The 144,179-nt window shown below is 37.4% G+C and overlaps 5 protein-coding genes across 10 annotated transcripts in view; 3 read left to right on the top strand and 2 right to left on the bottom strand.

The window, feature by feature from the left end:
- The window catches only part of LOC121299302 (electron transfer flavoprotein subunit alpha, mitochondrial-like), a 16,168-nt gene extending 11,067 nt beyond the window's left edge, over window positions 1–5,101 (bottom strand). The window contains exons 1-6 of the mRNA XM_041226981.1: window positions 4,987–5,101; window positions 3,185–3,334; window positions 2,626–2,707; window positions 2,163–2,245; window positions 1,103–1,202; window positions 1–11 (exon numbers count right to left, since the gene is read on the bottom strand). The exon at window positions 1–11 is cut by the window's left edge and continues 100 nt beyond it. Of these exons, the coding sequence (XP_041082915.1) occupies window positions 1–11; window positions 1,103–1,202; window positions 2,163–2,245; window positions 2,626–2,707; window positions 3,185–3,334; window positions 4,987–5,025 (465 nt within the window). The 5' untranslated portion in view covers window positions 5,026–5,101. The remainder of the gene's footprint in view (window positions 12–1,102; window positions 1,203–2,162; window positions 2,246–2,625; window positions 2,708–3,184; window positions 3,335–4,986) is intronic.
- A 3,372-nt stretch (window positions 5,102–8,473) lies between these two features.
- LOC121299256 (insulin gene enhancer protein ISL-3-like) lies at window positions 8,474–17,229 on the top strand. 3 transcript variants are annotated; one of them, XM_041226923.1, is made up of 6 exons: window positions 8,474–8,582; window positions 9,218–9,407; window positions 10,349–10,611; window positions 13,721–14,004; window positions 15,027–15,194; window positions 16,501–17,229. In XM_041226923.1, the coding sequence occupies exons 1-6, from the start codon at window positions 8,525–8,527 to the stop codon at window positions 16,615–16,617; spliced, it is 1,080 nt and encodes a 359-aa protein (XP_041082857.1). In that variant the 5' UTR covers window positions 8,474–8,524; the 3' UTR covers window positions 16,618–17,229. The 3 variants fall into 3 exon arrangements, with proteins under 3 accessions (XP_041082857.1, XP_041082858.1, XP_041082856.1); XM_041226924.1 differs by having other exon boundaries at window positions 13,718–14,004; window positions 16,570–17,229; XM_041226922.1 differs by having other exon boundaries at window positions 13,718–14,004.
- A 6,303-nt stretch (window positions 17,230–23,532) lies between these two features.
- On the bottom strand, window positions 23,533–116,886 carry LOC121298955 (S phase cyclin A-associated protein in the endoplasmic reticulum-like). Of its 2 annotated transcripts, XM_041226332.1 has the most exons (31): window positions 116,563–116,886; window positions 109,665–109,782; window positions 107,664–107,740; window positions 103,904–104,098; window positions 98,551–98,651; window positions 96,158–96,274; window positions 94,527–94,699; window positions 93,686–93,936; window positions 92,844–93,065; window positions 90,168–90,362; window positions 89,767–89,842; window positions 89,465–89,582; window positions 88,518–88,629; window positions 88,113–88,253; window positions 86,888–87,043; window positions 85,625–85,767; window positions 84,980–85,061; window positions 84,259–84,411; window positions 81,004–81,111; window positions 74,687–74,823; window positions 67,809–67,874; window positions 67,008–67,134; window positions 55,448–55,563; window positions 48,521–48,644; window positions 44,793–45,025; window positions 41,199–41,354; window positions 35,892–36,129; window positions 33,528–33,677; window positions 26,931–27,122; window positions 24,526–24,577; window positions 23,533–24,371 (listed from the first exon to the last, which is right to left on the bottom strand). In XM_041226332.1, exons 1-31 carry the CDS (start codon window positions 116,752–116,754, stop codon window positions 24,268–24,270), a joined length of 4,425 nt encoding a protein of 1,474 aa, XP_041082266.1. In that variant the 5' UTR covers window positions 116,755–116,886; the 3' UTR covers window positions 23,533–24,267. The 2 variants fall into 2 exon arrangements, with proteins under 2 accessions (XP_041082266.1, XP_041082267.1); XM_041226333.1 differs by lacking the exon at window positions 92,844–93,065.
- A 505-nt stretch (window positions 116,887–117,391) lies between these two features.
- Window positions 117,392–121,813, top strand: LOC121298956 (reticulocalbin-2-like). Of its 3 annotated transcripts, none has more exons than XM_041226337.1 (8): window positions 117,392–117,453; window positions 118,471–118,623; window positions 118,760–118,865; window positions 119,336–119,532; window positions 119,717–119,830; window positions 120,394–120,490; window positions 120,766–120,908; window positions 121,226–121,813. In XM_041226337.1, the coding sequence occupies exons 2-8, from the start codon at window positions 118,474–118,476 to the stop codon at window positions 121,376–121,378; spliced, it is 960 nt and encodes a 319-aa protein (XP_041082271.1). In that variant the 5' UTR covers window positions 117,392–117,453; window positions 118,471–118,473; the 3' UTR covers window positions 121,379–121,813. The 3 variants fall into 3 exon arrangements, with proteins under 3 accessions (XP_041082271.1, XP_041082268.1, XP_041082269.1); XM_041226334.1 differs by having other exon boundaries at window positions 117,409–117,453; window positions 118,442–118,623; XM_041226335.1 differs by having other exon boundaries at window positions 117,428–117,453; window positions 118,427–118,623.
- Window positions 121,814–123,007: 1,194 nt separating this feature from the next.
- LOC121298846 (proline-serine-threonine phosphatase-interacting protein 1-like) lies at window positions 123,008–143,252 on the top strand. Its single transcript, XM_041226093.1, has 15 exons — window positions 123,008–123,223; window positions 128,558–128,658; window positions 130,163–130,237; window positions 133,293–133,327; window positions 133,842–133,948; window positions 134,313–134,375; window positions 137,530–137,634; window positions 137,858–137,903; window positions 138,677–138,756; window positions 139,164–139,262; window positions 139,704–139,800; window positions 140,309–140,399; window positions 140,967–141,049; window positions 141,700–141,809; window positions 142,166–143,252. Exons 1-15 carry the CDS (start codon window positions 123,191–123,193, stop codon window positions 142,313–142,315), a joined length of 1,275 nt encoding a protein of 424 aa, XP_041082027.1. The 5' UTR covers window positions 123,008–123,190; the 3' UTR covers window positions 142,316–143,252.
- The last annotated feature ends 927 nt before the right edge of the window (window positions 143,253–144,179 follow it).

Genomic DNA, 144,179 nt, shown 5'->3' with positions numbered 1-144,179 from the left:
GAGAGCATTCCCTACAACAAACCAAACCAAGGCAGATTACAAATTAAACAGCACATCATTCCCTAGCAACTGTGTGACTGAATCCCCCAAAACAAGCATCACAGCGCAGAAGGATCTTGTAGCTGAAATTGCTATTATAGTATCAGTGCTTGAAAATAAATAAAATGAAAACAAGTTTGATTCATTCAGCTGCTCTCTCTGTGGTTCAAGGGGCACTGAAATGCTTGTGGATCTTCTATTCTTAAAGGGCAATTCTCGCAATCAAGAGGTGTGTTTGTGCAATTGAAACCATGTTCACTGATCCTCCTTATTGTGCGGGTAACATGTTAACTCATTGTCTTCACTCTGGAGGTTAAGAGCTACTCCTTGCTTTTTCAGCAGGAGTGAAAGACTTTGCAAGCTCAAAGTCCACATAACACACCAGCACGACCTTGTTTTACACAGACTATCGAACACATGAGGAAACACAGTTAAATGTTTCCTTTGTAAGGGAGCCGCTGCCTATTACAGAGATCTTACAGCACCAGAGGTTCCACATCTCATAACTAAACTAATTTAGAAGATTATTCATTGCAGCGAAAAGTAATTTGGAGTGCCAGAATGAGGAACGTGGAGGTTTCCAGCTTGACCCGTATATCTGAGGCTTGCTGCCAATGTTCAGACCTTGCCAAGGATTAAGTGTCCAATGCCATTCAATGTTATTTATATTTTGCCCGCAATATAAAAAAGTCTCGAAAAACATCAAGATTTTTTAAGTAACCCAATAACCACTGGGAGAGACACTAAGTGGAGTGCCAGCTGGGATCCTGACAGACTCGGGTTCTTTCTCTTTTTAACATTCTTTAAGCGAGATAGCTCATTCTATGACATTTGCTGGTTTAAAAAAAACCTAGAGAAAAGCTAGCGATGCCCTGTCGGACTAGCTTCACACACTTGTTTCGGAAATAGAAACGCAGTGGATATCTTGAAGCTGGTTCAGCAAGAGGACAATTATAAAAGAAAACTATTTTCATGATTAACAAACTTGGTTTGTTACCAATTAGTCTACCAACTCAAGAAAACATACAAACAAACCAAAAAAACACACAGCAATCAGACTCACCAGCATAGATGGTCCTAACAAAGGTGTCGGGGGACTTGATCGCAATAATGTCAGAAATAGGGGCAACATCAAGCTTGGCAGCTACTCTAGGCAGAAGACTCTAAAATAATTAGATGCAAAATAGGTAAGGGGTGGTATTAAATTAAACAGAAAACATCATTAACAGAAAAATTCTGTTTTAAACCTCTGTCACAATCCCCTGTACGGTTTTAAAACAGCAATGCACAATAACATGTTCTTATGTAGAACACTCAGTATGTGCACTTGAACATTTAGCAGAAACTGCATTGGCATGTCTCTGGTATTGCCAACACACATTGAAATAAAGCACCCTTGTGCTGCTTAAATATGAACAGTTAAAAGTTAAACAAACTGTTTCACGTTTCAGCCTAAGGGTAACGCTAAGACTTTTAGTGTAAACAACCCATGAGTTTCAGCTTTGAAAATGAGGATATAATAATTAAAAGTGCTATCTGATAAATGATAACCCAAGCGTTTTATTAATAAAATGAAATACTATCCACCAGAAGATGATGCATCATATATCCTGATTAGGTCAATAAGAGGAAGAATATGATATACAATATTGTTTAATGTACTGTAATTTGATTGAAATACCATTATATCAGAGAGCTGACAGATCTTTTTCTGAAAGATGGATTACACAGAACTCATAATAGAGAAAGATGCTGCTATGTTGTGTGAAAGGTTTTCTTTATGGAAATAAAACTTAACTAATACAGATCTTCAAAACTGTGTGTGCAGAACAGTGACCAGTCTTCATTCACCTCGACCCGAGAACTACAATGGGTCACTTCACTCCTTATCTCATTGTTATTTTAAGCAATACGTTACGTCTGGAAAGTAATTCAGGCTGTGGGAAGTCATTCCAGACTTGTAGAAACTGCGAATTGTACAATGCTCCCAAGTTAATTGGATAATACACCACATCATTGTAGACCTCAATTTGCTAACTACAAGTGCAAGGTTTAAAAACATATGTTTGTAAAAACGTTTAAATGGGAGAGGCTGAAACACCAACATTAAAGTCTCCTCTTACCTTTCCAAAGGCAGAGGCTCCTGCACAGATATGAGTGAAGCTGAACTGCTGCTGGGTGGCCAATATCAATGGTGCCAATTCCTCTGTGGGGGGATAAAACAAATGCATACATTTTTACAGTATTTTTTTTACTACTTTACATTTCATGTTATCATGCTATCATATAGGGGGGTTACATGGTGGTGACGATTAATTGCATCCAACTTTTTTTTCCCCAGCAAAGAGCCTTATTTGACAAACAGAACACTGCATGAGAGCAGGAGACCGTCAAATCAGCAATAATCATATATACACTGTCTTTCACTGTCATCTCTCTGTTAGCAAAGTTATAGTTTTTGGCAGTCCAGACTGTTTTCTATAGAATTTTAAATAATGCCCATTTTTAAAACACTTAAATTGTTAGAAGTTACACAAACAATAACAACATCAAAGGGTGTGGGGAAAAAAACCTACTGCAGATTACCTGGCAGGGAACCTTTGTATGCAGCATGTTCGGCCACCAGAACTTTTTTAACACCCTGCACTTTACTTAATTCATCTGCAACCTAAAGGCAAAAGATGCATGCTGGGTTAAAAAGATACCACACGCAATTGTTATTTCAAATTCGGACTGTGCTTTCACTGCTATAATGATGTACAGGACAGTTAAAAGAGCTTGTATAATTTAACCAATTGCAATATAATAAACATGTGTGTATGTGTATGGTGTGCAAACAGGGCTGATGGACACAATCCCATAATTACTCATGTTCCTGCTCACAACAGTAGTACAGTTGTATTTTCTACTGTATGCTGATCCTAAGTGTTTCAAACTTTGACTTTTGTTCAACTTCCTAAAAACCAGTAATTTATACTTTTTGGCACTGAATGAAACCTGGACCTTGAGAGAAAAGAAAGGGACGACGTCTAAATATCAGGAATTTGAGGCTGACCCACCTAACTTCCTGCTGCATTCCACCTGGCTCTCAATTACATTACACAGTTGAGCTAATTGTTAGTGGAAATGAACACAAATGACTTACCTTAGCGCAGTCTGTGCCAGCGACCAAACAAGACACCTCTCCCCCCAGCTTACTGGCAGCAGTGATGGCATTGAGAGTGATAGGGGTTAGCTTCTCATTGGTGTGTTCTGCAATTACCAACGTACTCTGAGACCTGTGCATAAGACTGCCCTGAAAGAGACAAGGAAACAAACACACATATATATATATATATATATATATATATATATATATATATATATATATATATATATATATATATATATATATATATATATATATACACTGTTTAAAATCATTTTTGGAGCTCTTGAAGTCAGTGTGTTAGTGGTTATCTTTTCACACTAATTTCTTTGTAAAGAGAAGCTTCTTTAATTTAGCATGCATAAAGTGACAGAGTGTTTTACCCTTGCAAAGACATGAGATGTTTCAGCTCACCTCAAGGGGAGTTAAAATAGATAAGTTACAACTCCAAGCAAATTATATTTTATTGGGTAAGGGGTCTATGTTAATTAAAATCACCAGCTTCTCATTAAACAACTATATCTGATTTACTAAACTAAAAAAAAAAATGTCAGCTTAACTTAGGTTCTAGAAACCTGCAGGCTCAATTTATAACGTGGCATAATGAAGTCTTTGGCTAAAAATTGCAATGGGCTGAGTAAACATGTCTGCTCGCCTACTGGGAGCACAGAGATGCCCTTCAAGCCAAATGATAAACACAGTAAAATGCCTTGTCCCATTATCAACAGAGAAGTACTTGCTTAAAAACCATTAAGAGGGATCACTGTCCAAAATAGTCAAACTCTTAATTAAGTAAAAAAAAAAAAAAAAAAAAAAAATGACATAAGGCTTGTGCAATACTTTGTGGTTTTAATGTCAGGAAGGTGCAGAATAAATAGCCATGGTAAGATATGCACGTAACTAGAACTCTTACACTTCACTGACACTGTAGCAGCCCTATGACAATCTATGTTTTGTTGTGCAACTTAATTTAATGTTGTAGGAGAGCTGTTTTCATCCCAGAATGACACGCATGCGCTGGTAGAGCTACAGACAGGATTACAAAAAAAAGTCTTAACTATGGTACACTGATTAGTAACATCCCATGATTAATCGCAGTGACTAATAGTAAAGTAATCTGTACCCCTCTTCCTGTGTATAAAGCCCCGCACGGCAAGGGGGCTACAATGTTACTTGCAGAAGCTTGGCTTTTTTCAGCCAAATTGGGCAATAGCTCGGTTAGTGTTTTCTGTGCTCGGTCACTGCTGGCGAATGCGACTTTATACACAAACAGCAACATTTAGCCTTGATCCATTGCAATTGTTAAACAAACGCTCTAGAATGTGTTTACGCGAACCTGTGTGCTCTACCCTATAGTATATGCAGTACTGCAATCCACTAGTCGTGGTCATTCAGCGAATTTCAACAGCGTGCGTGTTTCCTCTCCGACAATATAAACGTGTACAGATATACAAAGAATGCACAGCTTTATAAGAGAGGTCATTGCAGCAATTTCAGAACTGATGAATCAGAAGTAAACGAGGTTCGGGTGCGTCAATAATGAACACAGTGCATCAACATATTTGTTAACGTGCAAGTTTTATTAAACAGCACAGAAACAAACAGGACCACAAAGACGAGTTAAATGCAAAAACAATAACACAGTTATGGTTTTAAATAGCACATGTGTCACACATTAACCTGACCTATGCTGTGTCATTAACACTGGGGATATAAAACCGTTTCTCATGTACATCTCTTGTTTAACCGTACGTATTTAATTAATCAGCATTTTTCCGATGCCTGGTGGTTGTACTTACCACCTGTCTGAGGGTCTGTTTGTTTATTATTTTAAACATGTTTCCCAAAAATCACTCAATACTGCTCTGCAGTCAACCTCTGTCCCCAGCTAAGGGTAACACACACACTACCGTGAACCAGATATCGCGAGAGGAAGCAGACGTCAACTCGTTTTCTGATTGGTCCTCATACTTAACTCCTGTCAATAAAACTTTATTGGAACTAAACTCGCGGTGAAGTTACAAAGTCATTGCAGCAGAGTTTAAAACAGCGGAGACTCTCAATCGTTTCTAGCCTTTGTACGGCAATATTTTAACGACAGGAAGTCTGATTGCGTGGCAGCAGCTTATTTATGTTTTTTGTTTTTTTTGTTTGTTTGTTTGTTTTTTGCTAACTGAAGAAAAAATAATGTTACTGTAAAAACCCTAACATATTCTTGAATACATATGTGTTTGTTTAACATGTTCCTTTATAGTTCGTCCTTGTTAATAGCACGGATAATGTAGACCTTCCCAGACCTTGTTACACGGTTTTCCTCAAAGACAGACACTGTACCTCCTCGCGGTCCTCTATCAGATTTAATAGCCAGGGCCATTCTTTTTTTTATCAATATTTATTCACGTATGCTGTTCTATTTGATTATGAATCTGTTCTTTATTGCGGATACACACAAGCAATCACAGAGTTCCCCTTGCATTATGCTTTGCCGTATTGCATGGATATTTGTGAGGATTCCATTGTGTTCTTGCTTTATCTCAACATGTATTATGATGGAAAGAAACGCGTTGTAACTCAATCAGCTTTAAGTATTTGTCAGTTTTGCCTGCGGGCTGCATGGTGGCCGAGATCCTGAAAACCTGCAAACAGCATGTATTACACATTCCTTCATCTGTGCCGCCCCTGCTCGTTTCATTTACTTGATGTACCTGAAATAGCCAATAACCAATCCTAAAAAAAAACGACATCCCCACTAATTCGAATGGTAACTTTAAATTATGTGTGTCTAGGGTTAAGGTCAATGTCAGAGGTGAGATTCGAGGCAGGGTAAAGATTTGTGCTGAGTCCGAGTTTGAATAAAAAGTCATTTTAAGGTTACCAACATAGTGACAGAAACAAAGCAACAAGGTCGCAAACTTGGATTTAAGAGGCGCGTCCTTTTTTTTTTTTAAACACATCCACATGCTGCGTTTCAAACTACAGCTTCTGCAACTCAGCGTTACAGATAAAGTGTCGAATGCCTAACTTATTGGACATTATTTTACTGACGTAAACAGTGGCGGATCTTAATATCGCCAACCAAAGTTTGTCTTGTGTGTGTGTGTGTGTGTGTGTGTGTGTGTGTGTGTGTGTGTGTGTGTGTGTGTGTGTGTGTCAGTTAACTTAAAAATATCTAACTGATCTTGTCCAAATATCAAAAGATGTAATTTCCTCCACCTGGAGGCGGTATGTCTGCCTTTGTCATACAAGATAATTAGATTCTACAATTTGTTGGTAGAGACTGTAACTACTTAATCTTTTAAAAACTTTTCGATAATCGAAGGTTTAAAGTTTTTTTGTTTCTTCTTCTTCTGATATACATGTTTAAATACAGGTACGTTCGTATTTGCCACTTAATATACTCGGTTTATTTATAAACATAATTTAAATTACTATCACGTACGTAGGTCTATATTACCTGTATTTTATATAAAATACCAGTCAGGCTTTGATGAAGAGTTTAACATGATGTCCATTTCCTCCTTTTGATACAAAGTAACATTCCTAGTATAAAATGTACCGTATATGCAATGTATTATCTGTGTTACTAAACCTTATAGTCACGATTGTGATGCAAAGTTACAGTGTTTTTGTTTTGTTTCACAAAGCAGCGCAGCGGCTATTGTATCCTGGCGTTATTCTACTTTTGTATAGCCTATAGCCATACCATCTTACCGGTATGATGTTCAGAGTTATGTGTAAACCACAAATCACTTATCGCAAATAAACCTATCGCACAGGACGCAAAGTAATCAAATCAAATCACATGAATATGTCGGTTTCGGGGGCATGACATAGAAAACGTCACTTTTTCCTAACAGGTAGCATTGGCAGCAGATTAGTATTTAAAAAATCCGCAATCCGATCACATCGTTCAGAGATTCGTGTATTTCTAAAACAGGTGATGCTGTCGGCTAGTGGTGATTAAAAATACAATTGTGCAATTGTGAATTTGTCCAGTAGAGGTCACTCTTTTCGAGTAGAACTCCAGATTCTGCACAAAAAATTTAAACCAAAACCACATTAATTTTTTTGGTAGTTTCAATCATTGATTCATAACAGCGTGTAAACGAATTCAACAAAACATCACCAACGTTGCGAACAAGAGCCTTTACAAAAATGTCTCCCACTGAAATTGTGAAAATATAATTTATTCCAGCACAATCCACATACATTAATGTAAATAATGAATTCGTCATCAATGCATAAACTATTCCTTCAACATAAAGCCTACTGTAGCCTATTCGTTTAAAGTCACTGCACCAGCATTTACAGGCTTGTAGCATTCAAAGCAAATAGACGTCGGCAAGTTACGTATTCGACACAACTTCAGTATTATCCCGATAATTACTAGAGAACTGGGAAATCAATTTTTGCACCTATTTTCACCCTGTTTTTATTTTTTCAACCCCGAAATATATTCATATATAATGAATTCTAATTATTATTTTTTAACTGATTTTTAGACTTATAGGTTCGGTTTTAAATAAATACCTGAATAAACTGAAAAAAAAAAATACAATAAAGGTTCTAAAATATATAGGCTATATATTTTTAAATATAGCAATGTAAGGAAAACTCTTTTTGTCATATTAGCATCATTGGGTCGGACTGGATAGTCATTTTATTTTCCTCATGCTGAGTAAAACTGAACTTGACCTAGTTCGATTTTTGGCGCACCGCGTGTCTGGTGTTTTTCTCTCTGTATTTTGTCATGTTCAGAAAAAAAAAATAATAATCGTAATTTAGATTTTCCATTATTGTTAGCATTGTTGAAAATATAATCAATTATTGTAGACCGTTCATTGTTTGTTTAATTCACATGTTATCAAATTAAAATTCTGTATTTATTTGGCAGACGCCTTTATCCAAGGCAAAACAAATTGACAAAAAGCGCCATATAATACAGGAATATGTCTTCATCGACTGGAATAAAATACCTCTTTCTTCGGCAGTGATTACACGTTTTGGATATTGTGTGTGTATCTAGTTGTAATACGTTTCTTCTTCCTATATGTATTATATATTCCTATAGGATGGCTGCTCTTTTGAAAAGTAGGATTTGTTGAACTGAGTGTATTCGATCCATTGTCCTCCCTTCACCAATAACTTCACAGGTCTTCTTTTTGCTCCCTGGTGACGTGCCCGGGTCCCAGCTTGCGTGTGACGTCATGCTGCGTGTGGGACCTTGCAGACTCCCACTCACTCTAGTCTTGGGATAGAAGTCCTCAGTTAGCAAGGGACTGGGCAGCCAGCTTTCTACTTGTTTTTACACATTACACACTCCTTCACCCGTCCTGTATGGTGGATATCATTTTCAACTCTTCTTTCTTGGGTGATATGGGGGATCATTCCAAAAGTAAGTACACCTTTGCATTTCTCAAAATGATGATCTGTTTGCAATGTGTGTTATTATTTTATTTGCACGCTTTAGAATATGATTTCTGGTAAACTGCTACCTGCTACAATACAAAGCGCTGTGTGTCCACTTACCCAAACGCACGCACCAAGCGCAGTTTTAGTTAGAAAACGAACAGTGTTTAATCTATTTTATTTAAGCATTATTTATATTCTGAAGAGTAAGATGTACACCAGTGTACTTTTTTTATTTGCCAAACTGCAATGTAAAAACATTTTCCATATATAAATGTATTACAAAAATATATTTTTTCTCAATGACAACGTTGCAGATGCCTTCATAAATAAATATAGATATACCGGTACTGTGTGCTCTAGAGTGGAGAGGTTGGATTCATAGCATTGTGAAGATGGAATATTGCACACACCGTTTTACATGATTTTGTATGTCAGCAGTAATGTTTCCTATAAACACATATAAATGCGTAGAACAAAAAAAAACTGACTATATACAACATTTTCAAATTTATTATCAAACTATTTTGACCTTTATACGCACTATTACAGTATGCAAAAAAGAAGCGGGCACATACAAATGCTTTCAAAATATAATGACATTTAACCTGCTCTTGTTAGAGAAGTCTGGAATTGCCATGTGTGTGGGCTGTGGAAGTCAGATCCGTGACCAGTACATCTTGAGGGTCTCCCCGGACTTGGAGTGGCATGCTGCCTGTTTAAAGTGCTCAGAGTGCAGCCAGTACCTGGACGAGTCGTGCACTTGCTTCGTCAGGGACGGCAAAACATACTGCAAGAGAGATTATGTCAGGTGAGAATTTTAACAACAAACACCAGCTTGTGAGAACGCTCATGGCAAATAGAGTGGATCAGTCCCAGGCCTAATAAAACAAGCAGAATAAGTATAAGACCGCGTATATCAGCGTCCCATATTGCGGACACTTTTTATGGAGAAAAATGTTATAAATTATGTTTGTAAATCATGTTACTGTCTGAAAAAAATTACTGTAAAGCATATTGATATATTGACATGTTCATTTATATATACACTATACAACACTATTCCTTAAAATACATATTTGTGTTTAAAATGTGATGTTAGGATAAACCGCATCTATAATTTTTTTTTTTTTTTTTATAGAATGTTGAATTAAACTTATCAAAAACATAATTAGTTGTCTAAACTTCACAAAATTAATGGCATTTAAAAAATTGCATTATCGATAAATATGATATGCTGTCATTCAGTATATGGATTGTATATTTGTAATGCATAAAAAAGAAACACAAATGGTTCAGACCAAACACAAGCACAAAAGGTTCGGTAGTTTTTACAAAAGGTTTATTTTTTATTATTTTTTTTTTAGTATAAATGTCAGGAACATCTTACAATATACATATATTTCGCATTTCACACTTAATTTGTATTTAATATATATATATATATATAGATATATATATATATATTATATATATATATATATAATATGGGATATATATACCCTCTGGGAGACTATAGGCCAATAATGGTGATGGCTACAATATTAAGGGAAATTGTTATTCCCTATATTCACTGCTCCTTGAAGCTGTTTCGAAAAACAAAAACTATTTATACAATAAGCAAAGCTGTTCACGTGCGTATACACAGTTATTTTGCTTTTTTTGCAAGCAGTTTTTAAATATTGCAATAGTGTCTTAAAGTTGTGCAATTAACCACGGTTTTTTTTTTTTTTTTTTTTTTTTTTTTTTCAGGTTGTTTGGTATAAAATGCGCAAAATGCAACGCTGGTTTCAGCAGCAGTGACCTGGTGATGCGAGCTCGAGACAACGTGTATCACATCGAATGCTTCAGGTGCTCGGTTTGCAGCAGACAGCTCCTGCCCGGGGACGAGTTCTCCCTGCGGGAAGAGGAACTTCTGTGCCGTGCTGATCACAGTCTGCTCCTGGACAGAAGCTCGGCAGGAAGCCCTCTCAGCCCGGGACACATGCACTCCAACAGATCTCTTCATATGACAGGTAAACACTGTTTCTGGAATGTTAGGAGTAAGGGTAATGTTACAACCCGCTTTAATTGGCCTGATGTAAGAAAATGCGTGTTTGTAGATTTATACACGTTCTGCTAAATGAGCCTCAATCTGCTCACGCTAAAATAAAATACAAAAAAAAAAAAAAAAAAAAAAAAAAAAAAAAAAACATTGCGGTGCAAATATGTTATATAGACAATGCATACACAGTTATCACTAATATTACTATACTTTTAACGAACTTAGACATTTTTAATTATATATATATATATATATATATATATATATATATATATATATATATATATATATATATATATATACTTAATATATAAAGTTGAAGCAGCAAGACATGTAGCCTATTGTTGATTTTGTTTAATTATTTTAAAATCAATAATCTTCAAGGTCTGAATTGGTACTCAGACGTGTTTTTAACGTCAGCACAAGTATTATTATTATTAAAATATCCATTTGCATAAACATCCGTTGTTTAAAAACAAAACCAAAAAAAATCTTATGTGCTGACGAGCCATTTTGATGACAGCAGTTGTGTTATTTCTAACTTTCTCTGCGTCAACAGGCTAAGAAAATAATTGTTTATAACTTTAGCTTAAAATACTCCTGCGAAAGAAGTCCAAGTTCCCCTTTTTATTTAGAATTAAACTGTTGTAAAATGTTCTGGGATATAGAATGTTAAAACTCGAGGAGAATGTATCTCTTTAAAAAGCTGGTGTCAATAATTCATTGTGTTATTTTTGCATGCAATAAATAATGCATCATTCGTGTAAAACGCTTCCTATTATAGACCTGTATGGGTGCTATTTATTTTAATAATGTAATTTAGTACAGTATCAGTACGTTCAGCGTGTCTCGTTTAAATGCAGGCATGTCGGCTGTAGGTACCTACAGTTACAGTAAATACTTCGTTTGTTCGATTAAGGAAAACACATGTATTTGTTAAATCTCTGATTAAGATTAACACAGCTTGTATAGCATTTAACACAAATCGTGTGTTTTTAAAACAACCGCCGCTGCCCTTAATCGAACAATAGTAACCCTTACAAATCCGGTTAGTTTTGCATGCAGTGGACCTCTATGACAGTTCCTCAAGATCTTGGACAAGAACAGCCGACACCGGTTACGATAACAATGATTTCAGTTGACTGATGATCTTTACGCATTGTTGTCGCTTATATATCTCAATTATAAAATAACCAAACATATAAATTGTATCCACCCCATCTCCCCCAATTTTTTCATAATATCACAAAGTTATCCTAATCCATGCATGGTCTGATACTCTGTCTGCTGTTGTAATCTCTTACAATCACAGTTTTAGAAGCGCTGTTATTTTAACCGTTAACACCAGCTCGATTTCAACGATGTTGTCGGCAAAAACAAAACAAAAAAAAGGGGTTCTGGTCGCAGGGTACATTTGGTCGTTTAATCGCGTAGGTTATACAGACGCCTGCTGGCATGTGCAGTGATTTGAGTTTGCTAGTCTAACTGAATGCTTTTTGGCTTTAAGTCATAAATGGCTCTATATATCACAAGAAAAGAAACTCCGGGCATTCTTGTTTAAACAATGGAGAGAGTTGCTCTTTAAAAAATATTATTATTATTATTATTATTATTATTATTATTATTATTATTATTATTATTATTATTATTAGTGTTTATTAGTTTTTAAACGTTTACTTTTTTTACAGGCTAGCAGTGTAACACAAACAGATTTTTTTTTTTTTTTTTTTTTTTTTACTGGTTATTGTATTTACATTTGCTAACTTGCAATATTTTAATATTATTTTACAGACAAAAAGGTTACAGTGTTTTTTTTCTGTATTTTTTTGCAGATCAAAACAATTCTGTGTATAATATTTGTCTATGTTGTGTTATGTGCCTGCTTTGATTGGTTTACTAATCTGCTCACTGCATTCTTTGTTAGCAGAAGATTGCTTAAGTTTGTATCCTTCTTTATAACAAAGTATTATCTCTTCATATTCACTGCTATTGTTTTTGTTATAGAATTCAGGGGCTGGGAATTATAATTATATAAATAATGTATTATATCCCATTGTTATTGCATGTTGTGCAAACATTGTGGATGCATTTTTATGATTTCTGTCTGGCTGTAAAATGTGCATTTGATGAATATTGGAAATACTGTTTTAATATTGGGGCCATAGGCTATTAACAAACAGTAGGTGAGTACTGCTATAAATAGAAACCAGTTTGGACTATAAGCCAGTTAATATCTTCCATGGAGGATTTTTTTTGAAAAAAAAGCATTGGCTCCAAATGTTTCGTAATGCATACCATACATTAACAGTTAATATGGAAAGTGGATATGCAGGGTCTGTGTGACCAGCCAGACAAAACAATAGCATAGGCCAGGCCTGCAACCCTCTCCCCCCCCTCCACCTCCACACACACACACAGCCCAAACCCCACACACACACACACACACACACACACACACACACACACACACACACACACACCCCAAACCCCAACCACAAACACACACACCCCTCCCCCAAACCCCAACCACACATACACACAAATCCCTCTCCCCAAACCCCAACCACACACACACACTCCCCCAAACCCCAACCACACACACACACACACACACACACACATCCCTCTCCCCAAACCCCAACCACATACACACACATCCCCCAAACCCCAACCACACACACACACACACACACCCCTCTCCCCAAACCCCAACCACATACACACACATCCGCCAAACCCCAACCACACACACACACACACACACACACACACACACACACACACACACACACACACACACACACACACACACACACACACATCCCTCTCCCCAAACCCCAACCACACACACACATATCCCCCAAACTCCAACCACACATTTTACTATCATAAAAAAGGTTTATATTTTTCAATGGCGTGCAGGACCCAATTTTCTCTATTTAATGCATTGTTTGTAAAGGTGTGCTGAAGATATTTGTTGAAATGTAACCTATATGCCAGGATTCTTATATATTAGGCTATACAAATGTCAGTGAACAACCCAAATGGCAATTTTGTAACTGAAGAATTCTCTTTAGCAGACCCGGTGTCAGCCCGACAGCCCTCACTCAGATCACACGTCCATAAACAGACAGAGAAAACCACTCGTGTGCGGACTGTTCTCAACGAGAAGCAGCTTCACACCTTACGGACCTGCTACAATGCCAACCCGAGGCCCGACGCCCTTATGAAGGAACAGCTGGTTGAAATGACTGGCCTGAGTCCGAGAGTCATCAGAGTGTGGTTTCAGAACAAACGATGCAAAGACAAGAAGAGGTCCATCTTCATGAAGCAACTCCAGCAGCAACAGCAGAACGACAAAACTGTAAGCATTGTGAAATTTAAACCGTGACATTATACTCAAGGTGTGTGTGCAGCCTACATGGCAAATTATGCATATAAATTTGTTGGCCACACGTCATTTACCTTTTATTTAAAGGATAGGACTATATAATAATAATAATAATAATAATAATAATAATAATAATAATAATAATAATAATAATAATAATTTCCTACACAAGTTCCCCGTTTTGGCTGAATAGATCCTAATGCTATTATCACTCAGTAACTTTCTGCGCAATTTCAGGAAAATAAATAATATGCCTATAGTATAGTCCTACATTTAATTTTCCCTATCCATCTGGAAAGAAGAAACGACCTGCTGGTTTAAAAACAGCTCTAAAGGTTATAGCTTAAAGTTTGTGAAACTTAACGACTTTACAGGGATTGTTAAAAAGGTTTTATTTAAAAAGGAAAATTGTTAAGATATGTCAAGTAGGCCTAACTAATCTATGACCTCAGATGACATGAAAAGGCTCCAGTCCTTTCTAGCGAGTCCGGATTGCCTCATTATGTTTATGTTTCTCAATCAGTTAAATTTTGCTTTGAAATTATATCTTGCTGGATGATAACCTATTCAAAACCTTCATGTTGAATGTAGGCCTACAGTATCTTCATTTGCAGATAATGAAAATTCTATCGGCAGTGCGACATTAGAATTCAGCTCAGTGCATAATGGTAACTTTGCAGTCCAAAAGTCATTGCACACACAGGTACCACAAAACAAACTGCATGAAGGGAAGGCTACACCTGCACTGTAAACAAGTAAGGCCTACAGTGTGTGTTCTATCTCAATAGATAGACCATAGCAAGTAGGCCTAAAGTTAAATTTGAAACCATTCTAATTCGTCTCTAACACCTTCTTTGAATGTTTTAATGAACAGTGAAGGGTAGGCAGGGATGCCCAGACCTATGTGTGATTCAGACTCTATCACAATTGGTGTGTTTATAGTTGAGGTGTTTAATTTTGTCATGATTTTTTTTCTGTTGGTGTGCTTCCCTTAGAGCCTGCAGGGACTAACTGGGACTCCGCTGGTAGCTGGCAGTCCAATCCGTCATGACAATGCTGTTGAAGGGAACACGGTGGAGGTCCAGACCTACCAACCACCATGGAAAGCCCTGAGTGAATTTGCCTTGCAGAGTGACCTGGACCAACCTGCCTTTCAACAGCTGGTAAGTCAAACAGAGAGTGAGCCGAGCCAGTTGTGTCATATTGTTATAATAGGTAAAACTTTTTTTTTTTTTTTTTTTTTTAAGTTCTAAATATGAACCTAAAAAGTTCTATATAAATGAGGGTTGTCTTAATAAAATGTTGCTCCGAAGCTGTGTACATAGATTCTCTCAATCAGCTTCTTGGGAAATCAGATCTTCTGAAATGGGCTGTGGCTGTAGTGCAAGTATAATTTACTAGTGATCAAGTACAGTGCGCTTAGCATTTTAGCAAAGTCTATTAGTAATACACATCCTACCTATTTGCACAGATAAGTTATGCGCTGTGTAAGAGAAGTGTGTATTTCATACCGTTTACATGGACAAAGCCCTACAGGTTAAATGCATCTCATTAACATAATAATAATAATAATAATAATAATAATAATAAATAATAATAATAATAATAATAATAATAATAATAATAATAATAAAACGCAATGGAGACGTTTTCTAAATAAATAACGTAGTGTTAAAAGTATAACACATTCGGTATTCGGGTAATTCTGTAACATTACCAGTTTGTTTTTTCTTGCACTGGTAAACACTCCGTGAATATACTTGCCCTTTATATTATCTGAAATCTGATTTATTTATTTATTTATTTATTTTTTGCTTTGGCAACTCTTGCACGGATGTAGCTGCTCTAACGTAATGAGGTGCAGAATGAAAACCCTGAACGCTTTCCGGGTGATAATACTTCATACGGGTCAATGTATTTCCTCAATAAGTGATTACAGAAGGAAAAAAGGAGCAAAGGTGAAGTACCCGTAGAGTAGTCAGTTGTACAGTGGCATGTATTTTGACAGTGTTAAACAGTCTGCCCGCGTATCCATTTATTACAAGGCGTGTGGCTCTAGTGCATGAAGTAAAGCTATTAGGGACAATAAGTTTAGTATTTACATTCATTTCGTGAACAAATTAAAGGATGTTGTATTCTTAACACAAAGTTGTAAATCCCTGGTCATTAATATTCGTTTGTATTCTCTGATTATGCGAGTCCAGCAATTTATTTATTTATTTATTTTAAATAACATCCATTAGACCGGTAGAAATTCCTTCTTTATATATATTATAATATAAATATATATATATATATATATATATATATATATATATATAGAGAGAGAGAGAGAGAGAGAGAGAGAGAGAGAGAGAGAGAGAGAGAGAGAGAGAGAGAGAGAGAGAAATTATTTCGAGATGGGAATTGTAAAATAGTTAGTGGACAGACTAGTTCTAATTTTAATTAAATGTGTGTCTTTCATCCCAGGTGTCTTTTTCCGAGTCCGGTTCCTTGGGTAATTCTTCTGGCAGTGATGTGACTTCTTTGTCATCCCAGTTACCAGACACTCCGAACAGCATGGTACCGAGCCCCGTGGAGACGTGAGACCGAGCGAGGAGCAACAGGTTCCGGACCCAGCATGTTCCCACTGCCCCGCATGAGAACAGACCAGTCTTAGCTCATCGCAACATCAAAATCGTTTTTATTTTTCATTTGAAAACAAAGAAGATGTGACTTGAAAGCTACCGCAACATTGAACATTGTCCTGGAAACTTGAGACACAGCCCTGCATTGTTGGGATGCCCTTGTCTGTCTAGAACTTGGTTTAATTCCATTGGACTCCAAGGTACAGGAACAATCCAACTCTTCCGAAGGATGTATAAACCGGCCTTCCTGAAATGGGCAGGGAGCCAGTCACTCATCTCGACTGAAACTGGTCATTCGGACCATTATGTCTTGTTGCTTCAACACGTGACACTTTGTTCTGTTCCTCCCGTGCTCGTTCCTGACTTCAGAAACCCTTCCCCGTGTTTGTCTTAATTCGCATGATTGCCGGAGATGATGTAAAACAGACTATTGTTGTAAAATATTGTATCTTATGGATGGAGGACAGATTGTTTGAGCCTCTAAAGAACACAAGTAAGTTATTGTTATTTATTGTCAGAACAGCAGTTTCGAACAACAGGGATTGATATTTGATCTTTAATAAAACGTTGTAAATGCTGCTTGTCGAAAAACTTGATTTCACACACACTGGGCTGTCGGTTGCTTTGTGCACTGTCAATTCTAACTGAGCACTGAAAAGCACTCTTAAACGGATTAGCAATGGACGAATGGGCTTGGGTTGAATTCTATAGGGCGCACCATTGAAAGATGGAAGTCAGACTCCCCAACACTTAATTAAGCTGTTGATATCCCGCCCACCTCGTTCAATTGAGATACAATTTAAAATAATTACATGCTTTTCTTCCCTGCTCCATTGTAGGCCAAATTCACAACGCATTTACCTCCAGCTATATTTGCACGTTTTTATTATTTTTTTTACATTATTATTATTTTTTTTAACAGACTGATGTTACTGAACTAACAAGAAACAGCAAGGTACACGCACACCCTCTAAAATAACTCCCTCAGTTATTTATTTAAAACGTTTTAACGGCAAAGTTTTATTTTCTTTTTAGATTAAAATACATGTTAAGGTAGCATGGTGGTAAATTATTTCTGAATACAGCCCTGGATTGCACTGCCACGTATTTAGATAATGACAATTTTAAAAACAAGCAAACAATGCTGGTGTAATATTTGCGTTAATGTTGCATATAGGTCATCATAAAATCAATCACGACATGTTTGATTTGTCCCAGACCGTCACGATTATGGTCAGGGCACTGGGAAATGAATGAAGATACTGCATAATTAATCTATAAAATACGCTTTACCCAAAGACGTGTAGACAGCTGCATGTTATACCGTTAAAATGATTGTACTCCTCTGCGTTACCGTGTTCATTTGACACAGTTTCTCCACAGAACTGTAAATGGTCAAGCTTATTTTTATATTTTATGGAAGTATTAACATACACTTTCATTTGTTAACGACTGCACTGTCTATAAGTCATGAACCGCAGGCTACAAGAAGCTGGAACCTGTACCACTGAATTATGCTTGAATGGAAATAAATTAACAAGGTAACGTAATAACTTTAAGCAAGGATACTCGATTACAAATGCAGTGTAGAGAAATAAAAAAAAAGGATTACAGTACATGCTTTTTAGTAATACTTGTGTGGATATTTAGTACCGCATTAAAATACGATTATTCCTTTTCCTGTCAGTGATAATATTTTCGAAGCTGTTTTGCATCATGCTAACCCCCCTGCATTGAAATATCACTGCTTGTGGTCGTAGGTGTATCTGGATTCTCTGTGTGGTCGAAGGGTTAAACAGACATTTAAAAGGAGGATGGAAGTGGCTGTAAGACCTCATCTATTGTTACAACATACATTTTTTTAACAATGCCATATATGGTTCACATTGTTGACTTTTCAAAACTATTTGACTTATAATTGAGTAACATATATTCTGTGTTGCTTGAAGGTTCAGTTTGATTTGGCATGTGGCATAGGAAATAAACAAAGATAAATGTCTGTATAGAAAGAGAGAGAACAAAAAGAAACATTTGAACTTATAAATAAAACTCAGCTAAAATAAGACCCACCCAAACTAATAACACATGGTCAATTTAGAAACGTACTGGCCACAACACACAAGACTGGGATAACCATAAGTGCACGTCCAAGCCTTTCATTTGTAAATCTGTTTTAAGCATGGCTAACCCTTTAAATGCTGGTGCAAACAAAAATACCAGCGGCGATGAATTCGGTGGTAAACTGGTCCTCAGGCAGCCTCTGCAGATTTTGATGGGATCAACCCAGTTTCACTTGTTACGTCACAAGTCTAGACAGCGGACAAGGATCGGCGGCTTCTTATCTGCGCTTGGCATCACCTGCAAACGATACACTGAATGAAGCCACAACAAACCCACTTGTTTCTTTGACAGGAGGTTGTATTGAAGGGAAGTCCATCTCCCAGACCCATTCTGGCGTGTCTGGGTTTATTTTCATTCGATCGCAGGGTCCGGGCTGGGAATCGCCGCTGGCCACAGAATGCCCAGGTCAACCCGGATTGACATTTCAGACCTCAACAATTTGTTTCTGAGGATCGGCTTTGTGATCGCAGGAAATAACAGTTACTTGAAATCTCCAGGAGACTTCGGGGCATAGATGGAAATTTAAGACTGGTGTTTTCATTCAACGAATTATTTAACCCGTTCGCTTCCAACAACAGGCCCATAAACAAACTATCTATATATATACAAACAGGGAGGGGTGCTACATTTCTGATAAATCACGCTGAAACATACAACAACATGTTTACTTTCCTATACCAAGAAGTATTCAAACATTTGTTTCCATCACAAATAAGCATTAATCATTCTCAATTTATCGTGACTCACATCAGTTGATATGGGTTTAACGGAACCTCGTTTAACACTTCCACGAAATCATGCATGCGTGGTTATTTATTTAACAAAATAATCTGATTTTCAAACATGGTCATTTTTTTTCTCTCTCTCCCTCACCCAAATCTCACAAGCGGGGGGGTGGGGGTGGGGGGGGGGGGGGGTTAAAATACTACACATTGACCCCTCCCCCTCTCCACCCACCTCCGCAGATCTCAACCATGTAAGGAGTTTAAAGTAAAGATTAAAACAAGATGTTTGTATACACCTGGGAATCAAAGGCTCCCACACTGCGGAATGCAAAACATAAATGCGAAGTGGTAGGTCATTCTTATCTACAACATTATGTATAGCACACAAGTTTAAGATCGTGCTTGACATTAAGGGCAAAATAGGAAAAAGCCTGGAGGCTGTTGCAAATGGTTTATGAAAAGAGAGATTGGCTAGAATGGGCGAATTTAAATTGGGTTCCTTGGGACGTTCTGAACCTTTCTAAAATACTCGTCGTGATTTAGTAACTGAATTTAACTTCTGAAACGTGTAAACAGAGCTTTAATAGATAATAATAATAATAATATAATAATATTATAATAATATTATAATTATATCATCATCATCATCATCATCAGTACATTAGTCAAATATTATACTAAAATGAGGTTATATATATATATATATATATATATATATATATATATATATATATATAATATAATATATATATATATATATATATTTTTAAGGGTTCTGACTTTCAGCGTTTTAGGCCGGCAGGTTTAAAAACTATATTTATTTATTTACTTTTATGATACAGTGTATAATGAGAGATGCATTTAAATATATTGTGCTATTTTGGGGGTTTTTTGTTTTTGTTTTTGTTTTTTAAATTATGTTGCGCACTTATGGTGTAGAAGCGTGGTCCAAAAATAACCTTACGTCTTTATTCAAGAAGCAACGGTTATTACAGTGTTAATGAAATATACGTGAATAATTGCATTATATATAGGAATTGTCCTATTAAGTTGAATTATGGATGTTTTCAAAATAAAAATATATATAAATATATATATATATATATATATATATATATATATACACACACACACACACACACACACACACACACACACACACACATCTTAATTAATACATCTATGAAACTAACAGCTTATCACAACTTTGCTTCCTTCAACAACACGATTTAGCTGAGCAACTCAGAGCTTGAAAATTAAATTGACACGCCAAAGCAGATTCATATTTTAGAAATAATTACAATTGAGTACATTCGCCGAGGTATGGTTATGATCGAAGACTGTTTACTGTACCAGACTGTTCTGCCTGCAATTACCGTCAATCAATCTGAATATCGTGCTCTCGAAGTCTCTCTCAAAGATTTGCTATTCAGTAGTACATTAAAAACAGGCCACTGCAGATCATATTAATTGAAATGACAGATTATATGAACGTTCCGCTGCATTATTGCTTGATCTAAGAAAACAGCTGTTATTCTTACTGTGGTCGATGACATTTAGTTTTGAACCTGAATATAAAATAGACCCCGGTAAAGCCACAGGTCCAATTCCCCATTGCTTCTACCATAACCTAGAAGGGAACATCTTATTTTTGCAAACACATATGTATTCCGGCAAAGCTATTTTACACTATGTGTACTTAACTCTTATTAGGGTTATTGCTCTGCTATTATAAATCCATACACCTGTACACCGCAGCCAAAGGGTCTTGAGGTCATAGGCATCGAAACGAAATTTTAAGCGCTGAGCTTTTGTTGCCAAAACAAACATATTGCCAGTATATTTGAAAAGAGTTACTGTGATTTACTGTGCCTATATAGACTATAATACAAAGTAATCCAGACTATAACTAACTGCGACAATATTTACAAAGCATTTACCCCTGTGCTAAATTTGCCTCAAGGACAATACAAATGTATGTTTTATTTTAATATCAAGGATTATTTGAAGACCACACCAACGTTTGTTAATGTTTAAGAAAAAAACAACAACAACCATTCAGCAATAGGGATTTTTTTTTCTTTAAATATCGTTCTATATAGCGCAGTGTTGAATCGCGACTCAGGTTGTCAAATTCTATTTGTATTGCTGTTTATTCTCTTTTCTGAAACGGATAAAAGTCATTTTTACAGTTTTTTTTTTTAAATCGGTGTGGTTCCTTTTATATCTTCAACATTAACAGCTTTTAGTACGTCAATCTTTACATTTAAATTGCCGTTCAAGTTTTAATCATGAATTGTAATTCCTTGTTCCACGTTTCCTTAACTGAAATACACGGGGTTGGGTAATACAGACTCATTATACTTCAGTTTAACACCAGTCCCAGGCAACTCTGAAGCTAATTCCCCAATAAGCTACCTCTGTATTAAGTTTACTTTATAGCTCTACGTCGAACGGCATATCTCTGCCTGTCATAACGTATATTCAAAAGCTTAGTTTTATTAACAGTAATTTATAAAAACATTATTGAATGAGTGTGAAATAAACAGATCATAGACGTCACTTATTTCTGAAGAGCCCTAAAAAGTGAAGCAGACAGCATCTACAGTACGGCTCAGGATATTGTGTGTATAGTGCAAGGCAGGCATTTGGGTGCTTGTATGTGAAATACATCAATGCCATGGCTGATAACACAGTGGAACAATTTTTTTTTTTTTTTTTTTTTTTTTTGTTCCTGGGTAGTCAGTGTTATTTCCTAATTGCTTATGCCTCAAAAGTATAGAAAATGGCTATTATTCCCCACAAACTTTGCTTTTGTGACCAGGGCAGTGATATTTCGAAATATCACTATTTCGAATACAGTATAATCGTAAATCTCGAAAAACTACTCACTTCTAAATCTTTTGTAGTCATTTTTGTATTACTTTAGTATAAATACATGTTAATTTGGATTCATATGTTGTTTTTTTCTGACTTTATGTGAACGAAAAGACACACATTTGCCCATTTTCCCATTGGAAATAGCGATATTTTGAAATATCACTGTCCTGGTCACAAAAGCAAAGTTTGTGGGGAATAATAGCCATTTTCTATACTTTTGAGGCATGAGCAATTAGGAAATAACACTTACTACCCAGGAACAAAAATTTTGTTACATAGTGTAATGGACGTGTACAGGAATCCAAAGTACCCTCATCACTACTACTTTAAATATCCAAATACTTCCAAAGATGTTCATTGTATTAAAATAAAATGTAAATTCTGCCACTGAGAGGAGCCCTTTATTCTAGAAACATTTATGTGTTATAAAAAGGTATCTTAATAATTTGAGGAAAGTGAAAAAGTAATAATTAAACCTGTTATAACAAACTGGAAAAAATCCATATAAATAAGTATCTCATTAAAATTGTTTAAATGATAATCAATGACCATTGGATTTTGTAGCAAGGTAATACAAATACGCTATTGAAAGTGAAACTTACAGAGTAAACCAAAGTATTAAATCAATAATGCTGAAAAGGTAACAAATACAAATACATAGTTTATCATTAAATATCATTGCAAATTCACCCAGATTATTATTTTTAGTACAATCAGATCCGACGGGTTGCTCAATGTCAGCATCTTCTTATCAGCATTTTGAATATGTTTTTCTAGGCTGGTCATAAGCAGAAGAAAAAAACAAACAGTGCAGTATACTTCTCCCAGGAGCCTGATAACAACCAGCGCCCAAAGCTGCAGAATGGATATAGATGGTGTAATCCCTAACAGAAAGGCCCTTCAGTTCTGCGCTATTGCAGTGATAATTAGTCAGTCCAACGGGATTGCATTTCCTGTCTCATTAACCTCATACAAGTATCTGATGACAGAAGTTTCATTTATAAAATAGACTATATGAACTAAACATACCCCATGGGTCCGACAGATTTATAGAACATGCAACTGTAACAAAGCTACAGTAATATGTCTGAAAGCAATTTAAAACTATTCAAACTTGTTAAAAACCAAAAAGAATATTAACGGCACAATTTGAAGAGCAACACATTATTTTATTACTGGCGCATTAACTTCTAAATAAATATTAACGTTGTACAGTTTCACACAGGGTTGGTAAACAGCAGGTAGGAAAACAAACACAATATAGGAAAAAACACAACCGTTCATAAATAAAAAGGGAGAATGTTATGTACAATAAATACATGGATTGTGCAAATTACAGAAATTAACAAAAAAATAAAAATAAAAGGTCATACAAAACATCTTTTTTTAACAACAGCAAAATGTGCCCAGGCTGATTTTGGTGACACTTTATATTAAATAAAGTGATCATTCCCAGTAATTCAGAATTTAGTGGGAATGATGACAGAATTTAGTGGGAATGATGACAGTCCCCAGCTTTACAAAGCAGCTCTGGTTTGTGACATTCTTGTTTTTATTCATTTGATTTTATAATTCCTACTGCAGCATTTTACTATAAGCAGGGACAGGGATGATACATTAAAATAGTCCAATGCATCAGCTTTATTCACAATTTGCTGCTGTGCAAAGTCTGTTCTATGCCAATGTTACAAAACGTTTTTGCTCTTTTACAAAAACTGGTGTAAACGCTGTACTGTTAATGAATCCATCCCACACCACTCAGAGCTGCAGTGCACTTCAATAATATATTTAGATTTCACTGTAGTGTAAAGATTGGATAGTAAGAGAACAGTCACCCCACTTATTCAGTTAATAAAATAATATTTACACTCCATTTAACAAAATCAATTGTCTTGCTTTTCTAGAAAAAACTGCAGGGCTGCATCCCATTGTTCTCTGGGGAAACGATTTGACAGCTCGAGGTAGTCCAGAGACTGGGAGACCTTTTCTGAAAAAAAGAAAATAATAAACTAGAAGACACATTTACACACATCTAAAGGGCACAGCTATGTGAATTCTGTGACATGTCAAAATTCATACCTGTATTATCAGTGAAAAAAGTACGACTTGACCATTAACAAAGAGTAACAGTGAAACGCTACCTGCTTGCTGAGACGTTCCGTTTTCAGGCTTGCTTGAACTCGGTGCAAAGTCCTAAGAAAGAAGGCACTGTTATTAGCTTTTTTAAAAACAAAAACAAAAACCACCCTTCTATGCATGTACATGAGGAGGTGAATATGCAGTCAGAATGTCAATGTATCCAATACGGACAGAGAGACATTCTATCTCTGTATTAACAGGCTATTCCAAAACTTATTCACCCGCATGCCAGCCAAGCTTTGGACGTTCCCCTAAAGTAATCACTGATCCATTAATGACAACCACTCTGCAGTCTGTTTCACTGGAGTTCTCATTGGCAGGCACTGTCCCAGGGCAAGCTCTCCGTTAGAACAGCACTGCACTCTCCGCTAGAGAGACTGCGTGGAGGGTGGTGAGGATCTTCTAATAACACAGCACAGAATACCCTTAACACATTGGGCTGGACTATTTACAGTATCAATTCTAGTGGTACACATGCTGGTATTGTTTTAAACTGTTATGGAAAGCAAGGGCTATTTCCAATCCAGTTTGCACTATAATAAAGTCATTACATTACAGTCTTCAATCCAAGGATGCTTTTATTTGAACTCTTCTGAATACACCCAATGATTCTAGTCTGAACTAGGTTTCCAAAGTACATATGCACAAACATACAACTTAACAATGTAAAAATGCAATAGTTTCTACATTTAAATATAAAAAAAAGAATTGCAGGCAGTTTTAATAAATAATCCAATTGAATTTACTTTTTGCTGAGTGGTCATCTCAAACAATATGGAAAAGGCATTAGCGATGAAGTACACAAAAAGTAAAGATGAATAGCTTACCATGGTAGAATACAAATTATGCCTCTTAATCACATGGAGACGTAAACACGTTTAATTTACACATTCCGTTTATAAAAAGTGATTAAATGATGCTTACTGAATCTAGTATATGGAAAACATCTCCTGTGCATACAAGCAAAACTGTATTTTTACAAAATACATCAGTATCTATTCAGTGTTTGGCTTTTTTATTATTAAATCTACATAACAGTTTAGAATTTAATTACAAATGATTGACTTGATATTCATATTTAATAACTTCTGTAAAACACTTATTTTACAACTGCTATCTTCTAATTTTCTTACCTTTTTTTCATCTGTCAGGTAAAAATGAAGCAAATAATTACATTTAAATTGTTCCAGTCTAGGCTGGAGTTAACTTGCAGAGACAACAACTGTTATACGTGAAAGCTTAGGTTACAGGAAAAAAAAGGAGCGTGCCAAGATTTCTCACTTCGAATATTACGAGAATATGACAAGTGATGTTTTTTTATAAATTGCGACAGACAGGCTTATGAGAACCTTTTACCAAAGTTAAGAAAATGGTGTGAAAGAAAAGGGCTAAGTGATGTACTAGCAGCCCACAATACTTTAAATTTAAACATAGACTCTTTGTTAACCAGCTGGCAATCCATACAAGTTAAAAACAGAAATATACCAGCCCCTGCATATATCTTTTCATTGTTTGAGTAATGTGACATTTTTTCTCTAAAAATAAAAAACGAATCTTAAAATAAATAATCTAGGTAGCAGGGCAACGAGAGGCTCGAGCGGCAAGGAGAGATCTTGTGTTCTGGAGGGCTTACCAGTGGCAGGTAAATCCGGCATAAATGACCAGCAAGACATTTGTTTGCTAAAAGCATCAGTAGCTGTATTGAAAAAATGATGTGAAGGAATGTGTTCATTCTTTTCCCAGCTGTGCCAAAAAGGATTTTTCAGGTTACAAATACAGTTGGAAAACTGCAAAGATATATGAGGAGCGATCTTTAGTGGCTTCAGTTATGTGAATTATGTGCTGAATCCTTCAGGATGTAAACAAAATCAAGTATGCATCAAGAATGGAAAAAGCTAAGAATGTCCAAACAAGTACGCAGAGAGCTCTTCTCTCCATATACTCCTCCTGTTGACCTAAGAAACTCCAACGGTACCAGAATAAAGATCTCCTTCACTTTCACCACATTGGTCAAACCAACCGCAAAGGACCAAATCTCTGCTTTTCAAGAAACTAGCCTGTGCCATTTGAACCTCTCTGAGATGAGTACTAAAGTTAGTGGAAAACCAAAAAAACCAAAAAACCAAGGATGTGGGTTATCAAATTCAAACACCGATTGAGAGCAAAGTTTCTTTTGATTAGCAGATTAGTGCCAAACTGTTGAAAAATATCATGCTTTGGTGGCATTCTTCACTACTGGACAATGCTGATCAACCTATATTTAAGATTTTAAAGCTCAGTTTGCTTTTATAGACCTGTAACATCCATCGTGCTACACGCAGAGGGTGTGAATTTGCTCTTCATCGAGCTGGCTGTCACAGAATTTGCATTTGGCAGACAATGCTGTATACAAATAGCATATGAGTACCTGTATGAAAGTAGCCAGTAATATACAGCTCATTTCTTGCTCCAGGATGACCTTGTTCTGGCTGTTGTTGTAGCAAGCTGAGATGAGCGTCGGGAAGAGCACTTTGATCAGCCGCGGGTCGCTGAAATATTGGAAAGGCAGCTGACACAGTTTCTGCAGCACACTGGGCTGGCGGCCAGACTGCACGATTACCTGGAACACACAGAACAAAAAACACATTCATGTCATCGTGTTAATAAATACGCAATTGTACAGTTCCATTCAAATAGAAAAACAGTTGAAAAAAGATAAAACACACATCTATAAATGGAAACGATATCAAACAAAAGGGAAAAGTAATAATGTATGACAAATCAATGTGTGTTTTGCGGCAATCTTTACAATCTGTAGGCCAATTACATATCTGCAGTAAAAAGGGATAAAAACATTGCTTCTATGGGCAAACCATTGGTTGTATGCTGCCCAGTTTTGGCACATTTTGGAAAATGCCTGGGTAACTCTAATACCTATTAGTTTTTATCTACTCCTGAGTGAGACAGATAACCAGCTCCCAGATATTAACTTCTGAATTATGTTTGTAAAAACACAATCCAAAGACCGATACCATAACCTCTCACTCCAAAAACCACAATATAAATCTACGGTGTTCCATATACAAAAACATTTGCAGCACTTTCACACCTCCACAATCCACAACTGTTCAAATTGTACAACACCATACCATCACATTTAAGACAACCACAGAGGAGGAAATTGTGTTCTAAAAGCAGATCCCCCCCCAATCTGTGCTGCTTTATCAGTGAGCTCGATCAATGTAGCGGGCCCCAGACAAGGGCTGTTTGGATAAATGAGGCTCTCGTCATAAAGCTGGCCTCGGTTACGGAGTGTCATCAGCACATTAAGAAATGAAGCAATACCATTAATGTAATCCTCGCTGGGCTCACATCCTGCTAGCTTCCCTAAACCCTTTCAATCAAGGCATTAAACCCAGCTCACCAATATTAAAATCAAATCACTCCCAGACTAGTTTGATTACAAAGGAACAAAACAAAAGAATAGTTTGACCTGCCATTGGTTCTTCATAGAGCCTGGGAGGCAGGCTGAGGCAGGGTTAGCAACATTGTAAAACTGCAGGGCACAATTGTAAATTGTAGCTGGAAAATCACAGCTTTACAGGTGTACACACCCCGACAGAGTGGAGCTCAAATTGAAACCAGAAGGGCAGGGTGAAGCTCCTCAACCACAATGACATAAATTACAGGGATTTACAAGATTTTTAAAGCACTTTTAACAATACTCTTAGAATACACTCACTGTTTAATAATGCACTTTAGGAGTTTAAGAGCATGACAAACAAACTAATAATTCACCTTTTTATCATTTCAAGGTGAAGTACTTCTGGACTATGTTCCACACCAATGCTCAAAGGAAATAAAATGGACATTTTCAAGTGGCTTTTGCTCCCACAACAAAGATTCTTGTAACGGACAAAGGAGCACAACATGGGTTTCACTTTTGGCACCATGTGAATCAAGCTATTACCCCTGATTGCTGTACAAAGAAGCTGAAAAGGCTGATTTCCAGTGGCTGTCCTAAAACAAACGTCTCATATATATATATATATATATATATATATATATATATATATATACTAGATATATATAGATATATATATCCCCAGGAGGGTCCTGTTTCCTGTTTGTGTTGCCTTTAAGGAGGTAAGGGTTAAGTTGGGACTCATAAAAATAATGACATCCATTTAAAAGTATTTGATGCTTCACCAAATATAAATCTCTCCACTGAATAAAAACCAACCAGCAAGAAACACATTCAATACATTTTAAAATGGTTTACTGAGAAAATGCACCTTTCAACAGGGCATCAAACATTATAATCCATACCAAATAAAGAATAACTCTTTCCCCCTGCGAACATCAGTGCTAGGCCTCATAAATGTAAGCATTCAGAAGTAGCAGGACTTAACACAACTGGTGTCTGCTGGAGGAAGAAAAAAAAAGTTCACTGAACACTATTCCACAAATCACTGAGCAATCTCATAATCTTACAAGATTCAGTGCAGGATCTTCAAGAATCTAAACAAATTGTCTGCTCTGAAGTGAGCACTGGAGAGGAGACAAAAACTAAGCCTGTCTGGAAGGAAGAAAAGCAGAGAATTCCTTTAACCATCTGTGTGCCGATTTTAAACCATATATAAACCTCCCATGTGTTCAAACAAACCATACTAAATATAATTTGGATATAATATATATATATATATATATATATATATATATATATAATATATATATATATATATATAGAGAGAGAGAGAGAGAGAGAGAGAGAGAGAGAGAGAGACTTCACAGTTTTATCAATTCCACTGAGTGTTTTCAATTTCCAATTGGCTTTAATGCGCTCCTCACAGGCTGTGGAAACAAGCTCTTTACAGCATCACACCTTCAATACACTCCTCTGGGTTTAAAAATCCTCTTATGCATGTAATGCAGCTTCTGCAAAACATTTCCCAATAAACGTTGGTGCCACTATTAAGGAAGCACAGTCAAGTTACTGATAAGAAAAAAGCAAACATGAAAGGAAGTCACTGCTTGAAGTACTTATCTAAACGCAGCATCAGGGCAGCCATCAATGGGTTTATTACCCAACACAGTCCTGTTGAAATGTGTGCTCTATACTTAAAATGCTCTGATTCAAGCAGCCTCTGTTGAAGGCAATTAAAGATTACACTTCTTGTTTTTTATTGAAACCTGCATACCTATGTTCCTTTAGAAAATACATTTGTTTTACAGCACTAATTAGATCACAACAAAAATGAGGCTTCAAGGGTTGTGTCTGAGCCCCTAAACTCTCACTTGTAGCTACCTGATAGCACCCAAGAAACATACAGCAGCTGCCAATAAGCCTGCAGTCAGAACTGCTTTCGATTATATCCACACTGTGTCAATTTTTGAAGTGTTTTGAGCACAACTTTTCAGTAAAATATAATAATCTATTGGCTCTCTGGTCTGCACAAGTGATATTTAGCTCCCGGATGAAGAACATTTGGAGGCCTCTGTACTAAACGATTAGTAAAATATGTGTATTATAATTAATGAGGATCTATAATACCATCCAGGCTATCGATCATAGTCAAGAAGCTCCTCAAACTAATCTGAAGTAAAAAAAAAAAAAAAAAAAAAATGAGAATGGGGAGGACAGGATTTGTCAGCTATATCTGGTTTTGTACCTTGATGTCACTTGACTGGAATTTGCAATTCTTCATTCTTTTCTTGCAACAGCTGCCCTCTGGCAATATGTGGGGTTCTCTCACGCTGAAATGTCTTACAGTGCTATCTGGCAGTGAATGCTGCTTAGTACCAAGGGTATCTAATAATCATTATCATGAAAGGGGACACTTTGCTTGAATTTCCTTAGTGTTTTTTCAGTTTTGTTTGGCATTTCACACAACCAAAATCAAGATCACAAAAGTCACAGATAAAAGAACCATGCAAAGAACTTAGTGCCATAATATCAAACCAGAAAAGAGGTATGTTTAATCCAGTCGCACACAATGATTTGACATATTATGGTATCAATATCTCCCAGGTTTCTGTATAAGTGGATTTGTGTTTCAAATTCACAACGTCAGTTATGCCTCTTTTCTGGAAATAATCAAGAGACTATAAAAACTGCAGGAATATGCTATATAAACGGAAACATGCCTTTGTTATTGTTTAAATTAGGGTGTAAATAGATTGTGAATTCAGCGTATTATTTATATCCTCAGAGAAGGGGTAGTTTTCATTGTGGATAGTAGTCTCTCTCAAGTTTTTTATGATCTGCATTATTTCTTGTGCACATACATAAACAAACCTCAAGCTGCCAGCACTGAATCAGCAGACTATGTCATCACTTGGGCCCTCAGGTCAATGCTGCTTTCTTGTGCCGCCAGTGCTTATATTAAGTATGTGAAAGGCTAAAGCTGTTCTAAATATTCCTTTTAAACATTTATCCTTCTTAAACCCCCCCCCCCTCGACAGCAGCATTCCAGGAACAAAAACACTATCCAGGATCATCTTTCGTACCATTACAAAATATAATTCATAAAGAAATCTTCTATTTTTTTTTATTTTATTTTTTACGCTGTCCGTACTCCCGTTTTGTAAAAGGATTCATGACTTTGTCAGCTTTCAATCAATCTTGTTAACTTAAAGCAGCTTATAAACTTAACACATGAAGGCTGATTAAGGGGTAAATATAGATGGTGATGTTAACTGCCAATCAAACATATTTAAAAAATAATAATAATAAAATTTCAATACTACTACTAATAATAATAATACTGTACATTCTGCTGGTGTTCAATGAAAATTAGAAATTATAAGAACTGCATTTGGAATCTAAGAATGAATCATTTTTAACCTCATTCATATTAGGTCGTGTTTACACTTGTCTCTTCCATTGTCAGGAGCAGTCGTCTGGGCTCACTGTGGCTGCTGTTCAGGCTGCAAGGTTTCTGTTTCTCTAACAGTCGGAAGCGTACTGTAGTGACAAGCCTGTAATTGGTGGGGTTAATCATGCTAACAGAACTAGTTTTGAAAGCTGTCACATCAAATCATGTAGGGTGACGCCAACAACTTAAAAAAATGTTTTGTTTGTTTGTTTCAAATAAACCAAAGCTACTGTGTAACGTGTGGAAATTGGTAGTTTTCTTTAAAAAAAAAAAAAAAAAAAGTAGACAGCCAACTCTATCAGTGGGTTAATTTGGGGGCAAGCAAAAGTCATTAATTACTCAGGCTACCTACCTGTTAATTTCAGAAGTCATCAAAAAAAATGAGACAGGGTTTAATTTTGACAGACAAGAGTTCTCTGCTTTTTTTGATTTGTGTGGACATCAGGAGGCCCTCCATAAGCCTTGCATTAAATAACGCTCGAATTATACACAGGCCCCACATTGATAGGCTGTGTTTACATTACAGAAATCTCTCTAAAATGGCTGGCTTTGTAGACTTTCCACCCATCTTGCTTTTTTGAATGTGTTGTAAATTGGCAAGAGCAAGCATTTTGACAAATACACCCTACTGTGAATGTTGAAATGACTGGTAAAGTCTCAACTGAGATGCAGCAGGCAAACAAACAAGTGATTCAGGCAATTTTGAAAATATTTATTTTACTAAAAATAAGAATGTGTTCTTATTATGATTTTTTTTCCAACAAATACATCTGCCCAAAAAACAATTTAAAAAAAAAGCATTTCTGCCGTGTCAGTGCTAAGCAAATTGATCACACAAGTGTTATACTTTGTTTAATCTTGGTATTGCATACTGCAAAGTAAGAGGAGACAAGAGACATATATACAGACCTATATTCTCTATCATCAATGTATACTATATTAACGATCAGGAGATAAATCCCAGTCTTGTTTTAGAACTTCAATTAGAAATATTAACACATATATAAAAAAGTAAAATAAATTTGATTTAAAGAACTACAGCTGCGCTTCCTTGAAAGTATTTTATTCCTCCTGTCATTCTGTTCACTTGTGTTGATGGCATTTTTAATAATATCAGCTGAAAAGGGGCCAAGAATGAAGTAACACAGCAGCTTGTGTCCTACAGCTAAGACCAGAAGTTTAAAGACTACTGCAGCAGATTTTTATAAATTAACAAAATGCTTTCGGATTAAATGAATATGCAAAAGCAGCTATTCCCAACATGGTCATTCAGCTAACTTTTCTGTGTATGAACAAAGCTGAATCATCTGTCATCCCCACTAATTTAATCATCAGCTCTCATTCAATTATCCAATATAATATGCAAATGAAATGAACAATTGCCAGCACATGCTAATTATGTACATCAGAATAATTAAATTGGATAGGAGTGGTGGAAGGGAACTGAACTGTCATAAAATCCAAGCAGATTCTTTAATTAAGACTACCAAAAATTTAATTAGAATCTGTAATCTGCCCGTAAATTGTTGAATGGCTTTAGTATGTATGAGGACATTATTCTTATTACAAAGTTTTCCCTAAAGGGTCCACCCTTGGCATCATGGGACATGCTTCACTTAACTAAAGAACGACCAACTGTGGCAGATCATGAACCAATGCCAACTATATGGACCATGCATACAAGCCAGTTAAGACCCAGTGCCCAACAGAGTAATCCTCCTTGGCTACATGCACTGAGGCTCTGCCGCCTCAGAACAAACACAACACAGGCTGCCTGTTCAACTGAAACAATAGATCACTTTGAGATGCCAAGCAGAGAGCACACTGTTGGACTGGACTGTTGGTGCCAAGGCATTTAAAAAATTTAAGAGGCACCTTTTGTTGCTTTTGTGTTTCCTTACACAAAACCTTGCAATGCTGTTCCCTTTAATTAGTGCATCTTCACAGGCTACCGAGAGTACACACGTACTAAAGATGCCGCCAAAAAGCTCTCTACTGAACAAACACAGACAATTAAAAAAAAGTAGAAAAACACTAAGCCTGTTATTTTTGCAACACAATAAATTAACATAAATTCAAAATAGCTTCTCCAGCAAAAGCATAACTGCCCAGTTTTAAGGAACTCCATTCTGCTTGTAATGAGTTACCTGGTTGTCTTGGTGGTTGACTGTGAAGTATCCAATACAAATGATGACCTCATGAAGCAGGTGCTCGCAGGTGTGATGGGAGCAATACCACAGCAGGGAGCTGATAATGTGTCGGAAAGCCAGAGAGAGGCCCTCAGCGCCTAACACAGACTGACAAGGAGAAAGAATAACCATTTATACACCATTTAATAAAATAACACACTATATATTCTGGGGCAGAATTATCTAAAACAGAGGCACATTTAAATTCTACCTCCTTTTTGACTACTGTTGCTACTTTTCCCCAGTGATAACTTATTTAAGCTTTTTATTATTATTATTATTATTATTATTATTATTATTATTATTATTATTATTACAAAATAAATACTATGAAAACGAGTTTGTGGATATTTAGATACTGTTTAGATCGTTGACCACATGGAGGTATTGGAATTGGCAGAAATACTACAACCTCAAAGCTGCTGTCGGTATTCCACAGAACTGTGCTGACCTTAAGGTGTTCAGCAGTAACTCAAAATGTTTTCGTCCGTCAGGTTTTTCGACTTGGTACTTCGATTGCCTGCCTCCAGACAGGAAGGTCCACTAAGATATGACTCCTTGTTCACCCTGACTATTCCTGCTGATGGATTTCAGCTACTGCACTGTAGCTGATGTTTCAGGCAGGCAAAAGCTTTTTGTAGAACACTCAATTTAGTTTCCATTAAGGGCTGGCACATTGTTTTATATAAATATGGTATAAAACTAAAATCTGCTTTTAATTACAGATTAGAATCCACCTATGTCAGCCCCAGTGAAGTTATGCTTGCCCTTTGTGTAATAAATCTTTTATGTACGCATGAAAAAAATGTTGGTTACATCATTTTATATTTAATTTTTTCTAAATTATTTTATATATCAAAAGAGTGTATATATTTTTAATGACCAAAATATAAGAAATAAGATACGAAATAATGTTTTTCAATAAAGAGTCGAGGATATTCACAATGTTGCCGTAACCAGGAGATATTTTGTCCATCAACAAAAAAAAAAAAAAAAAAAAAAAAAAAAAAAAAAAAAAAAAAAAAAAAAAAAAAAAAAAAATTAAAAAACCTTTGCTTATTTTTGGACATTAAAAAAAAAAAAAAAAAATGACTTCAAATGTTTTTTAGTAATCCCGAACACAACTGTTTTTCAATAAAATGTATTTTATCAATGAATTAAAACACAAACTAGAACTGCTTAACCATGACAAAAAAAAAAATTCCTGCAGTTCTTTCAGAGATTGATCTTCACCGGCTTTAAAAGACTTCTGTACAATGAAATCCACTATCACGGACGATGCAATTTCAGGTCGCTGTTTGAGGATGCAGTCACAGAGCTCTAAAGATCAGATTGTATCCGAAACCCACAGCCAGTATTTACTAAACATGTCAAAGTGACAGAGCAGCAAAGGGTCAGGAGAGAATCAAATCAAACCAACAGGGACATCCAAACAGCCTCACAAACAATAACACCTGAGGAGCTTTTATATAATCTTCTACGCAGTGAAATTACTCCTTTGGTTTACATTCCAGTCCCTACCATACATACTGTCCTAATTAAGCTGTTCCTTCTTATAAACTTCTGCAACTAAGAGGCACCTTCTTTACAAAAACCAACCTCAGATCTTTGATAGGAAACCCAATTACAGACTGCTGAAGCACTGGAAGCCAGCAGAACCTCAGGCAATGTTGCTCATGAATAGAAAAGTTAAACAAGTAAAGGATTCACCTTTCCTAGTATCTATTAGCCACCAGAGTGGTATAATTTGAAACACAAGGTGATTACAATTTTAGTTAATAAAGTGTTTAATTTAAAAAATATATATAAAAACTACTAAGAAACTACTGCAGCAAGCAGATCTTTCAAATACACTTAAAGGGACAAAATCGCTGGAGATCATTGCTAGTAGTAAAAAATGAATGATGTCAATATGTCCACCTCTGTGGTTGGCTGTTTGTCATTGATTTAGCACAAGGGATTTGCATCTACTTCTCATCTGCGGTGCAGTTGGGACTGGCTCCTATACTAATTGTACATGTCCACCCATGTTGTGACCTAACGGTCTGTGTCTAACCTTAAAAGATTACTAAAGGTTAGAGGGCACACAAGTTTATGTACCAAAGGTCAGCTTTGTTCTGAAGGAAATGTTGCTTCCCAATGGCAACTTTGGCGCTCCAAATGGGCAGCTGTCTAAATGATTTGCAGACTATGTTTGTGTTTGTCTGGGTATGTTTGTTTGTTTGTTTGCCTAATGGATGAGTGCAGGCATCTGAGGACTGCTTGGCAACACCTTTAATACAGTGATTTGGAAAAAACACACCTTAAAAGGACCATATTTACCTGGAATGCCGACAGGTCCAAAAGTGCAAAACTATTCATGAAGCGAATGCTGTGGATGGCAACTTGGATGACGCTTTCTGGGTAGCCCTCGACAGAACTGGCTGTGTTGGGATCTGGGGTTGACCCGTGAAGGAGGATGCAATAGAGCATGTGGAGCACTCCCACCAGATCAGTGGACTGAAGCAGGGCAGTTAGCCCTGTGGGATCCTGACGTTTATTGTCAAAAATGCTAGGAGACCTGTCAGAGAAAAGGAGAACTAATTAGAAAGGTGGGTGTGTGGCAGTGTTAATAACCAGTATTGGTTATTAGTCAGGATATAGTTAAATACCAATGCATATTACTGTCAGCATGTAGGTATACCTGCTTTTTAAAAGATAAACAGGCTTCCATATCTTGTCAAAATACATCGCAAGAAACACTAATGGAGTATAAAGATGTCTGGTTCCTATGACTGAGCGGGGTTAGTTTAACTGACTTGCTTGAACCTTGTTTCTTTATGATGTAAATGGGAACTACTTGTGTTGCTACTTAAACAAATTCCATATTTGTTATAACATGTATTCATCCAAATACACATGTTGAAGAATTACACTCTGTCACTGGCCAAACTTAAACAAAATGGTATTAATCCACAAGCTAAAAGCTGTCTAAAGCAGTACTGCAGTGAAGCTCCCAGCCCTCCTTCAAAACTTCAAATCCACGCAATCCCTTACATCTTGACATGACCTTCTTTGCATAATATATATCCGCTACGTCGTCTGTGTCTTTCCTGAAAATTATTTCCAGGTTCCTTTCTCTTAGCGGGTAGCTCCGACATAAAAGTTGGTCTAGTGTTACCAGAGACAGTAAACTAGAAATGCCACTTATAAAACCGCAGGAGTAAAAACAAAGCAGCAGTTATCTACAGTATAGTACATTTTCTTCTCCTTCTTGGCTAGCAGATTTACTAACTAGGAAAATAGCACACCACGCTACTATTTCTAGATAAAAAACAAACAAACAAACAAAAAAAAATTTCAACCTTTAAAAGCCCACAATGTGGATTTTTAGATGTTAGTAACACCTTTCTGGCAATCCTCAGTATTTTTAAAACCCATTCAATTAAGGATATTCTTCTGGCATTTAAAACAAGAGTGAAGCAGTTAGCCAGGCTAACCCAAAGCAGATTTTGGTGCAGGCTGACTTCATATGCTTACAAATGTTAAGCCCTGCAGGTGAAGACAGAGGAGTCCTTGACGTTCTGACGAACGTTTTTATGGTCCCCCTTTATTTTTGATGTAATGTCTTCGACTTTATTTAGTTTGACAGGGAAAGGTGATTAATTTGTTTAGAACATTATTATCTTATATATACGGATCTGAAGATGAAATGATATGGGTATGATATTTACAATACATCTGTTCGATTACCGATTGTCTTATTACTAATAATAAATATATATATATATATATATATATATATATATGTTCAAGCCACCAGTACAAAAACAGGCTAAATTACTAACAGTATCATACAGTTTTGTATGTATCCAAGGTGGAAAAATGTGCGGTTATATATTTTTAAAGTTGGGCTCTAAAGTTTTCATTTTGTTTTGCTTTACCTTCTTGAGAGTCTGATTCCAAAACGAAAAGACATAAACTTCTGAACTATTTAGGAAATTAATGCTCCTTACTTTAGCTGTATAAAAAAAATATTTGTGCATCTTAAAAAACAATAAGTGTGTTTAAGTGCATGTTTTGCTTAAGCTATTGTGTTCCAACTATAGAAACTTTTTTTTTTTTTTTTTTTAAACAGACAGGGATTGTCCTAACCAACCCGTCTAATCGTTTGATGTTGAAAGCCCAGCGCTGACATTGAGTCTCCCCCTCCAAAAGCAGACATTTTAGTGCTGCATCAGTGACTCTGTGATCTCAAGAAGACAGTAGAAGAGAGACGACTGACCCCCATAAAGCTTCCAGCCCTACAGGCCAGCCTCACAGGTGAAAGAAGTAATAGCATGAAAGCGAAAAAAAAAATACTTTGCCTTTATTTACTTACATTAAAACACACACACAAACTGCCCTCACCCCCCGACAGTCTTGTGCACACACTGCTGTCAGCAATGTCAATCGACACTCAAGTACTTCCATTAGAACTAAAGAGGTCAAAAGTCAGCACTTGATGCTACAATCAGAGACAGAACTGGAGACAAATGTGTCTGAATTTATTGTACAGATTCCAAAAGGGCCTTTGTTTGTTTAATGTTAGAAGCCTCTAATAACTAGGTGGAAGTAATAGGAATTCTCTGCAGATTTTGGTGTGCTCTTCAGATAAAACGCCATGGAGACCTGAAGCCTTGCACCGATTACAGTCATTCAGCTTCATGCTTTTTCGATCCATACCATCCACCCTGCCATTATACTGTTTATATCACCTGAAACTGAATCTCTGTCCTGCTGGGCCCACCTGCTACTGCATGCACAGTTTACTTGGGTTTCTGTGCTTACTGAATGTTTACCTGCATGGCTGCCAATTGAGAAGAAGTACATTCAAAAGACTTCTGTCCATGATGTCCAATCAATCTTACAGCTGGCCCAGAGTTTGTCACACATTAGTAGGAGTAAAACAATGGTAATGTTATAAACTAACAAGGAACAACACTGATGCGAGTAGGAGCACTGTTTCTTGCTATATTAACAACATTTTCTTTCTCCTTGTAGATAAAATGGGGACAAACTATGAACAGAAGGTAACTGAAGTCCTAGGTCATCTATTCAGTGGCACATTAAGAAAAGCTGAAGCCTATGATTATAGGGCATCTTCTTTGACTAGTTTGAAAAGTTTTTCATGAGGTTTACAGATTTTTTAATTACATACGGAACACTTTACAGTCCGCTCCCTGTGCCATAGTTATAATTGAGTTACAGAGTTCCAATAAAAATAACTATAAAATTATTAATTCCTCCTAGTTAATTGAAAGACCTAATCTGAATACGAGTTGCTGAACACACCATCCATGCCGTGAAACCAATTCTACCCCTCCGAAAACTGATAAATGGAGCTTCATTTAAAATGTTTTAATGATCAATTGGACTTTGACCTGTCTGTGCATAAAATATAAACAATAAAGACGTCAAATACTTGGTTACCCACAACTGTATACTGGAAATTGAAATGTACAGTCATCAGCCTTGGTTTATGGAGAGCTTACAGTCTGTAACATAATGGAATGTTGATGTTAAGAAGTCAGAATGGGGTTAGACTTTGGCTTACACTGCTGGAAAGTGCAGGTAAAGTTGTGAAACATGATTCAACAAATTTAACTACTTAAGAGATTATTTCTAGCTATTGGAATGCATATTGGTTTAAGATCAACAGTTCACTGTACTGGTTCCAGGTCAGCATTTGTGGATGCCATTTTAGAGGCTGAATTACCCGCTCATCCCCATATGGGTGGTCCCTTTAGGGCAGGAATGAGGGACATTCATTACATACTGTGGGAAAGCTTTAGTCTTTAGTACCATCTATCCAGTACATTTCAAAACCACTTGAACTCTTGAAAGAAACAAACACAGCAGTTTCTAATTGTATATTAATATCTATTATTTATACTAATCAAATATAAACATCTATTTCATTTTTATAAACTCCCAATACATTTAAATCTTATATAATATGTATAACCACAAATACTGACTGCATAATTGTATATGGTAATGCCTTATTTCAAGACTACCAACTCGGGCCATTTTGACAAAGAAAAGAGCGAAGCATTGAAAAGCAAATCAGACAGGAATTCCTGTTAATCAGGGAGTCTTGCAAAGCAACACAGACAGTGTATTTTCCTGACAAACATAAATCAATTCCTCATTTTTTTTTTACCACATATACAAAAAAGTGACAGATCCAGTCATATAATTTGTCAACCATAAAACTGGTTTAGGTACTCAAACTGGACAGGTAGGAACTCTGAAAATATTAGAATCAGCCACCAATAACTGACTTCTGATGGCTAACAAAGAGGACAGCAAAGATGAATTCTCAGAGTGCAAACACCCTCTCGTGTTTTAAACAATGGAGAGGGAAAACCCTTTTTAGTTTTTAGAGAGTAGTAGCTGCTAGGATGAAATATAAAATACATATTTCTTCAGTGACCTGTTAGAAATGTATGGCCACATTACTGCTGAACAAACTGATGACAAAAGCCTAATCAAATGAAAATTAGAGCCAGGTGCGTGGTATACAAAGAAAGGAAGCAGTCTGTTTGGGGCTGCTGCAGAGTGAAGAGCCCGGTTGTGTTCAATCGTAAAAAGGTAGTGTGAAACCTTGTGCTTGATCATTTGTGCGTGTTTTTGTTTTCGTGTTATATGTCAGGTAAACAGCTTGGCTGTCCTGCACATTAGTCAGGGACCTGCATATGTTTAGTTAGTGCTCCGAGGGAGCTAGGCGTTTGTTTTTGTTTCTGTTTTGTTTTGTGTGTTATTAAAAATAGCGCGTCACCACCAAAAAAAAAAAAATCTATTTCTGTGTCCTGGGTCTGTGTGTGTGTGTGTGAATTACTGCTATGGATGCACATGTACTCAGATTTATCAGCAGGTATTAAATATAAACCAAACAATTAATAATACATTTTTATAGCCTTAATGTTATAAGAGCTTTTTATAGTTGCAACACAGTAAAGGTAAATCAGTTTGTGGATTGCAACCCAGTACTGCCGGGAGCAGCTTTGGCAGACTGATTTGTAGGTTGTCAAATGCAATCATTGCAGGTTGTTTCCTGGTATAGCAATGTCAAAAGTCATATAAAGGAATGAATGAATTCAATTCTGAATAGATCTGTGGTCCGCTGCTTTCATCTCTAGGAAACAAATCCAGTTTCAAGGATGGGCCAGCTGACTGGAAGAAAATTGAAGCAAAAAGACACTACAAGTCTTTTTGAAACCAGGGTTTTCTCTCCTTTAGGCTAAAATGTGACACTAACATCAGGATGCTCAATCTGGCAAGACACACAAACACAGTGACTTGTAGACTTACAGTTACTCAACAACAGTAATGTGTAATTAATAACATTTCCATCTTAGCCCGGTAGGAAATGACACCATTTATTAACACAAATAAATTGAAGATTTTATCATCAGGTTCAATTTTGCTTTGTGTTTACGATGGAAACTGAGAGCTGTTAAGTTGACCAACTACATATATTTTAACATCAAGTAATTACAGAAGAAAAGTGGAGCAAACTTTGCACTGAAGCAAAAGCTTATTCCAGCCCAAGAAGTCTTAGCAAGGTAAATGCAATCCACGGAGCCCATCCACTGGGCATCTTACCTGCCAGTCACAGCAAAGCATAACTTGCACATGCCGTCTAAGAGCTCTGTAGCGTGTTGCAGGAATGTTGCCATCTTTGGATTCTCATCAACAGGGCCTTGTATAGAGAGGAAGCAGCCATACAACTTGTCAATCAAGCCCATATACACTAAGTAACTGGAAAAGAAACAGAAAGGACAAAGGTTTTCATTAAAATAAAAACTGTTTACATATTACTTATTAGAATCAAAGAAAGCCTGTACTAACCCACAAAAATAGTGTCCCATAGACTCACTTACAGGGGATACACATAGTCAAGCAGTTCACCGACAAACCTGTTCTCCCTTCACGCTCTCAATGCAGCTACTGAACTGAGATCCACTGAGTGGGTTCTGCCATAATCCCACTGTTTGGAGGCTTTTTGGTGTCAGAGCTTTTTATTATTTGCAGAAAAGAGGAATTGTTTCGTTGATCATTCCTTCAGTTTATCCTGTGGTTTGTACATTACACCCCATAACAGATATCAGGATCAGTATTTATTGAAGAACTAAACTGTGGTGTTAACTTGTTTGTTTGGGCAGTAGTTGCCACAATATAAAACAAAAAATGAACAAGAACATGTCTTTTTTTTTTTTAAATAGGTAAAAGTAAAAACAAGTGTAAATAAGAATTTTTGTAAGACAACCAAAAAAAAAAAAAAAAAGATACAGAAATATGTATAGTTTCATTAGGAATCTTCATAAAAACATTATAGAGTGGATTCATAAGGAAATACTAAATGGGAAAATGCATTTCAAAGCTTTAATAATTACGAAATCCAACTAAAATATTTAACATGAACTTCCTGAGCCCCAGAAGAACAACGAGCTACACTGTAATTTGTACCCAAAACACCAAAGCAGACACCTGATACGGTACCTTGAAGGTAACCTTCCAGTGGGAAAACTTATTATAATATTGCTAATTTGTCTGTTTGGTGACAGGTTTGAGAATTCTCTCGCTGGCCACTCAGTAACAAATCACTCTTCTATGCACGATTACCCTGTCTCCATGTTTTTAACCACCCTGCTCAGCACAAGGCCCCTCCAGAGTGCCCCAGGGCCTGGGGCCCTGTCTCCGTCTCAGGTATGGCTGCCCTGAGGTGTGCCTGGGCTTAGCCCACCTAGTGTCATATGACCAGGAGTACAAAACTATCAATCAAGAGACCTCCCACCATGTCATCCCTATTCACTTCAGAAGAAAACAGCCTGCTGAAAATTTAACTTCAAATATTTTTCTTTATCTTCTCAAAGAGGTGCTCTCCAATGCTAGTAATTAAAAAAAAAAAAAAAAGTTCTACAGGGTACCTGTCACTTGAACTAAAGCTTGTAATTATGACTTTATCCTTTACTATACTTTCCTGAGACAAAAGGAATACAAAAGTTGTTTTTTTTTTGCTTTGAAGACTTGAAGGGTATATCAATGTTCTAGCAGTATTTGTGCGAGAATGTAGATGCTTGTACAGCGTGTTACTTATGCTACCAGTAAATGCATTTTACTAAAACATTTGTGTTTCTTAGAATGCTTGGACTAATGGATAAGATATACATCTTTTTTAAATCTTCTTGTCTGTTTGTTATCCATTAGTGCATGCTTATCTTTTTGTACAGTCCATAATATTTACAACAATGGTCATTCGCAGCTGGTTTTACACTCTACTGATATCATTCATGATATCGCTGAGATGCATAAAACAGCTCCATGTGCACCAATGTTTAGACTTTGTAACATCTAGAAATCCTCATACTTTTAACACTGAAGAAATGTATAAATCCACTGAACGGCTCCGTGAAAAGTTGCTTATCTGATACAGAGTGGAAACAAATGAAAACAAGGCATGTCTGCAAAATGTAAAAAAAAAAAAAAAAAAAAAACTTTTGGTCTCAACACAGATATCAGTACTTAAATACTAATTGTTTCACATTTATGACACACACGTTCCTGTAACAGCAACTAGCCATTACCAAACATTATCTCCCAACCAAGAATATAGATAACAAATTAAAAAGGTGCCATGAAAACATTGGTTACCTTCATCTATATCAACAGCATCTAGAATTTCACATCATGAGGTTCCCAAGATATATCCTTTGCTAGCTCAGCCGGTCAGAACAGTGAAAAAGTCACTGTGAGCTACATTCACATAACTGGAATTCATAAAGTTTAATCAAATTTGGGCAAGTGGTTTTGAAGATGTAGCATTACTTTAATATCAGGTTTCAACATAGATAGATTTGTCTCTCGAGATACAGGTAAAGATTTAAATGTGATATGTTTAAGTATGTATGGCCACCTACACTTTTAACCCTGTTGTAAATATTCATTTGATCTTGTCAGGTAAAAACCTTGTATGACCAATATATATCTTTGATGACTGTTGAGCTGCTATACTAGCATCAATAGGGAAGAATTAAGTTTCTAAAGGAGGAAAGGGTTCATGAAGACTTTTAAATGAGTTGTACAACCGATGCAGGGTTTATATTTTCATAATTAAAATCGGATGCATCAACTGACCACCATCAAGTAAGTACACAATTTTTAGGGAAATCCAAGGCAGCAGAAGAATGCTTTAATCTTTCAAAGATCCACTGAAAATGTATGTTTTCTTTGTCCTTAATGAAACACAGACAGTCTCACTTAAACTAGCAGTGTCACATCTTGAACACAGCAGATCTTGGCTCCACTCAATAGAAATGGAACACAGACATAAGTTTTAGTCTTAAGCTTTAGAATGAAAGGCATAAACAAAGCTTTAGCATGAAACACAAACTTTAAAATGCCAGTATGAAACGTTGTTATTATTATTATTGTTATTATTATTATTATTATTTATTATTGTTATTATGGACATTTTAGAGAACCCCGACGTCCGGATTAATATTTTTAGAAGGCCTAATTTCTTACAAAATATTTGAAAGGAGACTATGGGGGGGGGGGGGGTTCTTTGTAGAAGTGGTTTGACTAAATGATCCTGAAAGAGGTGTTTCCTTAGAAGAAACGGACTGTTCAGGCCAGCGTGTGGCCAACAGTCAAACCTGATCTCCCATTCTGATCCCCTCCCACCCCCACTGCCCACATACTGTCTGTGTCTTATTGTGACGGGGTGCCCGCCCCTTGTATAAATTAATTTATTTAAGTATGTATTTCATTTGTATTGTTGTTGTTCATTTGTAGAACTAAAGTACTAGTTTTAAAAAATAATAATGATTGTTTGTGTTATTTTACTCTGCCCATTTGTTTTGGTGTGTTTTGTTTGTTTAATTAATAAATAAAAAGCCGAGCACCATTGTGGCTCAGTTTAGTCCCGTACGTTTTTGTGTTTCTGTTTCATTTCCTGGTCTGACGTCCCCACTGCAGCCATCACTGCCACACTTATGTATCAATCTATACTTCTGATGCTGCATGATTATAATAAACTGCTGTCACTAGAGATGTTTTTTAAGCTTAAAATTTTCAAGAAGGGTTAATAACAGCACACAGCCACAGTGTTATGTGTATGTGAGAGTATGTGAGCATGTATGTGTGTGAGTATATGTGTGAGCGAGCGAGTGTGTGTAGTTTTGAACTCATTTTTACCTGATGAGGTCTTGCACCCTGCAATTTAAGGCCTCGTTTGGGGAAGACTTGTTTTTTGTTTCCTGTGTTGATATTCTGGGTGTGCCGGGCTGACTGTTCCCCTCAGGGAGATTGGAGAGGAGGAATCCCAGAACTGATGCAGTGGTCTTAAGGAGTCCTGTTGTCAGCCCTTCAAATACCTGTTTGCTTACACTCCTTCCAAAAATAGTCTTATCTTCATCAGGAACATGCAACTAAAAGGGAAAGACAAAAGAAAAGAAAAACCCCAAATCAACTAAACCTCTTTACCACTCTGTTAAATAGCTGGACTTCCACGGTTGAAAAGTTGGAAGCCTGTAAAGGTGTTTCTCAGACTTGTTTTGCCTGTACTGGGATTTACATTTTCAAGTTCACTCAATTGATTTTTGGTCTCATTTTCTCCCTGCTCCTGTGCTGCTTGGTTGCAGTGGTAAAGCAGTACTGCAAGCTGGGTTTAGTTTTTATTTAAAATCTTTAAACAGGATTAGCTGCTGTGATGAATTCTGGAGCTCATAGAGACGTCCAGTTCTGACATCTCTATGTTGAAAAATGATATTTATTAATGATAATACAAGACCTCAAAGCAAACTATAGTGTCTGCAGAAATGAGAAAAAAAACAAAACGGTACAACTGTGGCCAAAAGTTTTGCATCACCCTATAGAATGAACACATTTTGCTTTATAAAGTCGAATGAAACCTGCTGAATAATGTTACATTAGCATATCGAATTACATACCGCTTTGTAGTTTTCCCCATATGCTTAACAAAAAACTGAAAAAAATTGAAAAATGTGACATTTCAAACATCTAACATGAAATACTATACTACTACGGCTTCCGATACACTTTCACAATATCATTTTGTAGTTTGTTTGATTGCATGATGTTAAATTAAATATCTAAATTATGTTCATATAGTTTTATTTTTTTTGTTTGTTTTGGTTTGAATTAATGTCTCAATCTTAAAATTCTAGGTGTTGCAAAACATTTGGCCATAGCTGTATACCGAAGTAATTTGATTGGTGACCCCAGATTTCTCTAGAACCAACCACGGCAAACTCATTTTCAAATAAGGGTATTCAGTACACAATATGTGAAAGAGACGGACGATTCGATAAAATCCTAACTCATTGTAGCTGCCTAAAGTTTGAACATCTAAACAAGCACGATTCTTCAAATGATCTCTAATATATTTGTAAGATTGTTTCCACAGTTTCTATTTGAAACTGGTTGCATTTATTATGACTGGGAATATTAATAAAATATGAGCTACATTCAAGCTTTCAGGCAAGGCCTGTCAGGCTGTATTATTATAATGCCAACCGCACCAAAGCTAGCTAATGCTATTGTAAATTTGTGATGATAGACCAGCAGAAAGGTTTTATGTTTAACAGAAATTGTGCATACTGATGGGAAAGCAATTTCAAACCATCGATAGTGTTATATTTCACTAATATCACTAATATTTCACTAATATTACATGCTTTGCCATTTCATGAAATTATGTATTTAATGCTTAGAAGTGTAGAATCACAATGATCAACTCCAAATGTTATCAACAGCTGCTAACTGAGAGATAAATGGTAATATAACATGTGGTGCTTATATTTTACAATGCATTAAATTAGGCTATATCATTTTAATTAACATACCCCTCTGCTCCCTTCTTTAGGTCATTAAAAGTCTAAACTGGAATCTTGTAACACTTGATGACAAAGGACAACATGTTATTTTATTATTCATTAGCTTTGGGCTATAATGAGTTGGTGGTTAAAAGTCACAGTAGCAGGCTACTTCCGGTTAAATGCCAGGAGTCAGCCAGTGAGAAGTCTCTGAAGCATGTATAGATAGTAAGGGAAACCAAAAGACACCCTAACTCAGTGGAGATAACAAATGAGGTTAACTAAGGACATTTTATATTAAATCATCTAATGGGAAATCAACATATATAAACAACATTGAATTAATTACTTCAACATTTCTACATTATTGAAGATATCAAAAATATATGAAGATTCCTGGCTATTGCCATATAGACAGCATTGGTAAATACAGAGGGCTACTGTACTTAATGGTGCTAAATACAGGGCAGCACAGGACAAGGTTCATGCTGCCCACCAACACACACTTTGACATGATTCTGCACGTGCCTCTAGCAGGTAGAAACTTCCTATCAACGTAAGAGGCTTCACTAGGTGTAGCAGATAGCCCCACAGCCACACACCTGATGCAACAAACTCAAAATAAGGGATCTAGAGGCAAGAGGCAAGTAAGAGGCAATACAAAAATACTCTTCATATGTTTAATAAACAGATCTATCAGCACCTAGACTTACGCGTTGTACATTTTTGGTCACGTATCAAACAGGTTTCATTAGTCAACAGCAGGAATATGCAAGAAACGTTAAGTTGCATATTTCAAGAAGCACAATGCTGGTACTGAAAATTAAATGATTATTAAGACTGCTTGGTAATTCCACCAGGAATCATCTACACCTTCGGCCCACTTAAAGCCCTCACAAAATGATTATTGCTTGTAGCCGAATTGGGATCCGTGAAACCATTCATGTTCGGATGCCTCCAGCATATCTTCATTGCCAGGGATATGCATCCCCAGCAGGAGAAGAGAAAAACACAGGCAGTATGAACCCCATCTAAACCCTGACAAAAGAGCAACATCTGAGCTCTTTAGAGATAAGTGTGTACGATTCAATCTGTGATACGGGAAAGAAAACTCACAACAGGCAATATGTTTACTAAACAGGTTCTTATTACCTACTTTAGGAATGGAAAAGACAAAACAGGCATGCCAGCTGGAACACAGCAGTGTGGTTCAGGTGCTTACTCATTACAAGTAACAATGAGAGGATGAGAGGCAAAGGTATTTGGCATCATTTTTGCCATTTACTGCCTGCACTGCAGGTGCTGAAGGATTTCCTCTCATGTGCACCTAGCCATACTGAGTGCTGGCTCATTCCCTGAGCAGAAAACAGGGTTGTGGCTGAACGAGTCTTCACTTTTAACAAATGTGCATCTAGCCCATTCCAGTAGTGTTCTACTTAAATTAATCAAGGCATGTACGTAACTTTTCAATTAACAAATTGCTTGGCTCATGAAAGTACTTGGCCACCATTTATGCAAAAGGATCGCAGATTAAATAGCTTATGATAGACAGGTCACCAGGAATTAAAAATGATTCTCTATTTAATAATTGAATTAACCGTGACACTGAATCATAGACTAGAACATGTCTATATAATACAGTGTGGAAAGTCTATATTAAATGCAAAGTATTAAAAAAAATATATAATAAAAGTCAGACGTTTCTGGCTTTACGTTCTAGTTATGGCATTACTGTATGGAAATAAATGGGTTTCAAATGTAAAACGAAAATACACTGTATACATTTTTAACAACTGTAAAAATTTAACATATAGCTATGTAAGAGAGAAAGTCAAGGAAGTAATCCTATGTTTGTTTGTTTTTTTAAATATATCCTAGCATTTATAACACTTTTTCAAACATTTATATTGATTGGAACAAATCATTATGGGTTCCAAATAAATATTCCTCCAAATCAGTGTATTGTGAATAATTTTTTTTTTTTCCCCCAGCAAAAGATTTGCCTAACGACCGATATGTGCACAGAGCTGTTCAACTGAAAAAATGGGTTACAAACATTTAAATCTAGGACTTCTTGTAGATACATACCGTTAACTGATGAATAAGCATGTCCACTAGGAAAGTGATCTTGTTCCCAAATAGAACGTAAGAGCAGTTGTTCTGGCAGCTACTGCAAGCCAAGTAGTATGTATTTACAGCACTGCACAAGGACCTGGGGAGAGGAAGAGAAGATAGGGGTTAGCTAGCTTAAGACGGTTGAATATAGAAGCATTACATGTGCTCGTTTGTGGAGGTTAACCTTTTTGTTAAAAACATCATATCAAATCATGTAAGAAATGTAAAAGATGTGACTATCGTGACAACATGGAAGGACAAAAGAACATTTTAGTTCTGCACTAAGCTCAACTAAGCATCTAACATATACTTAAAAAAAAATTGTTACGGAGAGAAAGAGGAAGCCCAAGCCTTATCAAGCTTTAAATGGCACAGAGCCCAGATAAAAAGGGCTATGATTTTGTTCATAATATTTCAGTTTGGCTGGGCTTACTTATTAACTTGCTGTAAAGCACAAAAGACCTCAGCAGATCTCTGCAAATGTCTAATCTTGGCACTATCTACAAAAGTGGTCTTAAAATTGAGTTTTGAAAAGATACACTGTACCTGCAAAGTCTTAGCATAATTATCTGCCTACACCAAATGAAAAAGTTTTTTGTGTTCTAACATGGGATTAAACCATAAACAAACATTAAAAAAAGAGAATATTTAACTGAAGACAAAATGCTTTCTTCAAAGACACGACTGAGTTTGCTACTTTTGTGCAAGTGTGTTTCTATTTGCCTGGCTTTCACTTCCTTAATGATACTCCCAGTGAGGGTCCTGCAGTTCCCCGGTATACGGTCTGTTCTGCAGTAAAGGGCCGTGGATGTTCAACCTCTTAACTTAATTGAAAAGAGAAATGTAACTATAATTTTGTTACTATATTCCTAAGTTTTACTCATGGACTTGAAGTGTATTTAAATATTATTCTGGATAGACATCTGGTGGTAACAACAGCTAGAATGGCCAGGTTAAAGCTAACTTAATATGAATTTTAATAGGATTATCCTCAAACATTCAGAAGAACAAACAGAGCAAAATCCTGACTTGAATTTTAATCATACCATCTCTTGTCCTGGTATCATAACAGCAGTTTTATTTCCCAATATCTTTAGTATTTGAGCTTCTTCTTGACATTTTTGAAGACATTCTTTTAAATCTTTGTCATTGACATCTACAATAAGAGTATCATTACTTCTACTACATTCTTTTCATGAAAATAACAGTTTGAAATTAAGACTCACAAGTCTAATTAAGTTTGAGGATACAAATACCTTAGGTAAACTACAGTGTCAGAGTTTGGGAAATACCGAAACAAAATGCCATGCTACATCAATGACACTAGTCTTAAATCAAAAGAACGTTAACAGCAACCATTTATTGCTCTGGCTGTAAATAAACCCTGATCACTCCTTCAGTGTATTGGTATTCTTGTATTAAAAGTAATAAATGCCTTTATAAAGATATATGCAAAAAACTGACTGACCATCAAGCCTCTGGAGATGTGTTCTGCTCAAGCCTACCCCTAAACCTTCCAAGCTTTAAAAGAATCACTGGAGTGTAGTGGAGTTACGATACTGCCTCCATTCAGTCAGAACACATAAGTAACGTGAGAACTGTTCCAAGCTGTGCATACTGGGCACTGCACCAGCCTGGAAAATGAGGGATTGATTTAACTGGAAAAAGGCACATTTGTATACCCTTGCCAACCATACTTTTCGGTAATGGAATTCCCTCCCATTTCAGGTTTCTTGTCTGAACTGAAAAACACTTTTAAAAACAGTATTTCTAGCTTGTTTCTGTTACCGTCTCTGGATCCCACTCCATCATTTCACGTCTGGTCAAAATGCGTTTGTGATAAATCAATGTATGCTACCGTCTCACATGCAACTCCACTTTGAGGGGATTCTGGCCACCCTGTTTGCGTAGGGCGCAGAAACAATTACCTTTTAACAGTTGGACAGGAAGGACTTTGGCACCATCATTCGGGTGACTTATTTTATAAATCCACCCAATGAAATCATCAATTTCATTTTCACACCTGCAATATTTAAAACTGGTAAAGTGACAGCTGTTATGCTGTGTATAGAGAAGGACTCTACTTGCTCTCTGGGGTTCAGCTATACAACGGTTCATTAGCAATGCAGAGTGTATGGGATAAGGCAGGCCCCAGGTGGCCTGCAGTGTTCAATGGTAGATTAAAGAGCGTACAACTAATTTCTTTACTCTAATCTTATTAGAGGAAAAACAGCTGTCAACTGGCACCGTCTGAGCACAAACCTTCTGTGACAAGAACACAAAAGGCACTGCATTCTCCTCATCAAGGTACAAGGAGGTGCTGCTCAAACTTGTCACTCTGTATATATTTTAATCAACTGCTTTTTTTTTTTTTTTTTTTGGTATGTACTGCTAGACTGCCTCATTGAATGAAATAGCTGTGCCTAGTACTGTGCAAGTACAGCACTCTATGCAGGTTTTATTCTCAGTTGGGATGAGATGATTCTTCATTTTGACTTACTTGTGGCCAATGGCAATGGTACTAGGCTCGGATGAGGTGCTGTGATAGTTGTGCAAGTGGCAATGCACCCATATATACTTATGCTCTCACAACAATCAACTAACAGACTGCAACCTGGAATCCTCACTGCCTTGCTGCAACATAACAATACTTCAAAAACAATCCGAATTGTCTTGGAAGAGAGATACAAGCCTCAGGCAACCTGTTTTTTTTTTGTTTTTTTAATTATTATTTAAGATGTGTTTTAACAAATCAGGACAAGACTTGGATTTGTTAGAATTATTTAAAATGTAGTCCTTTAAAATAGCCATCATGTGCAAAATACAGCAATATTGCAATGGTACGTGACACCTAATACTACCCTTTCTAAATACAAAAAAAAAAAACACACACAGGATACCTTCACAACTGACAATCCATGTCAATGACTTGGAGAAGCATTTTGTTGAACTGACATTTCCAAGTAATATGAGAATGAAAAGTATATTTGACTAATTCCTCCCGATTCATCAGAATCCTGCATTCCTGTTCAAAGTACTGGAGGCTTCAACGACAGGTCTTCTTACCAAGGTCTCCCTTCCTAGACCTTTTAAACTCACATCCGACGCCATGCTGGTCACAAACTTTTGCAGCACTTAGTACCCTTACTGCCAGTGACTGCCAGATTGTGCACAGCAAAACAACAGGCATATTGTTAATCTTTTTATAATGAAGCTTTATCTTGTAGACATGGGATTAAATATCCAAGCTGCACCATGCTGCCAGGATTTGTGGAAAGAGAGATGCAGATAATAAACTGTGTAATCTCCTCACCTACTCTAAACAGCTTAACCTTGTCACCGGCAGTAGACTCACTCCCTTTTTAGAGCTGGACACAAATGGTTAATAAGTGTAATTCATGGAAGTTGGACCGTGCTGTGTATTCACAGCGAATCCGAAACACTGAGATGTTTTTTTCCAGGTTTTTAAGAGAGCAGTGCCAGCCAAATGGCAAGATATGTTGCCTGGGATTGGGAGGTCATCTGTTTCACCCCAACCAGGGCTGACTTTACTTAAGACTAGAAGAACTTAATTCTGTATTTTAGAGACTGCTGGCTGCTCTTCTACGTGCTAGAAAATCCACTTAATCTTTTATGTGTGGAAACAGGTGATTGCTTGCAGAATAAGCTAACAGAAACCCCCCTGTGTTGTCCAGCAGAAATATGTAGTTATTGAATAAACAGACAAAAACATTTTTCATCCTCAGGAGTGTCATTCCGATTGTGTATTTACAGAGAACACACAGGTCGTGATACGGCTGTACATGAAGTGTGGTCTGCTAATTTCTGTGACTCACTCAACTAAGACTGCTGTCGTTGATAAGCCATGTATAAAAAAGTTAGCCCATAGAAATAGAAAGTCCCATTCAGAGTCCGATTTAGCTGTGAAGTTTAGGAGCAGAGGGATGCATACCTTTGTAAGTTTATTTTCCATTTCGAGTTCTCAAAATACTCCTATTTATTACTGTGATTCCGCCCTTACCATTTACAAACACATTACTTGTTTCTTTCTTAAATATGTTCCACCCTCTCCATATTTTTGTGACCCATTTTTACATACCACCATATTAATGACCGTTGTACCCTTTTAAAAAAAGTGTATACAAAAATCTTGTCTGTAGCACTACAAATAAATGTGTAAAACAACCACAAACACTCAGTCGCTCAAGGCAGTGTGCAGTGCCAAGGATCTAAGATGATTTTCAGATTCTTTGTCTCTTTTTTTTTTTTTTTTTTTTTTTTTTTTAACTCCCCCCAGAGGGCAACCACTAACTTCACCACTGAAGAGAGTGAATGATAGGCAGGGGATTCAAACCAGCACAGGCAGCATGTTCCTGCACTGCCCCGTGTGTAACACAGTGAGGTCAACAATGCTTAGGGAATATTTGCTCAACAGCCACACTAAGCTGGTGCAGGTAGGCATGAAGCAGAGGAGTACAATGAAGAATTTGCCTGTGATATTAACAAAACTGTTCTACACAGTTGTTGGTTTCTTGAACAATTTAGTAAAAATGTTTTTGATTTCTTACCTCCTCTTGTTAAAGCACACTCCTTTTTCTTGACCATTGCTCATATCAAGACACTAACTTCTTATATACTGCAACATTCTATTAGGAATTAATGCTAAGCATGAAGCTTTACTGTTTACACAATGTAACCTATACATAATAAAGATTATACATATATTTTTAGTGCCACTATTTGCCTGTACTGGCTCTCAAAAGCCTGTCTTGTTTCCTTATCCTCTCCTCTCCTCTCATACTAGTAGAGTTCTGTAATTACCTAGAGAAAAGGGAACAAACCGTGTTGTAAATCATTTTTAAATAGATGGTGTATTCATAGGGGACTTTGCAGGTCAATTTCAGGAAGACAGCATGAGAATTATTCACACAGACGAAAGATGTCTTTTCTAACTGCGCACATCCAACCATCATTTCCTTCAACTCTGTGCCCCAGAAATCTCAAGGGGGAACGCTACATAACCACAGCAAGATATTAAAATTGTTTTGCAGAATAATTAGCTCATGTAATGGCAACAAGATGGAAATACACTAGGACATATCAGCAGTTGTCTTTTCGGCAAATTACTCAACTTTTCTAAAATGAGATAATTTATATTGTTGCTTCACAGTATACAGATAAGCTGGTGTAAACTGATGCGTCGGTCTCACAGTCGCTGTTGAGTAGGACTGGCGGTCTTATTATTGTAGTTCTGTATTGATGTACACTGACAAGGTTATTGTAGGGTTAGTAGAATGCCTAGTTCCCCTCTGGAAGGTTACTCCTTTGAATCAAGCCTTGGAATTAGTAAATCATTGGCACATGCCAAGCACCATCTGTAATCTAGTTTAGATTACAAAAAGATTTGTGCCATAGAGCAATTCAACTGGTCAGGTAATGTCAGCAGCAGCAGCATTGGAAAATACTGGGAATGAAAGGGTTACTTTTCCTTGTACAAAACCCACAATCGACTATTAGTGAAGAGTGTCATTAGATTTTCCCTGATGTGTTTCCATAACACAGAAGCTATGAAGTTGTAAGATTAAATGGGTTAGCACTTGTAAGAACCATGGTGGGGGATTTACCAATTCATAAAAAGCTCCCTAGTATATAACAAAATGTATCAACCAAACTCTCCTAATCTCCACTGTCAACTGTTGTTACCTGTCAATTTTCATTGCTCTACGATATATGCATTTTCTCTGCCACAACCGTGAACTGGTCAAGGGACTTGTGAACCACCTTGTAAAAGATAACATGTTGGTCAATTATTGTCTGCTACAGATTTATTTTAAATTGCTACAAAATGACCCTAATTGTAACACAGAGCTGTACTTTACCTTTTCACATGTATAGACATGACAATACTTAAGCTCTGAAAGAAGGTGACTCCAAGGCCATTCTTTTATCATTACTAACAGGTTGATCTAGCTTTAATTGAGCACGCACAAGTAAAATGAAAGAAATGCCTTATAGGAAAATATTTCCAGGTCTTACCAGACAACAGCTTTACCACATGCCAGGGCGATCTCTCGATACAGAAAGTTAAAAGTTTCCCCATTTACCGACCAGCCCTATCTTGCAGAAACAATGCAATTGTCTGTAAAGGTACCACACCCTGTGTTAACAGATTCAGTTCTGAGCCTGCACATCTATTTTAATACAATAGCGGCTTCATTCTCCAAGAGTCCTTGGATTGGGAAGGACGCATCTTCCCAAAGCAATTCAAGTATAATTACCATTTTGACTATAATGGGAAGAAAGGAAATACTAATAAGGGAATTACATGGACATTCAGCCCATTAGCTTGTCTCTCCAGGAGGAAAGACTGGCTTCTAAAGAATTACTTATCAGTCTGCATTCAAATTTCAAATGGGATCAGCTAAAAGGCAGAGTAAATGAAATAAAATAGAAAGTTTTGTTAACGTTGAAGACATTTGAACCTTTCTTTTGTTGGTTTCCTTTTTGTCTCAAAATAATTATCTTCTTAAAAAAAAAAAAAAAAAAAGGCAATATCTGTATTTTGAATGGTGAGGCACTTTAGCTCCTTGATTCCAGTCCTGTGGTAATTTTCTGGTCTTTGCCCCTGCCGTGACAACTTTTCACAAAATGGGAAAGGAAAGTCCCTGGAAACTAATTATGGCATCTTATAGGCAAATGGACAATTTCATGGCAATTAGGAACCAGGTTGTGGGGTGGAATTGAAGTCTCCCCACACTGGTTTAGTCTGTGCATGCTGCTGATTCAGGAAGAGAAGAAAGAATAAGAGAATCAATATACTGTAACTGGCAAACTGTCTAAAGGAGAAAATGTTGTCTTTCTTCTACCTGAGCCTCTGCTTGTTAGAATGTCAGTACTTACTTTAATGGAATGCGTGGGACTGCATTAGGACAGGAGGCTGCAGTGACTACCTGGAGAATCTGTTCCAGGGCTGAGAGCCCCCCTCCGACCTGAAATGCTACTTGATCTGCATTGTTCTGCGAGGGAAGAACAAGAAACACTGTCAGGAATAACAAGCCGAGCTGGGGTATCAAGTTATTTTCACAGAGGAAATACTTCGTTTTTTACTCCCTCTAAAAGGGGGAGCTGAACTGAAATCTGAAACAAAAACGATCCCTAAAGAATTCCTGCACAAACTCAAAAAAGTTTCCCCTGCTATCCCCTTGTGACTTAACATGGTACAAAAGTTTTTTTTTTTTCTTTTAAACAAGAAAGACGAGGAACAAGATCTCTGTAGCCATATATTTTAATATCAATTAAACAATATGTAATCTACCGTGGTAGTCTAAAACAGTGTGGCTTCTTTAATCCATTCCAGTCCATAATGCTTTTCTTAATTATTTAACTGAGTTGTCCAGAGCCTTGTTCCAGCCGGCCTAATTGTTTCACTGAACCTCAGTGTTCAATTGGGTAATTAAGGACAAGGGTGGAAAGAACCACAAGGGAGAAACACTGGTCTGAAATATAAAGCAACAAGTGCATTCATAAAAATGGATCACATAGGGACAGATATCCAAATGTTGTCACAGAGCACTTAATAAATGAGCTGGAAATCACCAACGCAAACATGGCAAAACAGATTGGCAAAAAAGGGTTTAACTTTTAAAAAACAAAAAATGCAAATGTGTCTTCTGATTGCAATCTGCTATCTGTAGGAGTTAAGGGAGTCGTTTTCAAGATACTACTTCTGCAGCTTTAAAAACAGTGAACTATACTGAATCAATGAAGAAGACAATAGAAATATCTTGTGCAGGCAGATACAGTAGGTGGCAGGGAGGTGCACAGACTTAATTAACACACTGATAATTAGATAAAGACCTACCTAATATGGTAAAACAAATGATAATTTTTCAGCCCATTAGCATGGTTTCCATAGTTTAAATGCAAGGCTTATTTCAATGACAAAGTGCAGTTTGCAATGTCAAACAGGTATCTATGGCTGAGTTATTGAGTAAATATTTCGACTGAGATCAAAAGTATCCACTATTTTGTTTTGATAGGGAGGGGCGAGCTGAACAATAAGTCAACTGTTCTGTTACAAGCCCTACTCCAACATCTAAAACCCATGTTTGTTTTGTGATGGCTGTTGCAGTAAGATTGGATGGTAAATAGCAGGAAGCCCTTAATTCTTTGTTTCTGTAAATAACACAAGTTCTACTGTTGGATACTCTGCAGAGGTTTGATCTTAAGGCAAACAAGTCTGAACACATTTACATTTTTTTTAAAGTTGCATACAAGCTCTGTCTGTGTCAATCATGCCTGACACCTGTATAATTCTTTATTATTTGGAGGCCAAGAACTATTCAGTTTCTTTGAGTTCTGTGATCAGGTTTCAAGCACTAGTGTGCATACAGAGAAGCCTTGCATTCTCTGTCAAGCTTTTAAGTGGCGTTTTGTGTAGATTAAGCAAACTTTCTCCCATCAATAGGCCATGATGACGCCTGGCAATCGGTAGGTATGGATGTCAAGCCATTCTCCGCAAGTAACTATGATGCAAAATCAATACTCGCACCTACTGAGGAGGGCTTAGTTTTCCATAAATAGCCCATCAGCGAGGGCTCGAAAAGCTTTGCAGAAACGGAAATGGGTTTATGGCAGCTTGTTAAATGGTCCTGGGAAGGGAAGCTGGCTGATGAAGATCTTTACAGCAGCCCTTGTCTTGCAGTGGGGATGTGGACAGTGCAACCCATTTCTTGCCAGCTGCAATGCCAGGTGCTGGTTTTCCAGCTGGTGTGCTGTAGTTAGACACAGGGGCTTTGGTTGGAATGACCAAGGTACTTCCAAAGATCTATTACTGTACTGTCTATTTGTAAATAGCAGCCTCTTTATCAATACTTTAACCTTGAACACAAAAAAGCACATTATTGGTAAGGGTATACTCAATTGAAAAAAACAGAACACCTGTTATTATGGAATTCCCACTAAAACACTGTTTTATTAACAAATTATTGTTTGTGTCATAATTTTTTTTTGTAAAAGGTGAATGATTCCTCACTGCATTCCGATCAGCCTCTGTTGTAATGCTAGCAGCCAAAAGGTTTTCCTTTCAAACTCGGGAGTCAAACATCTGCCTTTAATAAGATCTTTTCAACAGCTGTATTGAGGGGGAAAAAAAGTTTGTATGGTTTATTTAATATTTAATTTGATGTGATTTTTTTTATTATTTTGTATAGAGAGCTAAATAAGGCACTGACATGTAAGTCTTTGAAAGAGATCTAAATAAATAAAACTTTAAAGTAATCATTTACATTGGCCATATAGCCAACCAAATTAGATCCATCATAACCGAGCAGTAAATTATGCACAAATTAACAGATTAAGTGCATTTCAGCACAAGTACAGACACACACGTGCTGTAACTCTGCCCTGTGGACAGTGTTTCAGTTTGGTATAAATGCACATGTAATGGAAACCCTATGTCATTTTTCATGCTTTGATTGACATGCAGCTTATATTCAAGCATTGAAAAAAACAACTTGGCTGCAAGAAAATTCTGAAGTTTATTTGGCCATGGCATGAGGATTTTTCATTTGTCCTGGGTTAGACAAATGAAAATGGCTCGGAGCCAAGCTTAGAGAATTGTTGCCATGATCCCTCAGGTCGGAGGCTGGTTGCTGCAAACTCTTATTCCTTTATATTCGCAGAGCTAAGCAGTGCTGCCTCATCTTCTGACTGACAGCTGACTAATAGCATTAGACGCTGCCATCCAGTAACATGGCTCAGCTACAGACCAGCAAAAAAGACAATCCAAACCTGAATTACATGGCTAGGAATCCTATCCAATTATTAGCTAAAGCAGCTGTTATTACACAGCCTAATCAAAGGCAAAACAGCTGCTAATCTCCAGTGGGTCGCTGTGTATTAGCAGCCAGGCTGGACAGCCCCATCCCTGTACTCGCCTCTCACAACAGACTAATTACCCTGCGGTGAAGCAGGGGGAAGGGACTCCCAGCCCCTCAGACCCCAGGCAACAGATGGGGAACTGTTTGGACGTTCATTAGAAGGGCAGGGCGCATTTCAGCAGGGCTCGGCATCTGCGACACCTTCCCACTCCCCACCGCTGATGCAAGTAGGTTTGACAGGTCAGCACCTCCACAAAGTGAACATCTTGTGAACAGGAGACGCTGTAACTGAAGTAGATGTTCTTTAGGGGGATTTCGTCACCATTTGTTTTTCAGCTTCTGGATATTTGGCTCAGTGCAACACTTATTAGATTATTCCTTTAACCCTTTACCCCCTGGAAACAGCAGGGACGAAACAGCTTCCATTCAGAACGTACAAAGCAAACAGTGGTCTTTGAAAGAAGCTTTGTAGAAACTGAAGGTTAAGGCACCGACCTCAGCTGTAACCAACTGAACAGTTATTAATGTTTAGTCTCAATAGATACTGTATTTTTGGGGCAATTAAAAAAAATAAAATAAATTTGGCTTAAAATCTTACAGAATAATGTTATCACGACAGGCACTAGCAATGTAAACCAGAGCTCTTCAGAGAGATTAATCTAAGCGTCTTCAAGCCAAACAAAGATCACAACATATTAAAAGGAATGCCAGGAAAATTAAAACAAAAAAATGCTGTTTGCCCTAATACTTAAAAAAATAAATCTGCTTTGGTTAAAACCTATCAAAACACATACTGTAATCCCTTAAACTTTTAAAACATAAACTATATCCAGGAGAAGTTTGAAAATAAGACTCTTATTGCACTGAGGCTACAGCCATGCCAGTTTTAATGCAAGCTGAATTGGACACTGTAGAGAACACCAACTTACCATTTGACAAAGCAAATAGTAAAACCTTTGCTCTGATTCTACTGTATTTGCTAGAGCTTGTCAGGCTCAGACTCAGTAAACACATGAGCAGTATAGCGTTTTTTGGAGTCTCCTGGATGACTTCCAAGCATGGCTTACTTAATGTAAATGTTAAAGAGCCAGAGTATATATTTAAAAGGGTAAAGAGTTTCACGATGCTTACTTATGACACATTTAGCAGTCTTCAGTATAACGCTACATGAAATGTAATAGCATTCTCTAGTTTAGTTTATACTGTAATCCTCATAGTTTGCTGTTTTATGCCACACTAAACAAGTAAGATGTTTTATCCTCAAACCCTGGGTAGTGACTGCATTTAACCACTACTGAAGCTGGTAATTTAAGAGCACTGGCAATTCAATAGGAATTCTGAACTATGCTAACTTTACATTAAATTACAAAAGATAAAGATTATGTATTTTTAATATTACCACAAAAGCCAACAGTGGCTTGAGGTCAAGCCAGTCATTGAAACCTTTTTATCATGGCATTCGGTGCCACCTAAATCCTTAAAAGATTAAAAAAAAAAAAAAAAAAAGATTGTACTTTCCAAGAAGTAACTCGGAAGTATGCTTTGCGAAACGCAACAAAGCCAGCTCAAGAAAATACAATCTGGAAAATACAGAGCTGCCTTTCATGGACTTTCTCCTCCAAGCAACAAATGGTGCTTGTTTCTCAGGAGGAGTTATCCAGTAAGTCACCAAAAGTATGGTAATTGGTGGTGTACACTGGTTTACAAATATTTAGGAGAATTCTACACAGGTATAAGAGGTACGTAGTAATAGAATTATATATAGTATACTACTGTGTTTCTGATGCAAGAGATATGTGTTCTACAGGGGATGCAACTCCAGGCAGTTCAGTCATTATAGCTGAGACAGCTAAACAGGGTTCACTAAAGATATTACATGCTCTGAAAAGAGGAGAGTGCCACTGTTAGCTAATTGTATTTTTTTTTTTTTTTTTGCTATTGCAATTACAAGTTAGCATTCACAACAGAAGAAAACACTTTGTAACCCAGTTAAAAAAAAAATGAAATAGCCCGATGTTTCTCCTTCCATATTAGTGTGCATGCTTCCCTTAAAAATACAAACATCACAAACTATAAATGCACTAACAGCAACGCATGACTCCAGAATAGCTCCCTGTAAATGAGTCATATCATATACTGCTGCTGCTGTTTTATTGTCTCTGAGCTGAGATGGAATAATGTGTGGAATAAAGACACATTTTGTTGTACGGATTTTAGTTACTGAAGCAAATATGAATCTCTCTGAGAACATTGTCAGTGAACTTCAAAAGTGCCAGTAGTTTTCTGAAGCAGTTGATGCTTGTGAAAAAAAAAAAAAAAAAAAAGAAAAAAGCAAAGAATGATTGCTGGTACCATAAAAAAATCTTGAATGAAATGCTCAAAAAAAAGTCAGATTTCTTTAAATGTCTTACTGCCTTGGTTTTCTTGTGATTTTGCAAGCATAATTACCTGGTCGGTTTTGTTTGTACAATTGCCCTTAAACAAGCTCAAAAAGGGCAACAGACCACGCAACCTGACCATAGTAAACAAACACTTCCCGTCTCCGAGCAATCACACTATAAAACAGAACGGCCATAGGTGCATCCGCATTCCTATTCTCCACATGTGATAAAACACACAGCGACTGCACTTTTTATGTAAAATAGCACTGAACAATTCCTCTCGAGTTATAAAAGTAACCTCAATTGTGCAGTAATACTCTTGTAGCCCTTAGGCAGTAGTTTAGAAGTATTGACTTTAAACCAAGACATTATTTATATGACACACACACACACACACACACACACACACACTTCAAGGGAATGGAGACTGTACAGTATCTTTCTATTAAAATATAGTAGATGTTTTACACCTTAAAACCAAACATGCAGAGAAAAGGTATTTTTTCTTAGGAATGTGACTATTTCTAACATAAAACATTTAGTCAATGTGATTATACCATTTATATCATCACAAAGCGAATTTTAAGAGTAGTGGCCAGCCTCCTCTAGGTAGTAAACACTGTCTGCTTGCAGACAGGGCAGTTAAGGAAGCTGTCAGTGCAACTCTAAACACCTCAGCTGGCACTTATTCTAATGTGTACGCTGAGACAATCCTTCATAAAACAGGATATACAATTTCAGACTTGGAAAAGGAGGAGGCATTTTACAGGCATGTCCCTTATTGTAATGAAAGGATTACTAAAATTCCAAAAGACATGTATTATTCTTACATGAAAATAGTTCACTATATCGTTATGTTTTCACTTTGTGGTTTATCATACTGATTTTACAGAGTACTATTTAGCACTCTAACTGCTTAAATACACAATTCTGCTTTCAAAAAAGGCTCACAAAATATTAATGTGTTTTGCTGCCACTTCTCTGAAAAGGGACGCAAAAAGAGGTTGCATCAAATCCACAGTACAACATCTGAATTACTCCTCTCACTTTGTTATGAAAATGAAAAATGACACGGTGTCCTAATAAGATGATATCCACAGATGTGTGCATTAAAGATTTTTTCCCTTTGGTAATTAGGAGTCCCACAACATGTGAGCTTCTGTCAACACTGCATTGCCTGCCTCAAAAAACATCAAAACCTTATTTAGTTCTGCCCTCTTTTTTAATTGTTCAAAACATATTTTGAATGTATTAAAAGATATATGTTCACCTTTAAAAAATCTATTAAAAGGATAAAGGCAATTCTACTTTTATTTATTTTTTACTTTTAGACTGGATTTCTAAGTCATTCTCTGTTTCAGAGCAGCTTCCCAAAAGCCCTGAGACGTTACATTCAATATCAGTGGTTTTATAGATATTAGCAGTTGGAGTATTGCAGCCCACAGCACCTTAACAATGGCAAAGATGATGCCCTTGCAGCGATGCCTAATAGGTCTGCAAAAACGTTGACCACTAGGGCGATACTTTCTTTTTTCTAAAGACCAGTTTTTTTTTAATATGATTGATGTTACACTTAGGACAGTGGGATGATATTAACCTGCACGATATTCCAGAATGAAAGCCTCTTATGTGGAATATGTGGGTTATTACAAACATAAAACGTTAACAAAAACACTCAGTTTTTTTGTCTTTTTTTTTTTTTTTTTTTTTTTTTTTGTTTGCTTGATTTTTTTTTTTTAATCTGGATACTAAACTTAACTTTGCAAGATGACATTTTCTAAGTAGATAAAAAAAAAAAAAAACTTCTACTGCACGGATATTATTTAGAAAATGCTCAGAAGCTGAAGTATTTTCTCGTTGCTTTAAAAAGCTAAAAGATTGCTGCTGAGACACATGCCTCAAATATAGTAAACTATTAGTCTTGCCACCTAGTGGCTAAATCAAAAAGTGATCACAGCTTTTAACACTTTCTGCAATTCAGTAAGACTGTTTGGATAGAATTTGTTTATTTAAAAAGGGTAACATTAATTAAGCCAAGATTGAAGCCCTACCCCACCGCACGAAGCAATGCTTTTGCCAGCGATTAGAGCCAGCTTTCGTAGAAAAATAGCCCTTGGTAGCATTCATTTCTTTCAGGAATCTAAACCATTTTACCCCTTATTGCGTACCACTATTTCTGAACTGGAGATTATATACACACACACACACACACACACACACACAGAGTATGGTGCCAATTTTGCACTGGAACAAGAAGCTTGGTTAATCTGCCCCCTCGTCACTGGGTTCCCACATACATTGTTATACTTTTAAAATCTACTAACTGGCTGAAAAATATAAACAGGATAAGAGATGTGAGCTCTCTACATCTACTGGCAGCAATCTAAAGCAGTTTAAAATGATGAAACATTAAACAGTTATCACTGCCAATAAATAGTGTGTTTAAATTAAGTTACACTTGAAATGGTATTTGCCTCTAGGTAACTCCAAACATTTCCTGCATCACATATTATAGTTTATATGTTCCTACTACAAAGAATTACAATCCCTGGCCATCCCTGTGCTAGATAAGGCAAAGCAGCAGCACTGTCTTCTCAGTCTATGACTCAGTGGATTATTTGCTTACAAATGCAGTAAATAACAAAGCTTCTTAAATAGTTTTTGAAGTGTTCTTTAGACTTGCTTTTCTAAGAGTTATTTTTCCAATGTTTTTTTCTGTTAATGTTTGCTATATTAGTCATCCCCAGTCATGTTCTGTCAAAGCTTTCAAATCAGTTGATGGACAGTTTTCAGATAAGGCAGCTGAGTAGGTAAGCTGTCTTTTCTACTGGTGCATCATCTACCAGTCAGTCACAATAGTGACGTCAGTTCTGGTAGTTTGTAAATGAAAATGTAAATACTGGCCCTGCTCTGAAGTACTGAGACCAACTGTTCCTGACAGTCCTCACTGTGTGATAAACACTATCGCTCTCAGGCTACCTTCTATTTGAAAGCTATGACAAACATTTTACTGAAATGTAAACACCTGACCTCATGGCTGGTGGAACAGAAATCTGAAAATGTATCAAAAATTCAGGAAAACAAAAATCTTGTTTGACACAAAATAAACTATTAGTGGTCACAGAGGGAGAGGTTTGCAGGGGTCAAAAGTATTGTAGACTGAAAAAAAAAAAATGAAGAGATGAAAGCAAAGCAGGGTTTGTGAAATCTGTCACATGGGGGGGTATAAATACTACATTTAGTTACAGACATCGCATTGATAGAGAGAAAGTAGTTGTTATTCTTTTTGCACTGGGATTTAAAGAAAAGAAGCCAGCGCAAGGATGAGTGCTGTGTGGCTCACACACTGGAGCGCTGTACTGCTGACACTCTCTATTTGAATGTTGGGGCTTCAAGCTCAGGTTCTGCTTTGCAGTCTAGGATTAGTCTGACTTTAGCGGACACACAGAAGGTAAACTGCCATCTGCTGTGATGGGGGACAGTGATAACTCTTTGTTGGGGGAGGGAGAAAAAACAGAATTATCACAGACCATTCAAAACCAACTACGTGGCTGGTGAGTGACTATCCGGGACATACAATGACAGGCCCTGGGTGAGGGGAAGCGCTTGACCATGACGCACTTGCTGCAGATGTTGCTAGGTGTTGCTAGAAACAAGGAATATTTTACAGAGAGAAAACAACTGTTGATCATGGCTGGGGAGTTGTTAAATGTTTATTTCAAAATCAGGAGACCCTGAGGAGAGGCATTTACAACCAGCAATCTAAAGAAGTTTAAAATGATGAAACATTAAACAGTTATCACTGCCCGCGACCCCCCCCCCCTTGTTTGAAATGGACACGCTCTACATTCACTGTACACCTTCACGAGTGTTTGAACAGACTACAGCATGACATTCAGACTGAGTTTACAAACACACAAAAAGAAGATAGAACACAAACAGGCTTTTAAATAGCACTGATTAAACTGTTCACTATGAAACTCAAATACGCACGCCTTAATATTGATCTAGACGCAGCAGCTCTCCACTGTGAGCTACCAAGAAGCCCTGGAAGAGGACAGTGAACTCTTGTCTTCCCCTCAGGCCAATGCTTTATCCAGCCCAGACCATTAGCAGATGCACATCTATGCAGCAGACTCTCAGTCCCCCTGACAGCTTGGAAGGTTACTGCTTCCCGGCTGGCTCCTCCTCTTCCATCAGGCTAGAGGGTTTTTGCCTGCTCCCAGGGGAAATTCATTAACAGCCTCTGTCCCCTCCCCTTCAGTCAATGATTGACACCATCAACTTTCTATCCACCGCCCACTGACATGTGAGATGTGTCTACTGATTTCTTGACCCACAAGTTAGCAGGAGAATTACAGCTCGCCACTATCAACGACTGTATATTTTCCTCTTCATAAACACAATGACAGCTACTCAAATCAATCTCACCTGACCTTATTGATCAGGACACACGGGGAGTAATGAGGCTACATTGGTGGCAGGGTAAACCCTTGAAAACCATAATGCATTAATGTTTAGCTTGATTTTCACTGTGTCTATGTCCCTCAAGTCATCAACACTGCTTATTCTCCTTTCAAACGTCATATAGTATATAAGTAACCGTTACTTTCCAGATTCCAGAAAGTAACTTATTTCAAAATATTTAAATATGGTTTGTGGGAAGCAATTACTATTCAAAAATATTTAAATATGAGTAAAGTAGTTGAAATACATTGAAACACTTTAAATTCATAAATATGGAACTGTAACATGCAGCATCCTAATTATTGTCCTGAAGTTTCTTTGATTACATGATGAATAAATAAATAAATTGTGTTCATATAATTTTTTTTTGTTTTGTTTTGTTCTTTTAAATGGATGTCTCAATACTTGAATTCTAGATGATGCAAAACTTTGCTGTACATGCCTTGGTGAACCAAGCCAACCCCTAAATCTGGCTGCTGTGTCAGTGGTTCACTGAGTACAGCAGGGCACATGAAGCTGGAAAGAAAATGCAGTATGCAGCTGTTGCTGGCCAAAAACAGAACAGAGTGTAATCCAAAATGGAGCCTTGCCAAACCTGAATCTCATGGACGATTATCTCAAACTTGAAGACAAACTTGAAGATTATAATAGTGCCAAAATACAGATTAACTTGAAATGTAAAATAAAGAACAAACATGGGATATCTCCAGGGGACAGCACAGCATGCCAAACTGCTACATCTTTTGCACAAGATTGCATGTTCTGTGTGTTCTGCACAGAAATCATATGTTCATTGTCATCACTGCCAAATAAGACTTTGATGTGCTGGGGAAAATTGACTTTAAAATCCTTGAAAAATTAGTCTCTTCAATGTTTTTCACATTCTGTAGGAATTATTTCCAATGATTATGCAACTGTCATGCTGTGACATCTATTTTGGCAACAGGTGACGTACAGGAAGGACACACGACAGTCTCGTCTCTGCACACTGTTGTCTTTGAGTGCTGGCAGAGCTTTTAGCTGCACAATAAGAAGCTCAATAACCTTTTACTGTTAGCAAGAGCTCTGACATTTTTGAATGATTGTTTTTTTTAGTTGGCCCATTTCCAAATGAGTCTGTGTATTCCGTTTCTTTTTCACGTCTGCAGACATTTTGGAGGTGGGATACAATATATATGCCAGGAAAAAACGAGACTATATTTTTTCAATCCACATACACCGACTACAGAACAACTATTTTCTGTAAGTTATACACGCCCCTTGTTGGTACACAGAGGCAGTTCACAAAATAGATGATTCCTCATGGTTACTCTAACAGATTACTGGCTACAATACTTTATTGCATTTGTTCATTCATTGAACCCTGGAGAACGACATGTCAAAACAATGGGATATGCATAAGCAATAAAAGAAGCAAACAAGGTACACAGAATTTGTTAATTGTTTGTTCTATGGTCATATAACTAATTTGCACACCTGCTTCAACTCTATAGTAATACTACACAATAAATAAACTTATACTAATTCTATGAAACATTTGTGGAATAAGTCTTTTTCAATTAAAAAACACTGAGAAAGATATCTAGAAATGATCCTCATAGAACTTTATTTTAGAATTCCAACATATGCAACCATCGAGTGCTGACAAAGCATATACAGCAGCACCTAGAAAATCTGAAACATTTAAAATAGGAATCAGTAAAGCTGCTATTGCTCTGGAAGAAACAGTACCTGTTTCTCTAAGATCCTTGAGATCTCCCCAAGTGTTCTGTCTAGGCCAGACACCTTGTTGTTTGTCCAGTGACCACTATCTTGCCCCGGGAGCTGCTTCACCAGGTCCTTTACCAGCCTCTGTAACCTGTGGTGCAATAAAGAACAAATTGTAATCACAGGAACCAAACCAAAGACTCACTTCTAAGATAAAGCCTAGCATTCCCTGCAAATGTTCACTATTAGGAAACCATATTAATTTCTCATTTACTTATTTCCCTGTACATGTTCACGAGGCTTGTGAACAGTAAAAGATATAACATATCAAATGGGTGCTTTACTACCTTCAGGACTGTGCTGCTCGAAGCTCCAAACCACCAGTAGAATTCATACAAACTGCTCTTTCAGATCTGACGTTGCAGTAGAATTTCCTAACCTTCGTACACCAAGATCCATACTGTAACCATTTAAACATCCGGTGGGATTTAAAAATCAGGATCTCTCTAACACATCATTTTAACATTTTAGGGTTAATTCAGATGAATGTTCCTCCTCTGTTTGCTGTGCATCAGATGACAGAATAAATTAAAAATAAATGGACTGGTATCTTTGAAAACCAGGCGCCCTGATTGGTACTTAACTTAAAATCCCAAAACATACAAGATCCATACAGGTTAATTAACCCCAAATACTCTGCAGTAATATAGTCAGCACACTCAGCCTGTGAAATGTTCAGGTGGATTTCAATAACCCATACCAACTGGATAGCCAATGCCAATTATAATCAGGCCATTAGAATATGCAATTAAACAGGCTACTCACTTGGCTTTATATGGCGAGTCAGGAACCTGAATCTTTGCTTCTAGAGAGGTTTCATACTCTTTTCCCCTTTAGAAACAAAACAAAAACAAAAGTTAAACAATAACTGAACACAAATCAGATCTATTCAACAAATGTAGGAACACAAGATCATTTAGGAACAGGAAAAGGTCATTAGGCCAAACAAGCCTGTCCCTTTTGTTTGTTTTCCTTATCTCCACTTTCTTGCTTGTTCCTCATACCCCCTGTAGCCTCTTTCCCAAAGACACAAGCATCTCTCTCTTAAATAGGGTTACCCTTGTACTGTGTGGTCACTTAGCGAAGCAGAAATAATATTGTCTTTCTCAGAATCGGTTTGAGATACAGGATTCCTAAGATGCAAATACTGTTTTAAACTAAAAAATAGTGTAATCAACACCAAACCACGCCATGCAATTACAATGCATTCATGGGACATGTAATATTTAAAAAGTGTTTGCTACACCCCAAAGCCATAACAAGGTTATAGTACAGCACAGTGCAGTACACCAAAGTCCTGTTTAGTGCAGGAAGCAAACATATTTTCTGACTATCTTTCCTGTTTGGTTGCTCTTTGAAGACATTTATGTGTCACAAGAAATCATGAAGTTCTGAATACCACAGGTAGACATTACCTGAGGACACAAACTCAGTGTGTCATCCAGTGAGACAAGCCAACAGCATTATGCTCAGAGTGGATACATTGATGGTCTAAATTCACAAATCCATAACGCAACGTATTATTTGGGTAAAACAGAATACATCTTGCAATCTGTAAAACAGTAAGATGTGGACACTTTTCAAAGGCACTGAGGAACCAGTGGAAAGAACTCGGTCTGACATAAAGCCCAGGACAACAGATAAAGCCAGTCAGTCAATGAGATCCTGTCAGGCAGTCCCAGGGATTTACTGTCAGTGTCAAGGAGATGAAGCAAAAACGTCATGTTAAAATACATTCCCGGAAAACTTTACAGTATGACTGGAACTGTTTAGTCAATGACTTTGCTTCGGTAGAAAAACACAAGAAGCCCAAGGTCAAAAAAAATGAAGAAAACGAAAAAGGTAATGTTTGTATCTGTACCCTGACAAAGAACAACAAAAAGAAAATTATAGATCTGATAGAGAGTTCTTGATGTGACAGTAATTTGCACATGGAATGCCATGAGAAAGTAAGAATGGAGTTGAAATATGAGACAAAACAAAATGTTCTTTAATCTTATCAAATTAATCTGCCAGACAGGGTCATATTACCAGCTATCCCCAGAATTACAGTAGTCTAGATATCTTTGACCAGTGCTCACGTGATACGGAACACAAACTACCCTGCCCACAAAAGCTATTGAGCAGTGCTCTGACCTACTGACCAGGACTCAACAACAACTATCCATTCAGTAAAACAGCTAGCAGTCACCACAGATACGTGAACATGGCAGGAACCCAGCTAAGAACATAAAATAAGCCATGCGTCTCCTGCCAGCGACAATGACAATGTGATCAAACCACAAAAGAGTCTGCTCCTCACAGATTAATAAAAACTGCAAATGCCAAGGGAACCTAATGGAGCAAGGCTGTTTTCAAGAAATCTTTATGGACTGTTGTACAGATGTTTTCAAACACGATTTCTTTGATTTTGTCCAAAATGGAACTAAGCAGCCATCAGACAAGTGTTCATGTTAACCAGGAGTAGTGGGTTAATATGAACAATGTTAATTACACCTCTTCCACCAATCCCTCTCCTCCCCAACAACAAAGTGTAATTTATAAATACTTACTGAATGGATACATTTATTTATATGGCTCACAACAGCAGTGCATGTTTTACATTGTGCCTCTTTCTATGATATATCGTTTGCTGATGATCTTATAAACTACAGATAAATAGCTTTTTCAACTTGAACCCCACTGGGTGTCATAGTTGTGGTTTGGAAATCCAGAACTGTGAATGAGTTTCGGATCTTTGTTTTATCGTGCTAGCTGAAGAAACCTGTTGAGACACTTTGGAGTATTTGTGTTTATGCTGGCGGAGAGCCAAAGCTGTAGAGGCTTTCAGACAGGGCTGCTCTGCTGCTGCCTACAGTGGCTCCAACACGCCTGGAAATCACAGGTGAAAGCCATCATTTGCCAATCAGCCTTAGCCAGACTTCACAATCTATCTGCATTAGAAACTGATTTGGCAGCAGCACAGTTTGGCTAGAAAATAAACAGAAAAGGTGTGCGCTTTATCAGTGCCTGAACAAATGAAAATGTAGGAAAAAAAAGTAGAGAGCCTTCACACACATAACCCGTTGGGGCATTAAGACGCAAGAATTTAGTATATATATCTTAAAAAAATATGACATTAATTAGAAACTGGCAATTGTTTCTTGAAGGACTATAATAAAAATCTACTCAAACAAAATGCAACATACTTTTGATAGCTGCCAAAAAGGCCTGGAAGGGGTTCATATTTCTTTTTCATAAACACTAGTATTAGTCCTGGAAGTAATCTATTATTCAAATACAAAACAGGTGAGTGATCTGTAGAATTGGCTATTTAGGTCCTGCATTCTACTAGTAAACTTTAGAGGCCAGTAGAGCATTTTATACCTTGTCATCTGTTGTATTTTAACAGTCAGAAAGATGGACACTATTAAAAACAAGCATCTTACTTTCCCAGTTCTGATTCAGGAATTTGAATACAACATGGCTTGGTTAACAATTCAATGAGAGATAACAGTAAGCCATGAACACACACATACACACAAACTGGTTTGTTCAAATGGCACTTCTAATCTCTACATTGCTGATCCATCAGAGCCGAGGTGCAGTGCTGATTACATTTGCTATCGTGACCACTGACACTATATACAAACATACTGCAATAACATGACACAATTCCAGAGTATCAATCCTGTGTGTCATTCCAGAGTAAACAAACCTGCTTGCGCCAGTTAATTATAAAGCAGATTGTGCGCAGTTAGATAAAGGGAATTCTTATTATTGAGGACCTTTTCTTATTAGGTCAAAACTGATTTCCTGATACACAGGATGAAACTTGTAATGTGGGAGATGAAGTTCAGCTTTCTGGTATGCTCTTTCCATTTTGTCGGTTGCTAATATAATGAATTATAGGAAAATACTGAAGACAGCCATCCCTTAGGGCTACAAAGTTGTTTAGCTTTGAGGAGATGTCTCCAGTGAACCCTGACTGGAAGACGCTCTGTCTCCATTACCTGGTGGGACTGGCTTGGGCGGAAACACCTGAAAGCGTCTCTTGTCATCCAATTCCCATGTTTTCCTTGGGGTCAAAAGCAGGACATGTTGGAAGGTGCCGGTATAGTTAGCAGAGTTCCTCTACCATCTACATATTTAACTGCAGATAAATCTACCCTATGCTACTTGACTAGTGAATTATTGCCAAATTGCTTTTATTTAATGCTTTTGTTCGTAATATGCACATGTGATAATATGTCCTGTTTCATGCATTTGGAAACTCAGCTCACTCGTGTGCCTACCTGATAATCACTACATTATTAGGATTGCAACAATCTGCATTGCTTTAACATCTCAGCTATAAAGAGATTAAACATTCCAGTGACTGCAATTTACATATAGGTTATACTATTTTAATTGTGCCAATGGTAGACCTCAAGAGACCATATGAGTACATGGTTTAAACAAATAAAGTGACAAGGCAGAATGACTTTTATCACTACCCCTACTGGAAACAAGCAAGATCCATAAACTCAATACGCATTATTGGGCTATAGATCTGGCTGGTTAAATAAATTATTCTTTCAAGAAAAAAAAAAAAAAAAGCCTGTTTTTGTTGTTCAAACTAAAGAGCTTGCATTGGCTGAAATTCTTCCTAGATGCTTGATCGGGTTTTAATTTAAGAAAGATCCCTATCCTGTTACTTTTGGTTCGTCCATCCAACTATTGCATATTTACTGTAATAATGCTTTTCACGATCACAGCATAATTTAAAAGCATGTGCTAACACTTACATTAGAAATTATTATTATGCTTTTTTAAAATATATGTGTGAGATCCTAACATCTCCATCAGTGTTGTACGTCTATTAAAATCAATTTCTGAGCAAATTACTGAAATTCAATAGCATGTAAAACAAGGGGAAGTTTGAAGACTGCTTTCATTTATAGACCCTGCGCCAAATGACCAAACAGGCGTGGCAGAATCCGTGACTGTAAACTTACAAGATACAAGGGTTACACAACACTATTAACACAAATACAGATGCTTACCCACTAAAGCAAACAAAAACAAAAACTTGTAACCTATGGGCACAAGTATAAAGTCCAACATATGTTATCAATCCGCAAGAACATATTAAGGTAAATAGACATAAATATCACAAATGCTAGGACAAACCAATAAGAAACAGGTGCTATAAGAGTTTCCTAAGTATTAAGTTTGAGCATTGTTCAGGCTGCAAAGCCAGCTAAGCTTTTAATCTATACGGATTTGTATGAAATTTATGACAAACACATTTTATGAAAATAACAGCCTATTTACAAGTGTATCAAACAGCAATCTGTTAAGTCATGCAACAGCTTAGATCACCTTTTTTCTGAATAAACAGAGCTTCTGTTGTAAAGTATATCTCGAGAAAGTAAAATCAAAACAGTGAGGATTGTGTTAATGCTCCTCTGAAGGACGCAAGCAAAGCATCGAATACATTGTCAGCCATAAAATAAAACTACTAAAATGAAACACTTTAACTATTGACGCCTCCACCCCATAATTACACACAGGAGGACAATCAAGCAATCCCTTTGTTTAAAAACAGCATGATGCAACATTTTCACTTCTTGATAGGTGTCATCCTTCAATTTGAGAAGGATTTTTTATTTATTTATTTACAGCAGCAGTGCAAAATAGTAAAGCGACTATACAATCCTCTTGTATATTATTGATAAAACGGATACACAGCTGAGGTGAGGCTGACCACTAGCCTTTTTTAAAAAACATTTTTGTACATTCATGACCTTTAAAAGCCACTAAGTACTTCTCACAGCAGGGAGACGGAAGTGAATGACAGAATATTTTACAGTCCCGCTTTTCGCATTGCAGAACCGAGACATGGTGACTAGCAGATTGGGGTACCACATTAATGAAATGAAATCAACTTTGCTTTTAGAAGAGCACTGCATTTTAGTGTGAAAGGACAAGAACGGAGAGATTTCGAAAATGTAAGTTTAATGCTTCGTAACAACTGAACCAAATGCACCTTAAACTCAGTGACACACTTTCTAAATGGTCTTCCTGGTCTCTGGAAACTAAAGTTTAGTGCCAATTAAAATACAGTCAGTGGGGGAACTTTATTTTATGTGCAGGCTCAATTTACGTATTTAATTATTCCTACTTGGACATTCTGTAGAACTATAAAATGACAAAAAAAACACAGTGTTGTCAAAATTCTAAGAAAGAGTTTGCAAGTACAAGGTTGTCGGTGGAGGGGAGCCAGTGTTATTTATTTAAAAATGTGTTAATCCAAAAGAGATGTCTTGGCGATGACAACAGCAGAGAGGCACTGAAACACTGACCCAGGAAGTGCAAACATACATAAAAGGCTGTCTATCACAATGTCACTTTGAATACGCCCCTCTTCAGCTTACATTTTCTCAGGCTTATTTAGCAGTCACCCGTAAAGCAACTTCTTAGTTCAGAAACTGATGGTACAATGATAAGACAAAATAAACAAAACAAAGGATTTCTGTGAAACACTTTAAAGAAGGACAACAAATCAGCAAGAACTTCTTGTATTGTGGAATATACTGTAGCAATCCTTCAGTAAAACAGGCATGATGCAAATAATCACTCAATTTGGGTTGCAACCATAAAGCTTTCAATGTGCCAATAAATGCTCTAGACCCTTGAATATATCAGCATGCTAATGGCTCTATAAATACATCTCTGTGTAAAAAGCCACTGAACACCAAACCACAGTATGCAAAAAAAAATAAAAATACTGTGACGGTCACTATCTTTGCAGATTTATCGAGCGTTGAGGTGATAATGGCAGTCTTTGCCAAAGTTTCATATGCATATAACACTGCCAGCTGAAGCCCCCCCTATATCTGTAAGTTACCCTACAGTCTCAGTGGATACACATGTTACAGTGTGCACTCAATAATTACTTACATGGCACTGACAGGTTTCTTTGAAGCAGTTGGTGCCGAAAAGGAATGTCAGGTAGACTGTATGTTTCACAGTTCAGTTAAAGATACATTAAGATTGTTAGACAAGTGTCTTTGATTCTGTCCGACTGGGGGTAATACGATACAGGACCTTGGTAATATCTTAAATAGAAATAACTACAGCAGGTGACACTGAAGTCACGAAGTGACTCGAGGAAGATTATGCAACAAGCTCAGTTCAACCCAATGACAAACTGCGCATCCAATCAGTCACTTTTCATTTCAAGATTTTTTCAACTTTTTTTTTTTTTTTTTTTCTCATAGTGACAGGCAACAAAATTGATTAAGCTTGGGAACTGACACCAAAGTACGCTGCTTTCTATTTGTTGATTACTATTGATTTTCTTTGATACTTCATTTAAAAATCAATAGCAGGGAAGAAAAATAGGCATGGTTTATACATACTTTAACATACTATTGTACACTACAGGAGGCTCCAGTTTTGGCAGCCCGCTGGCAGCCAATTATGTGAAAAGCTCTTAACAGGTGAAAGCAAGGGCTCCAGATCGATTTGCAGTTTTCTCCCCCAATCACAGAAAGTGGCTATAAATTAATCTCATCAGTGTTATTTTTAAGACAACCATGAAGCAAATAACTGCATGCTTTATCTCAGCTTGTTACATGTAATGCCCTTCCTTCCACAAGATGGGATGGATGCGTTACCTGGAGTTCATCCGAGCTCGAAGCTTCTTCGCTTTTTTCCTCGCTTTCTGTTTCTCCTCTCCGTCTTTCACCGTCTCCACCGGCACAGAGCTATCAGTCACAATGTCCACAATGTACTTCTTTAAGGAAAGGTGTTCCTAAATGGATCATTTGAAAGAAATTAGAACTACGTTCCGTCTTATTACACTTTTATTATTATGATGATTTCCACACTATCAAAATCTAATAACATCATTCAATTACTGGATGCTTTGTAAAAACAGAAAAATAAAAGATATAGGCACAGACATGCAGTTAAAACCCCACTTAATACAACTGCGACCAGCCATGACCTCAAAGTTGACCTCTGTACAATTACACCTTCAACCCATGAAAGGTAGGTATGTTTGCAGAACTATTCTCCTTATAAGAGAGATTGGAATCTGAAACTATTGTTTTTCTGTCATGTCTTTAATCTTTGTGCAATCGTACTATTTTAACCCAGATAACCCAGGTTTTGTATTTCTTATAAAAAAAAAAATCAAAAATACAGTTAATCTTACCCTAGGTCATATTTTGAATCAAATGCTAAAGCACATTTTCAGAGATTTCAGAGATATTACATTTTCTTGTAATATCTATACTGTTTAATTCTGTTCCATTTTCCCTGGCTCCAAAATCTTTCTAAAACATTACTTGTTGATTCTGTGCATCCATGCATATATAAGGAAACATTAACATGATCATAAAATGACATTTCCAAGTTTCAAGGCCAGCAGTCTATTGCTTTGCACAATTACAGCACTTCAAACAAAGTGCGTCTTTTTGTCATTTTTGTTATTGCTGTAAACAGCTTCACTGCGGCCAGCTAATCAGTATCTGAAGAGACAACAACTTCCAGAGGAATTTGCCATGGAGCAGAGCACCAACTAGTGATGGTTTCCAGGTCCAAATAAGGCGTTGTCATTTCAAATGAAAAGCTTATTGTGGATGAATGATGTGGCCAACATTACAACCGCGATGCTGTTTTTACTGTACCTTTTCATGCACCAAAACAGTCTAGGAATCTGTGTGAGATAGGTGTGATATCTGCAAAGCTGTTCAAAATTGATTTTAAAATTGCAACTAAAACACTGCAGTAATAGATAATCATATATAAAATTAGACTGGAAGCTATATAACAAGATCTAATTTATATATAAAGGTTATCAGCAAAATAGACATTATCATTGTGTCATTATAATATTATAGTTGTGCCGACCTCTCACTACTCGCTGTTAAATGTTATTAAAACAAGTGCAACAGGTGGGTGCAAAAGCTTACATTCTACAATCATCTTTAAAACTTATTTTAACTCATTCCATTCACTTTACGCCGTGGCTGAGCAAACTCATGTTAACAAGCTTAGCATTGTTTGAAGAGGTTTGATTCTCTGGCTGGTGTCATGCCTGATTGCTCTAGTCTTTCACAGATTTTATACCAGGTATCCATTCCCATCTGGATCAGCCAGACACAGAATGGCAAGCACCTGATCTATAAAAATAATCTGTACATGCTTTCAAAATGTGTAACATTTAAAAAAAAAGGCAATGTGCCAGCTCATTAGAATGACATACTTCAGTGTATTTCTGTTTGTCCATCCAGCTGAGAGAGTGAATAACATAGTAACGAGACCCCATGATCAAGGAGATGATATGGGCTGGAATATACTCGGTCAAAAAAACACATTTATAAAAAAACGTGGCAACAGCAAGATCCACTGTTTATTACAGGATTTATCTGGACATATCGTTGCAAACAAAAGGTTTGGGAGAAATAAGGAAAATGAACCAACCCCCAACGAGACACCCAGTGAATAATGACTAATGATTTACCTTTGGGGTGATTGTCGCTTTCTGTCCACTGACAATTATTGCAAATGAACACCTTCCTTGGCATTTCAGTTCAGTGTGTTTGGGTGTGGGTGGTGGGGATGAAACATAACCAGGTTATCCACCTGCAGGTGTAGAATACAGGGCTGCACTTATCAGGACTACAATCTGCCCAGCAATGCCCCTTCTTGTTCCAAGTGACAGCAGAAACAAAACACGGCTAATCCCTGCCTCTGAAATATACACTACCTGAAAGACAGCTAACCAGTCATCTTCAGAAACAAGGAGCAGCCAACCAGCTGTCCGCCCCTGCCGCCCTGTGACAATCACAAACACTGTCCTCATGAGGACAAGGCAGAATGATGAATGAGGAAGTAGCCAGCGTCCCGCTACCAACTCTCAACCCCCTCTCTGATCTAATCTGGGGTTTAATAGGCGACTCAAATAGCACTACAAAGTTCAACGAGCTTATTCATTTATCAGCCCACAAGGGCCAGCAGAGCTGGGAGCTGTCAGGCACATAGCAAGAGAAAGAATGCTGTGCTGCCAAAGTGAAGATCCCGGGCTCAAGGTGTTTCTCAGTGTTCTCACCTTTCATGTGCAGCAGGCTGAATTAATATCAAAAAAGAGAACTGCGGCTGCAACGTCTTTTGTTGCAACAAATTGGAAGACAAAAATGCCCCGAAGTTAGACTGGAGAAATCAAAAGTGTGCTCTCCAGCTTAAAGTTGAAGTTCCATCCAAAGGACTGTGAAATACATTTAACAAAAAAAAAATTACAACGTTTTAGACTTTCCCAAAACAGAAATGATTCACTGCATAGGAACTACAAGAAAAGTGAAAAGTAAAATGAGAAGGATTTACTTAAACTAAATAAAATTTATATTTAAAAAGAAACATTTAGAAAGATGTATTTTTATTTATTTATTTTTAAATAGTACATGCATGAGTCTTATCTATAGAAATAGCAGATGTCTCTGCTTCATGTAGCCTTCAAAACACAGGAATGACGAGTATACCTGTTTGGATCTGGCTGCCAATACTTGTGAATGAAGGGTAAATCTAAACTGTATTAAATCAAGTGAATCTTTTACTTGAAAGGACATTAATATAAAAAAAAAAAAAAATCTGTCAGACATTAATTATTTTTTTAATATTAAAAGCCATCTTAAAACAAGTTTCATTTTTTTCTTTCTAAATCAATAAACTCGACATGGTTTTGTACAGTTTATGCATTTTTTATGCGTTTTTTTTTTTTTTTTTTTTATGTAATTCAGTTTGATGCGTTACTGCTAAAATGTATATCCGTAGCAGGAGCACCCCAACTGATACAATACAATCTTTCATAAGCAATTCAAAAAAAGTGTAAAGGCTAAAGTCTAATGGCATGCATATGGGGGCAAGCACTGTTAAAGGTACTTATTCTGTGCCTTTACTATCCATGAATGACACAGCCAGTGCCTTACAGCTCCACAACTTCATATCAGGTGCCCATTCACAGCAGGGCTGACAGTTCTTGGACGTTGACTGGGTGCCATATTGAGACCTACCCATCAGCAAACCTGCATGGTTTATGAGCTATACTTCTCTTAAAATATTATTGACACTGCAGTGCCAAAATAAATGTTAGAAGAAAAAAATATACTATTATTATTGGCTAGAAGTGTTATGTACTTTACAGGCCATTTTCTACACTGGCTATTCTAGTACACCCCAAGGAATAACCGAATGCATCCTGGACCACAGTGCTACTTCATCCAGCTCAGCCTGACCTGACCTGACCCGACAGATGCTCTGCAATCTTCCTAAAAGGGGCAACACCTATCTTGTTTATTGTTTACCTAAACATAATTATTTCTGTAGCACCTGAAAAGCCTGAACAATGGCTGTCTTGGGGCCTTATAAACTGCGTTAAAAGGATTAGGTTTGTCCAAACCTTTTTGCTAAAAGATCATATATCAGGAGCATCTTCCTGACCAGATAATATACAGTACACAACATCTGTTAGAAAGCCGACACCACAGCGCCTACAGCCCAGATGTCAATACTATTAATATCAGAACAGCTGTTTGCTACATGAGATACACTGAAATGTTGTTTAGTTCTGTATTCCATTACTAAGGAAAATATATTGCTATCTTTGAATTCTTTCAAGTGTGGCATCTCAAGGCAAGAAACCTAACACATCATTTTTCTTTAAAATTACAACTTCTGATACCGCTACAAAACTAATGGCTGCAACTTTTAATATTTTCTGAGAAGAAAGGATTTATTGAACAGCTTCCAATTTATTCAGTAATCTGACTAACTGAAATATGTACTTTTGTAAAAGTTGAGAATTCAAGAAAACAACCACCCCCAACTGATTTGGAGTAATGGCGCTTTTGTAGGAAAAAGACAAAAAGGACACAAAGAGGGTAGCCCGGGGCCCGAGAGGCTGACAATAACACTGTCTGCTATTTGTTGGGGTAATATGAGAGACTATTTAAAATATCACACCTATGGTGGCAGTAAAACTGTCATTTTATTATCTCATTATATCAAAATGACATGTTCTCCTATCTTTTCTCTTTTCTCTCCTCACTCTGCTACAAAGGGCTCTCAGCTGGCTTCACCAGCTCTGGGAAATGACAGATTTGATGCCCCTTCTACATATAATATGACACAGCAAGGCACAGTTCAAAGGATATGTCAGTGATGGACAGCGTGGAGAGACTGCCGTGACAACCTGCTTACATAGTTACAGAAGGCTTCATTATTCAAAACATAATCATTACTTTGTTTTTACATTATTAATATTAATTTCATATAATAGTAAATGGAAAGTATATTTAAGCAGTTTCTAAAGTATTGAGTATTATAAGGGCTATTACATACTTCTGTGGGATTTTTTTTCTCTTAAATTAATACACAATAGGGTTAAAACAACTCCACAATTGCCTGCCCCATACAGCTCCTGAACTTACACCAGATAAACTCTCAACTGCACTGACTGAAGCACAAACCCACTACCTTCTACACTGAATTCTAGCCATATGACTACTGTATTGTAGTAGTATTTTAAACTACATTAACCATTATACATTAAACCTGTGAAACTTCAACAACTGAAACAGACTCCTCATTTGACATAACAGTTGCCACCAGTAGCTGTGTTAATTAGCAGCGGATTTAAAGGTTAATCTCAGAACCGGTTCTAAAAATAATTTAAACTCTCTTTACTGTCCTTTACTGAGCTCCCTAATTTATATAAATAAGGTAAAGTATTTAGCAAAATTCACTAGATCTAAATATTCCCACACGCTGCAGATTAATATTGCAGAATGACTATTATTGTTTTTTTTTTTTTTAAAAGTCACTGTCCTGGCTTAGGAATTGGTGTAATACATGTAGCATACAGAGAGAGTCTGACCACTTCCATGGAATGGATTTTGTGTTGGGCACTAAGGCCTGCCTTGTGAGATGACAGATAACCCTTGAGCCACCGGAGTGAGTGGGTGGGAACAGTTCAAGGGTTCTGCTCACACCCTGGGAATTTCAATTTAGTCTTCTGTTACAACTGCAATTTATGAATGTGACCTTTAACTTGTGCCTGGCCTGGATATGCAAACCCTCACACCCCACACTTCATCAAGCGATAGCTACCTGATTTCTTGCAGTCCTTAAATGAAATGCCCTCACTTCAAAAATAAAAATGTGTTAAACACCACAAGAGAGAAGGAACTGGAGTGTCAGCTTTGAGAGGTCAGTGATCATTTCTTTATATGAGGCTAGAGGTGACCAATAAATAATCCAATATGTCAAACACAAGGGGTCAGGGGCATAGCATATATAATATTAAAACAGGACAGAAGACAAGCAATAACTGTAAGTACCAAATGCATATTGCAAAGCGACGCATTCACATAAGCTGCTGTATTCTCCAGAGGCACTGATCCAATACTGGTCATAATAATCCGGGTTCCTATTACAAGCCTTCAAAAAAAGCCTGGGATCTTCAGTTGCCAAATACCCTATTAAAAGTGAAAAACTATGTTATGAATTCTGTATAGTTGAGCCAAAACACCTCCATATCTAAAATCGTTAAATTAGCCAGTACATTTAAATTAATTTGAATTGTAGAATGAATAAAAAATTTCAGAAACTTCCATTTAAATGGTTAATTCTTATAGGCATGATCTCCTATGTCTGCACTGGGCAGCGTATCACCAGCATGTGAAAGTGTCATGCCGCAAACACCATGTTTATTATTTAAGCCAGCAGAAAAAGAGACTGAAGAACTAACGTAAATGAATTAAAGTGGAAGGCATTAGAGATTGCACATGGTAGAGGTTTGAATGAAGAAGGTATGGAGGTCAAGAGGTGAGGCATATAACACAACAGTTGTCAAAAGCACAGGAGGGCTATGATATGGCTAATCTCCTACTGCAAGCAGGACCGTGAAAGCTTCTCTCTGCAATTCACGTACCACTTCCTCGTCGGAGAGCTCCCTGCCCTGGATGCTGCTGCTGTCTCTCACTGCCTGTTGGTGCCCCTTCCCTTTGATGTGGCTGAACAGGTACACCTCAGAGGTGATCTGCAATCAGAGAAGGAGAACAGGAACAGTTGGTAGAGCTGGCTCTATGGGTAAGAACATATCACCACGAGCAGGTGTGATGGCTCAATACATCAGTGCTATGCTATCAGCTATTGTCATCGAGGCAAAAACGGTAGCAGATCTCAGTATTATTGTTCAAATGGGACCCTCATTGATATTTACATATTTTCTCCTGTGCATGATTATATGTTTGACTGTCATTCTTGTTATGAATCAAACATTGGCAATATTAAGATCAACTGAGCAATGATAGGCCAAACGGCCTGCCCATGTTCACAAACTAAATTCTTTAGATATTGGCTTAATAGTTTTTTTTTTTTGGTTTTGTTTTTTTAAATTATGCACAAAATAACACATATTAAATAATATAGAACTAAGTAAAAGTATTGCAGTTCTGGTCAGCAATATGTCTTACCCAAATAATGAACCCCAGAAAACTAGTGGCTGACAGATTTGGTTGTAAAGTTTGACAGCACTCTTACCACAGTCCTGTCTGTACTAGATCAGTGACCTTCTGATGAGCCATGCATTTCATCTTTCTCTCATAGAATTTGATAATATTGCTAGTGAAAGGTGATGGATTGACAGCATGTGTGACTTCACACCTCTTTCCCCCTACAGATCAATTAAACTGCCCAGCTGGTCCCCCTAATGGAGAGCATACCTGATCGGAGGCACAACCCTGGTTCACGGTTCGAGCAGTTTAAACTCTGTGTTCATTAAAACCTCTGGGCTTCTTTTTCAGCAACAGCTACCAATCTTGTCATGTGTTGTCATCATGAGAAGGGAAGCTAAGCTCACAAAACAAGTTCACTATTCACTGCAGGACCTTGAGAGGCTACAGTAACTATGCAGATTCATTTTGAGCTTACTGAGCAACAGCTAGAAACTACAAATAATAACATTGCATAATACCAAGATTTTTGTATCAAAAAGTGTTCAAAGAAGTGTTATCCAAGAGAAAACCACTGACACAGGCACATTCTGAAAAAGAACAAACAAAAGTAAGTCTTTGTGGAGCCTGTGCATGCCACAGTAACCAATACACTGGACATTCTCTTCTTGAGGTAAAACCAAAAGCACGCAATCTTTTCTTCATCATCTCTGTTGGTAATACTCCAACATAAATCTTGTAGTGTAATCTTTCAGTTTGAACTTTTTCCAGGCCCTGTGGTGATACATATTGGGCCTGTGACCCTTCATTTGAACAGAACTTGATACCTAAGGCCTGAATCACTGCAGCCTGTAGCTGGTGCATTTAAATTGTTCCTTTATGGATTTTTTGTCTGGATAACCATGGTCTGTAAATTAACTGTTGCAGCTTGACTAGCAATACCTCCTGGTGACAGAGAGCCCTATAAATGTCACTTTTCTCTCATGGTGCTCAGAGGAGTACCACCCTAAGGGTTTAAGGAGGGGTAAACATCTGTACAACTGTCATCTTCTTCAAATTTGACTTAGAGTTGTTTTAATTCGAACCAGCAATAATTACTCAGGGAGACTGAGTTACCGGGGTTTAGAATAGTTTGCTTTCTACATATTTGTTTCAACCAATACCTATGACTGCAATACCACTACTGCTGACAATGCTAAGGAGTGGACAAGTCATATAATCATGGATTTATTTGGTTTCCATTGGTGCTCTGACCCAAGAACAGCATTCCCTTTGAAAAAAAGCTATGCAGCTCTATGGGAATTTAGGTTAAATAATTACCAACAATAATTTTGCTTGAAGGTTTGCCCTGGGCTACATGGATCAATATTGATTATACACAGTAGTCTCTTAGTCTGTACCGGTCTCATTCCCAAGGTTTTATTTGATCTTTCTTGATTTTTACAAGGTTTTATTTCTACTTTGTTCCACTCCATTGTTTTTAGTGTTCACTGAAACCAGACTTTAAAAGGCTTTACAAGGGCACTTTGGCAGGAGGCCCTTAACATTTTCACTGGCATCAGAATTTCTTCCTCAGCTCAGCCCTGAAGGAGTGAATGATCTCTCTGAAGCCTTTTTTTCCTTATCTATCTACCATTCTCTGTGACGAAATACATCCTTTCTTGGAACTACACTTCTTTGATCGCTGTATTTAGTATAAACCCTTTAATTAAAAAAAGCACATAGTTACTTAACTCTTTAATGTATTTTATGTTAGTTGATTTAAGCCAGTGTATGCATTTCAAATTCTGTTTTAAGCTCTTCACTCTTCAGATTGTTACCTTTCCCATAACTTTTCATATACAACATTCACCCAATTATAACAGGTACCTGTAAACAATTGTCATTGTTATTCCTACAGTGCATTCTTAACCCAGTCATTCCTGTAATTCTTTAGTCAACACTTGGATATAAAGCACACAAAAAAACTGTAAGAAAATGTACACTAGAGTACTGAAAACTTGGCACTCAAAGAATCATCAAATATTAAATATTCTTGCTTTGTAATCAACCCACATGTTCCAGTCTTTTGTTTTGCATAAAACAAAATTGGGTATGTCATTTGTCAAGCTTGAAACACGTATTTAAAAATGTAGGGAGTTTTATTCTGTCTTTTTCTTTCTGAATTTTGACCAGGATGATCTATGGGGTTTGGATTAGTGTCTCTGTGGGAGAGAAGAAAAGGTAAAAAACAACAACCTCAAAATGGCCAATATCATTAAACAGAGTGCCTGCTGCTGACCTAAGGATGATCACTTGAGTCAAATGCTGGCCAAGGGCAAAAAAACACTGAGAAAGGTCAGAGAATCTCCAAGGTGCTTCTTTCTTCCTTGTTCTGAAAAAAACATGTTCCAGATAACTGGATGCTTTCAGAATGGTTTCCTTCTGTTTTATTACGAATAACCATCTAGGTATTAAAACTTACTTGTATTTAACAGCTCATGTTTTAAATGTAAATGTTACATGTATTTTGCAATGCAGATGCGTACTTCACTTATCAAGATATTTGTTTAGTTGTGTCCCAGGACACCTGCCACCATTTGTCTTTAGTGCTTTTCTAGCCATAGTGTACGGTATCCAAAAGCTATGTCATGGACCGGAAGACTACAAAGAATAACAAAAGAGAGGCAAGCTAATAAAGCGGTATGCACTGAGTAATTGTGGGCTGCACCTAAACATGTCTTTTCTCTTACCGTCACATTACAGAGCGAACACTGTTTTTTGCGTTCATAAGGTGTGAGTTTGGGTGCGTAGTCAGTATTGGCGTGTCTTCCACTGCTGAGCTCTGCAGCCTTTTCTTTCCTCTGTTCAATCTGTTCCATGTGTCTGCGGCTGCTTTCGTCATGCTGAATTAAACAAAGAGAACAATTTTTTTTTTTTTTTTTTTAAATAAAAACATTTGTAAAGAGGCATCTTCTAAGATTCTATTGTAATATTTCAGCAGTGGCGCTATACTAAGGGGCAATGGTAACACGTGATTCAAAGTGGTAACATTTTCATATTCTGACATATACAGGTATCTATCCTCTTCAGTTACATCAAGGTCCGGAGGTATCTTCAGATGTCATTTTAATAATAGCCTGCCTGACATGAAGGAGGGTGAGATCTGAGCTAATGAGGCTACTTAAGTTAGTGGACAGCTGCTGAAGACTATAACATGTGCTTTAAAGAGCAAATCAATTCCATTAAATCAATGTACTGTTCAACAGTACTAGTCTTGCTACACGGTAGCCTTTTAAAATCATTGCCATGTCTTGGCTGACACAGCAGCTCAATGACATGCACTAGGGCTTCAGACGGTGCGAGTCTGTATTGATAAGTAGCAATAGTACCAGTGCAGTTTATAAGGATGCTTGTCTCCTTGACTTTAATGTTTACCTTCCTACTGACACACTATATTGCTTATGTATGTACCTTTTGCTGTATCTTTTTCTGCAGTTCCTCCATGGCTTCCTGTTGAGCTGCACTCAGGGCAGCAAGTCGCTCCTCTCGATCTCTAGAAGAGAAGAATACAGAAGACACAGTTAACCAGACTATAAAAGCATTATATTAACATATTTCTTCATTAAGAGTCTGCAACGTATGTGCTCGTATGTATATGAATGCGTATGTCTACTATTTTAATCAAGTATCGGGTCAGCCGATATGGGTCAAATCTCAGAAATAACATTTTCTGAGACTTGAAATCCTCCCATTTGTTTTTATGAGATCAGGCTATACAGGGAACATTATGGCATACTGAACACATATTTTAAATATCTTCCAATCATCAGACTACCTCTTAATAGGCATAGGTCTCAAATGGGCAGAAACACCCTCCTCTCCCTCAAGATGTTCCTATATAGAGAGGGTCTGGAAAGAGGTGTAGTCTGTGCAAGTAGACTCATTTCAAAACTGAGTAAACTCAAAGTTAAAGGTAACATTTCCTAATTAAAAAGAGCCTTGGTTAACCACTAGTCCGTTTGGCTAGTAATGCTGCCACATCACAACATTCTCAAAAACACAAAGAGAAATGATCAGTGAGAGGGAGCTGGCTGGCTGCCTGTCAAGGCCACAGACCTGGCTCTTTCCCGTGCCGCATCCTCCCGCGCCCGCTCTCTCTCCTGTCTCTGCAGTTCAATTCGAGCTTCTTGTCCTTTCCTCCTTATCAATAACTCTTCCACCCGGGCCTGCCGTTCTGCTTCAAGGGCTCGTTTGCGCTCCTGCCAAAACAAAATAGTGCCCCCAGTTCTGTGTCCTGCTCTCAAATTTATGTAGCCATGGTTTATAGATAGTTTGAACTATGCCACAATCAGGTATAAAAAAGCCTGTTTTACGTGAAGTAAGTTTAATTTTTCTTGTCCCTTGTCTACTGTAAAAGATGTCCCAGTTCCCAGGGCAGTGATAATTATTTTCCAGTGGGGTCCAGTAAGCCAAGTTTTCAGCACCTTGTCAATGGAACTTAGCCTCCCATCCATTAAAAGGACAAGCTGGCCAGCTTAAAGCTCTGTCCCCTGTCCTATTAGGAGGTGATCATTTATGACTACAGTGACACCTACTGCTAGAAACAGAACAGCTCGAGATGAGGGCTCTCCAATGACCACGGCAGGAGCCCACTGCCGCAAAAATATATGCAATGCATTTCTCTAGCATTTGCTCTAAAGACAGATTATTAATTAAACAACATGGAAAATTGGCCATCAAACCTTATATCAGTAATCTGGAAACTGGCCAAAATCTGGACATTTAAAAAACAGTTAAATCTATACAGAAAAAAAAAGTAGCTTTTTAAACAAAAATGCTTCTCTCTGTCTAGGGAATGTACAGTGGCATGTAATATCATGCATTTGTAACATCTGTTTATTTAAAATATCTATTAAGGTAATAATGACCCAGTGAGATGACACAACTCAATTACAGGGCGACCCGTCAGCAGCTTCAGCAATACATTAAGGCGGCCATCAAACATACAGTATCAGTGTAAATATAGTACAGTAGTAAGATGCTAAATAAGTGCATCTTAAAAAAAAAAGTACACTGGAGAAGGGATTGTTAAACTATAAATACAAGCAAGTATAATGCTCCTATTAAATATGAGTGAATAATGCAATTCCCCTGCGGGACAAAACAACTCGTCCTTGGTTTTCATCACAATGCATTTATGTGCTTCTGTTATAAATGTTAAAGTATTAAAACAGGCTGCAGCTCCATTTCTGGATTTAAAAACACAATATTGTGAACCATAGCAGAACACCACAATGTATAGGCTTCACTCTGGTGGGTTACAATATTATACCATTTTGGATTACCAAAAACACATGGCAAGCTGTACTGGATCTATACCTGCACAGCCTCATCGCGCGCCTGCTTCTCCTCCTGTCTCCGCTGGCGTTCCTCCTGCAGCTCATTCAGCCTCTGTTCATACTCTTTCAGCTTGGCCAGGACATCATGCCTTTTGTTCTGTGCTTCAAGAGTGTTTATAAAAGCAATCTCATTCACCTGTAGATACAGAAAATGAAAAGGTCACCAAGTCTATTAAATAAATGGGCAAGTGAAGAGGATCAAATACAGCACATTAGAGTAACAGTACTAATCGTTTAGACTCGTGCAACTCCTTTTAATTCCCCAAAGAAATGCACATAAAGGTCCACTTCTGGGTCAGTGAAGAATGTGCAGCTCAACTGTGTAAAATCTTTTCAAGGAGAAAACCACCTATATAGGTACCAAGGAAAACATTGCAAATACACTACCTAAATGACTAGACTAGTTCAGATAAAAGAATATACCTCAATTTAAGAAGTAACCAACAAAATCTCAAATTTGAAATGACGGTAAGCTCTTCCTACAGATGTTTTGCATTAACTTATATGAGCCAAGTTATGCAAACGGCTACCAAACAATCCGCAATAAGAGAAACCACAAAACTCAGAGTCAAGAAGCCTGATACAAGGACTCAGGGAGCCACCAGATTTTCTCCTCTGCTAACTGACTAGAACACATTAAAAGCCAGGATTTTTTCAGTTCAATAATTAGCAGCCAGAATGGGAATACGAACAGGCATGCTGGGGCTAGCAACTAATGATACAGCTTTACTGCATCATACCTCAAAGCAGCTTTTGCAGTTCCACTTGAAATCAATTAATTTTGACCTTTAGGAGGCCCTAGAGCAAAGTTAAATTCAAAAAGGTGGGGTGAAAACAAGGATAGAAAACATCTGCCCTGCGCAGGATGCAAGAAGGCATGTGAATTCATTAATATATACGAAGCACGCAAGTCATCATAAAACAGTTATGAAGGTTGTATGAAAACGTGTTAATTACACAAGAAAATATTTTCACTAACACAAAATGTGGATTAGCAGCATATCCACTGGTATAAATGGCCATCCAGATGCTTCCTGTGCAAAAACACAAGAGTCTTTACTTTAACCTGTTAAGCCACATCAATAGAATAAAATGACAAACTAGCAGCTACTACAAAATAACAACCCACTTGAAAAGGAGGGCGTGGTATTGAGAGATTACAGGGAATGGAACCCAATTAAATATTTATCCTGTTATTCTCTCACCTTAGCGTCTTCCTCTTGTGCCTTTTTAACGATGGCCTGTAACTGCAGCTCTCGTTTAAACTCTGCATGGAGCAATTTCTCATCCATCATCTTCCTTCTCTGATCCAAGAGCTCCTCCTTCCACTTCCTGACCTCCTTCTCCTGAGGAAGAGAGCAGAGCAAGGCAGGGTCAGCACACTGCAGCTATTCCACAGGTACTATCAATTCATCAAGTTTATTTTTTCCAAAGAAGTTGGAAACTTCACAAAACTACCGGTCACCTTTGGAGGCATTCTCAAAAAGAAAGGTCAGTGCTTGGATAGGTAGAGTTTAAACTGTCCCCTCTCCTCTTAATTGTCATTGTCATAAAATGTTGCTGTTTATTTATGAATCAGAGCCATGTTATCAAATGACAAATGTACTCACTCTTTCTAACAACTTCTGCAGTTTGTGAGTTTGTTCTTCTCTTAGTTTTTTTCGGAGCTGCTGCGCCTTTAGCTGCTTCTCTTCATGTTTCCTTTTAGATTCTGCTATTGTCCTGTCAACAAATATTGAATATATTTACAAGCCTTATAGCATTGTGTTAAAAGAAACAACAAAACTTTCTTCAACTTTCAGAGTATAGGGAATTCAACCAGGACGGTGGGTCATTACGGATGCTGCTTTCCTAAGAAATGTTATTCATGGAAGTCATTATTTGATTTCTTTTAATAAAATGGGAATTGGCAAATAATTTATAAAAAATGACAAGCGTATAAGATGCACACTAGAAGAAGACCACTACATGGTTGTGCCACAGTAGACGAGTTCAGGTAGAAAGTACTAGTTGTCAGCACAGCATGTGTTAATCATTTTTACAATACAATGAACATAAAATATCACAAACAGCATCCATTTCCAGGTGCTGTTTTTGACATGCTACATGGCTGATTTTTGCAACCTTTGCTTTAAGCTTTTCCTCACATAACAACTGTCACCACAAAGAAAAACAAATTCTGAATGTTAAGTTAAGGCCTACTACGTATACGTCATTTATAGTTTTGAAACATTACAACCGAGGACTAAGCAATTCTGGGAAACTACCTTACAAAGCTGTAGCTCCCCTGTGAGGTCTGAAAGGTTCAGAAGGCAGTATTCCTGCCAATAAGCAGACATTCTGAAAGTCCTAAGATCCCAGTTTTAGACCTAGACCTAAATCCAGCACACTCCACACAGCTAGAAGAGGGCTCAAGAAGCAGCAGCTGTAGGTGCAATTGCAGGCCTGCTACCGTCCTGCCTATCTCAACATGTGTCTTTGTGTGTGTGGGAGATTTAAAATAGAACATATGACAAAATCGGAATAATAATATATATCCTAAAGGCTGAAGGCTCACCTTTTCCGTGAAGGGGAGGAGAGCTTCTCATGCATGTGAATCCCATGGCCAGGAGGGCGGGCTGGTTCTTCCTCCACTATATCCCCCCAGGAAGTGCTCTGCCGCCATGGCTCTCTGGCTAAAGATAAGGAAATCCAATGCAACATCAGCACAATGCAACAATATGTGAACATCTTTTAGCCTTTATTATGGTTTGAGGAAGAGAATCAAGTTTTCCCTGCATTGTGGATCGGAACAAAACACTAAAGCTTTACAAATCCCAAATGATAACAGGAAACATTTATAAAAGATGGTAAAATTACCTTCATAATCAGCTAAGACTTCATTCCAATCCATGGACAAGCCACAGTAGGACATAATTCCACTGCCTATGCTAGTCTGCAACAACAGAAAAGAGGGTGAAAAATGGAACGTAACCAGTTCAGATAACACAGTCGTGATGGAGCAATATCATTTTTGCAGTCCCAGCAAAACTCTTATTTTCCGCACAGAGCACCAAAAGGAAGCCTTATCAACACTAACTACCAAACTGGTTGAGCCTCACAAGAATCTACTCTTTCATTAAACACAATCCCATTTTCAAAATTGATAAAATGAAGGTTAAGATTTATTTTTAAAAGACCAGGTGAGGCATTCCATCGAACATGTTTCCTTTGACAATCAAATTCTCATTTTCCCCCAAAAGACAGGCTGGTGTGCTTACAGAGAAGTCGCCCTCACTGTCTGCCTCCAGGTTGTAGTCATTGTTCTCCTCAGCCTGGATCTCCCTCGTCAGCTGCTCCTCTTCAGCAATAGCGCTGGCGATGGCTTCCTCGTTTGCCTTCTCCAAGCGGTCTGCCAGCTCTTCCTTCTTTGCTAAAACTTCTGCCATGGATTGGGTCTGAAAGTGTTGGCAATGCTGCAATTACAAATAAAAATGTCCAAATTCCACACTGTCAAACCTTCTTGCTTTGTTGATTGATGATTTATTTATGTATAACAAGTATATTTGTTTTAGAATATAGTTATATGGTTTATTCTATACTCTAGAGTCCATACTGGGTAAAACATGCATCAATACTGATAAACACTAAAAACAAACACAACTGAACACTTGCATTCACCAAAATACAAACCTGTTTAAAAGAGTTTGTTCTCATATTGAACAATACAAATACAATAAACCTTTATCTACTTCACCGGTTAAGGCTACAATAAACACATTAAAATGAAATTACTTAATTTGAAGGCAAATCTAAAACTTTAAGAACCAGGCTTTATCTGTAAGGTAAACAACACTTAGCAACACTCAAAGAAAAACATCCCAAAAATGTCCGTTGGCTGCCAAGATGGAATGAGAAAACCCAAAGAACAGTTAGAAAAGGTTAGAGGCAGTTGAGCTCAGAACTACAGATGGCGGCCAGTATAATGCCCCAGGATGGATATTGCATATCCATTTAAGCCATTCCATGCACTACCTTGAGCTTAAGCCAGTGTGAATAATTAGGCTCAAATTCCTAAACAATTTCTATCCCTGGCATATTACACTGCATTTTAATCTGATAAACTTTTTTTTTTTTTTTTTTTAGCACAACCGAAACAATAACAGAATGAATGATTTAACAATAGAACAATAGTTCTTTAAGGAGAGTGCTATGTAATGTAACTAATGAGGGAAATGTGAATGAGCTTTCTCTCAACGCCATGGCTGTTCGTCTAACAAGCACCTCTGTGGAGTCTAAACACTGCAGTACTTATCTAAAGCCACCCAGAGAGGTGTCTCGGCCACTAGAACACAAACCAAAATCCCTGTTTGATCTTGGTTTAGACAACACTCCCATAGGACCATTAAAAAGTCATTTATCTCACTATTTTAAGCAGGCCTTCATATTCAAGCCCAAGTGCTGCCAGATAAACTTTGATGCTAGCCATAAAGTTGAAGACACCGTCTCTTTGTTAACTCATGAAATGCTGATCGTTATTAACAGCAGTAAGCATCTGAAGTGTAAACTGCTTATAGAAGAAAAAGAAAAAAACAAGCGTCTAATTAACATATTCCGATTCTAGAGGTAGAGGTCAAAAGGTTACAGTAACAGGACCCAAAAAACAATACAGACTTGAGAAAAATGGATTCCTCTTTAGTATACAGCTTTCCACCTGTTCATGAAAAACTTTAGTAGCTTTCAACATGAGGCAACTGGTCTAAAGGCATGTCAGGGGAGGGAAAAAAAGAAAAAAAAAAAAAAAAAAAAAAAAAAAACATTTTTAGACGCAATTAGACCGAGCGGAAAAAAAAAAGAAAAGAAAGTGAAAAATGTTATCTGGAAATGATCATGAACAGAAGTCAGCTCAGTGTCATGAGGCTTTCAAGGAACAGTGTCCTTCAATTAAAAAACCTGAAAGCTCCAGACCCAGGTTCACAAACTGCCTCCCAATGCATCTGGTTCCCCTCAGATACTATTGGAAAATGGAGTTGACATTTTACATGATGTGAATGCTTCTTTAGAATTGTACTTGTGTATGTATCTCAGTACGAGTAATCTACATTATATCTACAGAATAATTCTAAATACATAAATAAATCATTTTAAATGTGTTTAATTGGATAGCCCTGCACAGACACCACATCCTATAATATCACAATAATTTTTAATATTAGTTTAAAGAAGATACAGCAGTCATTATATTACAATGGGACTTAACTACAATACCATGACTACCAAATGCCAAGCTCTCTAAATATAATAAAAAAAGAAAAGAAAAAGTAAACTAATTCGTAGATAATATGTCCAAAGAGGAAAAGGTTGAACAAATAGCTTATTTTAAAAACTCTTTGAATGGCACAAACTAAATACAGCAAGTAACATTTTAATTATACAGAAAACTAGTCTCTCCTTGTGAACAATACAGCAAAGGCAGGAAACAGTAATTGCCTGTGTTGTAACCCCAGCTTACCAATCTATAAAGTGTCATTTACATCTGGGACTGGAAATTTAAGACAAGTTCCCCTCATCTGGTACAAAACCTCTTCTCCACCAGCACACCCAACCTATGTATACTTGTAATCCCCACAGACAATGGCAACCGTGCCTGTCAGTTCTACAGAGCTACTGTCAAATCGTCTTTGAAAATGCGGCTCTCAACTTTCTGGGCATGCCATATAAAACCCACACACAAAGAATCATTTATAATACCCAACTGAAAACATCTGCAAACATTATGATTTTTTTTTTTTTTTTTTTTTTTTTTTTTGAATATAGCCGGAAAAAAATATACATTAAGTTATTAAGTTTTTTTTGACAATGTGTTAGTTATCCAACAGAAAACTGAAACATTTTTATTCACTTTGTTTAGGCAGTGGAGTCCCAGTGGGACGTCTTCCCAATCTCTCAGCACTCACATCTGAAAGCTCTGTGGGGTCCAGTTCACTCTCCAGTTTCACTGTTTCAATTGGAGTCTGGTCTGTACCAGATGCTGCAGGAGCCACTTCGACCCTCAGTCCCTCTGAAGGACAGACAGCGTCTGTGTGAACCTCTGGAGTTTCTGCCCAGGGCTCCCTGGAAATCTCCTGCAAGGGCAAGCTGCCAGACTTCTCTGAATCCTCGGGACTGTCTGCTGTCAACTAATGTAATATAATCCTTAAAAATCAACCAAATGCACCAAGGGCATTCTTTAAAATATTGATATTGATTTTTGTTAAAAACCTAGCACATAGAACAAGAAATTAAAAGAAAATAAACATTTCACCGCTTGTATCTGATAAATGGACTGTAAACATCGGTCACATGACAATAAAAAGAAAGGGAATAATACTTGCCACCAATTAAAAGTTTGATGACACCTAGTCTAGATTTTTTTTAAAAAGCAAGATAATATTTTGTAAAAAACGTTTTGATAAGCAATTCCTCGAGACAAGAGAATGTTCAAGACATATATTTCACATACAGAATGACAGTTGTAATTGTTTCACCCAATAATAAGGGTCAGTTTTATAATATAAATTATTCTAATGAAGGCCACCAAGTGGCAGCGTTTTAACAGAGCAAAAATAGTGGGTCTACAATGCAGTCATGTGTTGTCAAATGTTTAACACAGCAACATACTGTACAATTACAGATGCTGGAATAGTAACAAGCAGCTGAAAACAGTGTTTTACAGGGTTGCCTAAACTGGGTGTCTCTCCATGTCGATTGTATGCTATGTGGCTTCAGACCTACATAAACCTCACAACTTAACTAGTACCTGAACTGCGTCCTCTGTCTGGGAGTCTGCTTTCTCTTCTGTAAGTTCTGCGTTTCTCAGTTTTTCCAGATCCAGCTGTTCTCTGTCTGGGTACACTTCTGCAGGACCATGTTGTGTATTTTCCTTATTGCTGTCATCCTTTGGGCTCTGGGGAGCTGGGGCTGCAGTCATCTTAGCTATCATAACAGCAGATCTGGGCCGAGCTGGTCTTCCACGCTGCACGGTTTCCCAGCCTTCTGCATCTTTTTTACCTGCATTAAAAAAATAAGAAAAAAACATAATTAGAAACTTGCACAGGTACATCAGTCTGATTGAAAAATCACAACAATGACAAAACAGTCCCAGATTTTCCAGCAGTATTAAAATGGTTTCATAATAAACATCTGATTCATTTGAAATACGACAGACTTTAAACAAAAAAAGTGGGGCACGATATAATGACTAAGGAAAGGTTTGAATTATAAAAATATGAATTAACTGGAATGAAATGTTTTTTCCTTCTTTTTTTTCCTTAAACGTTTTTTTTTTTTCTTTCATTAAACCCCTGTGGATCTAAACATAGCTTTAGTGCAAATGGGACACATTAAATATTAAACCAGTAAAACAAAAATGCATCTGGTGCTACATGGCACTGTAAATCAGCAGGTGGGATCCAAGAACTTATTCAGTTTATAGGCCTGTGTGAAGTCCCCTTTTCACAGAGTAGGCCACGGACTCACTGGTTCTAGCATGTAGACCGACGCTGCTTTTTAACGGCGTTAAAGGAGTGTGTGGATTTTGTTTTTGTGTGGTGTTGTTGCTGTGACTGTAACGCAGAAATAGTAAAAAGGCTTCACAGTACCTTTCTGACCGTGTTTCTCAGCTGGTTTCCACAGTGTGTTCTGAGAGGTTGGCTGACAAAGCCCGGATCCAGTCCGATTGGCTGCTGTGGCTGTATGAGCAGACTTGACCTTATCTGCCCAGCTGGACCCTGTGGGGGTGAGGCGTGAGGATGACAGTGTGGCAGGAGGTCCCCTAAACAGGAAAAATAAGCATTTCGGGTTGTGTGGGTTTGGGGTGATGCTATAGGCTACAATAAGCTCCTTGTATTACAGGGATGGAAAGAAGACTCTTTGCATAGCAATTTCAACCAGTCAAGGTTTTAATACCAGCTTTATTACTCCCAGTGTATTGGTAACAAGCTCAAGCTTAGTAAACCCATAGTAAAACCAGGAATGGATCAAACTGTTACGAAATGGACATCTTATTTCCCTCCTTATATTATATGCATTTACATTTCACTGTTAATAACCCAAATACCATATAACACTGATTTCAAATGATGCTCCCTGACTCTTCTGTAAAGCATAAATGGTAATTGTAGTCGACAGTGTTCCATTATAATCAATATATATTTCCTGAAGTGTTGAATTACAAAATAATGTACACATTGAACCAACGCTTCAGTAGTCTTTAACCACAATTATATCTGGACAGCTCTTTGTTTCTCTGTATTTAAGGAAAGAAAATCCCTCAAAATCACATTAAACAAATGATTCTTGCATTTATTGATTTTCCTTTTACTGGTGGGTGGGCAAATTCCACCCAATAAGTGCATGCGTAGCACTTGGAGATCTTATCACTATATTGACTTATTTAAAAGTTTAATGTACTTTTGATCTAATTTGCCATTTTGTTTCCTCTCAGCAAGAATTATATCAGGCAAGAAACTATTCTACCAGCATGTATTTTACATGTTGGTAGGCGTCCACTTGCCTCTGGATCGGATTCAGTCTGCATTACCATCTGTAGGAAACAGGTCTAAGTTGCCTGACCTAAGTAACCTGTTCAGTCAATACAAGGCAGGTTTATAATATTTACTGATAATTAAATAACCAGAAGGATTATACAACTTGTTGGCTAAGAGTAGCAACATATTGTTGCTCCTGATGTAAAATTACCAGCCACTTGCAGCAGCATAAACCCCTAACAATGTCACATGTAAAGCTGCTAAGCATCCCTGGTGCCAGGAAAAATGAATCCAACTGCACCTTAGGCATTTTTATTGTTTTCACTGGAAAGGTAAATCTTAGGTCACACATACAATGTCATTGATCTTGCCTACTGTGTTTTTCCTGCAACTCTTTGTTGGAATGTTTGCTTGGAGGCTAACATTACTGCATTGCTATTGTCAAGCCTACATTCTGTAAGCTCTCTTATCCTATCTTTTCTAATTCTCCACAATTACGCTGCTAAATTCTTGTAAATTGTTCTCAATGACAGATTGGGTTGGCTGAAATAACTGACTTTGATAATCCTCCCATTTTTTTTTTTTTTTTTTTTTTCTGGGAAACTGCTTAACAACTTTATATTGCTTTTTCATTTCAGTGTGGAACATCCCTCAAAACTCAGGGTTACGGCAAGTTAATTAGATTGAGATAAATGCTCATGAAAAGACGAAGCTGTGAAACAAATGTTAATGCTGAACCCTACCCGAAGTTCAGAGTCCTGCGGGCGCTCGGTGTGGGATTAATCCTGTCTGTTGATGGACTGGATATCACATGACGCCCTGGAGACATTTTCCTCACCTCCCATGCCAGGGATGTGGGTCTGCATTGAACCAACATTTAAAAAGTTATTGGTGTAGAGCCACTCATCATTTCACAACCATGCACAAAAAGGCAAAGTAGTAAAATTACAGAAAGTACTTGAAGACAAGCCACTTAAAAAAAATAAAATAAAAAATAAATAATAATAATAATATACAATGAATTTTAATAATATATTAAAAGTTCATTAAATTACTAGCCTTTTTGGATATAAGTTATGTCACCTATAGTTCATTATAAAACAACTTTGCAGCTTTAGGACTGCTTACTCTGCTTTTTAATAGCAGATTAAATCAGCCCAAACCCGCACGCGTCAAAAATTGTAACACTTATGACTATCACAAAAACAGACAACAACAGAAAAACACATATATGAATAAAAACAGCCCCAGCAAAACAGGCCAGGGATAATCAGTGCTTCTGAAAAGATTTGAAAATGAAGTTGGTCAACACTGGAATGTACATTTTCATTGACTCTTAAATAACTCGTACCGACTATTTTATTCAATTTCCAGAACACTGTGGGTATTCCTATATAGTATTACACTATTATTATGTATTTTTTTTTTTTTTTTACAGTTTCTGCACTCTAACATCGCTGTATTATACATTAGGAGTAATCTTGGAACAGTAAGTATGTTTGAAATTTTCCACTGCAGATCTTTAACAAACTCACTGTTTATGGGCTGGAAGATATTTCCAGTGCACACGCCTAATGTTTTTTTTTTTTTTAATTTAATGACCTCAATACACAAACCTTACTCAAGCTTGCTCAGAGACTGGCACAAAAGTCAAACTAAATATCAAGGTAACTAAGTGCAGAACTGTAGTAAATACAAAAATACTCCTTTATGTTAAATGTTAACTTGAATAATAAATAAAAAGCTAGTAAAAAGACAACATGAGTTCACCACAAGTAACACAATAAATACAATGGACAACATTTTTTAAAAACTATGCTGAAACAAATAACATTAAAAAAAAAAAAAAAAAAAAAAAAAAGCATGGTTCTGGAATTCTATCCCTGCTGTATCTCCGTGATAAAGTCCATAGCTCTACCGCCCCCGTCACAGAAACGACTGAATCTTATAATATTATCATCATAACATCACGACAAGACAGAGGTAATCTCTTTTAAACTGTGATTTTAAACTTAAATGCACAAATTAAATTTAATGTCATGGTAAAATATATCTTCTTGTAGTTTCATATTCAGAGTAATACCAGATACATGAAATTGGTTAGAAATAATTACTTAGAAATTATCAGAATGAGTTTTATCTTCCCTAAAAATCATCAGGTCAGTTACACAAAGCTTAAACTAGAATTCTAACTTCTCTATGAATTACTGACTGTAGTCTCTTTGCACAGGAATTATTTAGGATCCATGTTGCTCCACAGGCACTGGCTGCTTTATGTTAGTTACATTACAGATACTGTAAAACGTAACGCAAAAGAGAAGAACAAGTTAACATGCACAAACTAGTGCCTGTGTGGTTTGTCTAAAATGTTATAGTGGTTTAGTGTCAGTTTCCCCACTTGTCAATGACTTTTGATGTTGCCAGGTAGCAATAAGTAGACACATTTTGACAAACTAACTCAATCTTCAATTAGGCCTTCTGACAGCTCTACAAAGCAGATGACGAAGACTGCTTCTAAGGCTCTTTGCTGTTATTCACCTATGAAAAGCTGTGATATTACTTAGCAGTTGGTCTTCTGTTAAAGTCCTTTCTAAAAGGGAACGAGGTTAATCTAATATTGTGAAGTTCGCAGAACTAAAAAAAAAAAAAAAAAAAAAAAAAAAAAAAAAAAAAAAAAAAAAAGGGGTTAATCTGACTGCAGAAAACAGAAAAACAAAAAGATTAAAGCTGTGATTCAGATCTATAGAACGGAGGAACACACCTGCAAAGAGAGCAAAACAAATATGCAACTGAAGACATTGCAAAATAGACTGCTTGCACAAATCATGCTTTCCAAGAGCCCTTAAAACAGCTGAAGTGCATGGACAACATATACTGGAATATACTGCCTGCATGGTTGTATTTATAGATGGAAGCAAAGGCAGTCTGTTAAAAGGTTTTATGCTTGAATCAATATATTTGTGTAGCAGTCCTTTCTACTGTTAAATGACAAGCCGATGAACTTGTGGATTGCCTTGAAATATACTTTCCCATTGATTTGCGATAGCGACTTCCCACTGCAAGTTTTAAACAGTAGTGCTGTTGTAAGTTGTATGGCTTTGCTTCCTGGAAGTGCCTGAATACATCTGAAACCTACCTGTTCAGGGCATCTGTTTTCTCCAGCTTTTCCTGCAGCTGTATCCAGTCGATTAAAGCTTTGAAATCTCGTACATAGTTGTCTAACATCATAAGCACCTCCTGTGGAAAAAAGGAACACAACACAGATTGGATATTGCTGTGGTAGTCGGACATTTGCCAATATAGGTTAGTCTTGTTGATTTAGTATATTACTTTTTTATTCAAGGTGGATTCTTTCTGCATTATTTTTTTCAAGTTCAAAGTAGATTTATTTAAGCAACCCAGGGTATTTTCAGAGACTATGGAACGCATTTTGGCAGTAAAGTAATTGAAGATGAGAAGGGTACGGTTGTGATAATAATGTCAGTGAAGACATGTATATTTTGTTCTTATTTATTCTCATTTTCTTGATGCATTTCAGGTTCTACATTCTTCTGGTGGTGGAATGTAGTTTGTTACCCCTGTGCTCTTCACTTCCAGGAGGACTCAGATTAAAATGTAATAAACAAAAATCATTCACCCTAATTTAGGCTATATAGGGTATAATTTCTGAATAAGCACAAAAAATTTAGCTGTTTTATTACGTCTCATAAAACATGTGGAAAAAAAACGCTGGAACTGAATCCCAGTAAAAGCTGTAGAATTGTTTTTTTCTTTTCCCCCCAGTTGAGTGGCAATGTAATAATACGCTGAAGACTTTTGAAAGCAGTCAGTCTGTTATAGCATTTACTGTGCTTTCTAATTCAGTAGCAAAAATAAACTTGTGAAGGTTAGAAGGGTCACTGCAAATAGGGATTGCAGCTCTAAACACCCCATAACCAAAAATCAGTCAGCAAACATCTGAGTGTCTGTATTTAACATATAACACACATAGCAAAAATGCTTAGGATCATCTAGTCAAAAGGGATGAATCTGTGCAATTCAATATTATGGAATAAGCACTCTAAAATCTGCATTGCAAAACGTGTGTGCCTAGTATTTTACAGCTCACCTACTTGAATTCATTGTTTAACTATTAAAATCCTTACTTAACGCTTTAAACAATGCATGCTTCAGTACGGATGCTATTAAAGCGAGACGGTGCCGTTTCAGACCTGCATGATATTCACAAGCGCCCCTATCTGAAATCAGAATGTAGAAAATGCCGCTGACAGAGCATGAGGAAAGTTATACGGCCCAGGACCTCGACTTGTATTCTGAGGAAATGGTTTGATGGGATTTTAGCAGGGTGTTATCAGCTCCAAATCGCAGGCTGCCTGGGGTGGCCGTAACTGGAGTCGTGTTTTACGAACAAGGAAATACAAACTAGACAAGCAGCTGGAGCAGACTCACACTCACTGGGGCGCAGCTTGCTCCCTGTAGCTATGAAGGCCATTTTGTTCAGGCAGGATGGTGGAGAACAAAAGTGCCTTAGAAAGCTCCTTCCTAGCCCCACAGATAACAATGTCTAGATGCACAGCTAAAATTACCAATTAGTTTACCAATTGGCTGCAACGGATTCGATTGGTTTGTAATTAATTCTAGTTACTGGCGCGTAGAGCAGGACGGATGGCGCCATCCCTTTGTCCTACTGACACACAATACGGGTGCTGTGAGCCCAAGGGGTCCTGGACATCAATAAAGCACTGCAGCTCACCTACAAGAGCTGCTACAGCAGATACGCTCAGCAGTGTTGAAGCAGTGGAAACTTCAACCGCATGAGAAGGAGCTGACAAAAAAGGAGCCTTTCTCCGGCAGGCTGTGATAGTGCAAGTGCACAAACCCCAGTGGAGGTCAGACATCTCACTGATGCCTTCTCGCCCTTAAAGGTCAAGTCCAGCACACAGGAGGAAATGAAAACAGCTCGACAACAACCTCCTGGATAATAGGAAGGACACAAATACAAGGATTTTTTTTATTTTATTTTTTTATATACAATTATATTTTTCTAATATTAAAGACTTAACTTGATGTTGTAAAATAATAAATAATTAATAAATAAGTAAATATTATATATAAATATGATTTAATTCCCTTTGCACAGCTGACTAGTAGCGTATGCAAATCTCTTTAAAAAGTACTAAGCATCTCATTTGTATGGGTCTACAAGGTTTGTATGTGGACTGGGATTAATTAAAGCCTTACAATTTTTTGTAGGTGGTAATTGTAGTTAGATTTCTGTAACTCATTTAGTGTACTGGCAAATCAACGACTAACAGATGCTTTGGCAAGCACTAAGTACACAGCACAATTATTTAACCACACAAGGCTACTGAAACGCATTTTTACATTTGATCGATCAGTAGAAAGACTACTGTATTTATTACATTGCTGTGACAACCTACATAAATACATATGTGACATTATTGTTTTGTAATACAGGTAGACACAACACATGTTTAAAAGGATCTTTACTGTACTGATCTAGAGGATCATGTAATTGCATATCAAACATGTCACTACATTCTCAACCCTGAACTACACTTCTGCTTTCACATTTCATTCATTCTGCAAATTAAGAGTGTGCGACCTCCTTAGCAAAAACATTGATATCCCCCTGTTAACACAACCTCTACAATGAGTCTTACTGTACCTCAATCCTATGCCATTCAATTGCATTCTACCTGCTTTACCTAGGTGAAGAGATGAAAACTTATATGAACCAGGGAGATAGTCTTCTGACAAACGACAATAAGCACCAATCCTGCTTACTTTTCAAAATGCCACCATAACAAAGCCAAGATTAATACATGCTACAACTCCTACAAGGCAAGCATACATAGCATGAGTCCACTGGTAAGAACCAATTGGACCACTGGGCTCAGTATGAAAAAGTTTTAACACTATTAAAGTAAAATCATAAATCCACTGTATATGGATTTTGTGAGAGATTATTCTCTTTACCCAGAAAACAGCAACCGAGACAACAATTTTTGTTAACAGTGAAATAGTATTTGCTCCCAGTTTTTTTAGACAAAGGGACTGATGTACAGACTTAAAAGTCATCTCATGGTAAAACACAATACCAAGTTGTGACACTGCCAGCAAGAAACATGGTTAATTTGAGCAACTGATCTGCTTTTGTTATTTGTTTGTGGGTTTTTTTTTAGATGGTACTCCAAATTACAGATTACACTTTATCTTAGACAATGCTCTCCCCTTTCTATCTCTCACTGGTTACATAACGCGCTTTATTCTGTAAAAAGAATGTTTCAGCTAATGCCGTTGTCAGCGTTTCCTCTTCCATCACAGGCCTCAGTTTAACTGTACACTCTTGGAAGTTGCCGTTGTATGCAGCGTTCAAGATTATAATACACTATTTATAAAACCCTAGGGTATTGTCAGCTAAGAGAATCAAAGCGCTCTGCTTCCCCTAAGGCTAATTTAACCATTTATCAGTATGTCCATTAGCTTTAAGCATCAGCACGGAAACAGTGGGTGCATTTGTGGTTGCGAGTACTTGAACGTGGAGCCATTAAGAGCAGTTACCATGGTACAGCCTCAGGCGGTGTCCAAATGCTGGGGGGGAAATGTACACAACAGCTGATCCTCTTACACAGCTCCGCTGTCTGCATCCTAACCACAATCCTCCCATCTGCAGCTTCAACCACAAGTAATCAACAGAGCCTCGGACCGCCGGCACAGAGCTGAACATTATACTCAATGACACTCCAATCGATAATCATGCACACTGCTGCATAGCATAACACAAATGTAATGGGTATATACCTGCTTAAAATAAACAAACAAGATCTCCTCTAATAGCCTACACCCTCCCATGTGTTTCGCGTTACTTCAGGAAAAATGAAATAACCAAAACGACAACAATACCTCCCTAGCTGACAACACTGGCCACAAAAGGAATTTTGTTAAAAAAAAAAAAAATAAGAAATGATGTAAACATTCAATTCAACAAACCTCAATTAAAAAAAATAAAAATCTAGTTATCTTTATCCTGGTATTTTAGCCAGCACACTGAGTTTCATTCAAAATGAGCTTGTTATCCTGTCTATGCAAAGGTCAGAAACTGTCTGGTTCATCACATTCAAGTTGACAGTTTTGGAAGAGACTGCAATTCCACCATGGATTACCGTAATCCTTTCTCTGCTACCTGTACAATAAGAGCCAGCTTTCCATTTTATAAACACATTTCACAATCCTTGCAGGCATGCATGTGCGTCGTAATGAAGTCCTACACGTCTTCCTCTCACACTGTACCTGTACATTTTTATATATATTCTTTGTATAAATGCAGTACTCAAGCGTGTAATCTGATACTAGATCAAGCAGCATGGCTTAGCAGCACAATGACAGCGTGTGGTCATTTCTGAAGGGGAACTGAATTCGCATTAGGATCACTGGTTTTCATTTTTAATTTCGTGAGTGCCCAACATAATGCAGGAGACCAGCACATGGAATTCTTATTGTACTCGATTGCGTGTACCTACAAGACGAAAAGGGGATTTCCATTGATCCACAGGAAAAGCATCTATAATATACAACAGTCTCTCAATAAGTAAGAGGTTGCCAAACATTAGACGTGAACAGGTTTTAATTCTTCAAATGACAGCAACATCGTATCCATCTTTTGCACCTTCCTAAAATGCCCCTGTGCAGATTACGGCAGGTCAATACCCATATATTCACATACGGGTCTATAAAAATTCACCATTATTTCAATAGCATTTTTCTGTACGATACAAGGTATTTGTATGATTTACTGAAAGCACTGTTTAATGTAGGAAGTTAATAATATACTGTAGTGGTTTTCAAAACTATACCCAAAATCAAAGACAAAAGACAAATCCTCTATTACTGAATGAATTAAAACTAAAACCTCCAATCATACCTACAGTAGGACCGCTTATTACATTCCCCATGGTGCAAAAACAAAAACTAAAAAAAAAAAAAGTTATCTATAATTACAAACCACCTTTCAGTGATATCCCACCCACACACTGTTTACAGTATGTCATCAATCTCATGCTTTTACATTGTGATAATTCTCTCAACGGGAAGCATTCAAAGCTCATTTTGACATAAACCAGAAAACAAAAGGAATGTTGGGGGCGGGAGGCGGAGGACAACAACAAAAATGATCTCAACAGCACCATCTACTGTTACACAAGAAAACAAATCATATTCCTTAAAGAGCCTTAATTTAAAACCTGGTACAGATTTTAATAACATAAACACAACCAAAAATGTCCTCTGCACTAAGCCATCTAATAAGTGATCAGCTAAGAAACTAAATGCAGTTCTTAAAAGCAGTGTCCCACATATTTGATTATATTCAAAAGATAACCAATATTGTTTCTAGAACATCTTGGCAAACACAATGAAATCTACATCAACACCCCATGTAGTAGCTCTTTAAATTTGACATTGCATACCTTGCATTCCACTACGCTCTGGTCGGATTCGCAGGTGACGTAAATTTCATCCACAGCCCTTCTCAGGTTGTCAAAGAGAAAAGCCCAGTAGCGAGCTCTCAGGTCCACCTTTCTCGGCTGCCTGGCCTTGCTTGGGCTCTTCTCTGCGTTCTTCTCCAGAACAACAGCTGCTGTCTTGCTATCCAAGGAGGCATTCTGTGAAACAACAAAATAATTGCATTTCAGTATTTACCGGACCGCCATTAGACCCCTGTAACAACACTTGACCGAAAGCGAGTCAAAATAACACACAGTGCCCGGGGACTCAACAATACTGCTCTTATGTATCACACTCATGGGCAAGGCAGCCATATACATGTTTGAAAATACCTCTTAAAACGCAAGGTAAAGTAGTTTGAAACTTTCTCCTAATTCTGACAGAAAGAACAGTAGAAGATTGGAAGATGAAGGGTGAGGAAATAATTGCAAAGCTGTACAGTACTCCCACCACCCCCCAAATACAGTTTGCAGAACTTTATTTAAACAGCAGATGTATATTTGTTACACTTCTATAAAGACATTATTAAAATGAACGGCCGGACTTCACACTGTTTCACACTAACAAACCATTTTTCTCACAATAAAATGGGGATTTACTAGTACTTGATACTGAGGTTTCTTGCTATCACCGGACTAAATAAATCCATTCTGCACTAAATAAAAATTATCCCATTTAGGAACTGCTTTTAAACACTACCTCCACAACCAATATAACACCAAATGGGTATTTAGAAACCACAAATGTTGATTAATGAAACAGCCCCACAAATTATTATTTCTACCTTACGACACCCCATACAATCAAGGTAAAGGGCTAACCAATTGGAGCTTCTGAAAAGCAGGAAAACAGAACCTACTGACCACATGAGATCAAACTGCACTGATCCTCTGCTCCCTGAGATCTCTGCTATGATGGGGAAGGTGGGTTACCCTCATTGAACTGAATGAAACCACTTAGTGAAGCAACAAGTTTGCCAGTCTCGCACACTGGCATCAAATGGCCTTCCTTCTCCTTGTCAATTAAAAGATGGAGAGGAAAGCACACGGAAGAGCCAGCAACCCCTCTGCGCGGTGACCATCTCGCTGAGGATGGAGTGCAGAAAGCAGCAGGCTCGGGGCCGCAGGGGAGCCCCAGGCTACTTCACCCTCTCCTCTGCTAGCCAGAGGTCCCGTCGACGCAATCTGTCCATAGGGCAAATTAGTTCTACACTAGGGAGGTTGTGATGTGCATTCAGGCACACCGCAGACAAGACTGTAACTGACTGAACTGAACCCATAATAAAAAAATAAGATTGCCAGCTACTATCTACAACGCATAGTCAGTATGTATTTATTTATTCTTTAACCAGGAATAAACCCATTGAGACCGAAGCCTCGTTTACAAGAGTGTCCTGGCAAGATGACAGCAGTAATATCTCCACTCTCACTGCTGTGTTGTGAATAACACAGCATCTACTAAATAGAAGGGGTAGAGTAGCTCAGCCATGCAGTGGTGGTAAAGAGTACAGAGATAGAATTTGTTTTGCATTCATGTTCATTTAGTTTCGAAAACTACTTTTAAAAGCATTGTGGGACCAATAGGAGAACATATTCACAGAAAGTCTATAGTCAGGTCCCATGAAACATAAAATCATGTCATTATTCCATTAAAAAAAAGTTTTTGAAGCCCAGTGGTGTTCACCACCAGCACATATCATTCTGCAAATATAATCATTAAATAACAGAGAATTTAGTAATAATACATTCATGGCAGAATTAATCACTACATTAGAAGTGAGATTTTATATATATCCCGATGAAGACTGTGAAAAGTTAAATAAACACAAAAATGGCACAGCAAACGTTTGAAAAATGATTCCTCTCCCAGCTGTTACTACTGAAGTATATTATGACAGCCACTACTGATTATCACATTACAGCAACACTTGTACAGCCAGCATATAATTAGGGCTATATCTGTCAAATCCATTTAACCAAATGTGTCCAGTACCCGCACAATTACACTTTATTTTGAATTTTTTTTTTTTTTTTTTTTTGGTACTTGACAGAGCAGTCACTAGTGGGGGAATAATTGAGAAGTAAACCAAATAAGAGGAAGTACGCCCGTATTTTAATCAAAAAACGAAAATATTATTTATTCCAACCATTTTTGCACAACACTTCAACCTGAAAAATCCCAGCACCAGGAAAAATCAGAGCAACCACAAACACCTTGAAACCACCTGCAAATAAGGTTATGACAAAATAATAAAGTCAGCTCACAGAGAGGCAGCCAGCACACTGCTCGCGAGTGTAACCCTATCTAAGAGCAAGGGGTTTGGTCATGGCTGCTGAATGGAAAGATCGTTTGGAATCCCCAGGCAGCAGCCAGGACTGACACGGCTGGTTTGTCACAGTTCAATAACTGCCACTCAGGGGAGAAGGAGACTGCCCCTGGGAGCAGCCACTCACAGCACAGCTGATTCCTGGTGTTTTACCCTCCATTAGCTCTTTAGAACAGGGTCACAGGAAACCTGCAGGACACCAGCCCTGTAAGTGCAATGCATGGTGGCTGATCACACACAGTATTAAAAAAACTACAGCATGAAATTCAAATGGGGATCAAAAAGTTACATTTCATTTTAGATTTTATATATATATATATATATATATATATATATATATATATATATATATATATATATATATATATATATATATAATATACACTATTTTAATAATTAGCCTTAACATTTCAAATTCCACCAACTTCTGATAGCATGGTAGAAATAACTAGGTAGACTAGATTTAACTAAATTATTATACATATGTTTACTAGCATTATTAAATGATAAACAATGTTTTATTTTGAATCACTAGATTCCCATGTGTGATTCCTGGGCAATCTGTCTCACTTCCCTTTGCTTCTTTGCTTCCTTCTCTGTCAGTCTTTCCCTTTTTTTATAGTTCTTTTGTTCCTCCGCTCTCTCTCTCTCTCTCAAGTTGTGACCATAGTACATTTATTTTGCATTGATCATGTTGATATACAAAAACCCATTTACATTATCTAAAGTTTAAATGAAGAAAACTGGGTTAATATACAAAATACAAGCTCAGTGATATATGCTTTTGGAAGCAGTAAATATTTTACAACCACAAATATATATTTTTAAATAGTAAGATTTAACCAAATACAATCCATTGTTATTCTGTACATTTATATGAACAGGACATTAAAATGGAATTATTATTATCATTTATTTTTTTACTTCACTTGTGATCTTAAGTTGTTCATGCAGTCATTTTTCCATGCGATCGATTGATGCCTCATGGTTCACCCATGTGTTGCTTATAGGCTGCCACCACAAAGCTGCCCTATCGGCTTTAACAACAAATACTATGCCACCAATTTGGGAACAAAACAGCGATTTTGTAACGTTTCTCTGGTGAATACTGGATTGATTCCATGGGGATCCAGCATAATTGCATTAGCAATCAGGGCTTCAAGTCTCTGTCTCCCTCTGCTAGCAACTCAGGTTAGTTGCATAATCACTATAGTGGTCATGAAACAAACAAAGGCCTGATTTTTAAAACTTGGTCAGTGGAATTAATTTATTTTGTTTCAAAAGTAGCAGCTGCAACTTTGTAAGAATATGATGTTATTTATTTATGAATCTACTTATTTATTATTATTTCAATTCCAACTACAGAACTAAATGCTACTGTGCAATTTATATAATACCTGTTTTTTGTTTCTATGTAGACCTGCAGTGATGCGTTGTGATCTTTGACTGCTTGGAACTTGGGGCTTGGCCTTTCCTGTGAAGATAACAAAATGTATAAGTTACACATCGGTCAAACCAGATATCCAGACAGCTTTAGGTGCTCTATTTGCAACCATTATGTTGTAAAATAATGAATTCAGTAATATCCCCTACTATTACTGTTAGCTAATAATCATTGTGTCAATTACAAAGGGGGGGGGTAGGGATTCAGTAATTACAGTTTGCCTCTCAAGTCTTTTCTTCTTAACATTTCTCAGTTGCAATTTGGAGAATGTGCTGCAACATGTCTTAGTATATAAAAAAACTGCAGCAACGTACAGAGCCCAAGACAAAGAATACCTCTATTGACGCCTTGATAAGAACTGTTAGTGACCAGACTCCTCCGAGATCTGTTATCCCATCCCATACAGCATGGAAATCGGCAAATAAACACAGATAATCTGACAAACATTATCTGATGCGTGGCTATAATGTACATACAAAATGACTTAGCGAAGCAAACCATCATTACGGGCAGATTTAAAGCTATAATTGTGCTGGATTTACAAACAACAAACCCCAGTCCCCCTGTATTGACGTTCTTGTGGTACGAAGAGCATCGACCCTTTCAAGCTCTAGCCCATCTTGCACATTGATTTTTTTACTATTTGACCATGTAACCTGACCGCTGACAGCCCATTCGGAGGATCTACTTTCCCGATAATCAATAGCTGTCCCCCATTTCAACTCTCAGATTTTAACACTGGACCAGCTGATAAAGTGCCTGATGGCAAACGCAGTCTCTGCAAACGGCAGGAAAATGACTAGACAATGATAAAATGAGAAAGAGAAACACTGGAACATCAGAATACACTGCCATCACTGGAATACTAGCAAGAGATCATTCAATTCAAACAACTCATCAGCTGCTGCAGGTCTTCAACATAGCAGTGCATAAGGGGAGCCTTAAGTTACATTGTTTTTAGCAGTTTAGGTACAAATACATTATATTTCAAATTCTCCAATGGAGATTTGGGACACCCATGTGCAGTTTTTTTTTTTTACTAAAACTTCCCCTTATTCCCGTTTTCCAACCAACGTGTTTCAATTCTAACATGGAGGGAAGCTGAGAAAACATGCCAATGTACGTTAATTCTGAAACCTGTCCACTAGGCAGAAAAAACGCCACAGCCCAATTCACACCGTTAGCAGCACCTCTCTTAGCCTCTTCAAGACATAAAAAACAAAATAAATGAAATGTTAAATGGAAACTAAATATGTTTAGGCCATATAGCTTCCTGTAGATTTCTTACTTTTCAACACACCTTGCCAACCTGTCCAAATTATTTAACCAAGTCTAACAAAAACAAGGGGCTGCCTGTGCCCGATTACATGAGATCTGTCCCTGATCAAGCCAACAGCCACATGTGTGTTACCATGAGCACCTTCAACAAGATACAAGCAATGGATTGTATCTGGTGTCAAAATATTCTTAACCTAAAACTTCCAGCACAAACTACATTGAACATATGTTAAAAATAATTTGCTAAAACTAATTTCACTCAAGTCAAATCACACGTGTGTGCCAGTTATTTGTGCCAACAGCTGCATTTGCAAGAATGGCATAATGAAAATGAAAAGCATTGGGATTGTTGTACACCCTAAACAACTTTTTCAATGCAACATTTCAAAGCAGCAACACTGGTACTATCAATAATCTACATGAACAGATCTGAAGCTGAACATACTTTTTCTTTTCGAAAGAAACAAAATGCGTCTCTAAATAGGCTGTTGTTACAAGATCAAGACCACGGCGCATTCTAATCTGAACTTATGAATGGTACCATTTCCACCTGTCCTGCATATAATGAAATACCTTGTTCCTTACACATGACTTCTTTACTTTGTTTGGGACAAAACAAAACTCCCAAAATGTACTTGTAAGAATCAATAATGCAGAGTTCAGTCTCTGTACTAACCCCCGTCTTCTCTGCTTCCCAAGGGCACACTCCAGGCAATCAGATTCCGTGCACTGCGGCCTTCCTCTGCCACGATCTTCCTCACCTTGTCATGGCTGTTTGAGCGCTGAAAGGAAGCCTAAATAAATAATGCAAGAAAGCACGTTAGTAATATACACACAGCTGCATAAGGAAAGTTTTATGTATTTATATGTCTGAAAAAGACATGCCATTATTTTATGTCCCAATATCAAACCACAAATGTTTTTGATATAACAAAAAAAAAAAAAAATGTATGCAAAAAATATATATATAAAACTGGAAGGAATTTTGATTCCTAAAAATTTCAAAATGTACCACATAATAATGAATTATTCTATGGTACATCTAGCCAACTCGATCATAGCAGAACCCCTGGTTTACAAAATACACATGGCAATCATTTCCTAGATCTATAAACTGTCAGCTTTAACTTTATCTAAGAATATATGAGTGTACAAAACATTAGGAACACCTTCCTAATATTGAGTTCCACCCACTTTTGCCTTAGAACAGCCTCAATTCGTCGGGGCATGGACTCTACAAGATGTCGAAAGCATTCCACAGAGATACTGGCCCATGTTGACTCCAATGCTTCCCACAGTTGTGTCAAGTTGGCTGGTAGTGGATCTCTACTCCGAATAGCTCGTTCCATCTCATCCCACAAATGCTCAATTGGATTGAGATCTGGTGACTGGGCAGACCACTGCAGTAAGCTGAATTCACTGTCATGTTCGTGGAACCATTCCTGGAAAATCCTAGCCTTGTGGGATGAGGCATTATCCTGCTGAAAAATCCTTTAGCAGATGGATACACTACTGCCATGAAGGGATGCACCTGATTGGCAATGATGTTCAGATATCCTGTGGCATTCAAACATTGCTCCTCTTTTATGAAGGGGCCTAATGTGTGCCATGAAAACACACCACCACCACCACCAGCCTGCAATGTTGACACGCGGCATGATGGATGCATGTACTTATGTGGTTTTCTCTATACCTAGTCCTCCCGTCAGCATGAAACAGCAGGAACCGGGATTCGTCAGACCAGGCAATGTTTTTTCCAATCCTCCAGTGTTTAGTGTTATCGTTCCTTAGCCCACTGCAGTTTCTTGTGTTTTAGTGAAAGAAGTGTAACTCTGTTTGGTTGTCTGCTGCCATACCCCAGTCGTGTCAAGGTACGACGAGTTGTGCAAACTTTTATGGGTCTTTCGACACCAATGTTGTACTGGACTGTCACTGCTCTGCACAATTCGTGTCAGCCTCCTTTGGCCTCTTTCATCAATAAGCCGTTTTCGACCACTGGCCTGCCGTTGGCTGGATGTCCTTTTGGTGGTGGACAATCCTTGATACACACGAGAAACTGTTCAGCATGAAAAACCTAGCAGCATTGCAGTTCTTGACACACTCAAACCAGCGCATCTGGCATTACTACCATACCCCATTCAAAGGCACTTAAATCTTTGTGTGCCATTTACCCTCTGAATGGCACACATACACAATGCATGTCTCAATTGTGTCGAGGCTTAAAAATCCTTCTTTAACCTGTCTCCCCTTCATCTACACTGATTGAAGTGGATTTAACAGGTTACATCAATAAGGGACCATTGCTTTCACCTGGATTCACCTCATCAGTCTATTTCATGGAAAGAGCAGGTGTTCCTAATGTTTTGTACACTCAGTGTATGATTCAGTGTTTAAAGTTACAGAGGAAAACCAATAAACTTCTCTTGCCAGGTAAGACTGATGTATGTGTCTTTGAGAACAGCTTCAGTGCTACTGTACCAAAAGCCAAACATTTTAATTTGCACTGGATTTTACTGCCATCTAGTGTTAAAATGAGATTTAAAAAAAAAAACTTATTGAAATCCCTACAGAACATCTGCTAATTTGAAAGCAAACCTGGCCTACTATTCAATTAGTTTGACAGGGGTTCTGCTATAATCGAGTTGGCTAGATTTAAACTGGATTTCGGTAATAAAAAAAGTAGTCACCATCAAAAATCCTATAAAAAAAATATTGAACTATACAGCTATGGCCAAAAGTTTTACATCATCCCATAGAATTAAAACATTTTGCTCCATAAAGTCAAATGAAACCTGCTGAATAATGTTACGCTAACATACTGAAGTACATAACGTGCCGCTTTGTAGTTTACCATATATTTAACGAAAATCTGACAAAGACAAATTTGACATTTCAAGATCCAACATGAAATACTGTTACTATTACAGCTGCTGGTAGACTTCTGCAATATAATGTTTTGTTTCTTTGATTACACGATTTTTAATATAAGATTTAAATTATGTTCATATAGTTATTATTATTATTATTATTATTATTATTATTATTATTTTATTCCCTAAAATTATAGGCGATGCAAAACCTTTGGCCATAGCTGGACTGAGATTTCTAACAAGCGGAAGCAAAAAGACTTATTTGAAGTTCAGAAAATCTTAAATCATATATAGTTAACCCAAGTCACTTCTTCAAATCCACCTTTTTAAATATACATGGCTTTTCTAAACCCAGGTACATTTCAGTGCTCCTGTAAAAAAAAAATACAGAGATACAACAATAAAGCTTGAAAGAAGAAGCAATGTAATGCCTAGAAGTCAATCAATCAATCAATCAATCTTTAATATAGCACCCTTTGCAACAAGTTGCCACAGAGCGCTTCACATGGGCAAAACAAGAAGATATACATCGCAGTAAGCATTAGAAGCAGAAGCAGATAAAATAACAAAAGCAATAAAACACAGTAAAAAGGCAATAGTAGTAGTCATGTATAAAAATGTCTTCAGCCTAGTTTTAAGAGCTGCCATAGTTGGTACCTCCCTTACAGAGACTGGCAATTCGTTCCGAAGTTCAGGGGCCCTATAGCCGAACACTCTACCATCTGTGCTATATGGGACCAATAAGTCAACCCATTTAAGGCTTTATAGTTTAAAAGCAAGACTTTAAAATCAATCCTGTATCATACTGGGAGTGTAGGGATAAACTTTCTTATTTTTGTTAGGATCCTGGCAGCAGCATTTTGCATGAGCTGCAATCTGGACAAGAGTTTGGAATAGCACACAATAGGGCATTAGAGCAGTCTATTTTAGAAGTTACAAGGGCATGCATCAGTCTCTCAGCATCCTGTGCTGAGAGAAAGCGTCTTAATTTAGCAATATTGCTCAGATGGAAAAAAGACACTTTAGTTACGTTCCTAATGTGGGACTCAAATGAAAGACCAGGGTCAAAAATGACACCCAGATTTGTAATTTCTGTCTTTGACTCAATGGGGTAGCTGTCCACTGTACAGGCACACTGATCTACCCACTCTCGTTGATTTCTTGACCCTGCGAGATAGGTAGTTATGGTATTGGCAGATGTGGACTTACCTGGTTTCAGAGATAGATACAATTGTGTGTCATCGGCAGAGCAGTGAAAGTTTACCCTGTGTCTACGGACAACATCACCCAGGGCGAGCACATACAGGGAAAACAAGACTGGTCCAAGAACAGAGCTCTGTGGGACGCCACATGTAACTCTAGATAAGGAGGAGTGCTCCTCAATTTGAACATATTGTAACCTATTTGAAAGATAAGATTTAAACCAAGATAGGGCGCAACCTGACAGTCCTACAAGTTTCTCAAGGCTGTCAAATGATGAGGATAGAGGCATGGCTCGAGTCAGAAGATAATAGAACATTGTTTTACAAACAGCAACATCCCTGAAGATGTATATCTGTTTTTGATATGTAGGCAGGTGACATAGGCCCAATTTACGCTTCAGCTGATTCCATCATAGTATGAAGATGGAATCTGATACTCTTTCCTCTGGTTTTAAAGATCGGATTAGGGAATTGCTTAGAAACTCCTGCCAATGCTTCTCCTCCAGCCCACATTGACAAAGAGATGTTTTATTTATTCTATTCTTATGATCTTTGACCGTTGCTTATTAGGTTTGAACAGTACATGTTTTTATTGTGTTGTTTTATTAGATTAGATTTAAATCATAAAACCAGAAGCGATTTTAATTCAATATATATGCAAATAAAGCACTAACTCTTCCGGTCACTCTGAGCCAAACAGGTTCCTAATATTTCCTTCAGTACAGTAGTGAACTGTTATCCAACTCAAAGTGTACTTGGCACTGGAATGTTTTGGCAGCTGCTAAACTGGGCCCATTGTGAAAATCCAAATTTTGTTACCACCGAGTGCAATATAACATGTTCATTTTATAGCTAAAATACTCCCTTCAAGCTCTTCAATCCGACGCTTTTCATCAATGAATCAGCAACTTTTCAAAAAGAAATTAGGTCGCTTAAATTCAGAGACCTGGAAACTGTCCTTGCCTGCCTGTGGGGGCAGAGGGCTTGATATTTATAACCAACCTACTTATGAAAAACAAGACTGCAAAGGCAGCAAAAAATATTCAGACAAATACCCAGGTCGTGTAATAAATCCTTTAGTATTGAGGGAAAACAAAGTCTTCATCTGGCAAACAACATTTATCCTAATTTTGCATATCACACAACATATGAATTACTATTGATGCCTGGATACTGGGAAAGTAATCAGTAAAAAGTGAATCGATTGCAACTCTGAGCGACTTTGCCCCAGTGCCTTGTCCCTGCCTTCATGTGCTACTGAATTAACTGTGACAGCTCAGGATTAACTACAGCCTTTCCTAATCTACTTGTCAGCTACAGGCTTTTGCCACCTGCCTCTTGACTCCCTAACAAGAGATGGTGGTTTCTTAGGTTGTTTTTTTCTCCCACAATGTCAACAGCAATAGTCAATAACTTTCACAGTCCGTGTACTGTAGCTCACACAAAACTGTATCAAATACTGTGCTGTCAACAGCAGGGGGATAGTCCGGGGATCAAGTGCAAGCAGGTCGACTGCAAGCAACAGGAGCTCTGACACATACAAAGCAAAAGGCAGCGGGGGAAAAAAAAAAGATTAAGGTACATACAGAATAGAAGTAGAGTCTGTAAGCAGGTTCCTCTTCACTTTCCGGTAATGACATACTTCTGCCTGTCAGACTTCACAGCCTGTTTCTTTGCTAGCATAGCTGCTCAAACTCTACGCCATCGTCATCATCATCATCATCTGACTGCAGACCAAAATAGATCTGCATGTATCCCTGGCAAGTTGTCCAGCTGTGCCAACTTTCCACCAATCACAATGGTACTTGGTACTTCACCGACCCAGAGACCTTTAACCCTGCCTGTTGGAGCCTGTGCTGTGCTAGCAGCAATCAGAGGGCCTCTGCTAGTTGTTTGCTTGCTTGCTTGCTGCTCTGCACTATCCAGTGCTCCGAAGCGCTCCGCTTTGTTTACAGCATAACACAAGGGGACTGCATTCCAAACCCTCAGTCATAACAAAAACAGCAGAACAATCATCTGTAGTTGTCAGGCATCATCACCTGCCCTGAGAGGTTAGCCAAATGCTGCTGGCATGATTACTTGCTGCATGCTGTACAGTTAATACTGACATGCAAATTACACTGCATTAGTAATTTGATGGTCTTATTTTTATAATATGCATTTGTTAAGGGTGACACTTATAAAATCCTAGTCTTAATACCATGCACCTTACAATTACATGTTTGTACAGATGCATTGATTGATTAAAATGTAAGCTACCCATACTGCATGTGGTGAACATTATCTGCCTGTTGTCCAGTAAACTGTTATAAAATGATTAATATTCGACTTAAAGCAAAATGCTTATGTTCAATGAACAAAGAGCTACGTTAGCTAATAACCGTGAAAGTGTTGTTTTGAAGTGTGCAAGAAACAATAAATATCTCATTTGATACCATCTAATGTCTAAAAATTGGTCTTTGCCTTCATAATAGGGCCCTATGACTTCTTTCTTGGTCTTATCTAACTGTCATGTATTTAAATTTACCAGACAGTACAGCCCTAAAATAAAATGGTTAGAGTCCTCTGTGTTGATTGTGCATATGTGGCATAACAGGTTACATAGCAAATACTGAATCAACACAATAAAGTGTACACTTCTGTATGAGCCTTAATAGATATATTTATTTGTTCCTAGTTTCTTGTTGAAGTGGCATACCTACTCTACAAGGATTGGACAAAAACACCTGCCATAAAAATGTCACTAGAGTGTAGGTTCACCATGGACAGCCCGGACCACATTCCTCTGCAATGTGATTCCATTGTTCTGGAGGGCTATGGCATTCCATTCCATCCAGAATTCCATCCATACTTGGAATACCTGCCAAACAAGCACCTTATAACGTGCTATATCAAAGCCTCAGTCATATCAGGATATTAGGGATGGAAATATGACTCCCACTGAATAGCAGTTTGATCCACTCACGTTTTTTTTTGTTTGTTTTTTACTATGAGTTTAATGAGACACACCTGAACTTGTTACCTACACATTGGTGCACATAATAAAACCTGGAATGGCTGAAGCCGCTATGAAGTAGGAGTCTTATTGCCATCCCTGTATGCTGTCTTACCCATTGAGACTGAAACTTGCTTGCTTACAGAACACAAGTCAGAACAAATTAAATCAATCGCGTGAGAGACAGCACACTTAAACATGCTACATGCAGCGACATAAAATTATACAAATATACCCCTGTGTAATTCATAATGTTCTATAATGGCAGGTTGCTAAGAAGGTTATTAGTGACAACCCCCTCGTATAGAGTGGCTAAATCTGTAGCTACTTTAAAATACAATTACCGTATTTTGTGCTATTGCATTAATTTGAAAACAACGTTGTAATACACGGTAAAAATGTGAAGCCGTAAACAACTACGAAGTCGTTACTAAGCGACTGTACACTGACAGTTTTTATTACCAACTCGAACCAGTCATTACACACAAACTAAAGCGGGGTTCTTACCTTGAGGCTAATGTTCCTCTCCTTCCCTCCACCATGCGACGATCCCGAGCTGTTGCTGACGGATCTCTCCCTGCCATCCCCGCCACCGGGGCCCACTCTCTTCCCCGCTCTCTCTTTGCCATCAAGTCCCGACCCAAGGCGGTGCTGACCAGCTCCTCGCCGCCTGCCTTCGCTGCGGCAATCATTAGACATTGGCCTAAAATGTATTTTCGTTCAAATGACACCAGATAACAATATTATTTGAGTTTAGTTAAATGCAACCCTTCACTGACAACAACAGCATAAGTTACAGCTGACAGCTCAAAACAACCTAACTAGAAGCCAAAAGCGTTACGCCAAATTGCTGAGTGGCACCACGAACAGCCAATCACGATATGCGCCATTTAGAGTGTGGCTAATCAGAGAAGAGAAAGGTGGGGTCAAACTGCCTATTGTTTAGGTTGGGCTTCGGCTACCAGGTAACCGAAGGCCGGACGAACAGACAAGTACTTTGATTGGTTCGTTTAGACAGCGACCAATTGCGCGAAATATGTAAACCACGCTAACTGCCATTTACATTGAACACGGTTTGTAATGTAAATAACAAAAGTTTAAAACTATAATATACAGTTTAACAGCGTATAATTTTGATCTGAAATGCTCCTGCAAAAACAATGTTTTACACATTGCCAACACCATCAAAGTGGTGCATTACTTATACACTAGGAATTAAACTTCCTTCCCATGGTTTGAATGTACTGAATATGTACATTGGAAAGTCTAATATCCCGTAGGCTGACCTGAAAAGCAAACAGCGCCCACTATGATTGGTCCTGCTCAAACCGGAACTGACGCAGATAGCAGTCTGTCGCTCCTGACAACCGGTCGAGCGAGAAGCTGTTCGAAGTTAAGGTGAGTTTTTAATGTATTGTTATCTTATCTTACTATAGACAAAAAACGCAACACGGTCATTGTGTTGATATTACAATAAGATGACGATTACAAATAGTTTACCATTCCTATCTGTTAGCGGTCATTTATTAAACTTAGTTGTTTGCAAAACCGCGGTAGATGGTCAAATGTTCACCGAACTAGCATCTTGTGTGTCTTCACTTATCATCTCTATGTTCAATGACTGCAAAGCGATAAAGCTATAAGGTTAGGAAATTTGTGAATTCTCGTCAACATTTCTGATTGCGATTTTTTTTTTTTTCAAAGAGCCAGCAGGTAATTCGCTTGTAATATTAAAACACTGATTCTCGTGTTGTGCATTTAAGATTTGTATGAGGTTTTAAAACAGTTTACATTGCAGGTTTTTCAGGATGTGGCGTTTAGATTACCACTGAACTAATCAGAGGTGTACCAACTTGACAACTCAAAAAAGGATGATTACAGCTTTCCAGAACCTCACAATTTGTCTAACTAAACGAAACGGCAAATGTGCGGTTTATATTTGCCAGAGATCGTATTATAAAGACCACTGGTCAAAGAGCATATTTTAATACGACCTCAACTGATTAGACCTCAAGCTTTGCAAAATAAAGCCGAATTTAATTAAACGATTTGGCACATCAACAGCTTCATGGAGGAAAACAGACTTGAGGGCTGTCCGTTGTAAATAAGCCTTTCGTATCTAAATCAAATCAGTTTTGTTGTTATTCGAGAAAGTGGTTTATGTGAATTCATTGCCAGTCACACAACAATAACGGTTAATGTCTTCACAATTTTAATTCCTGGACCAACTTGCAAATGAACCAGCTGCTACTGTAGGTCAAAATGGGGCAATCCGTGTTAGTTTCAAACTGAGGCAGTACCGCTGGGCATCATGCAGATGGCACCATCACACAAGGGAAAATGTAACCTGATGTAATTCAATGTGTTAAAGATTGGTATTTTTCAGATTGTACACTTCCGTGTTCGATGTTTCAGAAGATGCAGTCTGTATTGTATCTGACGTGTGCATTTGTTGCACTGGGTTGTGCTGACATTGAACATCATCAACACGATCATCTCAGTGAAGAGCACTATGTAGATGGGGAACACAATGCTGAGTATGACAGGGACGCTTTCTTTGGAGATGAGGTACTAACCTATAATTAGCCTCAAACAGATCATGCTTTTTAGATATTTTATGTATATTTCATATTGCATTGCTATATCATTCAGGATTGAACAGTGTACAGTGTTTCTCCTGTAAGCATTCTGTTTTTACACACAGGAAGAAGAGGAGGAATATGCCAAGCTTAGTCCACTTGAACAACAGGAGAGACTGATATCTATTGTGAAGAAAATTGATACCAATTCAGATGGCTTTATCTCTGATGGTTTGTTGTATAATGTATTTATAGCAATAGTTTATCATTAATTATTCTTACAGGATGCTGTCTTTTTTTCAGTGTCCTATAAAATTAAGTTTCATTTAAAGAACAAATGAAGCAAAATAAACAGACCTTAAAACTAATTCACTACACCTATATTAATATATTGGAAGCATAATGTACCTTTTTAACTTTCAGATATTTACAGTGTCTAAAACCAACCAATGTTCATAAGTTCAAAGACTAGGCATAAAACTTGCATATTCCTCAAATGCAACTATACATATTCTGACATTGTTAACCTAGTGATTTGCTTGGTCTGCCGTCCCCTAATTTCATAATATGATAGAGAGGAGGTGAAGCACTACATACAGTAGGAAATATAAATAGGCAGTTTAGTACTGAAACTTTGATTGTGTTAATATTTGCTTGCTAATATTTTTTCTTAATACTTCTTTGTCATGCTTGTTCCCAAGATGAGCTCAGCACATGGATACAGAAGTCTTTCAGACATTATTCAACTGAGGAGACAGCACATCGATTTCCAGAGTATGATGCCGACCATGATGGGATTGTATCGTGGGAGGAGTATAACATGCATATGTATGACCGTGTCATCAGTTTTGATGAGGATGTCGTCTTGAATGATTCAGAGGAAGAATCCTTTCGACTGGTAAACTTTACAGTTTCTGAAAAGATTTTTTTTATTTTGCATTAAAGAAATTTACTCAGATTATTTCTTTACATATTCGAAAGGAAAGATTCTAAAATATCAAAGCATGTCTTTGCTTGTTCAAAATGTTTGTTGCTTCCGGTAAGATGTTAATAAGGCTTTTTTTTCTGTCTTTCTTTCCTAGCTACATTTAAAGGATAAGAAACGCTTTGAACATGCAGACATTAATGACGTTCCTGGACTGAACTTGACAGAATTTATAGCTTTTGAACATCCATCTGAAGTAGATTACATGATGGTAAGTTCACATGCAGTACAGCATGTCTCTATTGTTACAGCATGACGGTTTTCCATGTTTGTTTTTAGAAGTAAAGTATATTTTGAGTATCACACTAATTTAAAGGTTTTTCTGTTTTTTAAAAAAAAGTGAATTAGTTGCAATAAGTTGTTATCAGATTTTTAAGAGGATACTTGTAAATGATCCACTATAAAAGGCATGAGACAAGCTTAGTAAATCAGGACAAACCCATGAGACTGCATAAAACACACTCTGGTTACATTTTTAAGTGGAGCTGTTGTTTTATCCTGTGTGTATGCTTTTGCTTTTTTTATATATAATCTCAATAATATATGACTGCAAACTGAGTATGTGGTTCTCCTTGATTTCATGACTTCTAAAGGATAAGCACTCAAATAAAAATGTAATACTGTGTTTGAACAGCAGTATGTAAGTACATGGAGAAAGTCACTCAAAGGAATGGGGATAGTGAATAATATATTTTTATTGGCTAAAGTCTAGTCAGAAGTCTGTGATAAATGTTAGTTATGAAAAAAAATCTTTAAGCATTTGCCAAACTGCAGGATTACGTCAAGCAAGATGCATTAGAAGAACATGATAGAAATGGAGATGGGTTTATCAGTCTAAATGAGTATCTTGGGGACTACAGGAGAGATCCAGGCAAGTATATGTTTGCGACTGAAACTGTAGTTCATACATTGTTTAGTAGATAAGATGCATGCTGTTGCTTAAAAAACCTACTTCATTTATTATATATACTAATAAGTAAGCAGCATGGTCCATTAAAATACTGTGCAATTCCACCTAAATGTTTATGCAAATGCTAACTTCAGGATCTAATCCTGTTTAAATTGATGTATATAGTATCTTTATAAAACCAGTAACTGGCTATAATTTTACCTAAAACCTGAGAACACCATGTGTCCTTGTTACAGGTGCAGAAAATGATGCTGAGTGGACAATTGTAGAAAAAGAACGCTTTGAAAATGTGTATGATAAGGATCAAGATGGTAAACTTAGCCCTGAGGAGCTGCTTAATTGGGTGGTGCCCAACAATTTGGATGCTGCAAAAGAGGAAGTAAGTAAAATTACCCCTTTTAAATTGCACTGATGCAATACAACTTTCTAATATAGCTGTCCTGCTGGTTTCTTGCTTGGAACATGTTACAAAAGTTTTTACTGTAGTGGAACCTTGTTCTGTACCTGAGGTTTTGGCGAACTCCCCACTTCACTAAAGCACTTAATATATCTATTTACATTAAACAATGTTGATTTTTTTTTTGTATATGCTGGTACTCTGGTATTAATGATTGCAGTTCAATATGAACCCCAATAATTGTAAAAAAAAAAAAAAAAAAAAAAAAAAGTGACTTGGTTATGTCATTTTTTTTACAGGCTGTTCATCTTATCAAAGAAATGGACACAAATGGTGACGGGAAGCTGACAGAGAATGAAGTTTTGAGCAACCAGGAGCTCTTCCTCAGCAGTGAAGCCACTGACTACGGCAGACAGCTCCATGATGAGCATTTCTTCCATGATGAGCTCTAATCCTCAATTGTACGCTTTTGACATCCGGGTTAACTGTTTACACCAAATCAAAATGAATCTGAACATCTGCCTTTATTAGGTTTTAGAAAAACCAACACTATCTGCCATATATATGTATATATATATATATATATATATATATATATATATATATATATATAAAGACATGGTTATAATGTTGCTGGTATTATTTGTAAAACGTAAGGTCTCTAATATCTTTTATTTACAGTGTTTTATTATTTAATTTCGAAGGCGTTGCTAAATGTAAAAGGGTTTTTTTCCCTCACGTTTACAGAGTATTTAACCTTTTTAGTTTTGTTTTTGTTTTGCGATTCACTTTACAGTCATTATACTTGCCAGCTAATCTCAAACTGACACAGGACTGGTTTTTCTTTTTTGTTTTTTTTTCAAAACGGAAATAAATATGTTCATGTTTCCAAACTAGTCATTTGTGTTATTTTAAGAGTTCATGTGTGCATGATTGTTTAAAAAAAAAAAGTAAATCTTTGTTCATCAAGAATGCTTCTGAAAGTTGGCAAAATAATGTTTTTGAAACAAAACCTTTTAAGATTTGTTAATGCCAGTTACAATTTCCTTATGCTGTATGGTTTACCACTTACCTTACCTAGTGTATTTTTTTATGTGTTAACACCCAGTGTTTAAATCGGCAGGTGTGGTCTTTCCATGATCAGTCTGGCAATAACACCAGTTGTTTTCCTCTTTCAGAAATTGCAACAGTATTATAGTGGATAGAGTAGAGTTCTAATTTTCCATAATTGTTTGGTGGTAACGCAGTACAGGACAGATCCCTACTTGAAATAAAATAGTTTTTTTGGCATGCTAAATGTACCAAGCATCAGAAGAAACTTATCACTATTATAACACATTTATTTTTGAAAAAAAATGAGGTATGTAAATGACGGACATTGACTAAATGTTTTTGTCTTTTTAATCACGATCATTCATCCTTGACCATGAGATGCCTGAGTGACTATGGCTGAAGCATATGCACTTAATCACCTAACTAGAGAGACAGTTGATTAGACACTGGATATGGAGTGATTTCAGCTGTTGAATTGCAAGCTTGAATAAAAGCAATAAAGAAAATCAGAGAAAAAAACAAACAAACTGGGAGACCAAGAGTCACAACACCTGCCCAAGGTCGACGGATCATTTTGTAGCATCTTCGTGATGTCAGTCGTTAATCTGCACAATAAAAAGGCACTGCACCTGCTCTAAAACAGAGTTTGTCATTTTTTGATCACATCTAGTGAATTTTATCCAAATATAAGTGATAAGTTTCTTTTGATGCTCAGTAATATAAAGATAAGTGGCCACTAGGGGGCAAAGTAGGACGGACCTTTTCCCCAGTGGTGACAGGCTGCTAGAATAAATAGGTGATATGTTACAACCTGTAATGGCCCATCACCTGTTAAAGTTGTTTAAAAAATTAAAGTAAGCATATATTATAACGGCCACACTAATCCAAATGTTTAATATTGCATTTAAATTATTTACTGAGTTTTTCCTGCTCTGTGTGCAGCTAGCGTGCATCTGTGGTTAATGACATCATTTGGCAGGTTCCTCATTTTGGTACAACCTGCTTACCAGAAGAAATCGGCAGGGTTCTTTTCTGGTGTTGCTCTCTGTGAACCAGCAGTCATTCATTTGGTTTTAGTAATCAACTTGTAAAAGGCAGCTGTCATAATCTGCACATACCAGTGCAGCTTTGTGGTTTGCTTTGTGGAACAGTTGAAAGTTTTTGAAAATAAGAAGAAACTTGCTGTAAGAAGCCCTGTTGTGTCAAAGAGGATGACAGATTCCCATTTCAAAGATGCTTTCTGGGTAAGTGGATTGTCATATTCTACAGTGTTAAAAAAAAAAAAGTTCTGTTTTCATAATATCCTATGCTTAACAATACACAATAATAAAGGGCTACTTTTTAATAGTACTGATTCATCTTTTGGACTGGTGTAATTCCTGCTTAAACAGCTGTTGCCTTCATCTGCATTTTCTTCCTTCAGTGACTGAGAGCTAGGCATGTTTTGTGCAGCCATGTTTAAGAATGAAATTGCTGATATTATAACTTTAAATTAATTTTATGATATTCCAAATGTTTCTAAACAAAACTGTATTCTATTTGCGTTACAAATGTTACTGTCTTCCAACCACATAAATTACGTGATAGCTATAGGATCTAGCAGGTGCTGAGAAATAGCAGAGGGGGTTCTATCTGTAGTTACGTTATTATAAAGTTAACCTTACACCGATGACAGTACATGTACATATAACGGAGGTGCTGTACAGACTGGTGTCCACCTCACGAGAGATCAGCGATTTTTAGGGTGAAAATGAGCTATACTATATTTTTATAATATATAGAGAATAATCAAACAGCATAACTAATTCTAATAATGGTGTCATTTCCATCGGATACTGACTGACTGATATAAACATCTGGTACACTCTATCTGATACAAAGACATTTCTGAATGCTGTATCACATCAAGTGTCTACTATGTATACACAATGCAATATTGCGGTTCATGCTGAAATGCAAAATGATGCTTACAATTCTGTGTGCAACACGATCATTCGAGCATGCTGCTTCAAACATTCCGATGCTCTATCTTCCTTTTGAAATGTTAAATATCACATATCGTATACCGCTGAGATGTTTTTACATTTTAAAACTGTAATGTTAAAAGCATATGAAAAAAATCCCGCCTGTAAAACTGCTGGAATTCGAGATTATAAAAATGAATGGGGCCTGTGTTTAGGAAGTAATGTGGAGTGGCTTGACTGAAGTCTACTGTTTTAATAGTAAGATTATTCACTCTCTCTCATAATGTTTAGATTGCTGCCAGCTGGTAAAACTAACCTATGCAGTACCTTCGTGCTTGTTTTTTTATCAAGTGGATTCAACCAGCTTTTTCCAAGCAGCATTATAGTTATTGTAACCTACTAATAGATTTCCTATTTGAAGATTTAAAACCAGTTGTCTTATTCATCATAAAGTCTATCTAACTTTGTAAGGATGCTTCAGTGGAGCCCATGGGCTCCTCGTACAGAAACAGACCTGTCATTGTTTTTTTTTTATTTTGAGTTGCCCTTTGCAGAAATATTCTTGCTTTGTAAATGATTAAATACTAGTCATGCACTGACTGGTTAGAAACACGTTATGTAAAAACAGAGCTTCCTGTAAAAAGCCAGGAAGAAAGAACCAACAGGAATTAACCTTTTTGCAACATTTGCATGTTTTCTTGTGTTGCGTATATACACGAGATAATGTACAGGGTTGTCCAAAAGTCACGCAACATTAGGGATGCTATTTATTTTTTTGCGGGGGTAGGGGGTGTTATCGTTTCCTGGAAATAAGCAACTGTTAAAGAGCTTTAACTATACTGTTTATCTAGATGCAAAAAGGTAGCTGTGTTTGTAACATTGTTTTCTTTTTTCATTAAAAATAGTTACATATTTGCACTAGATTCTGAGCTTCAAATGACACCCATCAAAAGCATTAAGGGTTACTAAATGTCATCCTCTTTAATAAACGCTGCAACCAATGCTATAAAAAAAAACACAATGGTCAGCATATGCTATATCTATTCTGTATTTTGCTTTGAAAAGTAGTTTCCTATGTATAGATGCTGTTAGTTTTAACTATTGAAGTTGAAAATAATCTGAATCAGCCTCCACTGTCCAGGGCACAGTGAACCACGGTCATTAAGCATGTTGCATGCATGTCTCTTCATTGAATTGCTTAACTATCCAAATTTGGAAAACACCAAGGAGAAGGGCTGTGAAATTTAGATTGCTTTAAGCTTTAATGCATCGAACAAGCCTACCGCTATTACCTTTTTGTAAGAGGGTAACTTTACAGTGAACTGTCGCTGGATTAGTTGTTGGACAGACCCTTATCCTTTCATTATTTAAACAGTTGCAGAACTTATGCCTTACACCTTTGGCACGTTCTGTCATAGCTGGTTTAGCAAGCAGGCACCTCTTCTTCCTTTTCTTTTTCTTTTTTTTTGAGGAGGTGGGGGGCACTTTGATCTGCAGTAAGTAACAATACTGTATATTTGAAGTTAGATGTAATCTGATGCAATACTAAACAAAAAACAAAAATACTAGTCCAATAAACTGGAATTGTCAAATTGCTGTTACTTGTGTCGCAGGCTGCAAAAGCATTCAGGGAATAATTTTTACTTTGACTTTTTTTTTTTATTCAGATTTCAAAGTCGAAAATCCGCTTGTCATTTACAAAACGACTATCCGTTGAGCACATCTAATAAAATAAAATATACAGGAGAGAGAGGTACCACATTATGTACAATAATACAGAATCACCTCTCAAACATAAGAAATAAAAAAGCAAATGAACCAATAGTTCAACACTTAAAAATAAAAAAAGCAAAACACGAATGACTGAATGTAGTTTTAAAAGAAACAAAATTAGATAATAAATGGATCAAGTCAGTATCATGATGGTTTTAATAGAAATGAATAGTAGCTTGTTACATCATAACTGTAGTAAATTACATCAAAAGCACATTCATAGAATTAAATCGAAATAAATGTGTAGTTATCATGGCATCAAAAGCCTATAAGTACCTCCCCTGTTTGTTTTCAAACACACTTTCCTTTGACAAAGGTATGTTAAACACACCAAAACATTGGGAAGTTGGCTTTTGTGTACAGATTATTCAGTATCACCAGATTCATGATCAAACTGACAAGAATGATTCATTAGTTTCCAGCTGTTCTGGTCAACACATAGGAAATTCTGATTGCTTTAAACCATTTTAGTCTAACCTAAAGGTAATTGGATAGAGCTACAGAACAAGCCAGGACTAATTGGCAGCACCCCCTGCTCTCACTTTAAAAATGGCTATGTGGACTTTATAATACGCAAAAGTAGATCTTATTTTAACACCTAACACTTCCAAGAACTGATCAGGCTTAACTTCTCTTTTGCTACAGTGCAGAGTATAGAATAGAGCATAGAATTAGCTTCATGGATTCTGTTTCACAGTGAGTGTTAAAACATAGAGGAACTGGCAGAGTACAAAGTGAGATTGAAATCAAAGAAGAAAATCTGCTTTTAGAAACAATCCTACTGCTTGCATTTGGGCAGCAGGAAGCTCACAATCCAACAAGGAACAGACTAGGGCTGCAGATTAAGGCTGTTACTCTAGAAATAAAAGAAAGGCTTATCTTGAATTACTCTGTTGTGAGAGTACCTGTTGTCTGTAATATCTATAATTTCTTGAGAGAAAGGGAACCACAATTTAAAGGTTTCACTTCCAGGATTTGTAGTAGTGCATTGGCTCCAGAGAAAGGGTTACCTGAGATGAACTCCCATGAAGAAACCACTACATTACCCAGCTCACCACAGCACCGTGTGTGTTAACCCAGTTCCGATTTTTAGGCAGCTGTAATTGAGTCTCTTCAATGCTTCTATGTGAATTGCTCTGCTTGGCTGGGTTTTTATCATACTATACCAATATATACTACAATACAGTATGTTTTGGCACAGGTTCTCTGTGGAAGTTAAGCAGCCTGATTTACAACAGACTGGAGCAGTTCTGTGCACAGGGGACTTTTATCAAAACAGAATTTATGAACAGGGCCCTGTGCTAGTGGACAGCTAGTTCAATGCATGAACCCAGTCATGGACAGTTATAATTAATGCAAATGAAAAAAAGCACTAATGTTGTACCCTAAACTGGCACTGCACGTGTTAATGCAGTCAAATATTAGAGGTGCTACTTTGAAGGAACTGAGTAGAAACGATGACAATAAACACGGCTGCCGTGATCAGGGTGTCATCAATAACTGGCATTTTTTAAATACTTACTGACATTAAAAAAAAATAAATAAAAAAAAATAACATTGAACTGTAACCTGAGTTATGTTGTTAACCTTATTTGTGCTTGTTGATTCAGTGGTGTTTTAACATGTAGTCTTAGTGCTGTGTATCTCAAGCAGTGTGCATACTCAGTGACAGTGTAACTGAGATGGGAAGTGAAACTCGAGTGCAATTCTGCTTGAGCCAGGGGATCATTGCTCTGCTCACACACCCCCAACAAACACTGAGCACTGAAAAGCAGAGTGTGTGAATTAATAGTAAATTAAGTGAAAAAGATTTCAATGGGATTCACCTATTCCTTTCTTTTGTGTGAAAACTATAATGTATTATTATTCAGTTATATTATTAACAATATTAAAGGGAACTACTTTAATATTTGAGAAAAAATTGGCTGCATTTACTATTAATAGTAGTAAACTACTGTATATAAAAAGGATGAAGAATAGTTCAAGTGAGGCTTGTTCTGCTGTAGGAGAAAATGGAAAGCGTGTTTCTAGTGAGAGGGTTGCAGGTATAAAATCGAGTTAATGAGAGTTGTCTTAATTGTGTGGATTTGTACATTTATAAGATAAATAAAAATCATATCTCCCTGTAAGGAAACTACGTTGGTTTTGATTTGTATACCTTATGTAATGCATTTAAATCAAGGTTTAATCTTGATTAATACAAAACTAAATCCATTCATGCAGAGCTAAAATGTGCAGCACCATCATGCATTTTAGTCAAATTGTAGAGTCTTCTCTGCTGTTCTGTTGGGAAGGGGGTTTATAGGGTAATTCTTGTATTTGTCACAGCTTCAGTCCTGTTGATAGAGAACGATATCTGCCTTGTTTGGAGCAACAGGCTTCCATGTATTTGCTTTCAATTGAGTAAATATCTGATATCTCTGTACAGAGCACTGCTGTATACCTGCTCTGATATCACTGTACAGAGCACTGCTGTATACCTGCTCTGAAATCACTGTACAGAGCACTGCTGTATACCTGCTCTGATATCACTGTACAGAGCACTGCTGTATACCTGCTCTGATATCACTGTACAGAGCACTGCTGTATACCTGCTCTGATATCACTGTACAGAGCACTGCTGTATACCTGCTCTGATATCACTGTACAGAGCACTGCTGTATACCTGCTCTGAAATCACTGTACAGAGCACTGCTGTATACCTGCTCTGATATCACTGTACAGAGCACTGCTGTATACCTGCTCTGATATCACTGTACAGAGCACTGCTGTATACCTGCTCTGATATCACTGTACAGAGCACTGCTGTATACCTGCTCTGATATCACTGTTTTGCCACAGAGTTCTGATTTCACCAGCCATGCTGGATATGAAGTTGTGCTGCAGAGACTGCATGAAGGCCGGAGGATGTGCAAAGATATGGAAGAGCTGCTGAAAATGAGGTAAGAAATCAACTGGGGTTAATATACTGCATATGCACACACACACTCACACACACACACACACTCACACACACACACACACACACACACACACACACACACACACACACACACACACACACACACACACACACACACACACACACACACACACTCACACACACACACACGCACACACACACACACACACACACACACACACACACACACACACACACACACACACACACACACACACACACACACACACACTCACGCACACACACACAGACACACACACACACACACACACACACACACACACACACACACACACACACACACACACACACACACACACACACACACACACACACACACTCACACACACACACACACACACACACACACACACACACACACACACACACACACACACACACACACACACACACACACACACACACACACACACACACACACACACACACACACACACACACACACACACACACACACACACACACTCACACACACACACAGGCACACTCACACACACACACACACACACACACATAACAATATAAATCTTTTTTCTTTACTTTGTGTAAAGAAGTTCCCATTCTTTTAAAATATATATTACAACTCATTTCAAGTGATCTGTTAACTTTCAAATTAATCTTTGCAAATGGAATACCTTTTACAGTTATTGTTATTAATTAATTACATGTAGAAATATGTGTAAAACAAACATCTTTTAACATTAAAACACAAAGTGAAGGGGGAATACTGCACTAAACCACACCTATAAACAATAATTTCAATCCACGGCACTATAAAGGATTCATTCCCCCATGAAAAGATTCAAAGGTGGTCCTATTACATGCACAGTAACACTGGAATACTACTTCATTGTAAATGTACTGCATTATTTTTTACAGTATTTTTGGCTTAAAGAGAAAATAGAGACAGAAACCCCAAAAAGATTATTTGTTATGTTCATGATTGGTTAGAAAATGTTTTTTGAAAGCGTTGGTTATTAACCATCTAACAGCAGTGTCTGCAATGCACAACAGAGCAAGATTAGAATAACACAAGGGATATTATGTGTGTGCTTTGAAATTAAACTCAAAAGAAAAAAAAAATGTCTTAAAAATACTGCTGTTCTGCAACCATATTTACTACCTTTTATAAATAGATTGCTAAATCGAAACTTTACGCCTAGCAGCCCAGGTCTGCGTTTACACTCTTCGAGAGGTTTTGTTCTTGCACTTTGCAAAACCGATTAGGATGCACGCACTTTCTCCCACTGCCATCAACGGAAAAAGTTCTTATTTGGAAACGTTTGCTAAAATCCTGTATCAAAGTGCATTAGTGGTCAAAGGTAATGTCAAAGGGTTAAAAATGTCTACATTATTTTGGAATATAGTTTAATATAGTTTAAACATGCCAGTCAACAATTCCAGTGCACTCAGAATTCCAGCATGTCAGCTGTTTGAAAGGTATCTTTTTCACTGCCCCGCAGGGCGCTAGCTGAAGAGAAATACGGCAAGGAGCTAGTGACGATAGCGCGCAAAGCGGGCGGACAGACTGAGATCAAGTAGGTCTTTGTTTATTGCATTCAAGAAGGTAATGCCATGATAAGAAATTCATAACCTTAAACATACATAATACACTATAATCCAGAAACATTTAAATGACAGGATTTAGTGCTGAAAGAGTTCATTAAAGTTTCATATTTGTGAAGTGATCCAGACTGTTGTTGGTTTCTTTAAAGAGCCATGCCTATAATGTGTTCAATTAAAACAGACTTTAAAGTAAGTCTTGATCTAAAGCTTTGTGATAATGTCAGTATCTATGACAGCAGGGATATCATATGACTCCATGTACACTAGGACAATTTGGGACAGTTCAACTCACACCCCAGTACATTCTGGTATAGTCCTGCTGTGACAGGTACCTTAGACAGGTAAAACGTACCAGAATGCATTGCGGTGTGAGTTGAAAAGCCTGAACTGTACCAAACTATCCTAGTGAAACTGTGGGCAGATGTGCAGTAGGCTTGCAAAGTGAAGCTACACCAACCACAACTCTGCTATTCTATTTTCTTCTTTTTTTGTATAAACAAATAAGAACAGAGCTAAGTTAGTTATCCACCTGGATAGGGTGAAGATGAATATAGCTTTTGAAAGGCACTGTACAAATTATTTTATGATGTGTTCTGGGGCAAATCCCTGGGCATGGTGTTGAAAGCTGGCTGAGGTTTTTACAGCTAAAATGGTCTATGTAGACCACAGACTGTGCTTGAGATATGCCATGAGTCATCTCACCTAAACCTCCCCTTGAGGTAAGCTCTGAATAAACAGCCGACAGTCGCAGTGCAGGGGTTCACACCAGTGGGTGAAATGCAAGCTCTCTGTTATTAATTATTTCCGTTGTTCAGATATGCCTATGCAAATATGTGTCTTATTTACCATGGAAACTGTGTGCCCCCCCCCCCCCCCCCCTCCTTCTTGCGTGGAAACCTGAACTACTATAACATGCTAAAAGTGCCAGAAAAGGTTTGAGTGTTAACTGGGAAAAGAATGATTCATTGAGATTGATTGGGATAATGAAACTTGGAATAAGCTTGGAAGTTTAATATGTGAAAGTCATGTAGCTAAAAACATCTTCAAATATTTTAAGCATTCCTTTCTACACTACATGCTATCTATCTGTAATTGTGTAGTGAAAAACAGACCAGCCAACAATCCAGTGGAAATGTGTTGTTGCATGGGCATGTATTTAAAGCATGTGTACTGTCATTTCATGGCAATTTTTTTTTTCTGAAGGTGTGAATCACACTTTGTAAAATTAACATTTCAGATGTACACTTTAACGTTCAGCACGGACTCCCTCTTTAATTAGATAGCTACACCAGACCAAAAACATGCCTCACTCTCTGCCCGTGTCCCCACAGACTTCACGTCATTGCTACAGCAAGGAATTTCAACAGGCTGTTCTTACTTTAATAACTCATGCGGATTCTTATGTTCAGCCTGAAAAGACATGAGATTCATTCAGAATTCCGGCCTCAACACCAATCCGCAAGACTGCTTCTCCACAGTGTGGTTAAAGCGCTTTCAAGTATAACATCAGAAAGCTGGATTGTCAGTTACATCACTGAGTGAGTCACACAAAATGTTATGATTCACCAGATGAGCTCACAGCCAGGCAAAGGCTGATCAGACAGTAATTATAATAACTTAATATTGGAAAAATAGAACTTAGATCCAGATTGCAACCTGCATTATATAATAGTAAAGGACATGTAAATCTTCTTTGAATGTTAATTTAGGAGCTCCTATGTGCAGCTGTTATTTCTCGGTAGTTCTTCCACAACATCATACCTTAAAACGGGCTTGAATGATTTAAATGTGCTTACTTCTGCACAGCATCATTTTCAATTTCACACTACAATATAATTCTCTGGTTTACAACATTCTCGCGTATGCTAATCATGCATGCAAGCCAGTTTGTTTAAGGTAGTGTAAGTACAGTAACATAACCTGCCCCTTCATTGCTACTATATCTTTATCAATAATGCAACTAATAATGCTTACAGAAATAGAATGCTAAGCAATATCTTTATGGTGTCTATAATGTTTTTTTAACATACTGATAACATTTTATATCAAAATTCTTAAATATGTTTTTTTTTTTTTTTTTTTTTTAAAAAGCAAAGAATAAAAACCAAAAACGTTTTGACAGCTGATTGTGATTTATTTTAGTTTCAGTGGTACCACCCGTTCTGTTTGTATAGCTCACACAGTGGCGAGTCACCTTGCAGCCCTGCATGGAAACTCTGCTGTTAAGTGAGCAGGAAGGAAGAGAGAAGCACTGTGTGTGTTAGGTTTGGGGTTGACAGCTTCTTAACAGTTCCCAGAGAGCTTCTAATCAGATCACAACGGTCTTCATACATCATTTCATCGCTGATTAGTCACACATTAACCCAGGAATGTACTTTGTTTCTGATGTAAACCAGAATATTTATGAAACAAGACACTACCTCTTATGCATACCAAACATATATAATGAACAGCTCTTGCATAATGTGTCACATATTCAGCTATCATATTTGGCCCCAAAGCAGAGATTTGTTTGATTATTTTCACAATCTGTACTGCTCATACTGGTATGGGCTTGGCACATTCAAAGACAAGCATGTTCTGAATATAGAGCTATGGACTATAATGCATGTCTTTGTTAGTCATTCCAAATGCAGATTTTATTTTTCATTAAAAGACTAAGCGGAAACAATTAAAGTAAATGTAGATGACGGAATTGAAAAAAAAAACATTTGTCATTACATTTATTAAATTTTTTAGATAAACATGAACATTTTTTTTGTCTTAGATTCCTACAGTGCATCACTATCTTTACTGAAAATGTCAGAGACTTTTGCTAAATATTGTCCCAGGTGTAAAGGGTGCGTCCTGTTTTAATGAATGTGATATACAGTATCAGCATTTCTAAATAATAAGACATTGGTTTCTTCTTTTTAAATACAATCTAAAACCTTCGCTCCAGTGAAGACAAGTCACAGTTAATAACCAGCCTTGTGACTAAAGATACAAGTAACTCATTTCAAGTGTTTGTTTTTTTTCCTTGCCCAGTACTCTGAGGACATCCTTTGACACTCTTAAAACACGTAAGTTGTAAACCGTTCTTGTAGTGAATGCTAAATTATTAATAGTACGAATGAACGCTTGGTATTATTCATAATGGCAAATGAGTTGCTGGTGTTTTTCTAAGTGTACAGAAGCATTTGAGTATTTTATTATTATGCCATTTTCAGCACTACATGTAATTTTACATAACATCCTGTATTTCATGGTTTTGAATAGTGGGCTGAGGTGCAGAGGAAAGTAGACTCAAATTCTAGCACTTAAAGGATATCCAGGCTACTGTCACAGTTGTGGATGGCTTAATCTGAGGAAGGCCAAAGCAAACATACTGTTACTTACCTGTACCTATGTAAAGAGAAAAACTACACCCTACCCATAACCCAAACACTGATTCTACACCTACCTCTGTCCGAGTATCAAACAAACAAACAACACCGTGTTTCTGATGCAAAGCGGTCCTAAATCATGCCTCTCCACACACACTGCATGCATCTAATATGTAGTCCTTTATATTGCATTTGAAATGCCCTTTCACAGAAATAGAGAAGGTTGGGTATTTACACATCCAGCTGGCTGTTATGTTAAAGGAAGAAATAAAGAGAATGGAGCAATTCAGGGAGAGGCAGAGAGAACAGAGGAAAAAGGTGAGAAGGAATGCTGTTTTATTTTTCATTGGACGAGGGCTGATAATGCTCAAACAACTTCAGCTTTAAAAAAATAAATAAATGTAACCAGGGAATGGAGAATAATTCAAATTCACTTTCAGTTGGTTTTCAGTTGTGCATGTACATGCAGTTATCAATGTGCTTTGTCTGCATTCAAATCTTTGTAGGAACATTCTATATGCATGATTAAGTTTGTATTAAAATGTTGTCAAAACATGTAAATGTGCAACCTATTTTAGCAGCATGCGTAGCTTAATAGAACACCAATGATTAATACCAGTGCACAGGAAATACATAGTGACCAAACAATAAACAATTAACCTCCATTGTTCCTTTGCTGCAGTTTGAAAGAGTGATGGAAAAAATTCAGAAGGCCAAAGTCTCTTTACACAAGAAAACATTAGAGGTAAGCAGAGTGTTGCTTTATTTGTTTCAACTCAGTAGATATTGTTGTAAAGATGATTCATCTCATTAAACACATTTAATACTGATGATGTGATGAATACCATTGGGATACCATTAACTCTAGCAAAAAAAAATCTTTACCAGCATTACCAGAAATGCAGCACAATGGATCTGGAACACCAGTGCTTCTAAGCATAGCTGCCCATTTTTGACATACTTTTACTTTACTGGGTTGGTGTTGTTGTTCCTGTATTAAGACTACCAGCTGGGCTTGCTGAGTTTCTACTTTCTTGCTTAAGAATGTAAAGACTTTGCTGCTCTTCCTGTTGATTATTCATTTTATTATTAATTATTATTTAATTATTTAGCAGACGCTTTTATCCAAAGTGACTTACAGAAATTAAACAGAATATAAAATTATAAAAGTATTAAAAGTATTTTAGGAACCGACTGATGGAAAAAAAGGGATTTTCCACCCAAACGTGCATAAAACGTAAAGAATGAGCCAGGCTGTTATTCACATCCCATCAGACCACTTGGAAATGAATGAATCGTCAGGGATAGTCTGAGGATGTGCAAAGCAGTCTGGATCAACAGATAATCAGTCTCTAGTCTGTTCTGCACCACAGACTGCAGAGAAAGCTCCATTGTTGGTGTCTAGCACAATAAGGAGGGTGTGGGGGAGCCTGGCTTGCCATCACCGTGTTGCAGGTGAATTGCAGGGGAAGTTAGCTAAATACATCAACAGTATTATTATAAATACTGTAGACCAAATCTACTTGTCTTCTAGACTCAAGAAATTTCTCAGTTAAAATACTGGGTGCATTGCATATGAATCATTTTAAAAATGATTTAATAGTGAAAGCACAATATTCATTTTGGAAAAGCAACCCAACTGAATTATGAGGCAATGCGGACCAAGCAAACCTTTTGCTACTAGCTCAGGCCTAGCGTGCAATCATGGAAGTGAATCATGGATGTTTTTTTTTTTGTGTTTTCTTTTCTTTTCTTTTATGAATGCAGCTGAACTACCACTTTGACTCCAATTAGAAAGAATTCTGAATATGCAGAAAATAATTAAGAATGTGAAGCTTCAGTGTTGAAAACATGTTTCTGATTTATGAGTTTTAATAAAACTAGCACTATGATAGAGATATTGCACCAACTACAACCACTGGGGGATCCAGAATACAAAGGGTTATACAGGAAGCACCGCTCCCCCACCCCACCCCACCCCACCCCCACTAGTCACCCCCGTGAGCTGGGCTTGGTTATGAATAATCACGAACGGAAGTCAGTCATATTGTAGAACTGAAACGTAACAGACTCATCGCACAGTCAGACTGAAAGCAGAGGACTTGGTACTGACTGAGGTACTGTAGCTCAAAAGCGGGACATATTTGTTAATACAGGGGTATGGTAGTTAAACATCAGCTAAATAAATACCATTTTATTGTCCTGCTAGACATCAGCTCCCCTAGTCTCCAGCTGCAGCAACTAACAAGACCTATAGGCTGGCTTTGGCTACACAACTGGAGTCCAACAACTATTGGACAGTACTAGGATGCAGGGTATTGCTCCTCTGAATAAAAGAGGATATTAATATATACTTCCCAATAAATGTTGGGCAGCAGTGAGTGTACATCAGTGCTGGTCAGTGGGCTATTATTAGGTTTCCATGGAGACATGTGTTGTGGTTACAGGGCAACTAAATAAAGTTTTGAAGTAGCTGCTGTTCAGTGTATAGCACACTGATCTCATTAACAAGCTTCTTCAATTTGAGCAAGCTTTTTAGCAGCTGTGTTTTAGTTTGTAGAAATTGTTTTATAAATCGTTGAGACGAAAGCAGGATCTTTATAAATAAGCTACAAATCTACACTTATATTCTTGGAAAAGATAGATCTGAGTCTCGGTACCCTGTAGTGAAAAATTATTTTCTTTTGTGTGTCAAAATAACAAGAAAACATATTTGTGGTTGTGACTTGTTGTGATCTCCAGTGACAACATCATCAGACGTCAAGGCCAGTGTTTAAACTGTAGTGTGGCCAAAAGACGTCATGTTGCTGCCTTTAGGGACAATTTCCTGATGCTGCACCTTAATCGTGTCACTGGAGATTGCCAGACACAATGTCAAAGAGTGTTAACCTGTTATTGAGACACAGTGAAAGAACAGTGATGTGTTGGATTCAGTCTTTTATGAGATGAACTCCCCTACAAATGATTTATTTTCCAGTAAAAAAATATTCCACACGTAACGCATAGCATGGTTTTATATTAGAAAATTATTCCTATTTAAAGGGATTTTATCCTGAATTCCTGGTAGCTGCGGTTCATATATAAATGCAAAATCCAGCCTCCCTCTCTTCTCTCTCAGTTACGGTTTGGTTCTGTGATAGACATGCTTTGCTCTGCTTGCTGCAAAAGAGTGTGGTTACGATACAGGAATCAAGGGCTCGATCTCTACATGTAACACATTGGACAGGAAGTTCTTTTTTTTACTTACTGTTCATTGCATTTTATTTTCGTTCTCGCTTCTGTTCGGTTGGGTAACTTGCTGCTTTTAAGACACGTTGCTGCAAACTCGATTTTTGCACAGCTTCCTGAAAGCAAACTGCACCCCAAGCAGAGAGAATCTCAGTTAGGTTCAGTGCTAGTCCAGACTGGGCTAGGAAATCCTTGGCTGCATTGCGCCCTAGTCACAAGTTCTGTGAACTACTGTAAGTAGATAATGAATCTGTGGTGAGAAGACCGATCTGATAGTATCGGCATGAGCTTCTGTCCATTTCCCAGAATAGTTCCTGATCTTTTGTTGTTTCTAAATTAGCAGAGGACTGCACCCCACCTTTACCAGTTCACCACTAGCTAATCGTAATTGCTACAAAACCCACTATTTAATCTAATATTCTACTGATTATTGCTACAATGATATGAATATTCATATTCATTTAGAAATTAGAACCAACATGTTTAAACCCCCTTACACTATCTGTTGATTTGCCCACTAGCTGAGTGTTTTGCTTTGTTCATGAAGGATGCAGCAGTATATAAGTGTATATGCCATGCACTGCAGTTGGTTAAGCAGGTCTTTGTACTACAGACACAATAGCACATTCCTAGTTTGCTAATAATGCTGTGATTCATTCTCTCTCCCCCAGTCCAAGAAGAGCTATGAACAGAAGTGTAAAGAGGCTGATGAAGCTGAGCAGGCCCATCAGCGGATAAACAGCATAATGACAGTCACCCCAAAGCAAGTGGAGAAGGTACAAGCACATCTATACATTCAGGGATTCAGGTGGGCTTGTTCTACGTCTGTGAGGGATGGGTTTTCCAAAGTCCCTAAATGGAGTTCTTTCCAAGCTATTGGCACCTGTAACTGTCTCATGATAGCTGGTGTTGAAGGGGGATAGAATGGTGTGGGGTGCCGGCACAGCCTGGTGCTGATTGTGATTCCTACCTGCTGCTAATTTCTCTTCACCATAACAGGTGCAAAACAGGGCAAAGCAGTGCAGGGAGGCAGCGAATGAGGCAGGTAGGCACCCGATTCTCTCTCTCTGTCTCTTTGACCATTCTCTTTCACTCTTTATGCTGAAGCCGTACACAAATAAAGCCAGAATACTGTACATGAGCACTGTGAGTCTGAGTGTGAGGGCTAGCTCTCTCCACAAAGGAGAGTGAAATGTCATGCAGAGCCAGACAGATGAAGAGGGATTATAACTCTGTTGGGAGCATGTACCGTGTAAGAGCAGAACTATTAGATGTGTATTCTTCAATAGGCAAGAGATGCTGTCAGCTCAGTTGATGTATCCTCAGTTGTACAGTATGTAACTAACCAAAAACAAGAGCAAGTAAACTGAAATGAAGTTGTGTTGAACTTTAGAGTGTGGATTGCAGCTCAGCAGTCAGAATGATGTTACAGCAGTGTAACTGGTGATAAACTTGCATCTGAATATACATTTTCAAATTTCACATCAATGTATCGGATCAGAAGAAGCTATTAAATTTCATATTTGTATATCCTGTAAGATTAGTAAGGGTGCTCAGTTTGTCTTCCAGTCCAAAGTTTTGGGTAACTAATTAACAGCTCCTTTATCAATAAATGGCTTATCCATATGCAGTTTATAGCACTTCATTTTTAATCTGGTTTACTGGATGTAACAAAATGTGACAAACTCATCAAGCCCCTCTGTGTTCCTGTTGAAGTACTGAGGCATGCATTTCAGTTGAAACTGAATTCACAGAAAGCATGTTGGGGCCTGGTTTGCTCATTTTAGAATAATATTTATTTATTTTTTGTTTCTGTAGAGAAGCAATATAAATCAAATATAGAACAGCTGGACAATATTCGACGAGACTGGGAACAGACCCATATGAGCACTTGCGAGGTAATTATGGATTCATTTTGTTTCATTTTAGCTTTCTTATTGTCCTCCTGAATTGAGATGATTTTGAATTTGGCAACACTGAGGACTGAAGTCATTCCTGTGTCTACAGAGCAGGAGTGGCATTCAGTGGAAGTGTCCTCACAACCCCAATGAGACTGTCTGCCCTGCAGTGAATATCTTCTCTTAAGGTCATCGTTCAGTCGTAATGAGCAACAGCACTTCTCAATTACTGACTGTGTGGTTGTGATGGATGCAAAACCTTTGGCCACAGCTGTACATCTCTAGAGCCCTCAGTTGTCATAGGGTGTTCTTTAACACTTGACTCATGCTCAGCATACACACAGTTTACTTGTATTCCTGTGGTCTTGTCTATCCCAGTAGCGAATGACCTCTTGTTTGTGTTTCAGGTGTTTGAGCAGCAGGAAATTGACCGGATTAACATCCTGAGGAACTCAATGTGGGTTCACTGTAACCACTTCTCACTGCAGTGTGTGACGGACGACGAGGTACACGATGCTGGCTCCAGCTCTGGTTTTTAAAGTGATGATTGTAAAAACCCTGGCCAGCCACTTAAGTAGTTTGAATGACACTTATCCTGATAACACGGGTGTACACATATTGAAATGCACGATTACTACAGAGTATGCAATGCAATTTTGACACTTACAGCAACGATTCATGTCTTGTGAAAAGTAGCTATACCAGCATTAGTGCATTTTCCAGATTTGGCAAGGATTTTAGTTTTTTTCTGTTGTATAACCACACTGATATTTCTATACTGGGAGAGCCAGAGGAAGAAGACATTTTAATGCTGTTGACACCTTTGTTTAGACCTCTATTTATTTTTTCTGGTAGCCAGTTTTAATGCATCCCCAAATACAGAGCTCCACCAAACGACCTAGGAGGGTTCGTTTGATGGACTAATGTGTGCTGATCTCTGTCGGCAGATATATGAGGAGGTGAGGAAAACTCTGGAACAGTGTGATGTAACTGCTGATATCAACAGCTTTATCCAGACAAAAGCCACTGGGACCAGTCCGCCAGGTTACACTAATTATTATTATTATTATTGCTATTATTATTATTGTTCATAGGGCTATTATTACTGTGTTATTCCAATCTTTCCCATTTTAGTCACATTGCATCATTTTACTATACTGCTAATTCTTAGTAATTTAATATTCAGGGGCATATTTTCATATACATGGTGTTTACTCCAGTTATGAGGAAATACCTGTTTTTACAAAACTGGAACTAAACAACTTGGCAGTGTAGTTAAAGTTCTCTTAAGCACTCTCAAATTAAACCAGGAATGTTTATAAATTCAGGAGTAAACACAATAGTCGTAGTCGTCATCCAGTTGAGAATGCTCTCCCTACTCCATGCCATTCCAAAGATTGCTATTACATTTTGTGATCGTGCAGAGTGACCCATAGTAGTGCAGCAGCTGCTAGTGAACGGAACTCGTTCTACAAAGGGTAGGTGGAAGGTAGAAGAGCTAAACCTACACAGACTCCTGTTAACATGTTGTTGCTGGCATTATCATTCGCAGCTCCAATACTTTACATCAGCTACAACGAGCGAGAGGGCGTTGCTGACAGCAATGGAAGTTTGCACCTGGGAGGGGGAAGAGTGATGAAAAGGTTAGTTCAGGGACAAAGCATTTGCTTTTATTATTAATTCAATGGAACCCTTAGATTGAAATTGGGGACTATTGTACAGTACGAAGCTGTGTTTTGTTTTGTTTTTCTGAAAGAAGACATAATGAACCACTTTTTAAAATATTTGTATTTTTTGTTGTTTCTGACTAATTTTGTAATGTCAGTGCTTATATTTCTTCATTGTCATTGCAATATCTTCCACAGATATCCTATCTGCATTAAGCTGACTGATGCAATCATGAACCCACATCCTATTTTTCCTGTATGAAATCCCATACATAACACAAAACACCCCATAATTATGCAATTTTTCAAGTTGACACCAGAGGGTGCTCTTTGCACAGTTTTGCCCCCAATTCAAAATCCTTAATTCAAAAGCCATTACTTTCTTTGATTATTTTTAACATCCTTATGTGCAAATTAGCTAAGAAGGGCAGGGTTATCCTTTGAAACCTACACCTGTATTATCCTCTCCAAGGGTATTTTTTCTAGTCCTATTTTGGTTTTAATTCCTCAGTTTGTAATGATGGCCCTGCTCTTTTCTTTCAGGTTTTCAGGTCTGCTACAGGGACACTGCACTGGTTCAAGGCAAAATATCAATGAAGCAGATTACCCTACAGCACCCCCTACAGGTCAGCATGCTTTAGTTACATCAGTTTGCACCAGAAGTGACTTTACCATGCCATACTGCAAATTCATTAAAGGTGGTCAGAGTTAACAAAATAACTCCATAAATCTTCACTGTCACGCATAGTGATTTGCTATGTTGATATTATATGTGCAGATTTGAAAGAAGCACATTTTTTAAATGTGTATTTAATATACTGATATCATTCTAGATCACATTCCTTACTTTTAGGGAGTTTTTTACTCTTTATATCTTTTTCACATTTATGTACAGTAGGAAATGTTTTAACTGTCGTAGAACATGATTTGCAGATTAAAATCCCGGCTCACTCACTGACACTGTGTGACCCAGAGCAAGTCACTTAACCTCCTTGTGCTCTGTCTTTTGGGTGAGACGTTGTTGTAAGTGACTCTGCAGCTGATGCAGAGTTCACACATCCTAGTCTTTGTAAATCACCTTGGATAAAGTTGTCTGCTAAATAAACAAATAATAATAATAATGGCATTCAAACCCTTTTCAAAGCTTTTTTGCCGCAGCAGCGGCAGTGTGAAAGTATAATTAAATCAGTTGCGTTTTCCACTTTCATAACACAAAACAGGCGCAAATTGCAATGAAGCAATGAAAATGTTCTTCTTTCATGGTTTTCCTTTGCAGATGAAAAAGTAGATGGAGTTTACGCTGCTATACCTGCCTTTCGCGGAGCGCAAGCAAACACTGATTCTCTAACAATGGGCTACAAGGTGTTGTATGACTACACTGCACAGGTGAGACCAGGGGATAATAACTACTGTTACCTGTACCTGCTTAAGGGGAAATGTGTGGACCTCAGTTTCATTATTTATTATTTACTGGGAACAACGGGACAATTACACAAAATAGTCACAAGCTGATATTCATATTTTATTCATAGCATTTACTATTTCCTTTTTTTATATATTGTAATTGCATATGTGTTGCAATTGTCAGTGATGGGTAATCAATGACTGGTAATCACAGGGTGTCTCAATTTCAGTCTATATATATATATGTATGTGTGTGTGTATGTATGCACTTTCACTGCAAATGAAATACTGCATGCATGATTACACTGGCTGCCTGAGCTCTTGCTCACTTTTCACAGAATGAAGATGAGCTGTCCATAGCGGTGGGAGACATTGTGGAAGTGATCGAGCAAAGGGAGGACGGGTGGTGGTCAGCGACCAGGAATGGAAACCAAGGGTTCGTCCCTGGATCCTATCTGGAGAAGATTTGTGGAAGCCATGTGGCATGAGAAGCTTGCGTCTGCCTAAAGCCATATGTATATAAATAATGCACTTGAGTTATTTTGAACATTGGTGCACTGGCTGGCCAAATAAATGAGTATACATATGCAATCAAACTGTGATGCGCCATGTGATCAACTGTATTGAATGTACACTAATATAAGCTGTGTTAGAGTTGTGTGCAACTATTCATCAACAATCATTGAATCACCGGAGCAAACAGTAGTAATGACAGAGCAATCCCCAAGATGTGTGCAATTTATTGTGACATGCAACAGAAGTGATAGTGTACCAAAACACTATAACCTTCAACACTGAACAAGACAAGCCTGTTTCAAACAAAGCACCGGGAACTACCCACAGTGAAGGCCAGTCTCTAATATTTTGTCCAGCCAGTGTATGTATTATTCATTTTGAAATTAGCCTAGACCTTGCTACAATACCATTCATGTGATCATGCAGACTGAAATCAGTACATTGTTGATTGTACAGTACTTTTTTGTTGTTGCTTTTCTTCAGACACCTGGCAGTACCAGTACAAAAAAGTCAGTATTGCAGCTTCTTAAAAGTGATCCCTCAGCAGTATACCCCAAGCTGAGCCTGCCTTCTGTTCCTACAAAGTCATGTGACCACATGGGTAATTGGCTGAACACTAGTTCTCTCATAGACTGCTGTGCCAAAGACCACTTGCAAATGTGCACTTACAGTTATCCACATTCAAATCCAGCCCTTCTTAAAGGTGTAGTCTCATAAAATTCATTTCTCTTCTGGAGCCTTTTTTTCCAGTGCATTGTGCTTCTCCTGCGTAATGCATTTTCTTACTTTTGAAATGTTAAATGCTGTGGAGCAGCTCTCTATCCTCGATACTGTGCCACGCCTCTTTGAGACTCCCTAAAGAGGATTTTAAAACCTTCGTTACAAACCCTTTGAGCAATACAATTAGAATGTGACAATTGTAGCTTTATTAATAAATAAATACATAAAAATCTAATTATTTAAATGTCTTAGATTTTATTTAAGTACAGCTGGTTTTTGGACTGCGAGAGAACTGTTAGTCATTTAGAGTGGTCCGCTGTTTTAGTTAAAGGTTGATTTCAAGGTCATGAAAATAAATTTTGGCTGGGTGGCTATGTTTTAGAATCCCTAATTAACAATCAGGGGACAAGGGCATTGTTGTTTTGCTTCCATACCCACCCAGTCACTGGCATCCTGCACACTGCCACTTCAGGCACTAATCAGTGGTGCTGCAATAGGTTTTGAATGTTCACAAATATCTGGGCTGCTGTCATATATATCTGAACTACAGGGTAACTCATCACTCATCAAATACATTTATTCGGCTCAAAACACTGATTAACTAGGCCTTAGGTCAGCATCCTAAAAGCGTCACAAATTTTTTTTCAATACCGTTGTTTTTAACCCTAACAATGACCAGCAGTTCCTGTTTTATAATGTCACAAGCATCCCCAGAGCATAACAAAAAAAAGCTTAAAAATAAATCAATACATAGATAAATAAATATGCACAACGTCCACCTCAAACACATAAACCTAGACATCACAAGGTTAATCTGAATAGAAATGGCTGCTGGACTTTAAACTTTTAAAAGGTTAGAGTGACACACAGCTTTAGGTGAGGCTGCTGTGAAAGCAGTTCTGTGTAGGCTACAGTGTGTCACAGGATCACCACACAACCAGTCCTATTATTGGTCGTCTTCCCATGAAAGGGTGTGCTGACTAAACAAGCAAGGGGACTGTTTAGTGTGGATGATGTACAGAAAGAACAGTGTGGTAAAACTTGGCAGTGAGTACCTTCCTTTCCTATCAGGTTATTTATTTTAAATACTAAATGGCTCAGTCTCTGGTGCCATCA

Source organism: Polyodon spathula, chromosome 24 (genome assembly GCF_017654505.1).
Source record: "Polyodon spathula isolate WHYD16114869_AA chromosome 24, ASM1765450v1, whole genome shotgun sequence".
Classification (NCBI taxonomy): Eukaryota; Metazoa; Chordata; class Actinopteri; order Acipenseriformes; family Polyodontidae; genus Polyodon; species Polyodon spathula.
This window is presented reverse-complemented; position numbering and strand designations above follow the sequence as displayed.

Coding starts and splice junctions, on each gene's coding strand:
- LOC121299256 (XM_041226922.1), top strand. CDS start 8,525: ATGGTGGATATCATTTTCAACTCTTCTTTCTTGGGTGATATGGGGGAT. Junction 9,408..10,348: donor TGCAAGAGAGATTATGTCAG/GTGAGAATTTTA, acceptor TTTTTTTTTCAG/GTTGTTTGGTATAAAATGCG. Junction 14,005..15,026: donor AACAGCAGAACGACAAAACT/GTAAGCATTGTG, acceptor TGCTTCCCTTAG/AGCCTGCAGGGACTAACTGG.
- LOC121298955 (XM_041226332.1), bottom strand. CDS start 116,754: ATGTCTAATGATTGCCGCAGCGAAGGCAGGCGGCGAGGAGCTGGTCAG. Junction 104,099..107,663: donor TACATAGAAACAAAAAACAG/GTATTATATAAA, acceptor GTTGTTTCACAG/AATGCCTCCTTGGATAGCAA. Junction 90,363..92,843: donor ACCCCACAGAGCTTTCAGAT/GTGAGTGCTGAG, acceptor TTGTAATTGCAG/CATTGCCAACACTTTCAGAC.
- LOC121298956 (XM_041226334.1), top strand. CDS start 118,462: ATGTTTCAGAAGATGCAGTCTGTATTGTATCTGACGTGTGCATTTGTT. Junction 118,866..119,335: donor AGATGGCTTTATCTCTGATG/GTTTGTTGTATA, acceptor CTTGTTCCCAAG/ATGAGCTCAGCACATGGATA. Junction 119,533..119,716: donor AGGAAGAATCCTTTCGACTG/GTAAACTTTACA, acceptor TTTCTTTCCTAG/CTACATTTAAAGGATAAGAA.
- LOC121298846 (XM_041226093.1), top strand. CDS start 123,191: ATGACAGATTCCCATTTCAAAGATGCTTTCTGG. Junction 130,238..133,292: donor GGCGGACAGACTGAGATCAA/GTAGGTCTTTGT, acceptor TTCCTTGCCCAG/TACTCTGAGGACATCCTTTG. Junction 140,400..140,966: donor GGGGGAAGAGTGATGAAAAG/GTTAGTTCAGGG, acceptor CTTTTCTTTCAG/GTTTTCAGGTCTGCTACAGG.